The sequence below is a fragment of the Salmo salar genome, chromosome 14, assembly GCF_965601325.2.
Source record: "Salmo salar chromosome 14, fSalSal1, whole genome shotgun sequence".
Lineage (NCBI taxonomy): Eukaryota > Metazoa > Chordata > Actinopteri > Salmoniformes > Salmonidae > Salmo > Salmo salar.
The window spans coordinates 26787252-26919880 of NC_138304.1; the positions used below are offsets into that span (position 1 = coordinate 26787252).

The 132629-nt window shown below is 41.7% G+C and overlaps 8 protein-coding genes across 13 annotated transcripts in view; 4 read left to right on the forward strand and 4 right to left on the reverse strand.

The window, feature by feature from the left end:
* Positions 1-5171, reverse strand: part of rnf31 (ring finger protein 31) — a 9963-nt gene extending 4792 nt beyond the window's left edge. Inside the window, exons 1-13 of one of the 2 annotated variants that reach the window (XM_014140431.3) lie at positions 4828-5171; positions 4289-4490; positions 3940-4086; positions 3552-3707; positions 3407-3463; positions 3068-3236; positions 2829-2988; positions 2546-2685; positions 2149-2321; positions 1766-1999; positions 1110-1439; positions 649-834; positions 118-324 (exon numbers count right to left, since the gene is read on the reverse strand). In XM_014140431.3, the coding sequence (XP_013995906.3) occupies positions 118-324; positions 649-834; positions 1110-1439; positions 1766-1999; positions 2149-2321; positions 2546-2685; positions 2829-2988; positions 3068-3236; positions 3407-3463; positions 3552-3707; positions 3940-4086; positions 4289-4489 (2160 nt within the window). In that variant the 5' untranslated portion in view covers position 4490; positions 4828-5171. Of the gene's footprint in view, positions 1-117; positions 325-648; positions 835-1109; positions 1440-1765; positions 2000-2148; positions 2322-2545; positions 2689-2828; positions 2989-3067; positions 3237-3406; positions 3464-3551; positions 3708-3939; positions 4087-4288; positions 4491-4827 lie in introns of both variants that reach the window. The other variant, XM_014140430.3, reaches the window with a different exon arrangement.
* Positions 5172-5359: 188 nt separating this feature from the next.
* On the forward strand, positions 5360-8927 carry buc (bucky ball). Its single transcript, XM_014140490.3, has 7 exons — positions 5360-5459; positions 5680-5736; positions 5872-6030; positions 6107-7792; positions 7909-8019; positions 8148-8249; positions 8329-8927. Exons 2-7 carry the CDS (start codon positions 5730-5732, stop codon positions 8358-8360), a joined length of 2097 nt encoding a protein of 698 aa, XP_013995965.1. The 5' UTR covers positions 5360-5459; positions 5680-5729; the 3' UTR covers positions 8361-8927.
* Positions 8928-15146: 6219 nt separating this feature from the next.
* LOC106569292 (uncharacterized) lies at positions 15147-19387 on the forward strand. Of its 4 annotated transcripts, none has more exons than XM_014140485.3 (6): positions 15147-15240; positions 15730-16007; positions 16239-18146; positions 18844-18951; positions 19035-19148; positions 19280-19387. In XM_014140485.3, exons 2-6 carry the CDS (start codon positions 15737-15739, stop codon positions 19309-19311), a joined length of 2433 nt encoding a protein of 810 aa, XP_013995960.2. In that variant the 5' UTR covers positions 15147-15240; positions 15730-15736; the 3' UTR covers positions 19312-19387. The 4 variants fall into 4 exon arrangements, with proteins under 4 accessions (XP_013995960.2, XP_013995961.2, XP_013995959.2 ...); XM_014140486.3 differs by lacking the exon at positions 15147-15240 and adding an exon at positions 15325-15451; XM_014140484.3 differs by lacking the exon at positions 15147-15240 and adding an exon at positions 15468-15523.
* Positions 19388-25204: 5817 nt separating this feature from the next.
* Positions 25205-34617, reverse strand: gad3 (glutamate decarboxylase 3). 2 transcript variants are annotated; one of them, XM_014140427.3, is made up of 15 exons: positions 34473-34617; positions 33764-33910; positions 31578-31820; positions 31326-31416; positions 29304-29416; positions 28959-29074; positions 28793-28872; positions 28648-28702; positions 28235-28351; positions 26956-27020; positions 26654-26732; positions 26366-26515; positions 26128-26235; positions 25942-26031; positions 25205-25764 (listed from the first exon to the last, which is right to left on the reverse strand). In XM_014140427.3, exons 1-15 carry the CDS (start codon positions 34567-34569, stop codon positions 25567-25569), a joined length of 1749 nt encoding a protein of 582 aa, XP_013995902.1. In that variant the 5' UTR covers positions 34570-34617; the 3' UTR covers positions 25205-25566. The 2 variants fall into 2 exon arrangements, with proteins under 2 accessions (XP_013995902.1, XP_013995903.1); XM_014140428.3 differs by lacking the exons at positions 33764-33910; positions 34473-34617 and adding an exon at positions 33550-33636.
* Positions 34618-35505: 888 nt separating this feature from the next.
* Positions 35506-36998, forward strand: LOC106569247 (E3 ubiquitin-protein ligase RNF152). Its single transcript, XM_014140429.3, has 2 exons — positions 35506-35727; positions 35958-36998. The coding sequence occupies exon 2, from the start codon at positions 36154-36156 to the stop codon at positions 36748-36750; it is 597 nt and encodes a 198-aa protein (XP_013995904.2). The 5' UTR covers positions 35506-35727; positions 35958-36153; the 3' UTR covers positions 36751-36998.
* Positions 36999-37202: 204 nt separating this feature from the next.
* On the reverse strand, positions 37203-61790 carry LOC106569274 (glutamate decarboxylase 1). The gene is made up of 15 exons (XM_045694108.2): positions 61769-61790; positions 60747-60887; positions 52111-52353; positions 46715-46805; positions 46232-46344; positions 41461-41576; positions 41294-41373; positions 41142-41196; positions 40718-40834; positions 40453-40517; positions 40153-40231; positions 39798-39947; positions 39560-39667; positions 39374-39463; positions 37203-39191 (listed from the first exon to the last, which is right to left on the reverse strand). Exons 1-15 carry the CDS (start codon positions 61788-61790, stop codon positions 38943-38945), a joined length of 1719 nt encoding a protein of 572 aa, XP_045550064.1. The 3' UTR covers positions 37203-38942.
* An 8328-nt stretch (positions 61791-70118) lies between these two features.
* LOC106569291 (melanocortin receptor 4) lies at positions 70119-73261 on the forward strand. The gene has a single exon (XM_082960861.1). The coding sequence runs from the start codon at positions 70670-70672 to the stop codon at positions 71690-71692; it is 1023 nt and encodes a 340-aa protein (XP_082816987.1). The 5' UTR covers positions 70119-70669; the 3' UTR covers positions 71693-73261.
* An 8156-nt stretch (positions 73262-81417) lies between these two features.
* c14h5orf22 (chromosome 14 C5orf22 homolog) lies at positions 81418-88496 on the reverse strand. Its single transcript, XM_014140426.3, has 9 exons — positions 88307-88496; positions 87554-87699; positions 87161-87310; positions 86519-87017; positions 86261-86323; positions 86011-86132; positions 82803-82869; positions 82362-82501; positions 81418-81856 (listed from the first exon to the last, which is right to left on the reverse strand). Exons 1-9 carry the CDS (start codon positions 88373-88375, stop codon positions 81709-81711), a joined length of 1404 nt encoding a protein of 467 aa, XP_013995901.1. The 5' UTR covers positions 88376-88496; the 3' UTR covers positions 81418-81708.
* Between the last annotated feature and the right edge of the window lie 44133 nt (positions 88497-132629).

The following is a 132629-nucleotide window of genomic DNA, read 5'->3' on the forward strand; positions in this document are numbered from 1 at the left end:
TTAGGAGAGTTGGGGGGGTTGGATACTGCAACAACAAAAAAAACTAAAGAGAAAAGCTTCTGCTACATTTTGAGTAAAGACAAGCTTGTGCTATGACACACACACTTGAGAGAGTACCTTGCTGTGGGGAAAGTCTGACAGGCAGATGGGGCACTCTTTGGCCAGCACCCGGCGGATGAAGTCTCGGTCATGTGACTCGCGTACGGCCTGTACCACGTCGTCTAGGGAGTAGGGGGCGGTACGCTCCTGCAGCAGGGACAGGGCCAGCTCACAGCGGCCCCAGCTGGGCAGGTCATACACCGCCAGCAGCCTTCGGCACACACGCTGGCCCCAGGGGGAAGAGGGAGGGAGTGGAGGGGGTAGAGTGAGGAGAGAGCGATCAGACCAGGGAAGTGGACAAACAGATACAGAGGAATGATGAAAGGAGAGATATGCCTCACTCAAAAATAACTCTTATCACTGTAAAACATCAATGTACATGAGACATCAAGCAATTGTCAAGATGACTGAAGAACATGTATGACCTGTGGGCCTTTCAAATGGTGGTAGGTATAAGCAGATTATCATCAATATAGCTATTCTGTGTTCAGCTAAATGTATGGCCAGAATAAAGCACATAGTGGAGTTCAGAGTGCCCCAGTGACCCACCTGTTTGTCGGGGTGGTTGATGTCGATGGGTGGCTCAGGTTGGTCGCTCCACATGCGCTGGTGGAAGGGCTCCATGAGGGGTCGCTGCAGCAGAGATAGAGCCCCCCGCACCTCTCCCTCGCTCTGCCTCAGAACCTCCTGACACCGCACCTCATCAGTGAACCCCAGAGAACACAGCTCCTTTACCTGCAAAAGTACATGAGAGACCAAACCCTTCCTTGAGTGTTCGAAGGCTAATCTCCTACATATGGGGCCAATTTCCCACACCAAGATTAAGCCTAATTCGGGACTCAAAATAGTTAGTAGAGAATCTTCATTGAAAGTCAGTTTTAGTCCAAGACTAGGCTTAATCTAGGTCTGGGAAACCAGCACATAGCTGTCAGCAAAGTGAAAAAAGTGACGGTACAACTGACCTTAGACCATTTCTTAGTGGGCAATAGACTTTCTGACCTGTCTCTCACCTTAGAGTGTCTGTCTCTGAGAGCCTGTTTCGCTGCTCTCTCAGTGTCTCCCCCTGCAGACAGCCAGGCCAGCTTGGCCTCAGCCCTGGACAGGGTCACTCCTCCCCCTCTGGTCTGCTCCTCCTCCACACCTGTATCCTCTGTAGTACCAGCACCGTTCTGGTTCTGTCCGGCCTTCAGGTCTGCTGCTCGAGACGAAGTGGCACAGATCTGGTCGAGCAAGTGAGGTAGCTCCGCTTTGAGCCAATCACAGGGAAGGATGTTTCCGTCCCCGGAGACGCGCATGCCTGTGTACACCTCCTCTGGACTCACTCCTTTCTTCTCTCCATCCTGAGAGCGAGAGAGAGCGAGAGAGAGCGAGAGAGAGCGAGAAATAAAGAAACCAATCTGTCATACATATTCACTAGGCCTCAGCTGCTGCTACTCACCACACTGTATATTACACACCTAGAGGATGCTAAGGTTATTTTTACACAATGTTTGTTTTCTGAAATCTGTAGTCTGTAGTTTTAATAGTACTGCAACCAAATTGGCTAGCAATGGTACAATAAAGACTTTTCTGAATCTAAAATTAGCTAATAGCTTGCAATATTACAAGTAGTGGGGTAATGTGATTATACACCATATTATAGATAAAACAGAAAGCTTTCACTCACTCTAATGAGCTGGATCAGCTTTAGCCCCTCCTCCCTCATTAGTTTCTGCCTCCTCAAATCAGGGTCCTCCATGGGCGGGTCTTTGGGTTTGACGGACAACACGGGGACCCTTTTGACCTGGGACGGAGGGTGGAGTTTGACTCGCATTTTGGCGGGCTCGGGGCGGGGGAGGTCACACATCTCACACACTGACGCTGGAGTGTAATTGACGTAAGTACAGAACTGACACATCCACTGCAAAAGGATAGGAGAAGAACAGATCATTTGCGTGAGCTCAGACACTCATAGGAATAGAGGAACAACATTAACTGTAATACATGGTGATAAACATTCATTTCAACTCAAAATGTGCTGCTTCTGCATTGACTTTAACAGCAGTTTACCTGGCTGTCTGGGTCTCCTGGCATACCCAGTACCGGAGCAGCAGGCCGGTTGGGTGTAGGAGGGGGGCGTGTGGGGGTTGCCGGAGGCTTGGTGGCCAGGCGGGGGCGCTCACACACCTCACACAGGATACTACTGCCCGCGTTCACCACCGTACAGCTTTTACACTGCCACTCTGGTGACATGCATAGTGAAAACACACTCAACAAAGGACTATGGAAGAGGTGAATATTAACTCAACAGCTCATATACACCAAGTGTGTCTATCCATTTTCAGACAATAAACAAGTATACATAGAAATACAGAGGAGTGAGACTGATTGGAGTGCAAAAAAGGCAAACCACCACTATTAATACACAAACATTGTTGGTTGGGTGTGTGTGTGTGTGTATACTGACCAGTGATGGTGAAGGGCTGTGAGAACTCATCCTTAGCAGAGCCAGAGGAGGCCAGGCGTGGTCTCTTACATGTCTCACACAGTATGTCCTGGTGGGAGTTGACCCTGGTGCACTGGGCACAGTGCCACGACAGGTGGGAGCTGCTGGGAAAGAGAGGGAGGAAGTGAATCTAGTGCCCAACACACAGGGAGTTGCATTTCAGCAATAATCACCCCCTTTGAAAATGTAGCGATTCTCACCCTTTCCTGTCAGTTTCTAATTTGTCTTACTTGTCATGTCTTACCTGTGGTTCTTTCGCATTTTAGAGGATGTCACGACAGTCCTGTGGTGATTGGCTCGTTCTGCAGAGGAGTGGTACAGTCTATCACATTCAGTACACAGCCATTGGACACAAGAGTTACAGTGGGCAGCCACTGGGAATATAGCACAGATAGTGCAGTTGTCTGCGAAGGGGAAGAGAAACAAGGAAAGTTGAATGCAAGTTTCAGATGTAAAAAATACACACACACACACACTTCCAACCTGTGTGTCTGGTAGAGATAGAGGTGGAGGTTGAGGCGTTAGCAGTCCGTACTGGAAGAAAGGCACTAGTAGGAGACTGAGACAGGGAGGCCAGAGACATGTACAGGGGCTGGCTCTCTCTGAGGCTGGAGGGAATAGCTACCGCATCAGAAATGGGTCCGAAGTCATCCTGGAATCATAAAGGAGAATTCAGTCATCTGATGGTGGTGGAAACTACCAGGCACAAAACCACACAAATATAAAAACTGTCTGAAGTAGAGAAAGGCAAATAGGGTGAACAAAAAAAACATGTAGAAGGCAGAGAGGAAGAGGATAGGTTATGGGAGAAAGGAAAAATACCTTTTGGTTCAGTGATGGGATAATTCTCTCAAAGAACTCTGGGTGGGGGTGAGCCTCCTGTGAAAACATCAACAACGACTCAGTAATTCAACTGACTTTAGAAACCTCTTTGAAATATTTCAGAATAACTGCCATTGGTCCAGACCTTGATGAGCATGTCCAGTTCCATGCGTAGACTCATGACCTCCAAGGTGACCGCTGCGACCTTCTCAATGTCAGGCTCCACGACCTCATCAGGGAAACTCAGGCCATCTGGCTGCTGATTGGAGTAACCATAGAGACAGAGCACTGCCCTTCCTCCCTGGGGTAGAACAGAGTAGAGGAAAGGATATAGAGGGTTTTATGCAATACTATTGGTATAACGTTAGTGTTGTGGTGTGTACACAATTAACTTCATTAACAAGGTAGTAGGCTATAGACTCATATTGAACTAAGCCTATATCAACATAATGCCAATAAGATAATAGTGACAAGACAGTAGACTACATATCACCACCCAGAATCTCACCTGCCTGTATTGAAGACATCCTCACCTGAATGGCATCTACTGTTGCTCTAAAGACGGGGTTGTTGTGCTTGACAGCACGCCAGTACTTGGGCCTACTGGAGCTGGTGAGGTTACAGCCATACTTCTCCAGAATGTTCAGTGCTGTGGACAATCTCTGCAGGGAACCTATGGTCTGGCAGGAGAGAGGACAAAGACAAAAAAAGTTTGATACAGAAAAAGTTTGAGAAAAGAATAGACAGTGAACAAAAATATGAACACAATGTATAGAGAGAGAGGGAAAAGGAGTTCACTATTCCAAGATGTAGGCTAAGTGAAGGTGATTATGCCATTGTTATATGGACATTGTTTACTGTTTCAACCACACTCTAACTCACTTCTTTCCTGTTGTTATTGACGCCGTTTTCAATTATCATGGTCTCTGCAGCAATGTAGCGGTATTTGACCGATGGTGGTAAGGGTATGTTGGCCATGGCTGATATTCCTGCACGGACCTCCAGCACTGAGCCAGTGGAATACAGACAAGCTTCCGCATGGCATCGTACCTCTTCTAGCTGGTCTGAAAGGGTACTAGCCATCCTGGAAAAGAGACATCAGTCATCATCATCACACAGATCAGATAGCAAATCATTGAGGGCAATGCCACACCACAGGCAGGGTTGACGAACATGAGCAAGATGCTTGCCTTACTGACATCCATTCATTCATTCATAAGACGTTACCTGTAAGCCGCGACAGTGCGTGGCTGTTAAATCACAAGGCTGTCATATCAAGGGACACACACAGCCACCAGAGACTTTTACTGCATCTGCAGTACTCTATATTTGCAACAACACAATTACTAGCTAACTAAAGTTGAAGTGGAAATGATATCTCTACCTATGTGAAAATACTGTCATATAAGCTATCTGCTTACCCAGTGTTTTCGTTCAACTGTCTGCAGTGACAGCCATTGAATCACGATGAGATGGCATTTCATTCACAAGCGGGTGCTTTCAAAACACCATGTCACGCACCCCAATACAGACTTGTGCGCTAAAAACATGTATTTATATATTTTTTTTTATATCAAATGTTATTCTAAAAAAAAGTAGTAAGAGGGTCGTAGTAAAATCTAGCTGCAGTACTAGCCACGAATGTAAACAACTGCGTGAGAAAAATGCCGTATTCTGCTTTGCGCAAAGAAACTAACCGCCGTGCACCGCCATTGTGTGTCAAAACCTAATTATCAAACAGAGATCCCGGAGCCAATATGGCTTGGACTGGGGAAACGTCGCAAAGCTGCAGTGCAGTACATGGTTTTGTGAAGTTTTGGTGTCACCTTGTGGTGAAAATGACTAATTGCCTAATTTGCCTGTCGGCTCACCTGAAAAATATCCAGTTGATTACACGCTAATTGGTGTGGGGCGCGCGTGTTGCAATGTCCACGCGCAGTAGGTGATAAATATGGTGGGGAGGGTGACGGAAGAGAGAGTTTTGTGTTGCTCTCGTTTCGTGCACTCCTACGGTCTCACGGTTTGTTTTTTTGTTGGACCGTCACAGTCACATGTAAGTCCTTATACATTTTTCCCCCACGTCATTTTCAGGTGTATAACTCTAATGTAATGGCATAATACATATTTCTTGTTGTTCGTGGATGCAGTCAGATTGTCGCCTTATTTGAATGGAAGGCATGGCCTCTACAACACTACCAGTTTCTACACCGATTTAGGGTGACCATCTAATGTGTGTAGGCTTACGTTAACTTTTTGTTTCCTATTTGCACTAGAATTGCGGTGTATAATATCCTGTGCTGTGTCTTTCAGCCCTGACCAAGCAATGGAAGGTGATTGTTGTTTATTAGTCTACTGGGTTTTATTTATTAGTCTACTGGGTTTTGATAAATTGTAACTTTACTCAATTGATTATTTGTGGTGAAATGAAGTGTCAAATCAACTAATTCATTTCTCGTTCCATTCAGATATGAATAATCCTTCACACTCAATGGGAGTTGGGCAACCACACCATCCAACTAATCACACAAGACCATTTTTCTATGTTCAACCACCAACTCAACCTTATTATAATATGTACCAATGGAATATGAACCCATATGGCCAGTATGGTCTTCCCCCATCAGGTACAATAGCACACATTGTTTCTAGAATCTTAAACAAATTAATTTACATTTTAATAAAAACATTCTTTATTTCCAGTTATTCCTTACGTGCGTCCATATATGGCTCCATATCCATATACTGGTATGCAGTATCCTGGCTATGTGGTTCCCCAGGCTCCGATGCAGCCTGTTGATTACAGTAGGGTGTTTAACCCCCACATCTCCTCTGCGACCTACGACGTCCAGTACCGCCACCACTACCAGCAACAGGCCTGTGTACTGCGAGAGACCGCATGTTCAGAGGTTCAAACTGATCCGAGCGACACTGTCCACAAGCTGATCGACAGTCTGGACAGGCTCAGAACCAATGAGAAGCCACCTGAAGACAGTGAGCTAAACCCTAAATCTGACCTAGGGTCCCTAACCTCTGAGACAACCATTTCTTCCTCTGGGAATGTGGAAAAGGAATTCAGTGGGAAGGGTAGGGAGCTGGAGTTGAGACCTCTGCCACAGAGACAACCCCAGCAGGGTAAGAGGAGGCAGAGGGACTCCCCTCTGTCCAGCAGCGTATTCAGTGACTCCACTATTACAGCAGTGGTCTATGATGCAGAATCTAGCCAGAGCTGCCTGGAGATGGCCAAGCAGAATTGCTGGTCCCTGGGCTCTGGGGTGCTGCCCATCGACAGCTCTTCTGTCCATGAGGAGGAGAGTCTGGAGGAGTCTAGGCAGCAATGCCACTCTGAGACGCTCCACCTGAATACTGAAGAACCTGGGATAGAGGGGCAGTCCAGAGAACATCCTAATACTACAGAGGATGTAAAATGTGACTCTGGGGCCTTGACACAGAGCCTTGAACTGAATGGTGCGTCACATGACCACCACTCACTTGACTGTCTGGCTCCAGAACTAGATTGCGACAAGGTTCTGATTCCATCCCACTCCGCCTCTGCTCTGAAGGACCCTGTAGAAAATCTAGCCTCCAAGGCAGAGTCCTCTGACTTGCCTTACAGAACCCTCAGGCTGCCCTGTGATCAGGTTACAGGCATGCTGCTGGACGATCCACTGTGGTATGTTGACTCTGCTGCGTCCAGTCTGGTGCCTCCACCGCAAAGCCATCTGTCCCCGCTTGGGAGTGCCTACTACTGTAGCTACTACCCGCAAGTGGCCCAGGAGCGCCAGAGTGTTCTCAGCCCATCCATAGACGAGCTCTCCTCAAGAGACGAGCTCTTCTCCACTGATATCGAAGATGTGGACCTTATCTCTGGTGGTCACCTGTATGTGGGAGGCGGCAAGCTAGCCGAGGCAACCTGCGACACACCTGACCTCTCTGGTAAGGAAAACGTACCAACTCAATCCAACCCAGTAGAAGGGTTTCCAGCTTGTTCTAAGACCTGTCTCAGCTGTGGCCTGAGCCTGGCGGAAGAGTCGAGGCCAGGCGACTCACAAGGGCCATGCCGTTATGTTGAGCGGGAGGAAACGGATGAAGATGCACTAGAGGAAGATGACTACAATGAGGGAGGGGAGCTGTTGAGCGCCTGTCAGGTGCCTGTGAAGAAGCCACATCACCCTAACAGAGTGCCTCAGCCCTCTGCTCGCCAGTTTCCTAACAGTAAACCAAAGAGGGGCTGCTGTGAGGACCACCATGAAGTCATGTGTCACGAAGAGCAGGAGCACGGTTACCTCTGGAGTTTTGACTACTGTGAGGACCATAAAGCTACTGTCAAAGCTGACAAGTATAAAGGGAAAGGAGGACAAAGAAATGCTCCATGCAGGCCTTATAATGGTAAGATTTTTTTTCATCTCTTGACGTCTGATGTCTCCTCCTAAATAGTGTTTTTACTTTTAATCCTCGTGTCATTCATTACAAATGTGATGTTGTGAATTTGTCATGTTTCCCAGAGAAACCTTGGAGAGAGGGCACTATGGCATCAGACCAAGATAGCTGGGGGAGTTCTGGTGCCAAATATAAGCCAAAGTCTTGGAGACCGTACAATGGGTCCCAAGAACAAAGTGAGTTTCCTTTTCAAACTGCCGAGTTACCCATTGCCTTTGTCAGTTCTCTACTTTTCACTAGTCATTCACTGTTTGACCTGGCTGTTATTGGTGTCCCAGCTCATGCCTCCCTCTCTATTCTTCAGTGAGACCCCCACGCAGAAGGCCATTTGTTCAGCAGAGGCCCCGAAGGACTGACTATGACGATCATGAAGAATCAGAGTTCTCTCGCTGCCAGAGGGGCAGAGGTAAGGGTTGTGTTGCAGTATAGATACTACTACTTCTGTCACGGTTCAAAATTATCAATTTTTTTTTTCTTTTTTTCAGGGACCACAAAGAGAAGGGGCACAAGATATTAGCCTATTTAAGAATTGCACCGCTCCTAATATATTTATTCTAAATGTATTACCTAATATAGAAATTCACTTGCACTATGAAATGCACACAAAACACATTGTAATAAATTAATAGACACTCGTAATGTTTGTATACGTGGTTAAAAAAGAATCTCAGGCGGCAGTTCAACAACTAGCTACACAGTAGATGCCTGCATTTCCATTGCTTGATGGTAGTCATGTTGGACGCTGTGTGTTCATCCTAATCACAGCCTGGGCTGCAGCCTCACTGACCGTACTGTGACGCTAACCCCCATGTTGACCTGCAGACCAGAATGGACCTGGGAGGTGTAGGTCCAGTCTACTCTGCAGCTTTTAAACTCTTTTCAGTGTCTGTGTCGTTCACTGAGGATGAAGCCCAGGTAATAAGATGTATCAAGCAGTGGAAATGCAGTGGCAAAATAATTGTTGGGCTAGTTTGGAGCTAAGAGCCAGGCAGTCTAAATGTGTCTTTTTATTATTGTGCAGATATTTTAAGCATTGCAGTGTAATGTTGACAAACTGACATCTACTTGTCTGCACAGTGTTGTTGTGTCATTAAAATCCTTGCATTGCACTTTAAAAAATGACTTATTATTTTAAGAGACGAGGGCTACATTCATCATGAAGAATACTTTGCTGCCTCAGTTTCATGAAAGGTGTGGATGGTGCTCTACAAGTTGGCTCAGTAATTGAAAGGCCCAAAATGTAATTGATGGCTATCCTTGCATTATGGACTTCATGGAAGAGCAGACCACTTCACATCTGTACTATTGTAACAGTCTTAATCATTGGCATGTCTATGAATTGTTCAAGGTAATCTGGAAGCTAGCACAGCCTTGTGATCACCACAGTTCTTTATTCTGACTGTAATGGGTGACATGTTGTCTGATGACCATTAACGTCACACCTGAAGTTTCAACTTGATCATTGGACAATGGGGACTGTAGACGTAACTATACTGGACAAAAATATAAACACAACGTAGCCAGGGGCGAAAATCTGAACTTTGGAGGGGACAATTACATTACATTTTCTCATGAACAATTCCTGAGGGGGACACCAAGTAGTGCTGTAACACAGCCTACATTGTAATATGGTAAATGTATATTGAGGAACCAAGGAAATAAGGTGTTTGCCATACTCCTAACTACCGGTACCCAAAACTACACAACTAATCACAACAGCAATACCATTGCCTTTAACAAATCTTAGTTCAGTCACCAGTTTAAGTTGAGAGTGGGGGTATCCATGGCATTTTCCAATTATGTTCCTATTTTACAAGTCAAAATGGAGAACCTTTCATAATGTTGCCAAACAAAGACTCAACAAACTTACCTGAGACTCCCTGTCTCTGCCAGTCTGTCCCTGCATATCTGTCCCAACTCAGCTGTCTGTGCCATCTGCCTGCTCTGCCTAATGACATTGTGAAACATTTCCATTAGAATTTCATTTCTTATGAACATTTTATCAACTAGTCTTTGAGATATTAGGCTACTAGGGTTCTTACTTTGCGTTTTGGTGTACTGAAAAATACTCTGATGTCCGTCTTTTATTTTTCTACCTGGCTGGCTGGCTACACAGACACACACAGTGTGTAGGTTATTTACAGTAGGAGATGGGCTTCTATCATCTTATATCATTCTATTTGGGCTTCGATCTAAAAGGTAGCTAGCAAATGTGAAACGGATTAAAATGACAAGAGTTGACAGCTGTATGATTTCACCATTTACACAACATATGCTGCAACCTTTTGTAATTTTAATTGTTTGTTTCATATTGGCTGGCTTCTAACAATAGCTGAATTTGCAAAGCTAGCGAGCACCAATTCAGTGGTGTTTGCTATAATCTTTACTACCCGGGTTAAATAAAGGTGAAATGAAATAAATAAAAGTTCCCTTGCGACAATTTAGCTTTTGCAACGAGACCATTAAATATATTTAAGACAATGGTAGAAGAGAGTGTAGTTCAGTTTGGACTTCAGTTTATCGCTAACCTTATCGCAGGGACTTTGAAGCACTAACTTACATCATCTGCATGCTGATCTTGGAATAAATTGACGATAGCAAAGATTCCATCTTTGACGGGGCCACATAAATGGAATAGGTACTAGCTAGCTTAATAGTTAATATTTGCGTGCTAGCTCTGCATATTCAGCTAGTGTGTGTGCGCGCGATTGACTGGATTAACCTCACGTCAGTTACGTTCATTGAGTGCCTTTCAGACAGTAGATACGACCCCTCTGTTACCTTGCCAACTAAGGAACTGGTAGTGGATCAAAACATTGAGGCAAAGGGTGGGGGGGGTCGCAATCATTTGAAACTTAAAAACGTGCTATTAAGTGTCTATAATCAGCACAATTGCTTTCATTGCGTATTATTAATATTATTTAAATTACATAGTTATGTTTCAGTGATATATTGGGGGGGACAAATCATATTTTTCCAAGGATGGGGGGGTTGTGTCCCCCCCGGGATTTCCGCCCCTGAACGTAGCGTTGGTTTCATGAGCTGAAATAAAAGATCCCAGACATTAGCAAAAAAAGCTTATTTTGTGCACATTTGTTTACATCCTTGTAAGTAAGCATTTCTCCTTTGCCAAGATAATCCATCCACGTGACCGGTGTGTCATATAAAGAACCTGATTAAATGGCATGATCATTACATAGGTGCATCTTGTGCTGGGGACAAAAGGCCACTAAAATATGCAGTTTTGTCATACTGCCACAGGTGTCTCAAGTTGACGGAGCATGCAATTGGCATGCTGACTGCAGGAATGTCCTTCAGAGCTATTGCCAGAAAATTGAATGTTCATTTATTTAACAAGCCTCCAATGTGGTTTTAGATTTTGGCAGTACGTCCAATCGGCCTCACTTGGGCAGGTCCTGTACCCTACCTGCCAGCGCAGGACCTCCAGATCTGACTTCACCTTCACCTGCAGGATCGTCTGAGAAAGGGCAGCTGATTAAACTGTGGGTTTGAACAACCAAAGGATTTCAGCACAAACTGTCAGGGAAGCTCAACTGCGTGCTCGTCATCCTCACCAGGGTCTTGACCTGACTGGAGATTGGCATCGTGACCTCCTTCATTGGGTAAATGCTCATATTCGATGGCCACTGGCACACTGGAGAAGTGTGCTCTTAATGGATGAATCCCGGTTTCAACTGTACCGGGCAGATGGTGTCTCGTGGGTGAGTGGTTTGCTGATAATGTTGTGAACAGAGTGCCCCATGGTGGCAGTGGGATTATGGTATGGGCAGGCATAAGCTACGGACGACGAACACAATTGCATTATACTGATGGCAATTTGAAAGCGCAGAGATACTGTGACGAGATCCTGAGGCCCATTGTCGTGCCATGCATCCGCCATCACTTCGTGTTTCAGCATGATAATTCACGGCCCCATGTCACAAGGATCAATACACAATTCCTGGAAGCTGAAAATGTCCCAGTTCTTCCATGGGCTGCATACTCACCAGATGTCACCCGTTGAGCATGTTTTGGATGCACTGCATCGATGTGTACTACAGCGTGTTCCAGTTCCCTCCAATATCCAGCAACTTTGCACAGCCATTGAAGAGGAGTGGGACAACATTCCACAGGCTACAATCAACAGCCTGATCAACTCTATGCGAAGGAGATGTCGCTGTGCATGAGGCAAATGATGAACATACCAGATACTGACTGGTTTTCTGATCCATGCCCCTACATTAAAAAAAAACGTTTCTGTAACAAACAAATGCATATCTGTATTCCCAGTCATGTTAAATCCATAAATTAGGGCCTAATGTTTTTATTTCAATTAACTGATTTCCAGTTATATTTTTGTGAAGTGTATTTTGTAAAGCAAATGAAAGTTGGGTTTAATCTGGCTTTTCTAAATTTACCAGTAAACTACCAAATGTTGGTAACTTTCAAGTTTTTTATAACATGACATCTAGTGGCCTTTTTAGGTACTTCAGATTATTACAGGTGTCACAGGTGTACTTATCTCTGGCCCGTCTGTGGTTTTATCATATAATAAAAATAGAATGACAAAGCTGTTAAACCTTATCCTAAATACAAACCATCAACTTAGTGAATACAATTGGTGTTTAAAATGAGGGTTTTAGCATGAATTTTGAATAGTGACGTTAACCTTTCTGGTTGTAACATTTTTTTTTCTCATCAAGACAGATCTTCCAAAGGTGGGGGAGTTGCAATCTTTACCAAGGATAACCTTCAGTGCTCAGTTGTCTGTCACCAAACAATTTGATTGGGTGGTTTTAAACATTAAACTTTCAAATAGCTCTTTGTTGACTGTTGCTGGGTGTTATCGTCCTCCATCAGCACCGGCCTGTACCCTACCTGCCCTAAGCTCTCTCCTGGCCCCTTACACTAAGTCTGAATTTGTCCTGCTAGGTGACCTAAACTGGGACATGCTTAAACCACCCGACCAAGTCCTAAAGCAATGGGACTCCCTAAATCGTTCTCAGATTACTACTAATCCCACAAGGTATGACTCCAAACACCCAGAAAAGGCTACCCTCCTCAATGTTATCCTCACATATAATCCTGATGGGTGTCAGTCTGGTGTTTTCTGTAATGACCTTAGTGATCACTGTTTAACAGCCTGGGTTCATAATGGCTGCTCAGTGAAACGACCTGTCCTGATTTGTCATAGACGCTTGCTAAAATAGTTTATTGAGCAAGCCTTCCTTCATGACCTGGCCTCTGTAAAATGGTATAGAATCAGCTTGATCTCCTCTGTCGAAGACACTTGGACCTTCTTTATTTGATATTTTCAGTGGTATTGTTAACAAACACGCCCCCATAAAGAAAATTACAATTTAAAATAGGTTCAGCCCCTGGTTCGACCGTGATCTTGCAGAGTTACTCCACCTCAAGAATTGCATTTGGCGAAAGGCTTGGCACATGCATACTTGAGAAATAAATGACAAATAAGTGCACTCAGGCTATTCGGAAGGCCAAAGTTAGTTACTTTAGGGAGCAGTTCTCTCTCTGTGGGTCTAATCCCAAGAAGTTCTGGAAAACGGTTAAAGACCTGGAGAATAAACCCTCCTCCTCACAGCTGCCCATGTCCCTTAATGTTGATGATGGGGTTGTTACTGACAAGAAGCACATGGCTGAGGTCTTTAATCGCCACTTTATTAAGTCAGGATTCTTATTTGACTCAGCCATGCCTCCTTGCCCGTCCAACATTTCCTAATCTCCCACCCCTTCTAATGGGACTAGCCCTGACGCTTCTCCCTCTTTTCCCCTGCCCCGTTACAAAGTTTATCCCTGCAGGCAGTCACTGAGTCCGAGGTGCTAAAGGAGCTCCTGAAACTTGACCCCAAAAAAACATCTGGGTCAGATGGGTTTGAGCCTTTCTTCTTTAAGGTTGCTACCCCTATCGTCGGATTTTGTGTTAAACACTCTACAACATAGCTTTCTTAGTGTCCAACAAGCTTTCTCTGTCCTCAACCTTCAAAACAAAGGTCATGTGGTTTGGTAAGAAGAATGCCCCTCTCCCCACAGGTGTGATTACTGCCTCTGAGGGTTTAGAGCTTGAGGTCGTCACCTCATACAAGTACTTGGGAGTATGACTAGACGGTCCTTCTCTCAGCACATATCAAAGCTGCAGGCTAAAGTTGGTTTCCTCTATCGTAATCGCTCCTCTTTCACCCCAGCTGCCAAACTAACCCTGATTCAGATTACCATTCTACCCATGCTACAGTAGATTACGGAGAGACAATTTATAGATCGGCAGGTAAGGGTGCTCTCGAGCAGCTAGATGTACTTTACCATTCGGCCATCAGATTTGCCACCAATGCTCCTTATAGGACATATCACTGCACTCTATACTCCTCTGTAAACTGGTCATCTCTGTATACCCGTCGCAAGACCCAATGGTTGATGCTTATTTATAAAACCCTCTCTTAGGCCTCACTCCCCACTATCTGAGATATCTTCTGCAGCCCTCATCTTCCACATACAACACTCATTCTGCCAGTCACATTCTGTTAAAGGTCCCCAAAGCACACACATCCCTGGGTCGCTCATCTTTTACGTTCGCTGCACGAGACTGGAACGAGCTGCAACAAACACTCAAACTGGACAGTTTTATCTCAATCTCTTCATTCAAAGACTCAATCATGGACACTCTTACAGACAGTTGTGGCTGCTTTGCGTGATGTATTGTTGTCTCTACCTTCTTGCCCTTGGTGCTGTTGTCTGTGCCCAATAATGTTTGTACCATGTTTTGTGCTGCTACCATGATGTGTTGCTACCATGTTGTTGTCATGTTGTGTTGCTACCATGCTATGTTGTTGTCTTATGTAGTGTTGTCCCTCTTGTTGTGATGTGTTTTGTCCTATATTTATTTTAAATTTTTAATCCCAGCCCCTGTCCCTGCAGGTCTTGCCTAATTAAATAAAGGTTAAAAAAAATAAAAAATATCCTTGATATTTTTTTTTTTTACACATTTTTTTAAATGTCATTTACTATGTCAATATGTGTTTGTTGTAAATGTTTTGCCACCAAACTGGTGAGAGTTGTCAATAGTTAGAAGAGTTGCAAAGTTAATTGAAAATAATGCCATTGTTGATTATATGCCTGTTTCATTAATTAGGCTATTTTCTCTTGAACCATATGGTCTAATCCCCCTCAAACTCAACTCTGGACCTTGAAGCCAGTTCCACTGCATTTTGTCATTGCTCCCCTCTAATCAGGGACTGATTTAGACCTGGGACACCAGGTGGGTGCAATTAATGATCCGGTAGAACAGAAAACAAGCATGCTCCAGACCTCGTAGGATAAGAGTTGAATACCCCTGGTCTAACCACTAGAAACTCAAGGACAATATGGACACCAATATAAAATAAGTATACTATATGAATACATTTTGTAAAAAGTTATTAAAGTGTAAATGACCAAAGATTGCTATGGATTACCTGTTAATTATCTAAATTACCAAGAATCCCAGTAACTTTGGTAAATTACCGGTAGCTTTGCAACAGGTGGTAAACCAATCCAAATAAGGAACTGTTTTTCAAACTGAAACCACACCTCTCATAATCATCTACTTAATGCCAGGTGTGTCTAGTATCCACTTTCGATCAGCGTGTTAGGCAATGCAAGTTGATCTATTGTTTTGGTGGTGATCAGGTCATTTCTTACGTTTGTGTGCTCTGTTTTGGAGTTTTTTTTCTTATTCAGGGCAATTGGAGTTAATTATTGTAGTGTCACCATTTGTAAGATGTACCTATTATTCAATGAAATTGATTGAATTCAGGTCATTAATTAATCAAAATGTCAGACTTTTCATTGATTCAATGTATTTCCTTATAGTTACCATCTCTTTCTTTGCCTAGTTGAGTTATGGCAGCAACCCCGTTTGATAATGGACAGCATGGCCGACATGCGGTAGCAAGGCCCCTTGGGCCACGCCAGCCAGTTCGTCAGCCTAACCCTGGTACACGGCACCCAGTGCATGGACCCCAAGGAGTAGGGCCTCATCTGACCGAACATCCGACCCATCATGTGCACCAGCCTCGACCCTACTTCTACGTGCAGCCTGTGCAGCCCCCTCCTCCTCCCTTCTACCAGTGGCCCATGCCCTACAACCCATACTCTGGCTTTCCAGGGATGGGTACGCTTGAATCCTTTTTCATACTCCGTAGTATTAAAGCTATGAAATGTTTAGTCTGGGTGTATAAAGTAATGATAATTAAACCAAATGTTTGTTCTGATTAATCTACTACATTGTACAAACTCAAAATGTACACCTCCATAATTTGAGGAACCCCATGTTTTTCAGCTGTCTTTTATTTATTAATTGATTCAATTCAATGATACTCATCTCTTCTAATTCTGTCTTTAGGTTACGGTATGCCGGGTATGGTTATGCCACCGTTCCCTCGCCACCCTTACATGGAGGCTCCAGGTTATTTTCTTCCCCATGCCCAGCTGCACCCTGCTGAGTACAGACAATACCAGTTTCCTCCTGCTGCCATGGTCTACCAGAACCACAACAATAGGTTGAGAACATTTTACCAGAACACCACACCCAGAGAGACGGTCAACTCCGAAGTACAGACTGAACCACCACCTGAAGCGGAGAAATACTATGCTGCCCCTCTGGCTGGGTCAGACTCTGGAAGAGGCACCAACTCTACCAACTCCACCACCCCATCCTCGCCAAGCTCCAATGCAGAGAAACAGAGCTGCCTGGAAGTAGAACCTAATTCCCCCATTGCCTTCAAAACTGGATTCCAGGGGATAGTGAGCGGCCAGGGTACTGGCACAGACCCACCTGCAGGAACCAAGACCATCCACTCACGTAGGACCTCTATAGAGGCACTGGGGAAGCCTGTCCATGGTGGAGGCCACCTAGTGCATCATGATGTGTGGTCAGTTAGCTCTGCTGATGGCATGGTCCCCATGTGTAGCTCCTCTGACCAGGAGGATGAAGTTATCATGGCTGAGAGGTGTGCGTCCTCCTCCTTCCCAGATGTGTTGATCAGTGGAGGTTCGCCATCTTCCAAAATAGAGAGGGCACCCAAATGTGGTCAGACTCTTACCCAAGAAATTACACATGAGAATACCACAGAGGGCTCCAATGTGGTCATGACAGGAAGCTGTGAAGGTGTTCCGAACTTAGACAATTGCCACTACAAAATACTAAAGCTACCTTTTATCTTTCATGATTTGATGACGGAGTCAAAGGTGAATGAGTCTGTGTGGTCAGTGGAGTCAATGGCACCATACATCCCTTCTACAGAGTGGCTGATACAAAATGGACTGATGGCGCCAGAAGATGTGGCACAGAAGTCGTCTGAGAAAGTTTCAGCTGATCAAAGCCAGATGTCCTTTCATTATAGGCAGGTACCGAAAAAGTTGAATGCGTCAGTATGGTCAGTGCAGTCGTTGGCCCCGTATGTCCCCTCCAAGGAATTGCTGATAGAGAACGTCCTTATGAATCCTGATGTGGTGACTGAGAAAGAATCTGATCCTGCTAACGTCAATCAAGGCCTCAGAGCCAGTCAGGTCATTGATATAACAGAGAGGAGGAGAAGTCGGCGGTTTTCACTGACTTTAGAAAATGTGAAAGAGGCTGAGAAAATGTCTGTAGAGAATGCTACTCCATGCCAGGAGTCGTTCCACTATAGCCAAATACAGAGAAATGCTAATGAGTTTGTTTGGTCAGTGAAGCCTGTGGAAAAAGCCAGTGTGGATGGTTCACCTATTATGCTCTCAAGCAAAAGTACAATGATCCCAAGTCTTAAAGGATCATTGAATAGCACTCAAGGGTCACTGAAACCCAAGGCTCAATGTTGCCCAAATCTGAAGCCTCTTGAAGTTACAGAGCACAGGGCTCAGAGCCCTCCCTGCTCTCCAGGTGACCCTGAAACATATGCCTCCGAATGTATGGCAGGAGACAAAGAGCCCGGTTACAGTTGTCCAGGTCCCTGCAACCAGGAAATGGAGATTGAAGAGAAGGAGCCTGCCAAACAGACTGGGCCTGTTGTGCCCAGTCGGCAGGGCTGCAAGCAGATGATCGCAGATATTAGGATGCTAACGGTTCCTTCCTCAAACAGACAGTTCAAGATGTGTAGTCTGACGTGTTCAAAGCTACAGGAGAGGAACTGCTCCTGTCATGAGCCGACGCTAAACGTAGAGAGTTTCAGGAAGAGCCCCACAGGCAGACTGAATGAGGGAAATGTGGCCCCTGATCTCAAGCCTCAGGAGCAGCAGTGTGGCATTCCACAGAATCAGAAACGACAGATGGGTAAGAGAGCAAAGCCTATTTTTTTATATTTTTTAAATAATTTCATAAACTGGTCTGAATTACTGTGTGATTTTGATGTACTCTCAATGGTTGAAAAAGTACCCAATTGTCATATTTGAGTAAAAGTAAAGATTCCTTACTAGAAAAATACTACTTGAGTAAAAGTCCAAAAATATTTATTTTTAAGTATACTTAAGTATCTAAAGTATATGTAATTGCAAAAATATGCTTAAGTATCAAAAGTAAAAGCATAAATAATTTCAAAAAGCTTATTATGCAAACCAGACAGCACAATTTTCTTTTATTTTATTTACCGATAGCCAGGGGCACACTACAACACGCAGACATAATTTACAAATAAAGCATTTGTGTTTAATGAGTCCCCCAGATTCGAGGCAGTAGGGATTATCAGGGATGTTCTCTTGATAAGTGTGTGAATTGGGTCCTTTTCCTGTCCTGCTAAGCATTCAAAATGTAACACATACTTCTAGATGTCAGGGAAAATGTATGGAGTAAAACATACATTATTTTCTTTAGGAAAGTATGAAGTTGTCAAATGTAAATAGTAAACATACTTTAAAGTACTACTAAAGTAGTATTTTTACTTAAGTACTTTACACCACTGTGCGTTCTTACACAAATGCACATTTGAAAAGATGCTGGAAAATGACATGTACATTTTACCTTTCTCCTGCAGATTCCAGGAGAGCAAACAAGGCCAGGCCTGGTCATGAATTTGGCGAAACTGGATATGGCCCGAACAATAATAAAAAGAAACGGAGACCATGGCAAAATGGACCACAGGGTATGTTCAACATATAACTATTTTCCACTGTGTTGGTGTTTTCAATGCTGAATACCTGTTTGTGTAATTGGTTTTATCTACAGACAGAACACAGGCACAGACTAACCCATCAAACTCCCTTGGACAGTGGAACACCCAGAGGAATGGCTACCAAGAACGCTGTAATGGGTATTATGGCAGATCTGGTAAAGCAAGAGGCAAGTAGAACCGTTTAATGAGTTCTGATGTCATTTTTGAAAAGACAAGCAGATCCTATATAGAAGATATTAAAATGGCTCAATGATCATGAAAATTAACTATTTTGAATTAATTATATTTTTCTCTACAGGAGCAAATGGAAAAACACAAGGTACTGACTGACCAGACAGAACAAATGACTAAGATATTTTAATAACCCTATTTATAGGCCTACCTACAACAAAATTAAACTTTTTTTTTTTTAAATAATTCCTTGTATTTTGGTCTTTTGGAGTAGTGGAGGCATTTGATATGAAAATGTGGATGGAAATGATTTTTATGTACGCTTGATCACATCCGGACGTGATTGGGAGTCCCATAGGGCGGCGCACAATTGTCCCAGCGTCGTCCGGAGTTGGCCGGGGTAGGCCGTCATTGAAAATAAGAATTTATTCTTAACTGACTTGCCTAGTTAAATAAAGGTTATATATTTATTTTTTTAAGTGGTAGTTTGCTAATGATGACAGCTGAATTCTATAGACGCACACAACAATTCGAAAGTAAAATGTATTCACTGTCAATTGCGAAAGGCACAGCAAATTCATTGTCTAGTAGTTCCAAATGAAGGATGAATTCAGTCTAATCTAAAAAAAAAAAAAAACGCTTTCTGAGAGGGCTGTGAGATGGCCTAATCAACATGTGGTAGGCGCGGACAACTAAATTCGGGACAATTAGTTATTATACACTGGACAGCGTTGAACCAGACAATGGCCCGTCAAATCATCCGGAGGAGCGCAATGCTCAAATCGAACAGTAATCTGTGCCGCTCGGACATGTCAACCAGGCATTATGGTGTATGGTATGGAAACATGCATCTCTTTTACATAAAATACATGTTTGAATTTACAAACTAGTTTTAATTTGGAAGGCAGAAAGCGTTTTTTTATCAAAAGCAATTAGTTTAACATGCGAAAACACCGAATCCTTACTACACGTGCTTAATTACGTTACTTGTTTAGAAAATATTTAGTCGTTTGACAGACCGGGGAGACTGGCTCTCCTCGGTAGTAAACCCGGTTTCAAATCGAACGCGATCTACTTTCAGCTGGTGGAAAACAGGCCCACATGGGCGCCATGGAGAGATTAATCGAACCACCTCGTGTGTGTAATTTGAGAAACAAGCGGGCTACAAGAATCACGTGACAAAACAAGGAACAGACGTTTCCTTGGGACTGGCTCACACTGGCTTCACAAAGTCCGGTAAAATGGTCTGGATGTCGGTTCTTCAGTTGCTGAATGGTAGGCAGTGTGACATTTTGTTGCTGAATGGTACTGTGAAATTCCAAACCTTGTTCACTAGGCTGTCTACCTGCTAAAATTGGCTCTTGTATTCTTGCCTCTGTTCAAGTTAAAAGCGGATTATGTCGGCATGCTCCAATGCCGAAATTCAATACAGGAATTGCACTGCTTTTATCAATGGGGGAAAAAAGGCATACATTTTCATGGCATTCCTTGTTTACATAGGCTTAACTTGACAAATCACATTTTGTCACTTGCGCCGAATACAACAGGTGTAGACCTTAGAGTGAAATGCTTACTTACAAGCCCTTAACCAACAATGCAATTTTAACAAAAAAAGTATTTACTAAAATAAACTGAAGTCAAAAATAAATAAGAAATTGAAAAATAACATAATTAAGGAGCAACAATAAAATAACAGTAGCGAGGTTAATATACAGGGGGTACCGGTACAGAGTCAATGTGCAGGGGCACCGGTTATTTGAGGTAATATGTACATGTAGGTAGATGTAAAGTCACTGCACGGAAGCTGTTAAGTCTTTTGGACCTAGTCTTGGCGCTCCGGTACCACTTTCCATGCGGTAGCATAGAGAACAGTCTATGACTAGTGTGGCTGAAGTCTTTGGCAATTTTTTTGGGGCCTTCCTCTGACTGACACTGCCTGGTCCTGGATGGTAGGAAGCTTGGCCCCAGTGATGTACTGGGCCATACACACTACCCTCTGTAGCGCATTATGGTCAGATGCCGAGCAGTTGCCATACCAGGCGGTGATGCAACCAGTCAGGATGCTTTCGATTGTGCAGCTGTAGAACTTTTTGAGGATCTGATGACCCGTGCCAAATCTTTTCAGTCTCCTGAGGGGGAATAGGTGTATTGTGCCCTCTTCACAACTGTCTTGGTGTGTTTGGACCATTCTAGTTTGTTGATGTGGACACCAAGGAACTTGACGTTCTCAACCTGCTCTACTACAGCCCCGTTGATGAGAATGGGGGCGTGCTCTGTCCTCCTTTTTCTGTAGTCCACAATCATCTCCTTTGTCTTGATCACATTGAAGGAGAGGTTGTTATCCTGGCACCACACTGCCAGGTCTCTGACGACCTCCCTATTGGCTGTCTCGTTGGTGATCAGGCCTACCACTGTTGCGTCGTCGGCAATCTTAATCATGGAGTTGGAGTCGTGCTTGGCCATGCAGTCGTGGGTGAACAGGCAGTACAGGAGGTGACTGAGCATGCACCCCTGAGGGGCCCCTGTGTTGAGGATCAGCGTGGCGGCTCTGTTATTACCTACCCTTACCACCTGGGGGCGGCCCGTCAGGAAGTCCAGGATCCAGTTGCAGAGGAGGTGTTTAGTCCCAGGGTCCTTAGCTTACTTATGAGCTTTCAGGGCACTATGTTGTTGACCGCTGAGCTGTAGTCAATGAATAGCATTCTCATGTAGGTGTTCCTTTTGTCCAGGTGGGAAAGGGCAGTGTAGCTTGCATCATCTGTGGATCTGTTGGGGCGGTATGCAAATTGGAGTGGGTCTAGGGTTTCTGGTATAATGGTGTTGATGTGAGCCATGACCAGCCTTTCAAAGTACTTCATGGCTACAGACGTGAGTGCTATGGGTTGGTAGTCATTTAGGCAGGTTACCTTAGTGTTCTTAAGCACAGGGACTATGGTGGTCTGCTTGAAACATGTTGGTATTACAGACTGTCAGGGACAGGTTGAAAATGTCAGTGAAGACACTTGCCAGTTGGTCAGCGTATGCTCGGAGTACACGTCTGGCCCTGCGGCCTTGTGAATGTTGACCTGTTTAAAGGTCTTACGTCGGCTACGGAAAGCGTGATCACACAGTCGTCCGGAACAGCTGATGCGCTTATGAATGCACGCTCACGTGTTGCTTGCCTCGACGCGATCATAGAAGTTATTTAGCTCATCTGGGCAGCTCGTGGCTGTGCTTCCCTTTGTAGTCCGTAATAGATGTGGCAGGGCTTGCAAACTAACAAGAGTTGGAGCTGGTGTAGTACGATTCAATCTTAGTCCTGCATTGATGCTTTGCCTGTTTGATGGTTCGTCGGAGGACATAGCAGGATTTCTTAAGTGTCCGGGTTAGGTTCCCGCTCCTTGAAAGCGGCAGCTCTACCCTTTAGCTCGGTGCGGATGTTGCCTGTAATCCATGGCTTCTGGTTGGGGTATGTACGTACGGTCACTGTGGGGGCGACGTCATCCATGCACTTATTGATGGAGCCAGTGACTGATGTGGTGTACTCTTCAATGCCATCGGAAGAATCCCGGAACATATTCCAGTCTGTGCTAGCAAAAGTCTTGTAGCTTAGCATCTGCGTCATCTGACCACTTCCTTATTGAGCGAGTCACTGGTACTCTGCTTTAGTTTTTGCTTGTAAGAAAGAATCAGGAGGATAGAGTTATGGCCAGGTTTGCCAAATGGAGGATAAGGGAGAGCTTAGTACATGTCTGTCTGTGGAGTGAAGGTGGTCTAATTAAAAGCCTCTGGTTGCACATTTAACATGCTGGTAGAAATTTGGTAAAATGGATTTGTTTCCCTGCATTATAGTCCCCGGCCACTAGGAGCACCACATCTGGATGCACATTTTTTGTTTGCTTATGCCCTTATAAAGCTCGTTGAGTGCCATCTTAGTGCCAGCATTGGTTTATGGTGTTAAATAGACAGCTACAAAAAATATAGATTAAAACTCGCTTGGGAAATAGTGTGGTCTACAGCTTATTATGATACCTCATAGCAAAACCTATTAGATTTTGTGCACCAGCTGTTATTTACAGATACACACATCGCCACCCCTTGTCTTACCGGAGGAAGCTGTTCGATCTTGCCGATGGACCGAAAACCCAGCCAGCTGTATGTTATCCATGTCGTCGTTCAGCAACGACTCGGTGAAACATAAGATATAACAGTTTTTAATATCCCATTGGTAAGATGGTCTTGATCAGAGCTCATCCATTTTGTTATCCAATGATTGCACGTTGGCTAATAGGACTGATGGTTGAGAAGGATTACTCACTCGCCGTCGGATCCTTACAAGGCACCCCGACCTACGTCCCCGATGTCTCTTCATGCGAATGGAGATTTGGGTCTTGTCAGGTGTCTGAAGTAAATCCTTCACGTTCGACTCGTTAAAGAAAAAAATCTGCATCCAGTACGAAGTGAGTAATCACTGTCCTGATATCCAGAAGCTCTTTTCAGTCATGAGACGGTGGCAGAAACATTATGTACAAAATAAGTTACAAATGACGCCAAAAAACACACAATGGCACAATTGGTTTGGCGCCGGTAAAGCGTCAGTCATCTCCTCCGGCGCCATCATTATATCCACATGACTTTAACTTGCAATGTCATGAATAAGGCTATATGGTACTAGTAATGTGTGCCTATATGTAATATATAGCTATCACATTACAGCTCTATCCAGGTGTTTTTTTTGTTGACCGAAAAAGTCTGTGGTCTAACTCACAACTGCTTCTTTAACTCAAATTCAACCTGGACAGAGATTGCCTTGAAAAGAGATGTGCAGCAATGTCATTCAAACTTTACCTAAGGCTGCTGAGTGATTAAAGGTCTAGCAGTAAAGTTTGCGCATTAGCTAGATTTATTTATTTATCCTTACACACACACACACACACACACACACACACACACACACACACACACACACACACACACACACACACAGATTAGACAGGCAGCCCAATCAGCTCTGAAAAATATCTGATTTGATTGGTCTAAAGACAGGTATTCCACCAATCATCAGATCTTTTTCAGAGCTAATGTGATTGGTCGAAAGGCTGATTGGTGGAACAAGATCAGAATTGTGCAGCCTTAATGCTACTGCTGTTTGTTTCTGACACCAGTGTTTTGGACAGAGCTCAGTGGGCAGGATATGACCAAGTAGTCGTTTTCCTTTTTAAGTATGAGTGATTTAATGAGGATTACTGAATCACAAACTGACTTCTCTCTAATAGGGTAGATGGAGCCAGACATGGATTTAACTAAGTACTGTGACAACACAACTCTAAAGAAGAGGCGAGACCAAGAGCATGAAATGTCTGTGAGTCTCCCTCTGGATGTGCAATAATCCCTAATCTGCATATTCATACTGAGGGAACAAGACTGTGGTTTGACATCTTGTGCCCGTCATTGACACAACAGACCAAACTCATGATTATGGAACCTGTCTCACAACAAAACTCCATGTTAGAATGTCAGATCTGTCTGAACTGCTACAATTTGCAGCACAGGCCCAAGCTCCTGGACTGTCAACACACCTGCTGCTCTGTGTGCTTGACCCAGATGAAGATGAGCCTGAGTGAGCTGCGCTGCCCTGGTGTCGCTCTGTCACCACCCTGCCACCTGGGGTCTCCGTCTCCCAGCTCCCAGATGACCCGGACACTATGGCCGTCATCTCTGTCCCATCCCCCCCAGAATACACACCTGTCTTCTTCAAACAGCTGCCTAGTAACACCTGCTACCTGTCTATAGACCAAGAGAGGGCTACAGTGCCTGGTGAACATTCAGGTAGGCACCTACTGGCTGGGCAGACAAAGATGTCTGACGAGGGAAGCCCAGGGTTGGGGGAGGAACATAGGGAGAGGAAGGTTGTTGTAAGAGCTCGTTCACGACCAGGGCAGGCTTAGCGGTTCTTCTGGGTTTTGTCCTCTTACTTGTGTACATTGTACTGTACAACATGCAGTATTTGTTCAATTGTTTGTTTTCACCTACAGATGGTGTTGGACATTTTAGGCCACACACAATGACTATATGATTGTTAAACACTTTAATAACCCATCGGTTAATACAATTACAGCAACTGTTGCCTACTTAACATTGATATTTTAAAATGTCAAACTTGAGAAATTAAACCATGTTCATTGTCCTGTTATATACAATATTGTTGTACACAAAATGTATGTAGAAATCAACTGACTACAGTATAACTATTACCTGATAATCTGAAATACAAATATTTATAAAGAAATGAATATTTACGCAATAAAACATGAGAATAATTCTAAACACATGTTTCAAAGTTGATCTGAGCCACAATCTGATTCATATAGTGGTCTAAATCCTGATTCATATAGTGGTCTAAATCCTGATTCATATAGTGGTCTAAATCCTGATTCATAAATCGGTTTCAATCCTGATGCATATGTCATGACCAAGAGAAGCGATCTCCTCCAAGAGGTAGTCCACATCCTCTGTCTGTGTGGCTGGGTTGGAGAAGACACATCGGAAGAAGTTAACTTTGTCTCCAAGCGGCTGATAACCAATCATGGCCATCCCCTGCTCCATCATCTTGGCTTTGATCTTTGGTGCCACCTTAGAAACCAAACAGTTATTTAGCTTTGTATGAACTGATGTCATAATGTGCTGGTGCTAGTAATGAATGATTACAGATACAGTATCTGCAGAATCTAATGGATAAAGAACCGAAAAGGTTGAATTAAGACGCATCTAATATATCACTAACATTAGAGATCCAAGGTGTAGCATTACCTCATGGAGTCTCCTGTTCCTCTCAGGACCTGGTGGCATGTTCCTCAGACTTGGTGGGATGTACCAGAAGCACACATTGCTGTGTTCAGGCTGCATTGGGATGTATCACAGATAAAAGGCTAACAACGATTCATCTCACTGAGGAATTATTCAATAACTACAAGGAACTTTAAAAAACAGACTTACTTTGCTTTTGAAGACGAGTTCAAAGTCTGGTCTTTGATTGAGTTTGTCGAACAAGTGCTCAGCATTTTCCAAACATTTATTGACCTGTGATCCAAAGCCTTCTGAACCCTGAGAAGAGAAATATATATAGTATATATATATAAAACACTATAAATGTATCAAGGTGGGAATGAAATTAGTTTTATTTGCCATTTGATAAATAAATAAATATATAAATCCATGTGAGTATGTTACATACCTTGGCCTTCCACATGAGCCAGAGCTTGAAGACATCAACATGCCTGCCACACTGAATGGTCTTGTCTCCGGTGTCATAAGAGGTGTCGTAGTGCTTGTCAGTTTGGAAAAGGTATTCAGCACACATCTGATTGCAGTCTTTCAAGAGGCCCTGTGAGTGAGAAACCACTGACTACATCTTGTATGTGTATTTCTGAATGCGTGCATGCATGTGTGCAAATTGTAGTTCAGGATGGAATATTTCGGTAATCTTGATTTTTTTTTAAATTCATAGCGTTAGACTACACACCCTTTTCTTCACCAGTATGGCTGAGCATTGCAGCGGAGCACCCATCATTTTATGAGGGTTCCAAGTCACAGACCAGGCTCTGTAATAAACATAATTCAAATAGACCTGCATGTAAGATCCAATCAAGGCAGAACTGTTGAGGGTCAATTCCATTTCAATTGTGAATGGAAACAGTACCCCCCCCCCAAATGTAATTGATCCTGGCTGTACGGTAGAGTGAAATTCAGCAATTATTATCTTTTCTGAGAGCTGTAGATTTTGGGTGTCCTCAAGTCTCTGTTCTCTCTGGTTACTGTACCTACCGTTCAATCCCTTGTAGTTTCACACGGTGCAGGTTGGACATCAACAGTCCTCCGCCCCAGGCTGCCTGTTAAGAAATAAAGATAATTTTACTCTAAATACAATCTTTTTATATTTTATATCTTACATACAGGGTTGTACAGTAGGTTACTTTCTAAATGTAATCCGTTACAGTTACTAGTTACCTGTCCAAAATTGTAATCAATAACGTAATGTGATTACATTCAGTTACTTTTAGATTACTTTCCCCTTAAGTGATATTAGAAGAAGACAAAAATGTATTACCAATTGCAGGATAAATCAATGTTAAAGTTTACATAGCTGGCCATAAATTGATGTTAAATTTTACTTTATGGGTTGGTTATGTAGGCTTCTTCTAACCCATCACTTTCTACTACATATAATAATAGGATTAAATTTTATATATATATATATATATATATATACACACACACACCATTTATAAGTCTAGAAATGGATGTAGCAACTACAGATTGCCCCTTTAAGTCTATCAAAAGTGTGTGAGATTGAGCATGTCTCCATTAGGCCTATGGATTTATTTATTTTTTAACAGTATGATTTAGCAAAAAAGCCCCACATTTATTCCATAGGCTGGGATCCGCACTATGCAGATGCTGAAAGATTGCAATTTTCACAGGCTGTCCATTGGTTTCAAAAACTGATTGATAGGCAGCTTAAACTTCTTGAATTCAACCATTATTGGGTTCAAACACATTTAGATTTGTGAACAGCCATTCACAACAACCACAATCCGTAAGGTGCAAATAGCTAAATCAGAGGGCAGCAGTGTGATTCACATCAATGCGTTATGTACAGTAGATATCAATAATACGTGATATCCATATCGCTGTAGACTACACCACTGCTGTCATCCTCCAAGCGTGTATTTAAGTTTATAATGTTTGGATGCTGACAGCAGTCGCACCATTAGAAGACATAGCTTAGACTGTAGCCCACAAAAGCCTGTTCCTGATCTTTTCCCGCGTTCCGTCAAACACATTTATTGTGTTGTCATAGTGGTCTCTGACTTGTCAGACTCGCTCAGGTGGAACAAACTTGAATTTGCGATTACATGTAATCTGTTACTCCCCAACCCTGCTTACATATAAGAAATTCTTATGGGGACGGTTTCCCAGACACAAATTATCTTTAGTACTGGACTAAAGCATGCCCAATTAAAATATATTTTTTTGTCCTGGATAAGGCTAAATCTGTGTCCGGTAAACCATGATGGATAGATGGATGTTAAAAGGTAAATACATCAACATGCAGCCAGAGTCCATGGCTCTCACAGATGTCTGCGATGGCATTGAGAGGATCAAAGGCTCCGTACACAGTGGTGCCTGCTGTGGCATTGACGTAGAATGGGACACAACCCTGAAGAGAGAGAGAGAGATGACAAGAATCATGATGAATGTATTGACCTGTTCCTGTGAAATAGTCCCTGCCACACACTGGAGCTCTGGTAGCTCATTTTAGGCACCAGACAATGTTGTTGACTGGTAAACAGAAATTCTGATTTGAGTGTATTATGTTGGGGGTATCTGTTTCATCCTAATTTGACTAAATCCTTCACTGGCTGAAAATACTGTGTACAGGTAAGCTTACATGTATTTAATTCACAAAGCCCTTTACACCTCAGTTTGGCAAGAGCAGACTCATTCATCCATTACCTGATCTTTGGCAGTAATGATACTTGACTCCAATTCTGCAGGGATCATCTTTCCCCTTGAAGAGTAAAAAAACAACATCACCCATTTAGCTCTGATGATATTGTCAACATTCACAAATGCAAATCATTCTCCCCTCCATGCTTACCGGTCATTACATTTCACCACCACAACATTTTCACTTCCTATCCCAAGGACTGCTGCAGATTTTTTGACTGAATAATGACTCTAGAGTAGGGGAAAAGTATTTGTCAGTACATGTTTATAGATAATATGAATAAGCATGACCTAACATGAATACTGGTGATGCGTACATGTGCTGATGTGAAGAGGATTAGCCTGGGCAGAGCAGTCATCCCTTTGGTCTTCACTTCAGGGAAGAAGTGGTATCTGGCCAGTAGTACACTATACAGATTGGACATGGTCCCACCTGAGGAAATATATACATATTGTACTATAGATGGATATCTCACTAAGAGATTGTCTTAATCTTATCATTTCATTCAACTTCATAACAACTAAACAATATATCCAAAATTAAGAGTACAAAATTAATCAATTCAATGAAAGTAACAAGGATAATTGTATCACAGTGTATGTTTGTCATTGGCTACATTGTTTGTATCGATAGTAAGGTCAGAATGCAGCTAACACTGTACCTGGACAGAAAACACCATCCCCCTCTTCCTCTGACCAACCCACAATCTCCTGCATCTTCCTCAGTAGAACCTCCTCCATCAGAATGAACACTGGGGACACTTCATAAGTAAACCTAGAAAAAAGGTTTTACACATTGTTTTACACTAACTCATATTGCAGAATGACATTTACCAGAGAACAGATCACACCGTAGGCCCTAAGTCATCTGGGGCCGTATGTGTCAAACACCTCAGCGTAGGAGTGCTCATACAGTGGGGGGAAAAAGTATTTGATCCCCTGCTGATTGTGTACGTTTGCCCACTTACAAAGAAAGGATCAGTCTATAATTTTAATAGTAGGTTTATTTGAACAGTGAGAGACAGAATAACAACAAAAAAATCCAGAAAAACGCATGTCAAAAATGTTATAAAATGATTTGCATTTTAATGAGGGAAATAAGTATTTGACCCCTCTGCAAAACATGACTTAGTACTTGGTGGTAAAACCCTTGTTGGCAATCACAGAGGTCAGACGTTTCTTGTAGTTGGCCACCAGGTTTGCACACATCTCAGGAGGGATTTTGTCCCACTCCTCTTTGCAGATCTTCTCCAAGTCATTAAGGTTGAGGCTGACGTTTGGCAACTCGAACCTTCAGCTCCCTCCACAGATTTTCTATGGGATTAAGGTCTGGAGACTGGCTAGGCCACTCCAGGACCTTAATGTGCTTCTTCTTGGCAACAAAGGAGTGGCTCTTGGCCGTGTGTTTTGGGTCATTGTCATGCTGGAATACCCATCCACGACCCATTTTCAATGCCCTGGCTGAGGGAAGGAGGTTCTCACCCAAGATTTGACGGTACCTGGCCCCGTCCATCGTCCCTTTGATGCGGTGAAGTTGTCCTGTCCCCTTAGCAGAAAAACACCCCCAAAGCATAATGTTTCCACCTCCATGTTTGACGGTGGAGATGGTGTTCTTGGGGTCATAGGCAGAATTCCTCCTCCTCCAAACACGGCGAGTTGAGTTGATGTCAAAGAGCTCCATTTTGGTCTCATCTGACCACAACACTTTCACCCAGTTGTCCTCTGAATCATTCAGATGTTCATTGGCAAACTTCAGATGGGCATGTATATGTATTCTTGAGCAGGGGGACCTTGCGGGTGCTGCAGGATTTCAGTCCTTCACGGCGTAGTGTGTTACCAATTGTTTTCTTGGTGACTATGGTCCCAGCTGCCTTGAGATCATTGACAAGATCCTCCCGTGTAGTTCTGGGCTGATTCCTCACCGTTCTCATGATCATTGCAACTCCACGAGGTGAGATCTTGCATAGAGCCCCAGGACGAGGGATATTGACAGTTCTTTTGTGTTTCTTCCATTTGCGAATAATCGCACCAAATGTTGTCACCTTCTCACCAAGCTGCTTGGCGATGGTCTTGTAGCCCATTCCAGCCTTGTGTAGGTCTACAATCTTGTCCCTGACATCCTTGGAGAGCTCTTTGGTCTTGGCCATGGTGGAGAGTTTGAAGTCTGATTGATTGATTGCTTCTGTGGACAGGTGTCTTTTTTACAGGTAACAAGCTGCGGTTAGGAGCACTCCCTTTAAGAGTGTGCTCCTAATCTCAGCTCGTTACCTGTATAAAAGACACCTGGGAGCCAGAAATCTTTCTGATTGAGAGGGGGTCAAATACTTATTTCCCTCATTAAAATGCAAATCAATTTATAACATTTTTGACATGCGTTTTTCTGGATATTTTTGTTGTTATTCTGTCTCTCACTGTTCAAATAAACCTACCATTAAAATTATAGACGGATCCTTTCTTTGTCAGTGGGAAAACGTACAAAATCAGCAGGGGATCAAATACTTTTTCCCCCCACTGTAAAGGATCAGATCCACCCTGTCTATAAGATCAGAACTACTACTCTGAGAAGCTTGATACATACTGTTCTCTGGTAAATGTCAGATATGTTATTAGGCAAATGTCCTTCTGTAATATGAGGGCTTAGTGAGAAATTAGATCTTACACCTTAGGGATAATGTAAATCTTACATGTTTGTGTTGGCAGTAGATGTTAGCCATTCCCCGGCCAAACCGATAACATCCAGCCCTGATGACAGCTGATTGAAGAAGCGTGGGTGACCTAGGGACAGATGAGGACATTCTGGAACATTATACTAATCTATAATGTCAGCCATTGCCTGGACAGAAACAATGACTTACTGGTACATGGAGTACATGTTTTGTACCTATAGTACATTTTTGGTAAATTTTCGGCAAAACAGTCGACAGCTCTTACGGTACCTGTTTTGACTCCATACTTCAAGGTATCCCTGCAGTCGACCAGGAGTTGTTCCAGGTTCTCGGGCTGGTCTGGGAGCTCCAGACTGAAGCCCTCCAGGCCCTCTCTGAGTTGGTGAGGGTGGTGGAAGTCCAGGACTTTGGAGCTCCGTCTGAACGACTTGCAGACATAGCTGAGGAGAATGTTCACCAGCTCTTGGAAGAAATCTTTGGTTGTGTCCTCACCACTGAGAGCAGGGAGTAGATCTAAACATAAAGGGACACGGTCAGGGCTCATTTTTTCAATGTTAGCAATTGCTCCCAACTTGCAATAGTTTGTAGGAGCACCAGAAAATGAGATTAATTTAAATTGCAGCCAAGTTGTGCATATGGAACATTTCTTGAATTTTTTATTTCAGCTCATGAAACATGGGACCAACACTATCCATGTTGCATTTATATTTTTGTTCAGTTTATATATATATATATATATATATATATATATATATATATATATATATATATATATATATTCGCTATACACAGTGCATTGTGAAAGTATTCAGACCCCTTGACTTTTTTTCACATTTTGTTACATAACAGCCTTATTCTAAAATGTATTAAATTATTTCCCCCCCTTTAATCTACACACAAAACCCCATAATGACAAAGAAAAAACTGGTTTTACATTTTTTTTTAGCAAACGTATTACAAATAAAAAACTAAAATACCTTATTTATATAAGTATTTAGACCCTTTGCTATGAGACTCGAAATTGAGCTCAGGTGCAGCCTGTTTCGATTGATCATCCTTGAGATGTTTCTACAACTTGATTGTAGTCCACCTGTGGTAAATTCCACCCCTTTATGTTAATTTAGTCAAATACGCAAATACTCCCAGTGTATTCATGCAAATGTAGCACATCATTTTCTTTATTTTAACACAAAATATTTTAAAAAAAATACTTGATACCATTAGAAAATGTACATATGAGTGCATCCTAAGAAAAAAAGTGAGATTTTACAATATATTGAATACATGAATTCCCATCAAAATCCCTGAACTACAGTCATTATATATATCTATGTCAGTAAAATGTTTTATGTGATATAATTCAGTCAATATTTGATGGATTTTAAAATGTCTAAACGTTTGGAGTATCTTCCTCCATTGTCAAACTGTTTCATTAATTAGAATTGTTTTTAAAACATTTTAACAAACAACATCTCAACCACCTAGTGGTTGACTTCTCCCTAACCATCAAAATAGAGCCTATAATCTCATAGGGACGTACATCACTATCATCATTGGTCATCTAGCTAGCCAGCAGGGTTGCATTACAGATAGAATAATTAGACAGATATTTCACCGGATGTATAAATCTGAAGCATTCGCTTGTCGTTTCCACTTACTACCAAATATGGTAGTGAGAGGAAAGTTTGTTGCCAGCAGTGGGAGATGGAATGAGATTAATTTTTGGTCTACATTCTGCAAATTTTCTCATCGATGAAACATTTGATCTCAATACAATTTTAGGTTCCCAAAAATAGAATATGTTACGAAAAGAGTGGACCAAGTTCAGTAGACTTTACTATTTGCCAAAGTAAAAAAAAAAGCGTTTAGAAAGAGTGCATAGACAAATTCAGTTATAGCACCCGGATACTTGACAGAGTAGGGGTTCCCTAACGAAAATATGCGCTAGCTCGTGCTTGGCTCTGCCCACTATGACTCATTTGTTAACGTTTGAAACGACTGGCTGTGGTCTCTTGTTTTTATAAAAATCTTTGGTTGCATCAGTTTCCATTGGACTAGACCAGAGTTTGCTAGGCTGGCAAACTATCTAACGCCGGTTAGCTAGCGAATGACGATGGATACACAAGCAAATGGTACAGAACTCATAACAACATCATATTTTGACATTGTAGTGGCTATTTCTGTTTTGGTTTTTTTACTTGGTGACATTTAGAATATAATCTTTGTGTATGTATTTATCTACCGTAATCCGGTTTCAGCATGAGAAATCATTGAAGTCCCACATTCCACTGAGGACCTGCGCAGTCACGGATACGGAGCCTCACAAATAAAACATCTGGTCACGGATTAGGAGCCACGCTGTATCTCGCGGGAATTTGGGATTTTGTCAGTCATTTTTCATACCGAAACCGGATTAGATACATAAATGCCAACATATGATGTTGGGCTAGTTTTACCTTTGCTGTAGATGCAACTGAAGTCCTTGGTTATGCTGCAGGTGTTATCACTTGCTGTCTGTGGAGGGTTGATGTCAGAGGAGTTTCTGTGCTGTTTACTCTCTGCCAAAACCTGCCCACCTGGTTTAGCATTTTCAATGATGCTTTCTGGAACAATTAAACCCAGAGTACATGATGATCCAATACAATATTGACATTTGGAATTCTTTTAATTTTGACATTAGGCCTGTATCCAACATATTTTTTTATTTAACTAGGGAAGTAAGTTAAGAACAAATTCTTATTTACAATGACAGCCTACACCCCAGGACAATCCTTCCCCTAACGACACTGGGCCAATTGTGCACCGTCCTATGACACTCCCGATCACGGCCAGTTGTGACACAGCCTGGGAACGAACCAGGGTTTGTAGTGACGCCTTAGACCGCTGCGCCACTCAAGAGGTCTATGTTGGATATGTTTTTTTTTACATACCATGTGAATCTAACATATTATTCAAATATATATGCTACCATTAATACATTGTCATACTTACAGATATCATAAATGAAAACTTGCCATGCCATTCAAAATACATGGAGTATAGCCAGAAAAAGGCCAGTTATTTTAAATTATATAGCCCCCCATAGAGTTATGTCATCTTGACATAACCCCATAGAGATACCATATAGATACATCTAAATAATTGACGTGCTCATTTGACACTTACCTGGCAGCTGCAAATAATCCATAGTGAGCCCACATATGATTGAGTTCTGGGAGTGAAGTTTGTCCAGTATCTCACTGTTCCACTGCTGCCCCTCCATGAGATACACCTGGAATGGTTTTGTGGAATATATACCCCTTGGAGGAACTAGGCGTGGTGGGAGCATTATGACACAAGGGTATTCAACCTGAATGAAACAATGTTATTACATAGCCCTTTGAGAATGAGAGCCTCCCCAAAATGTTTCTGACAATCACTAACTACCACATGAATTCATTATTATCTCTTTGGTCCTTTTTTGTGTAATTATTTGGCTCAAAATATGTTTGTGTGTGCTACTCAACCTGCATACAGTACTCTGAAGGATCAAAAAGAGACTTGTGAATGTTACCTGTATTTGGTCTGAGGACACCATTGAAATATTATATTAAAACTGGCAACTGGATTTATAGGACAGCAAAATAGTTGTTATTGCTTTGTGAGAATGCATGTTTGTGAGACTGCATGACTCCCTGTCAAAATAAAGGTTAAACAAAATGAGCTCCCACTCCTCACCTTTGACATCACCTACTAAGGAAATTACCTTGAAAACAGCATTATGGCCAGTTAAATGCAACAACCTTTCATGGCATTCAGTGTTTACATAGCCTTTAAAGTAGACACTAACTTTTGAACTTAATGATTTAGGCTATATGGTAGGAACGTGTGGCGTCATGTAATATTTTGCTTTCAAATTAAAGCTCCATCCAGCTATTCACAGAGCCAATGTCCACTTTTCTTTTCAGGTGATTATCAACTATATATAACCATTTCAAGTTAGTGGCAAAGCATTATCTTTGCATATGTAAAGTCCAAGGACTTTGTCTTAGAAAGCTCTAATTAAAGTACATTTTATTTTAGCAAACTTCAGCACTTAGGATAGGCTACTGCAGTAACTGTGGAAGGCAGGTTACAGAACTGTATCTCTACTGCCGCTGTTTAGAGGGATAATTTGACTGTGCTTGTGTGTCCTATTTAGAGAACCTGGTGAACTGGTTTGGTTGGTATGTCAGTACTTGCAAGAACTTGAAAACGTTTTGTGAGCTGCCATGCATTCTGTAACTCACAACTGATTCTTCAACTAAAAACTTCAACCTGGACTAAGCACATAAGATTGTCTTAAGATATTTTCAGCAACGTCATGCAGGAACTTCTCCTTAGGCTGCTGAGCGATAAAGATCTAGAGGTCAACATCCTTGCCAGTCCATACCAGATACAGGTTTGCTCATTATCTAGGCTTCTTTTATTTTTTGTTCAATGACAAAAATGGTTTCTTGTACTTTATCCTTATAGTGATACACAGGGTCTTGAAGGACACACACACCGAGACACACACAACACACACAGGGCAGGACATGACAATGTCGTCTTTTTCCTTTTTCAATATAAGTGATTTAATGAGGATTACTGAATCACACACTGACTTGACAAATGTTTTCTCTCTAATAGGGTAGATGGAGCCAGACATGGATTTAACTAAGTACTGTGACAACACAACTCTAAAGAAGAGGCGAGACCAAGAGCATGAAATGTCTGTGTGTCTCCCTCTGGATGTGCAATAATCCCTAATCTGCATATTCATACTGAGGGAACAAGACTGTGGTTTGACATCTTGTGCCCGTCATTGACACAACAGACCAAACTCATGATTATGGAACCTGTCTCACAACAAAGCCCCATGTTAGAATGTCAGATCTGTCTGAACTGCTACAATTTGCAGCACAGGCCCAAGCTCCTGGACTGCCAACACACCTGCTGCTCTGTGTGCTTGACCCAGATGAAGATGAGCCTGAGTGAGCTGCACTGCCCCTGGTGTCGCTCTGTCACCACCCTGCCACCTGGGGTCTCCGTCTCCCAGCTCCCAGATGACCCGGACACTATGGCCGTCATCTCTGTCCCATCCCCCCCAGAATACACACCTGTCTTCTTCAAACAGCTGCCTAGTAACACCTGCTACCTGTCTATAGACCAAGAGAGGGCTACAGTGCCTGGTGAACATTCAGGTAGGCACCTACTGGCTGGGCAGACAAAGGAGATGTCTCCCGTGCCTGTGTCTGATGAGGGAAGCCCAGGGTTGGGGGAGGAACATGGGGAGAGGGAGGAAGGTTGTTGTAAGAGCTCGTTCACGACCAGGGCAGGCTTAGTGGTTCTTCTGGGTTTTGTCCTACTCTTACTTGTGTACATTGTACTGCACAACATGAACTGTATTTACAAACGGTTCACCATGATATCCTGTGCCTGAAAGACTGGATACTAATAAGCTGTTTGGAATCTTTCTATCTCACTCCCCAAAATTACAGGACATTGTCACAATGCCTGTATTCAGGCTATTTCTTAACCAGAGATAGTGCTGTCGTATTGAGGGAAGAAATGGTTGTTATACTTTGTTTTAGGAATGTGTACAGTTATAATGATGAATTTGAATTTTTCTAAGGATTTTTCATATTTTTGTGCAATAAAGAGTTAAAACGTTATAACCAATCACCATTATTCCAGCTTCTCTATTGTGATTCATTCAAAAAAGAAAAGAAAAAAATCCTACTTGTGTTCATTCATATGAGAAACATAAAAACTGACCCATTTTAGAGCTCGGGATTGGATTTGTTCAAGTCTTCCTTTTTACCTACAGATGTTAGTGATGGACTTTTTAGTGAAATTTTACTCTGAATTTTAGGCAAAACACAATGACGGCAATATGATTAAACACTTTAATAACCTTTCAGTTGATACAATTACTAAATTACAGAGTCAACTGTTGCCTACTTAACATTCATATTTTGAAATGTTTGAAATATCAAACTTGAGAAATTATATATAAAAATGAAACCATGCTCATTGTCCCCTTAGATATACAGTGCATTCAGAAAGTATTCAGACCTCTTGACTTTTTCCACATTTTGTTACGTTACAGCCTTATTCTAAAATGGATTCAATTGTTTTTATTCCTCATCAATCTACACACAGTACCCCATAATGACAAAGCAAAAACAGGTTGTAGACATTTTAGCAAAGTCAGGGTTCTGGCTGGGCAACTCAAGGACACTCAGAGACTTGTCCCAAAGCCACTCCTGCATTGTCTTGGCTGTGTGCTTAGGGTTCTTGTCCTGTTGGAAGGTGAACCATTGCCCCAGTCTGAGGTCCTGAGCGCTCTGGAGCAGGTTTTCATCAAGCATCTCTCTGTACTTTGCTCCTGTCATCTTTTCCTTGATCCTGACTAGTCTCCCAGTCACTGCCACGGAAAAACATCCCCACAGCATGATGCTGCCACCAACATGCTTCACCGTAGGAATGGTGCCAGGTTTCCTCCAGATGTGACACTTGGCATTCAGGCCAGAGTTCAATCTTGGTTTCATCAGACTAGAGAATCTTGTTTCTCATGGTTTGAGAGTCCTTTTAGGAGCCTTATAGAAATGCCAAGCAGGCTGTCATGTTTTTACTGAGGAGTGGCTTCCGTCTGGCCACTCTACCATAAAGAACTAATTGGTGGAGTGCTGCAGAGATGATTGTGCTTCTGGAACGTTCTCCCTTCTCCACAGAGGAACTCTGGAGCTCTGTTTGATTGACCATTGTGTTCTTGGTCACCTCCCTGACCAAGGCCCTTCTCCCCTGATTGCTCAGTTTGGCCTGGCGGCCAGCTCTTCGAAAAGTATTGGTGGTTCCAAACTTCTTCCATTTAAGAATGATGGAGGCCACTGTGTTCGTGGGGACCTTCAATGCTGCAGAAATGTTTTGGTACCCTTCCCCAGAGCTGTGCCTCAACACAATCCTGTTTTGGAGCTCTACGGACAATTCCTTCGACCTCATGGCTTGGTTTTTGGCTGACGTGTACTGTCAACTGTGGGACCTTATATATACAGGTGTGTGCCTTTCCAAATCATGTCCAATCAATTGAATTTACCACAGGTGGACTCCAATAAAGTTGTAGAGACATCTCAAGAATGATCAATGAAAACAAGGTTCACCTGAGCTCAGTTTTGAGTCTCCTAGCGAAGGGTCTGAATACTTATGTAAATAAGGTATTTCTGTTTGTTTATTCTTATAAATGTACAAACATTTCTAAAAAACAGTTTTTCCTTTGTCATTATGGGGTATTGTGTGTAGATTAATGAGGATAAAAAAATTATTTAATCAGTTTTAGAATAAGGCTGTAACGTAAAGAAATGTGAAAAAAGTCAAGGGGTCTGAATACTTTCCGGATGCGCTGTGTAGGCTACAATATTGTTGTACACAAATAAAATGAATTTAGGATATTAACTGGCTACATTCTAATGATTCCCTGATACTCTGGAATACAAAAATCATATTTGTATATATTTTTACATAAGAAGGACTGTAATTACACAACAAAACATTTCAGAACAATTAGTACGTATAGAGATATATTTAGTTTTCTGATTGTTTTTACCCATTTTCCTCTAAATGCATGTTTTACAGTTAATCTGAGCCACAATCAGATTCATAAAGTGGTCTCAAACCTGATTCACAAATTGGTCTCAATCCTGATGCATTCTGCATGTCATGACCAAGAGAAGCGATCTCCTCCAAGAGGTAGTCCACATCCTCTGTCTGTGTGGCTGGGTTGGAGAAGACACATCGGAAGAAGTTAACTTTGTCTCCAAGCGGCTGATAACCAATCATGGCCATCCCCTGCTCCATCATCTTGGCTTTGATCTTTGGTGCCACCTTAGAAACCAAACAGTTATTTAGCTTTATAGAGTATGAACTGATGTCATAATGTGCTGGTGCTAGTAATGAATGATTACAGATACAGTATCTGCAGAATCTAATGGATAAAGAACCGAAAAGGTTGAATTAAGACGCATCTAATATATCACTAACATTAGAGATCCAAGGTGTAGCATTACCTCATGGAGTCTCCTGTTCCTCTCAGGACCTGGTGGCATGTTCCTCAGACTTGGTGGGATGTACCAGAAGCACACATTGCTGTGTTCAGGCTGCATTGGGATGTATCACAGATAAAAGGCTAACAACGATTCATCTCACTGAGGAATTATTCAATAACTACAAGGGACTTTAAAAAACAGACTTACTTTGCTTTTGAAGACGAGTTCAAAGTCTGGTCTTTGTTTAAGTTTGTCGAATAAGTGCTCAGCATTTTCCAAACATTTATTGACCTGTGATCCAAAGCCTTCTGAACCCTGAGAAGAGAAATATATATAGTATATATATATAAAACACTATAAATGTATCAAGGTGGGAATGAAATTAGTTTTATTTGCCATTTGATAAATAAATAAATATATAAATCCATGTGAGTATGTTACATACCTTGGCCTTCCACATGAGCCAGAGCTTGAAGACATCAACATGCCTGCCACACTGAATGGTCTTGTCTCCGGTGTCATAAGAGGTGTCGTAGTGCTTGTCAGTTTGGAAAAGGTATTCAGCACACATCTGATTGCAGTCTTTCAAGAGGCCCTGCTAGTGAGAAACCAGTAATTCCATTATGTGTGTGTGTCTCTGTGTGTGTGTCTCTCTCTGTGTGTGTGTGTGTGTGTGTGTGTGTGTGTGTGTGTGTGTGTGTGTGTGTGTGTGTGTGTGTGTGTGTGTGTGTGTGTGTGTGGTGCATGTAATGGTAATCTTGATGATGAATCTTTTAAATTCATAGCGTTAGACTACACACCCTTTTCTTCACCAGTATGGCTGAGCATTGAAGCGGAGCACCCATCATTTTATGAGGGTTCCAAGTCACAGACCAGGCTCTGTAATAAACATAATTCAAATAGACCTGCATGTAAGATCCAATCAAGGCAGAACTGTTGAGGGTCAATTCCATTTCAACTGTGAATGGAAACAGTAGCCCCCCAAATGTAATTGATCCTGGCTGTATGGTAGAGTGAAATTCATAAATCTATTATCCTTTTGGAGAGCTGTAGATTTTGGGTGTCCTCAAGTCTCTGTTCTCTCTGGTTACTGTACCTACCGTTCAATCCCTTGTAGTTTCACACGGTGCCGCTTGGACATCAACAGTCCTCCTCCCCAGGCTGCCTGTTAAGAAATAAAGAGAATTTAACTCTAAATACAATCTTATCTTTACATATAACAAATTCTTATGGGGACGGTTTCCCAGACACAAATTATGCTTAGTACTGGACTAAAAAGCATGCCCAATTAAAATATGTCAGAAATAAGGCTAAATCTGTGTCCGGTAAACCATGATGTATAGATGGATGCTATAAGGTAAATACATCAACATGCAGCCAGAGTCCATGGCTCTCACAGATGTCTGCGATGGCATTGAGAGGATCAAAGGCTCCGTACACAGTGGTGCCTGCTGTGGCATTGACGTAGAATGGGACACAACCCTGAAGAGAGAGAGAGAGAGAGAGAGATGACAAGAATCATGATGAATGTATTGACCTGTTCCTGTGAAATAGTCCCTGCCACACACTGGAGCTCTGGTAGCTCATTTTAGGAACCAGACAATGTTGTTGACTGGTAAACAGAAATTCTGATTTGAGCGTATTCTGTTGGGAGGGGGGGGGGGGGGGGGGGTCTGTTTCTTCCTAATTTGAATAAATCCATCCCTGGCTGAAAATATATGCTTTCATGTATTTAATTCACAGCCCTGTATCCCTCAGTTTGGCAAGAGCAGACTCATTCATCCATTACCTGATCTTTGGCAGTAATGATACTTGACTCCAATTCTGCAGGGATCATCTTTCCCCTTGAATAGTAAAAAAACAACATCACTCATTTATCTCTGATGATATTGTCAATGTTCACGATCAACAAATGCAAATCACTCTCCCCTCCTTGCTTACCGGTCATTACATTTCACCACCACAACATTTTCACTTCCTATCCCAAGGACTGCTGCAGATTTCTTGACTGAATAATGACTCTAGAGTAGGGAAAAAAGTATTTGTCAGTACATGTTTATAGATAATATGAATAAGCATGACCTAACATGAATACTGGTGATGCGTACATGTGCTGATGTGAAGAGGATTAGCCTGGGCAGAGCAGTCATCCCTTTGGTCTTCACTTCAGGGAAGAAGTGGTATCTGGCCAGTAGTACACTATACAGATTGGACATGGTCCCACCTGAGGAAATATATAAATTTTTATTTAATTTTTATTTAACCTTTATTTAACTAGGCAAGTCAGTTAAGAACAAATTGTTATTTACAATGACGGTCTACCAAAAGGCAAAAGGCCTCGTGGGGATGGGGACTGGGATTAAAAATAAAAATAAATTAAATAAAAATATAGGGCAAAACACACATCACGACAAGAGAGACAATACAACACAACATAAAGAGAGACCTAAGACGACAACATAGCATGGCAGCAACACATGACAACAGAATGGTAGCGACACAACATGGCAGCAGCACAACACGGTAGCAGCACAAAACAGGGTACGACCAACTGGGCACAGCCTTCCCTGTGGCTCAGTTGGTAGAGCATGGTGTTTGCAACACCAGCATGGTGTGTGCAACGCCAGGGTTGTGGGTTCGATTCCCACGGGGGGCCAGTACCAAAAAATAAATAAAAAAATAATGAAATGTATGCATTCACTACTGTAAGTCGCTCTGGATAAGAGCGTCTGCTAAATGACTAAAATGTAAAATGTAAAAATGTAAACAACAGCACAAAGGGCAAGAAGGTAGAGACTACAGTACATCACGCAAAGCAGCCACAGCTGTCAGTACCTTTAACAGAATGTGACTGGCAGAACGGGTGTTGTACAGTAGTTCTTCCTGTAAAAGTTGCGCCATACTGCTGCATACCTTGCGGGCTGCCGCAGAATTCTATGGCACGTTATTTCATTGTCAGCCATTGTTGCCATTAATGCTAGTTAGTGCTAGTTTGACCACCAGAGGGCATCTTTGAAAAGCATTTGATAGTCTTCAATATTGTCTGTACAAGAGAATTTAAAGCGATTGTAATCTGAATAAAGGCCAAAATAATATTTATAAAGGCCAACATATTTATTTCTGTTTTTAGAGGGAGAGAAACCAAAAGCCCAGCGTGCCTATTTTTTGGACAAGGACATCCCGGCCGGCCAAACCCTCCCTTAACCCAGACGACGCTGGGCCAATTGTGCGCCGCCCTATGGGACTCCCAATCACGGTCGGATGTGAATGGAGGATGAGGGCCGCAGTAGATATCTCAGATAGGGGGGAGTGAGGCCTAAGAGGGTTTTATAAATAAGCAACAACCAGTGGGTCTTGTGACTGGTATACAGAGATGACCAGTTTACAGAAGAGTATAGAGTGCAGTGATGTGTCCTATAAGGAGCATTGGTGGCAAATCTGATGGACAAATGGTAAAGTACATCTTGCCGCTCGAGAGCACCCTTACCTGCCGATCTATAAATGATGTCTCCGTAATCTAGCATGGGTAGGATGGTCATCTGAATCAGGGTTAGTTTGGCAGCTGGGGTGAAAGAGGAGCGATTACAATAGAGGAAATCAAGTCTAGATTTAATTTTAGCCTGCAGCTTTGATATGTGCTGAGAGAAGGACAGTGTACCGTCTAGCCATACTCCCAAGTACTTGTATGAGGTGACTACCTCAAGCTTTAAACCCTCAGAGGTAGTAGTCACACCTGTGGTGAGAGGGGCATTCTTCTTACCAAACCACAAGGTACAAGGTACTCTCTTCGTTCGCTGGACTTTATCCTGCTAACTGTTCCAAATGTCGAAACTGAATTTGGTAAAATGGCTTTTATATACTCTGCGCCATCGTCTTGGAACGCCTTACAAAATACTTTTAAACTGGAAGAACTTGTCCCGATTGGTATTTTTAAATCACTGATGAATGATCTTGAGACTGATTCCCTGACCTGTCAATGTTTTTCATTTGCTGTTTTTGATTTTGTTATACTCTTGTGAATTCTATGGTTTTTACTAGATTACTTGTAGTTTTTCATGTTGTTTGTCTGTAATTTTTGTAATGACTTGGTGCTGCCTATCTTGGCCAGGATGCTCTTGAAAAAGAGATATTAAATCTCAATGACCCCTTCCTGGTTAAATAAAGGTTTAATAATAATAATAAATAAGGGCAGAGAAATCTTGTTGGACACTAAGAAAGCTTTGTTGTAAAGCGTTTAACCCAAAATCCGGGGAGGGGCCAGTATAAGATTGTATAATCTGCATATAAATAAAGGACTAACTGCGGCTGCCTTCCAAGCAATGGGAACCTCCCCAGAGAGGAGAGACAGGTTAAAAAGGTCAGAGATAGGCTTGGCGATTATAGGGGCAGCAATCTTAAAGAAGAAAGGGTCTAAACCATCTGACCCAGATGTTTTTTTGGGGTGAAGTTTAAGGTGCTCCTTTAGCACCTCGGACTCAATGACTGCCTACAGGGAGAAACTTTGTAGTGGGGCAGGGGAAAAAGAGGGAGGAACATCGGGGCTAGTCGCATTAGTGGGAGATGAGGAAATGTTTGACGGGCAAGGAGGCATGGCTGAGTCAAATACGAATCCGGCCTTAATGAAGTTGTGATTAAAGAGCTCAGCCGTGTGCTTCTTGTCAGTAACAACCACATCAACTTTAAGGGACATGGGCAGCTGTGAGGAGGAGGGTTTATTCTCCAGGTCTTTAACCGTTTTCCTGAACTTCTTGGGGTTAGACCCATACAGAGAGAGAACTACTCCTTAAAGTAACTACACATTGGCCTTCCGAATAGCCTGAGTGCACTTATTTCTCATTTGCCTGAACGAGAGCCAGTCAGCCAGAGTATGCATGTGCTGAGCCTTTCACCAAATGCAGTTCTTGAGGTGGAGTAACTCTGCAAGATCATGGTCAAACCAGGGGCTGAACCGGTTTCTAATTCTCATTGTCTTTATGGGGGAGTGTTTGTTAACAATATCACTGAAGATATCAAAAAAGAAGGTCCAAGCTTCTTCGACAGAGGGAATCAAGCTGATTCTGTACCAATTTACAGAGGCCAGGTCATGAAGGAAGGCTTGCTCATTAAAGTGTTTTAGCAAGCTGTCACAGGCGTCAAAATGAGTAAACCAAGGTGCAGCGTGGAATATGTTCATCTTGATGTTTAATGAAAGAATGAACACTTACAAATTAAACACAAATGACAGCAGACAGTTCCGTCAGGTACTCACAACTAAACGGAAAAGAACTACCCACAAAACCCAAAGGAAAAACAGGCTGCCTAAGTATGGTTCCTAATCAGAGACAACGATAGACAGCTGCCTCTTGTTAGGAACCATACTCGGCCCAACACGAAGAAATACAAAACATAGAATGCCCACCCCACACCCTGACCTAACCACATAGATAAACAAACCCTCTCTCTCAGGTCAGGGCGTGACACAAGCATCTATGACAAATCAGGACAGGATGTTTCACTGAGCAGCCATTACGAACCCAGGCTGTTAAACAGTGATCACTAAGGTCATTACAGAAAATACCAGACTGGTACTTATTTGTGAGGATTATTTGTGAGGATAACATCGAGGAGAGTAGCCTTTTCTGGGTGTTTGGAGTCATACCTTGTGGGATTGGTAATTATCTGAGAGAGATTTAGAAAGTCTAATTGCTTTAGGACTTGGTCAGGTGGTTTAAGCATGTCCCAGTTTAGGTTACCTAGCGGGACAAATTCAGACTTAGTGTAAGAGCCAGGAGAGAGCTTAGGGCAGGTAGGGTACAGGCCGGTGCTGATGGAGGACGATAACACCCAGCAACAGTCAACGAAGAGCTATTTGAAAGTTTAATACTTAAAACCATCAAATAAAATTGTTTGGGGACAGACTTGGTGGAGACAACCGAGCACAGAAGTTGATTTTCGGTAAAGATTGCCACTCCCCCACCTATGGAAGATCTGTCTTTCCGAAATAGGTTATAAACAGAAAGGTTAACATCAGTATTCAAAACACTCTTTCTTAATCACGTCTCAGTAATGACCAACACATCTGGATTGGAGCTGTGAACCCACCCTTTCAATTGATCCAATTTAGGTAATAAGCTTTTCCTTTTTTAAATGTAATCTTTATTTACCTAGGCACGTCAGTTAAGAACAAATTCTTATTTACAATGCCAGCCTAGAAACAGTGGGTTAACTGCCTGGTTCAGGGGCAGAACGACAGATTTTTACCTTGTCCGCTCAGGGATTCGATCTAGCAACCACTCGGTTACTGGCCCAATGCGCTAACTGGCCCAATTGCCTAACCACTAGGATACCTGCCGCCCCAAAAGCTTCTAGTGTTAACGTGCAGAAAACCCAGGCTTTTATGAGAGCTGAAATCAGTGAAGCAGATATCAGAGCACAAGTCAGAATTGTGGCTAGCAACAGTATGGGCCAGGGTGTACATGCACATTTCCAAATATCATCAACAGTAATACAATCAAGGCACGGCAGAGGACAGGGACAGCTCAGCAGTGTTGATTTATTACATTTGAATGTGCATTAGATGGCAACAGGATCATATTATACAGCAATTTCATCAGGTAGCATGAATACAAAGCCGGCGAGAGGTGGTTAGAATAGGATGGGGCCAAAAGTCTGTGTAACCAATAGAGAGTACTCTATTATAGGTGGAAATCTCACTAAGAGATTGTCTTAAGCTTATAATTTCATTGAACTTCATAACACCTAAACAATATATCCAAAATTAAGAGGACACAATGAACCAATTCAATGAAAGTAACAAGGGTAAATGTAACAAAGTGTATGTTTGTCATTGGCTACATTGTTTGTATCGATAGTAAGGTCAGAATGCAGCTAACACTGTACCTGGACAGAAAACACCATCCCCCTCTTCCTCTGACCAACCCACAATCTCCTGCATCTTCCTCAGTAGAACCTCCTCCATCAGAATGAACACTGGGGACACTTCATAAGTAAACCTAGAAAAAAGGTTTTACACTTTAACTCATATTGCAGAATGACATTTACCGGAGGACAGATCACACCATAGGCCATACACTCTTTGAAAAAAAGGTGCTACCTTGGACCTAAAAGGGTTCTTCGGCTGTACCTCTTTTTTTGTACATTTCCCCCCTGGGTGCACATTTAGTTTTTTGCCCTAGCACTACACAGCTGACTCAAATAATTAAAGCTTGATGATGAGTTTTTTTGGTTGCTTCCAATTGGCTCATTCATTCCTCCTCCTCTCCCTTGTAACTATTCCCCAGGTCGTTGCTGTAAATGAGAATATGTTCTCAGTCAACTTACCTGGTAAAATAAGGGTTAAATAAAAAGGAATGTAAATGTTACATGTTTGTGTTGGCGGTAGACGTCAGCCATTCCCCGGCTAGACCGATGACATCCAGCCCTGAAGACAGCTGATTGAAGAAGCGTGGGTGACCTGGGGACAGATGAAGACATTCTGGAACATTCTACTAATCTATAATGTCTATGATATCTATAATGTCAGTCATTCCCATGGCCAGAACCAATGACATACTGGTACATGGAGTATGGGGGGTAACTGTACACATATTTGTACTGGACCGTACGGTACTGGGACTTCGGTTCCCGAATGAACACATAAAAAACCACACAAAAAAACACTAGGCCTACAGTATAAGCTTAGAGTAAATCTGAGCTGAAAAAGAACATTTCAGGCTATTCTGTTAAAACAAATAGAGCATATGCACATGTTGTAATAATATTTCACACATTCCTTTTGCAGCCAGTAACTAGATCTGTATGATGGAGAGTGGTTGGGTCGATAAACAAGGAGGATTCTACATCATCGTTTAAGAACATTTTGACTTCCCAGTAGATTACAACAGCAATGTACAGAGAGAATATGTCGACACTGATCAACGAGAATAGCCCGTGTAGCTGTCAACACCTCAAACATGTTGACACATTTATGCCGACACAGACGTAAAACTAACCTTAACCCCTAACCCAGCATTTCCCAAACTCGGTCCTCGGGACCCCAAGGGGTGCACATTTTGTTTTTTCCCCAAACACTACACAGTTGATTAACATTATCATAGCTTGATGATTAGTTGATTATTTGAATCAGCTGTGTAGTGCAAAAACCAAAACGTGCACCCCTTGGGGTTTGGAAAACCCTGCCCTAACCCTAGCCTAGCTAACGTTATCCACCTAGCTAACGTTAGCATTAGTGACGTAGCTAACCTTAGCCACAACAAATTGGAATTCATAACATATCATATGTTTTTCAAATTTGTGATATATTGTACGCAATTCGTAACTTATTGTACGAATTGAAATTCATAACATGTACAAATTGTAATTCGCAACATATCATACCAAATGGATGATGGACATCCACAAATGAATACATACCATGTGAAACTTAACATATCATACTAATTGGAATGTCCCAGATTTAAATGTAATATGTTACATCTACTCCTGAGTCCAGGTTGGCCTACATCACCCCCAAAACGAAGAAGAAAAAAAACAGCACAACTTTGTCTCCCCTCTGCAATAAGGGAGAGTTGTCTATCAGTTTTTTTGCTGCTTTGGGGAGGGTAGTGAGTTTTTTCCCCCTGGTTTGCATTCTCTCTTTTGCATATAGAATTTCTTCCATTCTATCCATATTTCCTCATCTGCTTGCATGCGCCTCCCCTATATCAAGGTGTTTTAATACATCCCTTATGCAATATGCTTTTCCGTGCGCTAACTTTTCTTATAAACTGGGTGGTTTGAGCCCTGAAAACTGATATACCACAGATATGACAAAACATAACTTTTTACTGTTCTAATTATGTTGGTAACCAGTTTATAATAGCATTAAGGCACCTCTGGGGTTTATGGCCAATATACTGTACCACGTTGCATTGTGCTTATGAACAACCCTTATCCGGGGTATATTGGCCATATACCACACCCCCTCGGGCCTTATTGGTTAACTATACCACAGGTCAATATACAGCCGAAATGTCAACCCTGCCGTCTCTCTTCTCAGAGTGACAATAATGGTAGGTGGATCGTTTGTCCAGATCTGCAATAGGCTAACTAGCAATCATAGCACACATAAAAGCATTCAAAGCTGCATCAATTTTCAATATGAATCCACAAGAACAAATAGGAATAGCTGAGGAGAGGCCAAGTGCATCAATGCACATGAAAGAACAGTGGTAGCCTGATTACCAACGACATTGAGACAGACTACAGGGAGGAGGTGAGGGCCCTGGTGGAGTGGTGCCAGGAAAATAACATCTCCTTCCATGTCACCAAAACAAAGGAGCTGATCATGGACTTCAGGAGACAGCAGAGGGAACACGCCCCCATCCACATCGATGGGGCCGCAGTGGAGAGGTGAAAAGCTCCTTGGGGTACACATCACTGACAAACTGAAATGGTCCACCCACACAGACAGTGTGGTGAAGAAGGCGCAACAGCGCCTATTCAACCTCAGGAGGCTGAAGAAAGTTGTCATGGCCCCTAAGACCCTCACAAACTTTTACAGATGCACCATTGGAATATATCACCACCGAGTATGGCCCTCCAGGACATCTACAGCACCCGTTGTCACAGGAAGGCCAAGAAGATCATTAAGGACCTCAGTCACCCGAGCCACGGCCTGTTCACCACGCTACCCTCCAGAAGGCGAGGTCAGTACAGCTGCATCAAAGCTGGGACCGAGAGACTGAAAAACAGCTTTTATCTCAAGGCCATCAGACTATTAAATAGCACCACTTGCCTCCGCCGGCCTCCGGCCAGTACCCCTAGTCACTGTCACTAGCCGGCTACCACCCGGTTACTCTAACATGCACCTTAGAGGCTGTTGCCCTATGTACAGTACATAGTCATGGAACACTGGCACTTTAATAATGTTTGACAGAACACTGCGTACTCAGTTGTTGTGTATTGTTAGATATTACTGCACTGTTGGAGCTAGGAGCACAAGCATTTCACTACACCCACAGTAACATCTGCTAAATATGTGTATGTGACCAATACAATTTGATTTGATCTTGTTTAGGGACAATAAAATTATTTTACCTAGACTAGCCTACAACACCACAATGCAATGAATAATTGCATTATTGTTTTCAAGTGAGTACAAAATTCTACTCTTGGCTGTAGTGAAATTTTTGAATAACGTGCAAAAGCCCTGTGATATGAATGTTTCTTTACGTTTGGATCAGTTGTGGGGCTACTCTCGACAGTGTATAAGGTCTAGAAAGGCACAGTAGCAGGCCAGTATGGCTGTATTTTTACATCTGATTCTGATATGTGCGATCTGTTGCAGATCATTATTCTCCCAAGTCGTCCTATAATAATGTGGCCATATAGACGAGTTGGCTGATAATGTCACGAAAACTATGTTCGCTTCCATGGGGGAGAAGTCAGCCTGTTGTTGTGATTCTGTTGTTCTGATTCTGGGTTGCCAGATTGCTAGCAAGAATGACAAGAAACTGCCATGTGGGGAAATGTAAGTGGCTCATTTTCAACTTGTTTCAACTTGTGTTTTGACTGATTTCACATGAATGCTAATATGGCAAAAATTTGCTAGACAGTTAACCACCAACTGTAACAATGTATTTGAGCGACAACAAGTGGTTATTGTGAAAATGTATGTATGTTTTCAATAAACATTGGAGACAAAATATAGCTTACATATAGCTTACAACCAGGCACAATGTTCTAATCTGATTAGGCTACTTCTAAAGTCTCCTGTAGGCATGTGCAAGTTTGTCCTAAATATAATTCTAGCATCCTCAAAATGGCTTGACATTAACCAGGTTTCCATCCATCCTTTTAATGTGAGTAAAGTACATGCTGGATAAAGCATTTCATGACCAGCCTGATGTAAACAGCTAGCTAATTTGTTGGTAAACTTTCCAAATGTCAACAAAACAAAATACACTTAACAAGGTGGGATATTTTTGTGTCTGTAAAATGAATTATGCAAGAAATGGTAGTAGAAAATCTTTAATGCTCAAATATTGATATAATAACCATCATATCCATATCCGGGTTGCGTTAGAGTACAGAAATCTGCATTTTAAACCATTTCACCTGCGTTTTATATTGAAAGTCAAGAGTGTTTCTTTTGCTTCAATAGAGTGACCAGGGAACGTGCAACTATAGTTTTCCTTCACAGAAAATACTTTAGTGCAACACATTCTGCAGAAAATAGCTTCATTTTCATCAGCCGACAATATAAATGCAACACTATTTGGCTAACAGCCAAGTAAATTAGCTTACAATGAAAATTCAAGGTATTTTGAGCAAAAACTATGCATGGCCATCATATTTCTAATGTTTATCATAGATGGAATGTAGCCAGCTACACTTCCTAATGTTTTGTTTGAAATAATTTTTTTACCAGAGGAACACAGAGAAAAGTAGCTACACATCAGTCAGAGTGTTGTTTGATGATAGCTGTCTGATGATAGAATGTGAATTAGTGAATTCTCATCCTAAGTGAAGAAGCGCAACTGAAGCACAAAATGAGTCTAATGCCAAACAGAAATGACAATAACGCCTTGATCACACCTACAGTGGCGTTGTGTTTTGGTACTCCAGAAGTACATTCATTTCCAATGGAACACTGTGTTTCCATGGCAGCATTGCAGCATTGAGTTGCAGAGGCAGTTGCAGTGTGTTCTGTGTGGTGCATATGTTGGATTAATCGAACTTATGCATCGAATTGTATTTGTAGATGGCTTGAGAGAAATGGTAGCAGATGAATGTTGAACTTTTGTTGCACACATATCCAGATGATGCTTCGTACCATTTTGCGCATTGATGCTGTATGTGTGGTCAAGGCGTGAGAAGCATTTTAGACCTGCGTTTACAAAACGCAGCAACATATTTCTTATTGCTGTCGTTTTTTTCAGCGTAAAAAAAGCTGAATTCTGCGTTAACGCAACCCCTGATATCGAAGTGAACTTTGAGTCGTGAGATGATGTGTTGTGTCCTCTAGACTCCAGGAAGCAGACAGTTTATTAGGCTACAGATGAAATGGTGAAAGTGCACCCGATGAGCTTGATGCTCCTTTCAGTAGATATCGAACTGTCCCTTACGAACTTCTCCCTCTCGCACCCATTTCAGCAAACAGGTGGTACCCGCTCTATATAAGCAAGCTAAAGCCAAAGTTGTCAATGAATTGGCCAATGCACCCTGGGTTGCACTTATTGCAGATTGATGGACCTTCAGGTCTACAGAGAGCTACTTAACAGGGACAGCCCATTACATTACCCCAGAGTGGGAAATGAGAAGTACCTGTGCTGCAGACATGACCCCTTTATGAGTGTCACACAAGTCTGCATATTTTTCTCTTTTTAAGAAAACATTACAGCATTGGCCTATAAAATATCGGAGCCATGTTTACATATTGATTTCGCAGGCATATTGCACTTTATTTTAATGGTGTTGTTGATGAGTAATCATGTGTTTTCATTAAAGACAATACAACAAGTGTTAGTATTCCTGATTGTGCTGTCATCAAGCATTATGACTCATGATCATCTGGAATCAGGAGTACCAACACTTTGTATTTTCTTAAATAAACAAAAAGGAACTACATTAACTGTTGGCATTTCATTTTCTCGCTGTACCGGAACTGAACCCTAACCCCAAAACTGCAATATGTACTGAACCTTGGGCTTTGGGCTTGAACCGTTACACCCCTAATGGAGTACGTTTGGCAAAACAGTCGACAGCTCTTACAGTACCTGTTTTGACTCCATACTTCAAGGTATCCCTGCAGTCGACCAGGAGTTGTTCCAGGTTCTCGGGCTGGTCTGGGAGCTCCAGACTGAAGCCCTCCAGGCCCTCTCTGAGTTGGTGAGGGTGGTGGAAGTCCAGGACTTTGGAGCTCCGTCTGAACGACTTGCAGACATAGCTGAGGAGAATGTTCACCAGCTCTTGGAAGAAATCTTTGGTTGTGTCCTCACCGCTGAGAGCAGGGAGTAGATCTAAACATAAAGGGACACTGTCAGGGCTCTAAATGAACTTTTTAAATTGGTAGTCAGTGCTCATCTTTAAATAATTAAGAGCATCAAAAAGTATTTAGGAGCACCATAAAAAGGTATTGATTTCAATTGATTTAGCCTATAGGCCTGAGAGCACATCCAGGAGCAGCTTTTCTTTTTTCCAGTGCCATCTTAAAGCATACTGGTGGTCGAGTTACCAGGTTGTTAGTCAGCTAGGTAACATGACTGGACAAGGTTGTTTGTTATCTAACAGTTAGCGGCCCGCTAGTAGTTTAAAAAGGTCCAGAACACATGTATTTAAAGAAAAATATATTTGTTCTGGTAATATGATTCATGTTAGGCTACCTAATGCTAAAGCGGCCCACAAGACCCTACAGGTATTAGTCAAAGCTTATGAATATTATATGTGAATTTCCATATATCAATTACACTACCAAAAGGGTTGAATTGTTCAGCAATATGTGCAGTGAATGCTAACATGGCTTTTGTGGTGAAAGGTACATAATGTATTTATTTTAATCTCGCTATCAGGCCCCTGTATGCTGTGACATGAGCCTGGATGGTGACACATCTTCTTCAAGCTGCCTGACTGAACACTGGGGCCTTCAGTGGTACCAGAAGCAAAGGCTGGGAATACAGCAACAGTCTCTCTTTCTCTGTCTCACAGCCATTCTGTCAACATGTATTGTATTAACCACTCAAATTCATGCAAACTGCAGACGCAAGCACTGACTTACACTGAGTATACAAAACATTCCTTATACTGAGTTGCACACTTATTTGCCCTCAGAACAGCCTCATTTTGTCAGGGCATGGACTCTACAAGGTGTTGATGCTGACCCATGTTGACTCCAATGCTTCTGACAGTTGTGTCAAGTTGGCTGGATGGCCTTTTGGTGGTAGACCATTCTTGATGCACACGGGAAACTGCTGAGCGTGCAAACCCAGCAGCGTTGCAGTTCTTGATACACTCAAACCAGTGCACCTGGCACCGACTACCATACTCCGTTCAAAGGCATTTAAATTTTTTGTCTTGCCCATTCACCCTCTGAATGGCACATATACGCAATCCATGTCCCAATTGTTTCAAGGCTTAAAAATCCTTCTTTAATCTGCCTCCTCTTCATCTACACTGATTGAAGTGGATTTAACAAGAGACATCAATAAGGGATCATAGCTTAACCTGGATTCACCTGGTCAGTCTGTCAAGGACAGAGCAGATGTTCTTAATATTTTGTACACTCAGTGTATATTTGGCATTGTGTTTTAGGTTATTGTCCTGCTGAAAGGTGAATCTGTCTACCAGTGTCTTTTGGAAAGCAGACTGAACCAGGTTTTCCTCTATATTCTACATGTCCCATTCTTTAATCTTGTCTGGAATATGTATTTTAGTTGACACCCCAATGATGTGTCTGATATACACTGAACAAAAAATGTAAAAGCAACATGTAAAGTGTTGGTCCCATGTTCCATTAGCTGAAATAAAAGATCCCAGAAATTGAACTGTAAAATCAGTTCAATTAGTAAAATCTTTGAAATTGTTCCATGTTGTATTTATATTTTTGTTCAGTGCATTCGGAAAGTATTCAGACCCCTTCCCTTTTTCCAAATGTTGTTACGTTACAGCCTTATTCTAAAATAGATTAAAAAATGTATTCCTCATCAATCTACACACAATACCTAATAATGATAATGTGGTGAAAAACAGATCTGGGGAAGGGTACCAAAACAATTCTGCAGCATTGAAGTTCCCCAACAACACAGTGGCCTCCATCATTCTTAAATGGAAGAAGTTTGGAACCACCAAGAATCTTCCTAGAGCTGGCCACCCGGCCAAACTGAGCAATCAGGGGGAGTCACTCTGACATATCTCCAGAGTTCCTCTGTGGAGATGGTAGAACCTTCCAGAAGGACAACGATCTCTGCAGCACTCCACCAATCAGTCCTTTATGGTAGAGTAGCCAGACGGAAGCCACTCCTCAGCAAATTGCCTGCTTGGAGTTTGCCAAAAGGCTAAGGTTCCTTTATAAACAAGATTCTCTGGTCTGATAAAACCAAGACTGAACTCAAAGTACAGTGAGATCCTTGATGAAAACCTGCTCCAGAGAGCTCAGGACCTCAGACTGGGGTGAAGCTTCACCGTCCAACAGGATAATGACCCTAAGCACACATCCAAGACAACGCAGAAGTGATTTCGGGACAAGTCTCTGAATGTCCTTGAGTGGCCCAGCCAGAGCCTGGACTTGAACCCGATCGAAGATCTCTGGAGAGACCTGAAAATAGGTGTGCAGTGACGCTCCCCATCCAACTTGACAGAGCTTGAGAGAATATGTAGAGAAGAATGGGAGAAACTACTCAAATACAGGTGTGCCAAGCTTGTAGCGTCATACCCAGAAACACTTGAGGCTATAATCGCTGCCGAAGGTGCGTCGACAAAGTACTGAGTAAAGGGTTTACTTATGGAAATGTAATATTTCAGGTTTTTTTATTTTTATAAATTTGCTAAAAATATATATTTTTTAAACTATTTTTGCTTTGTCATTATGGGGTATTGTGTGTAGATTGATGGTAAAAATTTTTTTTTAATACATTTTAAAATAAGGCTGTAACATAGCAAAATGTCGAAAAAGTAAAGGGGTCTGAATTCTTTCCGAATGCACTTTATCAGATTGATAAATATGTGTACTACTTATTAGTATTTTTTTTCTAAAAGATTAGTATTTTTTTTCCCACTTAACCCCTAAACTCGACAATGTTAGCCACCTAGCTAACGTTAGCCACAACAAATTGGAATTTGTAACATATCATACGTATTGGAAATTTGTAACATATTGTACAAATTGTAATTCGTAACATATCACAAATTAATACATACCATACTAAATTGAGGGAGACAGACTTACATTTACTATGTTTTGTCTACTTCTGCGTGTGTACAGGAACACAATTCCCAGGGAGGATAGAAAGTATTACTGACGACTGTATCAGTAATGTGTTTTCAGACCCTCCCTTAGTCATATTCTCACGGGGCAGAAATCTCAGAGTTCATTTGGTAAACTCTGATTTACCACCACAAAATACCCCCACACAACATCTCCTTGAGCCTCTACCGGATGGAAACTACAAGTGTAATTGCTGCACTCAATGCAATGGCACTTACAAATGTAGATCCTTCAAACATCCTCAAACAGGGAAACAGATCACAATCAAAGGTGTTATCACGTGCGCCACTAAGGCAGTTATTTATCTTAGAACTTGTCCTTGTGGTAAAAATTGTGCGGGCAAAACGAAGCGTGAACTAAAATTACGAATCTCTGAGCATTGTAGCACCATTGTAATGAACACGAGGGGAGACAGAGAGCTGATTTCAAGCGTAGGGCGCAGCAGGTGATTATTGTAAAGGACCACAGGAGGAGGCAGGTAGCTGGGTCCAGGGGCAGGCAGAAAGTCATACACAGGGGGTCAGAAAAGGCAACAGTACAGGCAGGGAAAAGGCTAGTAACGTCATCCGGGAGATCAGGCAATAGGTTGATCCGATAGGCTAAAGTACAGGCAGGGAATAGGCAAAAGGCGTCGTTAGTGAGGCAGGCAAAAACTATCATACACGAGAGGATTAAATTACGGGAAAACCAGCGCTTCGAATAGAAGTATGTCACAAAACAAACAATACCTCACAATGATGGGGTGGAAAGAACTGAACTAAATAGTGTGTGATAATGACATACAAGTGTGTGAACAGGTGATCAGAATTAAGGTGATTGGGATCTGGAGAGTGAGCTGCGTTCAGGGGATCTATGTGTTTGAGAGTGTGAGTTGGAAGCAGACTTTACAATACACCCCCCCCCCCTCCCCCCACGGGTGTCTCTTAAAGGCTTAAGAAGCTAAGCAGAGGGCCTCTCCCAGGGACATGGAGCTGGGCGGTCAGGACGGTTACGGTGGAAAGCCAGGATCATGTCCTGGGTGGGGACCCAGGACCGTTCAGTGGGTCCGTACCCCTCCCAATCAACCACTCAGATGGCAGGCACAGTTCCGGGCTCTGCCTCCCATGGGAACACTAGGGTTGGTATCCGAGGACACACTGAAAAGGAGTGAGATGGAGAGAGGAATGCACTAGGGAGTTCTGTGCGTATTCGGCCCAGGCTAGATAGCAACTCCACTCGTGTGGTTGGTGGTTGCAGTGTTGACGAAGTTACTTCCCTATTTCCTGATTCAAGCGTTCTGTCTACCCGTTGGTTTGGGGATGGTATCCGGAGGCTGATGGAGACCCCAGTTGGTTGCAGAAGGCTCGCCACAACCTGGAGACTAACTGGAGTCTCCGATCCGAAACGATGTCTTCTGGGATCCCATACAGATACGAAACACCTGTTGGAACATGCACTCAGCCATTTCTATGGCATTAGGTAGATGCGGAAGGGGGATGAGTCGGGGATGAGTCTTGGAGAACCAGTCCACTACAACTAAAATAGTGAAGCCCGAAGTGTCTGGCAGATCAGTGAGGAAATCCATGGCAATGTGGGACCATGGTCTGTGTGGTGTAGGTAAATGTTCGAGCTTACCGGTAGGTAGTTGGCGAAGGCTCTTTGCCCATTCACAGACGGGACAGGAAAGAACATAATCTCGGACGTCTGCTGTTAGGGATGATCACCAGAAATTGCGTTTCAGTAGCTCCGTGGTCCGGGTGATCCCGGGATGGCCAGAACTCAGCGAGGTATGGCACCACTGCATTAGTTGGGGGTCTGACGGATGCCGGAACGCAGATCTTGCCTGCAGGGGTGCCGGGAGGTGCTGGATTGTATGTTTGGGCCCGTTAAGAACGGCTGTGACTTTGCCTTCATCCAGGTTGACCCCTCCTGGTGTCAACACGAAACCTAGGAAGGTTACCGTAGTAACGTGAAAGGCGCTCTTCTCAGCCTTGACATAACGATGGTGGTCCTGTAGCCATTGGAGGACCCGTTGCATGTGCTGTACGGGTTCTGCAATGGAATGAGAGTAGATGAAGATATTGTCAATGTACACGATGAGGAACTGGTTGATCATGTCCTGGAAAACTTCATTCATGAAGGACTGGAAGACTGTAGGAGCATTGGTGAGACCGTAGGGCATAACCAGGTATTCGTAGTGACCCCTAGCGGTGATGAACACCGTCTTCCACTCATCCCCACTTCGGATATGGACCAGGTTGTAAGCCCTAAGTAGGTCCAGTTTGGGGTAGATGGTAGCCTGTCCAAGTTGTTCTAGTGCGGCTGGAATCAGAGGGAAGCGATTCTTGATGGTAAGGTCAACGAGGGGTCGGTAATCTATGAAGGGATGGAGACTACCATCCTTTTTTTCACAAAAAGAAACTGATGCAGCCGGAGACATGGATAGACAGATGGATCCCATGTCAAGGGTCTCTTCTATATAGGTTCCCATAGCCTCATTCTCTGGGATGGACAAGGGATAGATCCGACCCTTAGGGGGCGATGCCCCAGGAAGGAGGTCGATTGTGCAGTCCTCCGGGCAATGAGGGGGCGGAATGGATGCCTTTTTCTTGCTGAAGACACTTTGGAACTGGGCATATACAGGTGGGATGTGGGTTGGAATGGCAGACTCCGATCCTTCTATAGAGGTGGCTCGGCAGGGTAGATTGAAGCAGTTCTTAAAACAGGCAGGAGACTATGACAGCAGTTCCCCTTGCCCCCAGGAAATGGCAGGGTCATGAAGGCTTAGCCAGGGGTGACCGAGGATGAGAGGTTCTTTAGGTGAAGACAACACCATTAACTAAATGATTGAAGGGGGGCAATCTGAAGGGTGATACTTGCGGTCATGCGAGTCACAAGACCAGTTCTGAGGGGATGTCCATTCAGCGCATTAATCCTAAGGGGAGGATTAACAGGGATTAGTTTGACTCTTAACTGTTGTGCCAATTGTTCATAAATGAAATTACCTGCCGCCCCCAAGTCCACTAGTCCCTCCAAACTGAGTTAGCAGAAAGAAGAGCCGGGATACCAAACTGCCTTTTGGTAATATTCAAAAAACGTAGAGGTGCTTACCCGGATGGAAGTGGAGGGGTTGTGGTCACCCCTTTGTGGGGGGGGCGAATGGGACAGCTATTGAGTAGATGGTTACTCTCTCCACAATAGAGGCACAGGTTTTCACGTAACTTCTGATGTCTCTTGGCAGGCATGAGAGGGGCGCAGCCGAGTTGCATGGGTTCGGGGCTATTAGACCGTGGTGGACGAGAGAAGGGTGTGGAAGACTCGCAGGCCATGGGCGACTATATAGGTCTTCGGTCCACCAGTAGGTTGCCAATGGAGAGTGACATCCGGATGTATTGGTTTAGGTCCATTAAATCTCCTCTTTAGGCCAGTTCGGTCTGTAACTCCCGATTAAGACCCCTCCGGTAGACTGTAAGGAGAGCTGGTTCACTCCATCCACTGCCAGCAGCCATGGTGCGGAACCCAAGGGCATACTCAGTGGTGGAGCGATGGCCCTGTCGCAGCTCACATAACAGGTCCCCGGTGTGACGACCTGAAACTGAATGGTCGAACACCTTGAAGAGGGCGTGGAAACGTGATTCAAAGGACAGATCAGAACTTTGAGCAGCCCATTGGGCTGTGACCCAATCCAGAGCTTTGCCTGTGAGTAGGGAGATTACGAAGTCCACCCTGTCTTTGTCACAGGTGAAGTCAGCGGGGTGATGGTCTATGTACAGGTTACATTGCATGAGAAATCCTTGACATTTCCCTGGGGAGCCGTATTTATTAGGCATGGATATGGGGGAGATGAACGAGAGGAGGCTGTGGCACCTGATATTGGTGATGCAGGAATGGTCTGGCAAAGGAGGTCGCAGAGATCATTGATTTGTTCCTCCTGTCGGGCTAGACTTAGCTGCAGCTCCGCTGAATCCATTCTGTAATGAACACGATGGGAGACAGAGAGCTGGTTTCAAGCGCAGGGCGAAGGAGGTGTTTATTGTAAAGGACCACAGGAGGAGGCAGGTACCTGGGTCCAGGAGCAGGCAGAAGGTCATCCACAGGGGTCCAAAAAGGCAAAAGTACAGGCAGGGAAAAGGCTAGTAACGTCATCCGGGAGATCAGGCAATAGGTTGATAACAGGAAATCCGATAGGCTAAAGTACAGTCAAGAAATAGGCAATAGGCGTCGTTAGTGAGGCAGGCAAAAACTATCATACACGGGAGGATTAAATTACGGGAAAACCAGCGCTTCGAATAGAAGCGTGTCACAAAACAAACAACACCTCACAATGATGGGGTGCAAAGAACTGAACTAACTAGTGTGTGATAATGACATACAGGTGTGTGAACAGTTGATCAGAATTCAGGTGATTGGGATCTATGTGTTTGAGAGTGTGAGCTGGAAAGCATCGAACACGTCCCCCTCCCTAGGAGAAGGGATGACCTTGACAATATATTGTTAAAACGAGAGGCCGTTTGGACTTTTCATTTAATTTGCTATCCATTGTAAATAATGTTTGTAGGCCTATGTGGCCAAATTGTATCTATGATCATATGTTATCCATTCATGCTTTTTTACATGTTCTATTTACAGTATATCTGTAAATAATCAACCAATAAAATCAAGCCACAGCCGGCCTGTGTGTGTCCTTTCAAACTATATAAACTATTATAAACTGGGTGGTTCGAGTCCTGAATGCTGATTGGCTGACAGCCGTGGTATAGCAGACCGTATATCGTGGGTATAACAAAACATTTATTTTTACTGTTCTAATTACATTGGTAACCAGTTTATAATAGCAATAAGGCACCTTGAGGGTTTGTGGCGTTGCGTTGTGCCTAAGAACAGCACTTAACCGTGGTATATTGGCCATTTACCACACCCCCACGGGCCTTATTGCTTAAGTGACCTGCAGTGTTTGTCAATATACCCTGACGAAGACAGCTTGGCTGTCGAAACGTTGGTTATTAAATTATTGCATCTGAGCTCCTAGAGTATGCGGCTGTCCTTTTTTTTCAAGTGTTCTACTCCAGTAGCCAGCACCTCGCCTAAACAGGTGTACATTTCTTTCACCTTCAGGATAGAAAGCCAGACCATGTTGATCTTGTATGTGTCTTCTACATCTGCATTGTTTGCTGTTTGGGGTTTTAGGCTGGGTTTCTGTATAGCACTTTGTGACATCGGCTGATGTAAAAAAGGTTTTATAAATACATTTTATTGACATGTGTCCCAAATGGCATCCTAGTCCCCACACTGCTCTACCTTTGACCCTATGGGCCCTAGTCAAACGTATGGCACTCTATAGAGAAAAAGGTCCCATTTGAGACGAAGACCTTGAGTGCAGTATAACTGATGAAAAGGCTAGCAGCAGTAGCTTTCATCAGCCTCATAATGCAGCTTTTGTTGGCCTGGCTTTACCTTTGTTGTATATGCAGCTGAAGTCCTTGGGTATGCAGGTGTTGTCACTTGTTTGTGGAGAGTTGATATTGTCAGAGGAGCTTCTCTGTTTACTCTCTGCCAAAATCTGCCCACCAGGTGTAGATTTTTCTGTGATGCTTTCTGGAACAAATAAACGCAGAGTACATGATGATCCGACACCAATATTAACATATCTACTGTATATTGTCATGAAGAATTCTTTGAATTTTGCCTGTAAAGTAGAGACTGAAGATTGAAGGAAAGCGTACTCGTCAGGTGGGGTGTGAGAGCAGTGTGGGAAGAAGCATCTTAGTAATTTATTGTAATTCTAATAAGAATAGAATGTCACCCGTATATTCATTGATTGAAACCATGTAAGCAACAGTAAACTCAGGCCATGTAATCAGGAGCAAAGTTTTGTGTGTAACCCAGTCTGCCCGTTTTGAAGGATCAGAATGGCCAGGGCCAGGTCAGAGAAATCAACAGACTGTCAAAAGATTGTGAGTCTGGCCTGGAGGGACGATTGTGTGTATGCAGTTTGTAGATACAAACTTAACAAAAGCAATCGCAACACATTATTAAAACTAAAAAGTAGTCTGACTTGTCCTTTGTCTCCACTCAACAATATCAAGCAAATACAGAGTACCCAACAAGATCACATGTTGCATATGTTATTTACATACCATGTGTACCATGTGAGTACAAAATATTGTTCAAATAGATTGATATGCTAACACACATACGATTTCTTATTCATAGATATCATAAGAAACTTGTAAAAAAAATAAAAAATAGCCTAAAGCCTTATCTCAGGGTTTACTGCTTTACCTGAGCGAATGTCTCAAAACACACACAAAATAATCACATCATGACATAACTGACATAACCCCATAGATATACCATAGATATACCATATATATACCATAGATATACCATAGAGATACCAGAGATATACCATAGAGATACCAGAGATATACCATAGACATACTTCTAAATAATTGATATACTCATTTGACTCTGACCTGGTAGCTGCAAGTAATCCATAATGTGTCCACATATGATTCAGTGCTGGGATAGAAGTTTATCCAGTATCTCACTGTTCCACTGCTGCCCCTCCATGAGATACACCTGGAATGGTTTTGTGGAATATATACCCCTTGGAGGAACTAGGCGTGGTGGTGGGAGCATTATGACACAAGGCTATTCAACCTGAGTGAAACAATGTTATTACACAACCCTTTGAGAATGAGAGCCTCCCCAAAATGTTTCTGACAATCACTAGCTACCACATCAATTCATTATGATCTCTTCTATCTTTTTTGGTCCTTTTGTGTGTAATTATTTGGCTCAGAATATGTTTGTGTGTGCTACTCAACCTGCATACAGTACTCTGAAGGATCAAAAAGAGACTGTTGTGAATGTTTCCTTTGATCTGAAGACATGATTGGAATAATATATTAAAACTGGCAACTGGATTTATATGACATTAAAATAATGATTATTGTTTGTGAGAGCATGTTTAAATGTCTAGCTCAATTTCTTTCTTGATACACATGGTTTTACTCATAGTAATGAATTACTTACTCTTGGAATGTTGGTAATATTTCTAAATTTACATTTACATTTTAGTCATTTAGCAGACGGTCTTATCCAGAGCGATTTACAGTAGTGAATGCATACATTCTAGATTCTCATCTGAGAAGGGTGTTATTTGCATACAAGACATTATGGCGTTATCTATTATATTATGACGAGCACAGGCTTTAATTATTTTTTTGGACAGGGTGCAATTAATATTTAAGATTAATAAAGTTGTTATTCATTTTAGAGGGATTAACACTGTATGTTTTTTCCCTATCTGTAATACACATGATTTCCAGGGTTCTGGTTGTGTGGGTTGATGTTCACTAGACTCGATGCTATATGTTAAACTCACATCTGTTGATAGGGATTGACACCAGACTGGAGGTCCAAGGACACTGTTGTAATTTGTGAAAGACTGATTCTTTAGCAACTGACAAAGTTGTTTTGACTTCCCGGTGCTGTGTAATTAGGATATAAGGGCGAAGGCCAAGTTAAACATTATTCTCTGCTCCTGTGCAGGATACTGTGCTCCCTGTTTGCAAACTTGTATTAAACCAGATTGATTTATGATTGACTATATCCGTAACTACATTTCTCTTTTGTTCACCTGAAAATTCCTTTTTAAGCTTGGTGACGAGGATGGGATGTGAACAGCCAGGTGAGCGAATGGCTTTGGTAAAAAAAATAAGAAAGATAAGGCTGAGAAGGCAGCTGTGTTGGGGTTATTTTCTGCTTATGCATCCTTATTTCGACGCCAGAGAAATTGAACTAGCTGGTAGCTAGTTAGTTATACCTAGGTATATTACAAGATTAGCTAACTTCTCAAAACAAACCTCATTGTGGTTAGCTATTTGCCCCTCATGCTAGTCTTTACAGCCAAATACAATATCACTTCAGAAACTTCAACATTTTTAAAATTGAAAAGTGCCAGCATTGTGTACAATTTCTCCCCTCTTGCTGCAGCTTTAGCTGCTCATCTCGAAATAACAGGGAAATGCTGTGAAAACCAGCGTGCTGCAAACGTTGTAAAATGTTTGGTTACCAGTGCTTGTTTTGTTGACATGTTTAGTCCTCACTGTTGCTCCTGCAGCACTAATCTGATGAGCACCTTTGGAACTCCGCCCAAGCAATGCATTTGATTGATTTGACGTTTTGTGAGGCGCCACTGATTTACATCAGGTTCTGACCCCTCTAGCTGATTTCTGCCATGGAACTTCCTCAGGCTTCCCGTGACGATGCTACGGCATAGCTAGTGAACTGGAACTACTCACACATTTTTTTCTTCTCAGAAAAAAAATAAGTAGGCAAGAATTTACATTATTTTTCTGCATCATACCTGCCTAATTCTCACTTGAAACACTTTATGTGTCTAATTCTCACTTTTTGTGTTTAATAGCCAAAGTTACACATTCTGGTAACATCTGATTCTGGAATGATCTGCTCTCGCAAGTTGTAGTCTTTGACACTTGAGATTTAGATATTGTAATTATCTAGTAGTTTGGATGTAGTGAACTAGTGAAATACTGAACTACTTTTTCTAACTTTAGCGTATCATAACTTCTTCCAGTGTGAAGTAATCGGTAGTGTCACGCCCTGACCTTAGAGAGTCATGCTTTTTCTCTATTTGGTTAGGTCAGGGTGTGGGGTGGGGTGGGCATTCTATGCATTCTATTTCTTTGTTTTGGCCGAGTATGGTTTACAATCAGAGGCAGCTGTCTCGTTGTCTCTGATTGGGAATCATACTTAGGCAGCCTTTTTCCCACCTGTGTTTGTGGGTAGTTGTTTTCTGTTTTGTAGTCTGTACCTGACGGAACTGTTGGCTTTTCAGTTTTGTTTGGGTGTTTCTTTGTTTAATAAATTATGAGTACTTACCATGCTGTGCTTTGGTCCCCTTCTTCTGACGGCCATTACAGGTAGCTTGGTAAACTATATTTTCAGAGTAGCTTCCCCAACACTGGTATGGGCTGACTTGGCATTGCTGTAGCTCAGCCAAAATAGCCTGCCAGCAGCCTACTAAAGGTTGCATTGTGTCCATTACAATGTAGAAACATGTGTCTCTAGTCCAAAACCGTTCAATAGTTAGGCTATCTGTTTTATAGGAGCTTCATCTTATTCTTTCTATTCTATAGTGGATTTGTGGCTGCAATTTATGGAACATGACAAAACTTTGATAACAATAGATGGCAAAGTCAAAGATACTGGTTTCCCCTATCTGTCTGTGGCAAAGTTTTCCCTCAATGCTTATGACAAATCCAGCTCCAGAACAAGCCATAGCCTAGATCTCTGGCTAATCTTTTGAATACAGTGTACAACAACAGATAACATTAGCTAGATAAGTATAGCATGCTAGCTAGCTACACTGACTGTGCTCTACTTGTTATTTATCCACTCCACGTGGAAATCACCACATCGTTCCCACCCTCAATTTGTGAATATGTGTTGGGGGCCGCTTATGTCACTTTTGCCTGGAGCCAGTCCCGGTCAGATGACAAGAACATAGAGCTTTTGGCCATACATACCAGTGGTGAGTTTGGCATTTTAGTCATTTAGCAGACACTCTTATTCAGAACAACATACAGTAGTGAGTGCATACATTTTCATACTTTTTCTTATACTGGTCCCCCATGGGAATCGAACCCACAACCCTGGTGTTGCAAGCGCCATGCTCTACCAACTGAGCTACACGGGATGCAAAAGGGTGAAAAGGATGCATAAGCAGAAAATAACCCCATACCTACTGTACAATATGGTGGTGGATCTTCTCTCATGCTGTTGGTGCTTGGGACAATCTGATGAGGCTGAATGTACAGCAGGTGATGGTGGTGACAGCTCAGGCTAAAGCTTGTCTGGTTGGGAAATACAATCTCCTGGACATCATCAATATCAGGACATCATCAATGGCTTCTACTGTACGTTTGTGAGTTCTGAACTGTAGCATATCTGAATAATTATTTTTGGAACGGCAGGTTGATTGTGGGGGTCGACACACTGTGAAATTTGTAGTAATCTTAAACTTGAAAATGCATTGTGATACTGATTGGCCATTGACATGTCACTTTTGATGGATATGTCGAATGACCAAAACGGGGGACTGTAATGGAGAATATTTAAGATGATTAAAGTTGTTATTCATTTTAGAGTGATTAACACTACGTTTTCTCTTTCTGTGATTTCCAGTGTTCTGGTTGTGCGGGTTGATGGTCACTAGATTGAATGCTGTTTGTTAAACTCGTATCTGTTGATAGGGACGCCAGACTGGAGGTCTGTGAAACACTGTGTGATTCTTTAGCAGCTGACAAAGTTGTTTTGACTTCCTGGTGCTGTGGAATTAGGATATAAGGTCAAGTAAGACATTATTCTCTGCTCCTGTGCAGATACTGTGTTCCCTGTTTGAAAACTTATATTAAACCAGATTGATTTATGATTGACTATATCCGCGAGTGACCTTTTATTTTGTTCACCTGAAAATCCCCTTTACACAGAGCGTATTTGATATTGCGCAATTTATGTTCAAAGCCTGGGGAGAAGTAGAAATGTATTGTTTGTATAATGTGACAAAATGGTAGCTGTATTTACCATGATCATTATGTAGGCTTCCATATTATGTATGCGTGTTAATTGCAATTTTGTATGTAATTTTGCTTTGTGTTTTGTGCACATCGTACTTCAAGAAATAGTTTCTATAAGCACATGTGGGCGTGGCACCAATTGGTGTATGACACTGAAATAAAATGAATCAATCAATCTAACACTTGGAATGTTAATACATTTTCTAGATTCTAATCTGAGAAGGGCGTTATCTGCATACAAGACACACAACAACAAACAAATCATTTGAAGATTTGGTGGTTTATTTTCCCATCAAATGATGAGTCTCATCAGGTCTCTCTTGAAAAAAGAGATTGATAAGCTCAGGCGACCTCCAGGTAATAATAAAGGTTAGACCAATAAACCGTTTGAAAAAGCTATTCTTTCACCACCTTCATTTATTTAGTCATATCCATGTATTACCATAGCTGCTGCAGCCGTGTACAACTTCTAATTTTGCCTTGTTCATGAGCACACAAAAGAGAAAGGACAGCCCATTTTTTTCACCAGCTGGTCCCAGGACACAGAAACCAACTCCACCTAAATCAAAACAAAGCAGAGACAAAGCATGAATGAGAAAAATAACAGAGACAAAACAAGGATTGTAAAGAGAGGGATATTTCTATGTACTGTACATGAATGAATGGTTGTTGCTGATAGATTATAGGAAACCTCTGAAATGATCAACCTGTTGATTGTTTAGCAGATTCTTGCAAAGATGTCAACTGCCCAAACTGCAATGCAGCCATGGCAACTTCCCAGAACGAGGTTTTTCGTGATAATGGCCTGAGTCAGAAATTCTGTTTTTTGCTTTAACCCAAGCTATCCCTGAAAAATACATACATTTGACAAAATACGTAAATTTGTCACCAAGTGATTCTGGGTGTACCTGAAGCCATCCTCTCTATTTAAAACCCACTGGAGGTGGCCTTGGACGACACCTAGTACATCCTGTTACAGTTAGGTAACACTGAAAACCAACCTGACCCCTACAACAATTGACTTAAGACTGTTTGCAACATGTTCTCACAAACTCACATCGATTCTTAAAGTATTTTAGGACCATGACAAAGTACATCTGATTTGTGGTTTAAAATTATAATTATAATTTTGTGCCTAGCAATGTTAAGGCCACATTAAATGTGACTACTATTTTTTTCTATTACCATGCTGTCAGGATCCTTTGAGGTGATACAATCCTTCTTATGATAGTAATACGCCTGCCTCATGTCAGAGTACCGCGAGTGTGATCGAAAGTTGTTACAAAGCTGTCAGCAAAACTGAATGAATGTTTGAAAGAAAATGTGATGTATTAATAATCTAACCTGGAGCTTCCTGGATAAGTTCAAGTATGACATACTATATCAGATCAGCACTAAACCCTCCCACCTCATTTTGTTGTTGAGGAGTGAGGATGAAAGATTGGAATGTGAAGAATTGGGCTGCCTGTGTAAACACAGCCATAGCGGTGGATCTTTAAGTTCAATAGTACACATGGGGACAACTGTGAAAAGTATGGATAGTGTACTAAGGGTGGTGTAGAAATTGAATAATGATAAGAATGCTTTTGATGACATTATTTGTTTGATTTGTAAGAAGATCAGCAAATTATTTTTAAAGGAATCTCAGTCAAAAAATATATTTAGAAAAACTAGAAAAGATCGCACCTAATAAGTACAAATAGTTATTGTAATGACACAAGCTTTTGGAACAACTTCAGCTTCATTGGCTCATTTACAGACAGTAGCTGACAAGCTAATTCATTGATTGGCTCACTGTCACTTGGAGTGGATCTATCCTCCAATATTGTGACTGTTCCACAGGGTGCTGACTGACAAAGGACCTGTCTGATTTGGCCCTCTCTGTCTGTACTGACCATTGGCTAATCAGTCAAGCCAATGCCAGTGTGAGACAGTGGCAGATTCATTCTCAGAGACAAAAGGATGGATAGAACGCACATTATTAGCCAAAGTGCTCATTTTGTGGTTCGTTTCAGCTTTTCAAAAAACATTCCAGACCATGCTTTGATGGCATTGAGAATAGCCTATAACAATCACTCAATATTCATCTGATCAGTCTGCCTTGTATACTCTAATATCCCTGATGACATGACCACTTGGGGAAGAAATTATTTGCACATCCATTTGATCTTTATAGATGCCTACTGATGAAAGTGTGGACATGAGCCAATTGAGCCTTGTTGATACGTGTTAGCGCGTGACATACCTGTTGAGAGACCTTCCGTTTAGCCTTGTTGTGACTTCTGAGCGCACTGAATGAGGGTAAGAAGTCCTGACTTACAGTGGGTTTTAGGTAAATTGATGACTTATTCAACACACAATATTTCCGATGCTGCTCTTCTATCATATACTATTTAACTGCGCGACCATGACTATCCACTTTATATTTGTAAATACATGATCTATACTGTATATCCTATTGTGTACATATCAGTTCATTACTTTGCATAATACCTTCTAATTACTTGATATTTTTTATTTAACTTTTTTATTATTGATATTGGTTATTGTACTACAATGTTGAGCGATAGCACACAAGCATTTAACTGCACTTTTCATACATGCTGTAAAACTGTGTACGTGACAAATAACGTGATTTTATTTTCATTTGATGTTGTTTGTCTGCTTGTGCTTGGTGCATACAGTAACTTCCAACAATATCTCTTATTGATTCAGACTGATATAAGACGTGAGAACAAACTGCTCACCTAAACAAAAACATCTGCTTCTTTTCAGCCCAGGGGATGGGGTGATGTCGATTATGTCCTGTCCTAAGCTGGTGTATGAATTTGTGTGTGTGTGTGCATGCATGTGTGTTTTTCAAACACCTAGAGGCATGATCGATAGGCCAGGAAGCTAGCCTAAAGCCCTGGGAGGCTTCGACAGTTCCACCAATTCGGTGCCTTTTGAGAAGTGTAACGTGGTAAAAAAAAAAGACTATGCACTTGAGGATGAAATACCTAATTTTAATATTCTGTCATGAAGAGCACATGTTCTTCATTAACAACATTAAAAAAACACGTCATCCCATCTCAAGGTTAAATAAAAACATGCCTGTAGTAAGTGCCTATTAAGTGCCAAATGAAGTAACAGGGTTGCCGATTAATCGTAAATCAGCCTTAAATCCCCTCATGACAGGGGGAATGGAAGCTTGTTGTGTGCAACAGGGAGTGGCAATTGAATGCAAAAAAAATGGAATTGCTAAACATCTCTAGCCTGTCTATCTATGGGTAACAGGATTGATGTGTTGTGCTTGACCAGCTCAGTTTTCCATGACAAACACCAGAAAATGGCCAAAAAGAGTAGAACCAGCATATCTGCTTTTACACTTTGATTAAATGGTCAATGTTTGTATTGAAGTAAATATTTAAAAAGGAATCGTTTCACCAGATTAAAATGAGAGTTCAGTTCATGTAACAGTGTTCACATTAAAATGAGGGACATACAGCACGTAAATGAATCACTAATCACATGAAATAAATAATTATCTTCAGAAATGGCTTTGTCAAAGCAACAAAACAACTAGTGCTTTACAATGACGGTGAAATTTTCAGATTAAGTGGATTGAAATCTACGTAGAAGTGACACAGGCTTGATTAAGTATTTTGAAACTTCAGCAAGCCTTCTCTCCATGTGGTCTATATTAAAGGGCACTTCATTTAATATAGCAGAGTTTTAAAATGTTAAATTGGTGCACAATTTCTACTTAAAATATCAAAGGGATGCAAAAGGCACTCTTTTCGTTGGACGACCCAGGTGTGTTCATTTTAGGACAAATGGGGAGGTTGCAATGTCTTTAGCAGCTGGGGATGAATGACAAGGCTACAGAGCATGTCCAGTAGATCTGATTGCTTGAAACATAGTGGTAGATAGGATACAGTTCCTAAATGTTATTGATACACTTACGTAAATCACTCCTGTGAATGCTTTTCAAAAGACCTCGATCAAGACTCACATTTCTGACATTAATAAAACCATCAATTAGATTAATTAAATTGACACATGCTACAAGACAATCTGTATGTGCTGAAGTGAGGTGCAGCAGGGCAGCGCTATTAATACCTCTCTCAGACCAAGAGCACACTCCAGATGTGATTCCCACCCTTGTAAACACTCCCCCATTGGCTGAGAGACGGGGAGGAGTCAGGAATGAGAGTGCTGAGGGGTGTCTATAGGAAAAGTGAGAATGATTCTGTTAAGTGAAGCTCTAGCTGGCTATCTGTGCTTTAATATATTTTCTTTCAGTTAGTGACTCAAACTGTAGGGACTCACTCACAGACACACACCCTCATTCAGCCTCTCTCCATCTATTTTTCACAATTTCTGCCTCCCTGCCTGTCTCTCTCTCTTTCTCTCCCAATGTCCTTCTCTCGCGTCCACCTCTCTCTCTCTCTCTCTCTTTCTCTGCTCTCTCCGCGCTCTCTTTCTCGGAGACCTCTCTGGCTGAAGCTGTGGTAAATAGATGGCAGCGTGAGACCAGAGGATGATAAAGCTTTCCTGCCTGTAGAGTCAGTGCCAGAAGTGCCAGAAGAGAGTGCCTGTGATCACGTATCAGACTACCTCCTAGTGTCTCAGACTTTACTTCACTGCCCAGTGTCTGCATGGCATTCAAAGCTGGAGCTTGAAGTAAGCAGCTCCTCATTATGCACAGAAACCCTCTAGACGGATTAAGGGAATAATGAAGAAAGAAGTAAACTGAAGAGTACTGACTGAAGAGATCCTACAAAAACAATGAATGCCACGCACCAGCATCACCATGGATCATTTCACCTATGGAACCACAGCTCTGGAGCTCCGCCTCTTAGCCATCAGCAGCACCAGGCCGGGGCGGAGAGACACCATGGTTCGTCTGGGTGTTACGAGCAGCTGCTCATCTCCACCGAGGTCTTCCTCACGCTGGGCATCGTCAGCCTGCTGGAGAACATCCTGGTCATCGCCGCCATCATTAAGAACAAGAATCTGCACTCTCCCATGTACTTCTTCATCTGTTCCCTGGCCATGGCCGACATGCTGGTCAGCGTCTCCAACGCCACTGAGACCATCGTTATGGCAACGATCACTGACGGAAATCTGGGGATTGGTGGTGGCGTGATCAAGAGCATGGACAACGTGTTTGACTCCATGATCTGTAGTTCCCTGCTGGCGTCTATCTGGAGCCTGCTGGCCATCGCCGTGGACCGTTACGTGACCATCTTCTACGCGCTGCGCTACCACAACATCATGACCACGCGCCGGGCCGCCGCCATCATCACCAGCATCTGGACCTTGTGCACCGTGTCGGGCGTCCTCTTCATCGTCTACTCGGAGAGCACTACTGTCCTTATCTGCCTTATCATCATGTTCTTCAGCATGCTGGTGCTCATGGCCTCGCTGTACGTCCACATGTTCATGCTGGCACGCCTGCACATGAAGAGGATCGCCGTTCTGCCGGGCAACGGCCCCATCTGGCAGGCAGCCAACATGAAGGGGGCCATCACCCTCACCATCCTCTTAGGGGTGTTCATAGTGTGCTGGGCTCCTTTCTTCCTCCACCTCATCCTCATGATCTCCTGCCCCAGGAACCCCTACTGCGTGTGCTTCATGACCCACTTTAACATGTATCTCATCCTCATCATGTGTAACTCTGTCATTGACCCGCTGATCTACGCCTTCAGGAGCCAGGAGATGAGGAAAACCTTCAAGGATATCTTCTGCTGTTGGTATGGTCTCGCCTCTCTGTGTGTCTCTCTGTGTGAAATTCCCAGCAGATACTGAATCTTATGGGGATACTGCATGTGAACTGTTTAGGGAGAATGTGAACAGTTTCTTCCTTCACAGACTTCATGAAATTATGACCTCTTCCTAAATATTTGGTCAAATTATTAATTTTGTGTATGGTTTCCGTAGAAACCAAGGGTGGCTCAATTTACCCCTTTGGCTCACCCTCATGAAAAAGTACAACTGAATTACTACACAAAACCTATTCGTGCAGTATTTGTATTTATTATGGATCCCCTTTAGCTGCTGCCAAGACAACAGCTACTCTTCGTGGGGTCCATCAAAATGAAGGCAGTTATACATTTTTAAAAACATTACAATACATTCACAACAGATTTCACAACATATTAAGTGTGTGTCCTTAGGCCCCTATTCTACTACCACATATCTACAACACAAACTCCATGTGTATGTGTGTGTGTATAGTGTGTATGTTATCGTCTGTTTTTATGCATGTCTCTGTGCCTATGTTTGTGTTGTTTCACAGTCCCCGCTGTTCCATAAGGTGTATTTTTTATCTGTTTTTAAATGAAATTTTACTGCTTGCATGAGTTACAGTAGTGACTATGTAGAGACTTGTAAGGATTGTGTAGTGAATGTGTAGTTTATGCACTACTCAAGATACACAAGTAGAATTTTGTAGTGTTCAGTAGGAAAACAGTAGTAGTGTTTCTAGTAGTAATCAGGTAGAGATTTTTACTACTTAATGTTAGTAGTAAATAAGTAGTAAAAAAACGACAGCTTTTCTACACAAGGTTTTCGCGACCGCAGGAGACAAAACAGGAAGTAGTTTGGTTGTTGTTAGCTATCTACTGTTTTTGACAATCCTGAATGTAATCATCTTCCATCCTTCATCATCCTGTCTTTCATAGCCCTTATGCCGGCACCATCTGTAAGTTTAACTTTCCTTTATGTTTTATAAATACTTTAATGTCATTTATATAACTTTTTACCAGATGAAAAAGATTGCTAGCCAAAATGGCCTTGTTTGTTAGCCCTATTGAAATGGACTGTAGCTATGTAGCCTGTATTTTCGTCATGCTAGCTAATACGTATGTGTGTTTGTATGCAAATGTTCAGTATGTTCATATTGTTATACTTACCCATTCTACTTACCTCTTTTGACCTGTTGCCAAAGAGGCCCTCGACATACTGTAAGAAGACTGGAGGCCATTGTTTGTAAGATTAACATTGTTTATCAAATGTTTTCTGTGTTGTCTTATGTGACCTTTATTAGCAGATGATGAATAATGGCTTATAATTGGTTGTCTCTTTTGCTTGTTTTCATTTTCTAAAAGGTTAAGTGGTGGAGAAATGTGGCTGCAACGCGAAAGAGAATCTGAATGAAGACAAGGCCTCAAAGGGATTAACAAAAGTGTAAAAATGTAATTGAATATGTAATTAATTTAAATTAAAAAAATGCAATTACGTTTGTATAAGCTTATTATTTATTGTATGATTATATAACTACAGTTAATAACTTGAGGAAATAGCATGTGCACTAGTCTAGTAACCAGTGGTGTAAAGTACTTAAATAAAAATACTTTAAAGTACTACTTAAGTCGTTTTTTGGGGTATCTGTACTTTACTTTAGTATTTATTATTTTGACAACTTCTACTTTTACTTCACTACATTCCTAAAGAGAGTAATGTACTTTTACTCCATACATTTTCCCTGACACCCAAAAGTACTTGTTACATTTTGACAGGAAAATGGTCCAATTCACGTACTTATCAAGAGAAAATCCCTGCTCATCCCTTCTGCCTCTGATCTGGTGGACACACTAAACTCAACGTTCTGTTTGTAAATTAGTGTTGTAGTGTTTCCTTGGCTATCCGTAAATAAAATAAAAAACAAGATTGTGCTGTCTGGTTTGCATTAATATAAGGAATTTGAAATGATTCATACTTTTACTTTTGATACTTAAGTACATTTTAGCATTTACATTTACTGTTGATACGTAAGTATATTTAGAACCAAATACTTTTAGACTTTTACTCAAGTAGTATTTTACTGGGTGACTTTCACTTTTACTTGAGTCATTTTCTATTAAGGTATCTTTACTTTTACTATAGTATGACTTTTGAGTACTTTTCCCACCACTGCTAGTAACGTTAGTGGCACAGTAGTGAAAAAAGAAGATGTCAACAGTGATTTTGAATAGACAAACAGTAGAAAATGTGTCAGTTTTCAATAGTAATTCAAGGGGTTTAAGGGGGAAATGAAAAAGTATCTGGAGCAATTCTGTTGGGATCAATAGTGACACAACACTACACACACAAATGGCAGTATTAATTTAATGGGGATTGAGTAGACATACAGCAGTAATGGGTAGGCATTACGTAGTAATTCAATAGTGAATGTGTAGGAATTGTGTAGGTTTTAAGTAGTAGATACCCAAAAGCTCAGTAGTTACACAGTAGTCATTAAGGGAGAATTATGATGTTAATAGGAAATAGGTACAGTGCCTTCAGAAAATATTCACACCCCTTGACATTTTGTTGTGTTACAAAGTGGGATTAAAATGGATTTAGTTGTCATTTTTTGTCAACAATCTATACAAAATACTCTACAATGTCAAAGTGGATTTTTTTAAATAACATATAACATTAAAAAAAACTATGAAAAAAACAAACAATAATACATCTTGTTTAAAGAAGTATTCACCCCCCTGAGTCAATACATATTAAAATCACATTTGGCAGCGATTACAGCTCTGAGTCTTTCTGGGTCTCTAAGTGCTTTCCACACCTGGATTGTGCAACATTTATTATTAAAACAATTCTTCAAGCTCATTGCTAAACAAAAATGTTCAGGTCTTGCCTTAGATTTTCAAGTAGATTTAAATCAAAACTGTAACTTGGCCACTCAAGAACATTCACAAGTCTACTTGGTAAGCAAGTGTAGATTTTGCCTTGTGTTTAAGGTTATTGTCCTGCTAAATGGTGAATTAATCTCCCAGTGTCTGGTGGAAAGCAGACTGAACCAGGTATTCCTCTAGAATTTTGCCTGTGCTTAGCTTTTTTTCCAAAAAAATTCCCTATTCCTTAACGATTGCAAGCATGCCCATAATATGATGCAGCCACCATTTTGCTTGAAAAATTGGAGAGTGGTACTAAGTAATATGTTGTATTGGATTTGCCCCAAACATAACACTTTATATTCAGGACAAAACATTTTGGGCAGTATTACTTTAGTGCCTTGTTGCAAACAGGATGCATGTTTTGGAATATTTTTTATTCTGTACAAGCTTCCTTCTTACAGTCTGTCAATTAGGTTAGTATTGTGGAGTAACTACAATGTTGTTGATCCATCCTCAGTTTTCTCCTATCACAGACACTAAACTCTGTTACTGTTTAAAAGTCACCATTGACCTCATGGTGAATTCCCTGTGCGTTTTCCTTCCTTTCGTAAAAAACATAATTCCACTTTGACATTATTGGGTATTGTGTGTAGTCCAGTGACAAAAATCTCAATTTAATCCATTTTAAATTCAGGCTGTAACACAACAAAATGTGGAAAAAGTCAAGGGGTGTGAATACTTCTGAAGGCACTGTAGTGTTCAGTAGTGAATCCTCCCAATTTATCACTCATTACTATTTCAGTTAATACATAAATTACTACTGGTTTACTACACATCTCAATAGAAATCAAGTAGTAAAACCAGTAAGTTTTGTGTTGTAGTGAAGAGTATTATTTAAATAGTATTTTTTCATGAAGGTCAACTTACCCCACTCTCCCCTATCGCCATTTCTTGCCTATTTTAGTGTGGAACGAATTGAGGACAATAAAGCAATGTGTTTTGAGGATTAAACCTTTTGAGGTTGCAAATGAAATCTAACCAAGATTTCTACTTCTTCCCAGGTTGTAGCTTGCTTGCTAGTGCCATAGCGTGGTTGCCAATATCCCAGATGTCTTTTGATACTCTTACCCAATCCATCATCCAGCACAGGGAAACTAACACAATTCACAATCTATTCCAATGTTATAGGGGTCATTTCACTTGATGGAATGGTTTAAAAACTGGAACTGCAAAGCATTGGTCTAGTAGGCTAGTTCCTGTAATGTCAGCCAGTTAGCTGTACTGGGAATGATACAGCAAGAGATACAGGAAGAGATACATGTTCTGTTGATCTGTTGCTTTTGATGTTAGTTATTTAGTTGGTTCCTCGTATTGACAATAACACACTTCACTGAAAACTGTCAGGGAGCCAGGCAGCTCTGTTCTAGGTATCAGCCAGGATAAATGAACAGGTGGCTTTTGACATAATTCCCTTCAGAGCAGGAGCTGAAAGCTACAGTGTCTATTGATGATGTGGAGTTAAGCACTGGAAAGACATAATGAGCCATGCTTTAACCCTCTACAGTCTAAGCTGTGTCTAAGCCAGGGGAGGGGGGGGTTCTACTAAGCTATATGGAATTGTTTTAAGAAGGTCATACTAAGGATCATTTAGCTTCATAAAGAGCCATGTTTTAATGGGCCTTGTTGGCCATCCTCGGGCTCTTATTAACAGAACATGTAGGCCTAGGTTTTTTAATCAATCCATTAGCCTATTTAAGTAAATTATTTTTCAATCTTTTATTCATTTATGAAGACATCTCCCCTCATAGATGAACATCGGAGGCTGAAATAAAAAAATAAAAAATGACCCACGTGGAATAGACATTGAATTGACGTCTGTGCCCAGTGGGGAGGCTCCTATTAGTGTAGTAGTGTGATACATCCTCAGTTTACTTGACATTATTTAACAACAGCTGACAGACTGCACAACATACATGAGAAAAAAAGGAAGTGGGTGTCAGTCAGAAAAATGTTTAAAGGCACAAAACAGTTATGCTCTTTAAAGCCAACCACTATACCCAACAGCCTCCAGGTGCATCGCTGACTCATCTCTGAAGGTTCTCACGGACCTGTTCTGTTGGGGATGCAACTCGTATTAGCTGAAAAGTCTTGTTTACTCTGTTTGCAAATGTTGTTATATCAATTCACACATTACACATTTCTAGCACACCTTGGGTCTCACAACCCATTTGAGATCCCTTTCTTGCACATAACTACTTTTCATGTTCCACTGACTCCACTCTCCAGACAGTACACTTCTTTGCAGGCATCACTGGAGCGTATTCAATAGGTTGGTCAACCTAATTGTTTTGGATGGTGAAGCCTTCCTGATCCCATCCATGGCAGCCAAGACATGCCAGTCAGAGGGAAGGTGTCAAGATCCAACCACCTTGGTTTGGGGCATCAGTAGGCTAAGCACGGAGGCCCATCTCATTGTTCGGTCCAACACCATCCTTTACAATGGGATAGCGCTCTGCATACAGGATACAGAACACTGGTCTGAGTCCCGTTGAGGGAAGCATCAAGGTTATGTCTGTGATAGACAATGACCCACTGGGCACACAAACAGTGTGAAGGAAGTATCAGAGTTGATATGGTAGAGAATAAAAATGTGGTTCACTCACTGTGTAGGTTCATTGCAATGGCTTAAGTTGTTGAAATGGTCTTGAATATGACTGCACACAAAAGAATATCATATATATATATATATATATATATATATATATATATATATATATATATATATATATATATATATATATATACAGTACCAGTCAAAAGTTGGGCCACACCTACTCATTCAAGGATTTTTCTTTATTTGTGCTATTTTCAACATTGTAGAATAATAGTGAAGACATCTATGAAATAACACATATGGAATCATGTAGTAACCAAAAAAGTGTTAACCTGTTTAGGATAGGGGGCAGTATTGACACGGCTGGATAAAAAACGTACCCGATTTAATCTGGTTACCACTCCTACCCAGTAACTAGAATATGCATATACTTATTACATATGGATAGAAAACACCCTAAAGTTTCTAAAACTGTTTGAATGGTGTCTGTGAGTATAACAGAACTCATTTGGCAGGCAAAAACCTGACAAGGTTTCAGGCAGGAAGTGGCCTGTCTGACAAGGTGTCGTTCTTCTTGTCTCTGTTTATTGAAGAGTGAGGATCTTAGCTGTCCCGTGACACATCCTACGGCTGCCATAGGGTCTCAGAAGGCGGCAAAAAGCTGAATCGTGGCTTTGCAGGCTCTGGCTGAAACAAAGTAGCGCGTTTGGGTAGTGGCTGGTTACAGTACTGTGAGACTCAGGCGCGTGCCCGCGTCGACCGAAAGCTTTTTTTACTTTCCTCAGTTTAGCTTAAATGGACATTCCCGGTCGGAATATTATCGCTTTTTTACGAGAAAAATGGCATAAAAATGGATTTTAAACAGCGGTTGACATGCCTCGAAGTACGGTAATGGAATATTTAAAAATGTTTTGTCACGAATTGCGCCATGCGCACGACCCTGATTTACCATTTCAGATAGTGTCTGGGACGCACGAACAAAACGCCGCTATTCGGATATAACGATGGATTATTTTGGACCAAACCAACATTTGTTATTGAAGTAGCAGTCCTGGGAGTGCATTCTGACGAAGACAACAAAAGGTAATCAAACTTTTATAATAGTAAATATGATTATGGTGAGTGCTAAACTTGCCGGGTGTCTAAATAGCTAGCCCGTGATGCCTGGGCTATGTACTTAGAATATTGCAAAATGTGCTTTCACCAAAAAGCTATTTTAAAATCGGACATATCGAGTGCATAGAGGAGGTCTGTATCTATAATTCTTAAAATAATTGTTATGCTTTTTGTGAACGTTTATCGTGAGTAATTTAGTAAAATGTTAGCGAATTCCTCCGGAAGTTTGCGGGGGGTATGCTAGTTCTGAACGTCACATGCTAATGTAAAAAGCTGGTTTTTGATATAAATATGAACTTGATTGAACAAAACATGCATGTATTGTATAACATAATGTCCTAGGGTTGTCATCTGATGAAGATCATCAAAGGTTAGTACTGCATTTAGCTGTCTTCTGGGTTTATGTGACATTATATGCTAGCTTGAAAAATGGGTGTCTGATTATTTCTGGCTTGGTACTCTGCTGACATAATCTAATGTTTTGCTTTCGTTGTAAAGCCTTTTTGAAATCGGACAGTGTGGTTAGATTAACGAGAGTCTTGTCTTTAAATAGCTGTAAAATAGTCATATGTTTGAGAAATTGAAGTAATAGGATTTTTAAGGTTTTGAAAATCGCGCCACAGGCTTCAAGTGGCTGTTACGTAGGTGGGATGAATTCGTCCCGCCTAGCCCATAGAGGTTAAACAAATCAAAATATATTTTATATTTGAGATTCTTCAAAGTAGCCACCCTCTGCTTTGATGACAGCTTTGCACACTCTTCGCATTCTCTCAACCAGTTTCATTGAGGTAGTCACCTGGAATACATTTCAATTAACAGGTGTGCCTTGTTAAAAGTACATTTGTGGAATTTCTTTCCTTAATGTGTTTGAGCCAATCATTTGTGTTGTGACAAGGTAGGGGTGGTATACAGAAGATAGCCCTATTTGGTAAAAGACCAAGTCCATATTATGGCAAGAACTGCTCAAATAAGCAAAGAGAAATGACAGTCCATCATTACTTTAAGACATCAAGGTCAGTTAATCCAGAACATTTCAAGAACTTTGAAAGTTTCTTCAAGTGCAGTTGAAAAACTGCGGTATGATGAAACTGGGTCTCATGAGGAAAGGAAGACCCAGAGTTACCTCTGCTGCAGAGGATAAGGTCATTAGAGTTACCAGCCTCAGAAATTGCAGCCCAAATAAATGCTTCACAGAGTTCAAGTAACAGACACATCTCAACATCAACTGTTCAGAGGAGACAGTGTGAATCAGGACTTCATGGTCAAATTTCTGTAAAGAAACCACTACTAAAGGACACCAATAATAATAAGAGACTTGCTTGGGCCAAGAAACACAAGCAATGGACAATAGACTGGTGGAAATCTGTCCTTTGGTCTGGTGAGTCCAAATTTGAGATTTTTGGTTCCAACCGCTGTGTCTTTGTGAGACGCAGAGTAGGTGAATGGATGATCTCCGCATGTGTGGTTCCCACTGTGAAGGATAGGGAAGGAGGTGTGATGGTGCTTTGCTGGTGACACTGTCTGTGATTTATTGAGAATTCTAGGCACACTTAACCAGCATGGCTACCACAGCATTCTGCAGCAATACACCATCCCATCTGGTTTGTGCTTAGTGCGACTAATATTTGTTTTTCAACAGGACAATGTGCTATTTGACCAAGGAGACCACAATCACCCAACCGCAACACAATTGAGATGGTTTGGGATGAGTTAGACCGCAGATGAAAGAAAAGCAGCCAACAAGTGCTCAGCATATGTGGGAACTCCTTCAAGTCTGAGGAAAAAGCATTCCAGGTGAAGCTGGTTGAGAGAATGCCAAGTGTGTGCAAAGCTGTCAAAGGCAAAGGGTGGCTACTTTAAAGAATCTCAAAAATATTTTGATTTGTTTTTGGTTACTACATGATTCCATATGTGTTATTTCATAGTTTGTCTTCATTATTATTCTACAATGTAGAAAATAGTAAAAAATAAAGAAAAACCCTTGAATGAGTAGGTGTGTCCAAACTTTTGAATGGTACTGTATAGGACTAAGTTGTGTCAATAGGGCTGCCTGCGTAAACACAGCCATTGGATCATCAAATAGCAGAGATTGTGCACACACAGAATGTTCTTGATGTGTGGAATAGGCTACATCATGCTGTGGTATAAATTATTTTTTAAATGGTGGGCTGCAATCCCCAAAATAAAATCATATGATTATGTTTGAGGCGCATCAATGTCCTCTTAATTGAGTCGGTGTGTGTTTCTGTTGTGAATTACCCCAGGCAATATGAAAGGCTGATTCCAACCCACAGGATGCATGAAGATATCATACGCAAATCTATGAATATTATAATTGGACAATTTGTCATGGGTGATTATTATAATTTTTTTCAAAACTGTTCAAAATAACACAGGCAGTATTAAAACAGGAAACAAAATAATCCCATTGAGTCTATTATAACCATGGAAAATGTAATAGATTACATTTCTTGACAACAAATATAGCCTCCTCTGATGGGTATCCTATCTTTACTTGGAAGACATTCAAAATTAGAACAATATTATGGAGAGCATCTGTAAGAATTAAATGAGAATAACATTAAATGAAGTGTCATATATTCATGTACACCCATGAATAGGTATTCTTGTACACTCAAAATGACAGTGCTGTAGTTGGGACAAATTGTACTCTGCATTGACAACCAAGGCATTCAAGTATTGTAATAATATGTAATAGTCTTGACTGAGAGAAAAATCTATTTATACATTTGTACAAACAGTGAGATGAAAATGTGAAAGTACTGAATAGAGTTGCTAAGCAACTGGCAGTGGAGCAAACAAACCGAAGTCGGTGGGGTAGGATAGGATCTAATCATATTCCTTTGCTGCTTTGAAGTACAAAAAAATATATATATATATATATATATATATTAAAAAAGGGGTCCTCAACACTTCCTCAGATTGTATTGAAGAAATGCATCAAGGGAAAAGATTTGCGAAATGAGCAAAGGGAAATAGATACGTCCACAAAAATAATATTAATTTCATGAAAAATTCCTACAGATACAGTTGAACAATTTGCCAATGCAATCAGTGCATTTAGTGTAAAATGGCTCCATAGTCAAATTTTCACTTAGTGAATTATGCCTGCATCCAATATTGTCAGGACTGGGCAAGAAAGTGTCAAACAAATAACTGAACACAAATGATAAAAACTGTCCTCTTTAAATTGTACAGTATCTGATTCACAACAATGGTCAGGTGAATATGGATATGTTTGATACATTTGCCTACCTGAGAAAAACTAAAATAACAGGAGCAGGTAGACATGCTATCTTGATTTTCAACCATTAACTCATACTTTGAGATTAAAGCCTTCCAAATAAACTAGTACATATGTGTATCTTCAGGCTGAATCCTCACACTGACACCAGTGCATGATTTCTGAGTGAAAGTCAATAATTCGATGGATGCATCTCAAATTACGATGATTTGTATCATGATGCCTTGGGCAGGTTGTCCTCTGGTGTCGTCTCGTACTCCTTATGGACATCCAACGAGCCATATAAAGTCTCCAGGACGGCTAGTATCCTACTCTGGATGGAGTTTACCTGTTCAGTTGGGCAGTACTCATCCAGACTGGATCTGCCAAACAAAACAGTGATTCAATCAGCTGTCAAATTGTACAATAACACATGCAAACTGTCCACATTTCCCAATAACACGATTGAACAGAATCTTGTAATTCAAAAACAATGTCATCCAGTCAAAGGTGATGCGTCATTATACTTTGTTAAATTGACTGTGCTTTGCATGAAAAATAACAACTTTGCTGAAAATACAATGACTAAGGTCTTTGCGTCAATTGACGTAAGATCTGCATTATTTGAAGATCAGATCAAATTTCTTAGTAGCAGAACAAACCGTGTCTATATGCGTTAAGAGTACGTTTTCACATGTTTGACATCTGCCTTTGCTAACAAACACTAACTGAATGAGTCAGTACTTCATGAACTTGCAAATAAATTGATGGCTGTCAACAATAAACCGTTTGCTACATGTCCAATGTCCTTCAGCAAGCTACAAATCCCATTTTCTTTGAATAAGTAAAATGGCTGTTTTCCAGGGAGGGTGAGTGGCACTGACGTACCTGGAGACAGTGACAAGGGTGGGCTTCGGCAGGGCCTCCAGGACGAGCTCCACCGCCAGGACCAGTCTCTCAACCTCCTCCTCACTACTGATGTGGTGGGGCAGCTCCGAGTAGTCACAGGTCAGCCCCGCCTGGTGCACCTTCATCATCATCATCATAACCATCACATAGGAAGGGAGAGAATGTCAGCCAATCACATAATGAAAGCCAGCTTTTTATCATCATAGTGTTTTTCAGAGTAAAAGGTTGGAAAGAGGCAGGGAGCAAAAAGAAAACCCTTTTAGCTGTTAAGGGGACAGGCTATATTAAATTATCTAATCCAACTGTTAATTAGTGCTACATTATGTTCTTCCTCATCTTATTTTCCTTCCTTGAAATTAGAAATGTAGAAAAAAAAACACACTAATGGTGATGACTACGTCGGTGAAAAAAGCTGTTTACCATTTCGTAGTCAGGAGCCTCATTTCGACTCCGCAGGCTTCCCACCAGTTTGACCAGAGAGGTCATCCTAAAAACAGGAGAAAAAAAAAGAAGATCATCACCTCCAGGCAGAGCCCTACAGTACCACGCCTGTAGAGTATCTCTCTATCTAAAACGATAATGTCAGCCTAACCTAATTCAGACTGTGTGAGTGGCAGACAACAGAGAGGTGATCAACCCCAGAGGAAAACTTGGATAAAAGGTACTATATCAGTTGTTGATGGGAAAGACACACTGCAGATATAGAGTAGACCTAGATCTACAGTGCCCTTAGAAAGTATTCACACCCTTTGACTTATTCCACATTTTGTTGTGTTCCAGCCTGAATAATTTTTTTTATCCAATTAATTGTTTTGCTCACCCATTTACACACAATACCCTATAAGAACAATGTTTTTTGTTTAAATGTTTAACAATTTATTGAAAATGAAGTACAGAAATATATCACTTCCATAAGTATTGACACCCCTGAGTCAATACGTTAGAATCCCCTTTGGCAGTGATTACAGGTGTGAGTCTTTCTGGGCAAGTCTCTAAGAGCTTTGCACACATGGATTGTACATTATTTGCACATTATTCTTTAAAAAACATATTCAAGCTCTGTCAAGTTGGTTGTTGATCATTGCTAGACAGCCATTTCCAAGACCCCATAGATTTTCAAGACAATTTAAGTCAAAACAGTAACTAGGCCACTCAGGAACATTCAATGTCTTCTTGGTAAGCAACTCCAGTGTGTATTTGGCCTTCACAGTTGTGTTCTGTGGGTGTCACCGAGTAAACTGATACCCCATTTCATTGCTTTACATTCCAACCTTGTTTAACATGATCTAGTCTAAATATGGCATAATTACACCAATTGTAACCTTCTGCATCACTTTCAAAGAGGTACTTTTATTTTGAAGGCAAACAGCAAATTCCACTATTGTGCCTAATCCTTATTGTGGCTAGCTTCACAACACATAACCCGGTCCGGTCGAGCTTCACTAGCCAGATGAAGCTAGCTTTCTGCTTATAAAATGAGCTTTGGACAACAGGGTTAAGTAGCTGGCTAGCCATTTATTTTCATGAACTGAAGTTCAATTTCAATAGGAAGACAACAAGTGGCTTCCTAGCTAATACTTACAAGGATTCCTAAATCATTGTTAAGAATAATGAAAATGACTGCAGTTTCTACTGGTCATTGTTTTCAGGCTGGTTGTATGGGTGCTAGCTAAGTAAGATAAAACTAGCTAGCTACCCCAGAAGTGCTTGTTTGCAGACTGTTTTTGTACAGCTTTGACAGTGCTACTGATAGTAGTGGTGGCGCTTGGCTAGCACGTGCAAATTCATAACACACAACATTCTATACCAGAACTGTTATTTGACGTGTCAAATTACAAGCTTATTTAATGCGTCAAATAGTGTTATGACGTGTATCGTTTTTGACACGTAAAGACCCAAACGGCGTTCCATAGCATGTCGTAAAGCTAATAGCAGTGACGCTATTACTGTGTAACTCTGGTAGTGCAACATGTGTACCGGTGGTCGACAAAAGCCAACATCACCCATGACAGAAAACAGTTTATTGTCAAGGGGAATGAATTCCATTATCTTGGCGTTAATGGATTTCGCCTTTGAGTTGTCTAACTGAAATTTTCTTACTTGTTCAAATGACTGCTCGATTTGTTGACTGCTCGATCCACACAGCAGACATTGTGGGCTAGGTTAGGAATGCTGTGTTGCACATGTAGCGCAACATTTTACGTGGCGTCATTACGTCATGTACCTACCTTATATAGGTATGCACATCAGCTTTGACATCGGTTTTGCACATCGGCGTTAACCTAGACATCGGGCCGATACCGATGTTGGCATTTTTAGCTAATATCGGCCGATTCTGATATGTTCACCGATATATTGTGCATCCCTAATCACAACCCTACAGGAAAGGTGAGAAATCCATATCTTCATTTTAACCAGGGTACTTAGTGGCCTGTAGTTTGTACATCAAAAAACTTTCCCTTTGGTTTAGCCATTTAAGACGGTCCCCTTTTCTAATTGAGGCTGGAACATGATCAATACCCATAGGTAGGCAATGAAGACTACACCATGGCAAGGCACTACAAGTCCTTACACCATGGCAACCCTGCCTCCCTACAAGCCATGGGTATTGATCATGTTCCCACCTCAATTAGAAAAGGGGACCGTCTTACACAGCTAAACCAAAAATAAAGTTTTTGGATTTACAAATTACAGGCCACTAAGTACCCTGGTTTAAATGTAGGTATGGATTTCTCACCTTTCCTGTAGGCTCATGATAGGTCCATTTGCTGTCATCAAGTGGACATTTTGCTCCGTTGCCCTCAGTTATGTTGTTGCCCATGTTTGCTGTGTTCTAGTGTGCTATGGAATAGATGGCTCTCCTATTCTTGGCACATTGCCCAGTCATATTTAAGGTTCGAACTACCTTTCTAGGCATTCTGATGCTGATCCATTCCCTCTTCAAATCAGGGCTGATTGGAAAAAGCTGTTCAAAGTCCTTTCTTTGTACTCCATGACAAAGGCCAAGCAGCCGGAACACGTCAGAGTTTGTAAACTTTGTTTCTATTGAACATGCCATACAAATAAAGGCATTTAAATTAATTATATGAAGAGCGCCTTGGTCCTCCTTTCTTTTTGATGACCAATTGACCCCTTTTACCAAAGAACACCTTAGGTCTACCAAAATCTACTATTGTGTACCTTAGCAGCGCTTCCCTTCCTCTTTTTTTCCTAGGGGTTGAATACTTATTGACTCAAGACATTTCAGCTTTTCATTTTTAAATAAAACATAATTCAACTTTGACATTATGGGGTATTGTATGTAGGCCAGTGACAAAATCTCAATTTAATTTATTTTAAATTCAGGCTGTATCACAACAAAATGTGGAAAAAGTCAAGGGGGTGTGAATACTTTCTCAAGGGACTATATGTGGGGAAATAATCATAAGTAGATCTCAATCTTATCTAATCTCTCTCCAGTACCAATTTTAAGCTGGCCAGTGCTGAGTGAAGGATTCTAAGGATAGAAGGGTTCTGAGGATTAGGCCTAGTTGGGCTGATGCAGAAGTTACTGCCTGGCAGGTACAGGAGATTAACTCAGCATCGCCAGCCCAGATACCGTAAGGAAGGTAGAGGAGATTTACCCTACCCAGGGTTGGCAGCCCAGCGCCTGATTGTCTCCTCACTATCATCCTCCACCAGGTCTGCAAATGCTGCCTCCAGATCCTCCAGCTGCCGGATACGTCTCTCCACACACTCTGTCAACTCCTCCTGAAAACAACACAACACGACACAGTTGTGCCGTAGTGCACAGCAGGGGAGAAACACCACATGCTTCTGATACAGACACACCTTCCGACACACATAACACCTTCAGAACAGACAGTATTTTCTCTCACCTCATCTGGGTCTTCTCTAGGTTTCCTGAAGCTGTATAGCTCCTGTAGAATATTGTACTCATCCTATGGTATACAGATGGGGAGTAAAACTGATGGCGTCAAATCATGAGATGAATGCCAAGGAAAAACCAACATGTCTAAATATCTTACAACACTTCTGCTGATTCTAAGTAAGATATCTGCAACATCTCAGCAGTATATGTTTTCTTGAGAAGGTTAAGCCTCTGGTATCCAACGGTAACTAATAATTGCCTTTACCTGTGTATACATCTCCTTGAAAGGATTCTTACAAGAGAAAAAATCAAGATCGATGTCAAGTATGTATGGATCAGTTTGTTTGATAACGGAGAGAAGGCTGTTCACTGCGTAGGTCATTGAACCCTCATCCTTGTCAGTCTTCAAACAAGGCTGTTTGAGTGGTTCCTTTTCCTCTTCTCTGTTGTTGCCATTGCTGCTGCTCCCTGAGGTTATACTGTCACCTGGTGGCTGAATACTGTCAGTACAGCTACTAGAGCTGCTTTCAGACTTGGAAGCTGAAGCAGAGGGTTGAGCATCATTCACATCCCCAGCTCCCTTGTTCTCTATCCTGGGTCTTTTGGCAGAGCTCTTCTCAATGTCCCTTTCCATGTCTCTCCTCTGGCAACATGCCACAGGGTTCACTAAGACAACACTCAGTCCCAGAGGTTTAGGATTCTCCAGCTGATCCTGAGGAACATACAGGCCGTCACTTAAAAAGTAATCGTCCTTACTTGTAACTCTGAAACAAAATCAAACAAAGTACAAATAAGAAACGTATTTGGTTCAAACCATACCTTCCTGTATAAGAAATCCAGAAAATCAGGAAGTGATCAGGAAGTGATTGGCTAACAAAACCAGTGTCGTGTCAGGTGGGTTAATTACCTGATGGTGGTTGTGGAGGAGTCTTTTCCCACAGAAAAGGCGTGCTCTCCTTCCTTGATCTGCTGTGCCCAGTAGGGATGGAGCCATGCCACGTGAGACACATGCCCAGCATATACCATGGGCATGATCCAGTTCTCAATGCTCAGCTCACTACAAAAAAATAACAATACATGATCAGTGAGTAATGTATATGCTAATACTGTTCATGTCATGCCCTATTTATTCAGTGAAATTGAATGAATGTTAGTCTGTGCTGTAGGCTACCTGAAGAGGTAACTTAGCAAACAAAGATTTCAAGGATATATAAAATGTGGGATGATGGCATGTCCGTGTCCATACAGTATGTTTGCCGGTACAGTACAGGCCAGTCTCCCTGTTCATCAGTAATCCCACCTGAGCAAGGTGTCCTTGTCAAACACAGTATCTGCAGGCATATTGACAGGTATGAGGAGGTCTGGGTGGGAATCCAGATGGACCATCTTGATGTTCTTCAGCGGCAAGTGCCTTGATGCTATAGCCCGATATATAGGACTTACCACCTGAGGGACACAATGCAGCAGATAAAAGATAGATACATTCTCAAAATTAATTAAAACAATGTGTCTATGTCAAGCAAAACTGGGTGGGGGGGGGGGGTCAGTGGTACCTATCTATTTCTAGCCCAGAGCGTCCTGGAGAGCTACTGAGTGTGCAGGCTTTTGTTCCAGCACTAAGCTAATGTTACCTTTCAAATAATCAACAAAAATCATGATCTCCAGTCTGGATAACAAAGTATTGCACTTGATGTGTTGGTGCTGGGCTGGAACAAAAGCCTGATTGTTAAAAACCAGAAAGGAGACCTGATCTAGTCACAATTATAGAGTAAGCATGCATGAATCCTTAGTAAAGTAGCTAGCTAACGTTAGCTTGCCAGCTAGCTAAGAAAATGTAATGTGATCTCTTAGCCAGCTAGGGCATTTGCTATTTTGAGAAAGTGAGGTAGCATCGCACAGTGATGTACTGTAGATCGCCATTGTAGACATTCAAATGGGGAATACATTGTATTTTTTCAGTGTGCAACTAGCTAGCAAGATAACGTTAGATATTACACAAATGTAGCTAACTCTAGCTAGCTAAATATAGCTACTGCTAGCTAAATGTTCTTACATCACAGTGGTCTTCTACGATCCATACGGGCAAATCTGCATAAACCCTTTTCAATGGCGGACAATTCATTTTTCAGTCCGATGTTGTTGTGAACTAGGTAAATTTCAAATAATCTCTAAAATATTATCTAGGAAGACTCAGGTTTGCATGCGACACCTGTCTGAAAACAAACCCCAAACACGACCGCCTCTCTCTCATATGTCTGTCTTTCTATTGGCTGGTATTTGAAAGCCAGCTTGTGATTGGTAGGATTGTGTCCACCGTCTCTTTTACACCGACTGGAAACACGGTCGAAAAGTTGGAGCATATGTCATCCATTAAAATGGTCGTTTTTATATTTTACTCTCGATTTATAACTCATGAAAAACGGTTGTAGGAGCCTACGAGTCAGCCTACAGTATTAGTAGTCTACTATCAGAAAGATTTAAATATATTTGGTACAATTCTGCCCTCTATTGGTCAGTACAAAAAGTGAGGGTCAACTTTCAGCTGATGTCTTCAACTTTAGTTTTTGTACTCATAAGGTTTGGATCTTTTCTCTACATTGATCCTCAAAACAACTTCATCTACATCATGGTTAGAGATCAGAGAGACAGCAGCCCTGCCCACTCTGATGGAGCCGTTTTCCTGCTTGCTTTGATGCCAACATTTACCTTTTATCATCTGCCTCAGAATTATTGATTTGGCTGCATAGTGCCTACGGTAGTTAAGTCTACAACAAAAATGTCACTGCAAGCCTATTCACATGTCCATTTCGATAAAGAATGTTGTAATTGCACAGACCGCTCCTCATGGCTTTGAAACAAATGGGTTGTGCTCTCTGCTCTGATAAAAATCGCCTTATTTCAAATGAAATTGTATTTGTCACATGCGCCGAATACAACAGGTGTAGACCTTACAGTGAAATGCTTACTTACAAGCCCTTAACCAACAATGCAGTTTTAAGAAAATACCTAAAAAAAGTAAGAGATAAAAGTAACAAATATTTAAAGAGAAGCAGTAAAATAACAATAGCAAGGCTCTATATATACAGGGGGTACCGGTAAAGAGTCAATGTGCAGGGGCGCCGGTGTCGATGTAATTGAGGTAGATGTAGGTAGAGTTATTAAAGTGACTACGCGTAGATAATAACAGGGTAGAAGCAGCGTAGGGGGGGGGGACAACAACAAAGCAAATAGTCTGGGTAGCCATTTGATTAGATGTTCAGGAGTCTTATGGCTTGGGGGCAGAAGCTGTTTAGAAGCCTCTTGGACCTAGACTTGGCGCTCCGGTATCAATTACTTACATAAAAAATCAATACAGGTAGACATATTATGCCTGCATGGTACCCCTGTAGGCTAAATACCTTAGGAAGGGTTTCAAATCTCACTTCAAATCTCCCCAACTCTGTTGCTGATAGCCAGCAGAAACCTTTAGCACATTTGCAATTGGATTGACTTGTGTCAACCTTTTCTGCTAATGGATTGACTTGTATGAACCTTTTTTGAAATGGAGACAACTCAGCAGAGCAGAGATACATGAGGAGAGTGCCAATTCAAAAACTTCCATGACAGTATAGTTTTTGAATTGGCACTCTGCTCATTTTATTCCTACTCTTGACTGTAAGGACTGAGTAAGACTGGTGAGGTGTGTTATTTTCTTGTCCTTTGAGCAGTATATCTCCTGCACGTTACTCATCTCTCCAGCTCTCACACACTGCCTGTCAAAGAGGTGGCTGGCTCAGAGTTCAAATCAGATACCTCAAGTCTGGGAGTTTCAAAGCTCTACCCCAAGTTTAAGGTGCTGCAGAGTAATCTTTTGTTGAATTATTCCTCATATTATATGCCTTTCACACCCTCTGAGTCTGCAACTGTTTGAAAAGTCCACCAGAAGGTGAGACAAGAAGATGGTAGAGAGAAACTTTGATACAGTGTTATTCATCTATACTGTAAGCGTTCTAGAGTGCTCTATGCCTCATCAGTTTGGAATGGCAGCGAAATCTCTCTGTGTTCCTCAGGACACACTGACCACTGTCATTTTGGAATATTAGTTTAGGTTTTGGTGGGGCCTTGTTAAATAAATGATACCTGTCTGATGGATTTCTATGTTCTTCACCAAGGCTCTCTGTCTCTTTTTACCCATCATAATGTTCCCTCTTCACCCTCTCTCACTGTGCAGTGTGCACACTTACTGTATTCTATTCTGTATGCTATGTTTGTTCGATTTAGATCTCCCCCTCTCACTCTCTCACTCTGTCTCTCTAGCTCTCTTTCATTTTCTTAAATGGGTTTATATATAAACAAGTTTAAACCCCTTTCTTGCTGCCTCATCTCATATCAGGGATGTATTCATCATCAACCTCCTGTTGTTTTTCTCACCCAAAGTTCTAAATGGAAAGACTCAGCCAGTGTGTGTGTACGGCTTATGAGGCTCATCCCACACAGCCGTGGCTTCCCCATCCAGCGCATCTGCCACATGGCCCTGGGCCCTTTGGCTGTCTGATTGGTCGCGGCCCAGTCCACCGGAGGTGAGTGGGTGGCTGGGTAAGTGGTGGCTGCCTGCATCACGCTAACCGTCGAGGATGAGGAAGTAGTGGGGGTGGACTTTCTTTACAAAAAGGACTGATTTGATTTCCCTGAAATTCCCTCCACTACGATCAGTGCCTCCTGGCCCTCTCTCTTCTTTTTTTACCTCTTCAACTGCCGTCTCAGATTTCCCTTTGATTTTATTATCTCCTTTTGCCATGATTCTCTTTGTAAGTGCTCAGTCAGATCTGGTTATATGGTTATAAAAACATATTCATTCTGATGTTTCAAACTTTTACTTCAGGATTTCTGGTTGACTGAGTCTCTTCTTATTCATACGTTAAGAATTTCTCAGAGGATTTTGACAGTTCTTCAAAATACTGTTGAACTTCTATCAGAAGTATTTGGGAATCACACAATCCAGCTGCTTATCGGAACAAGCCTTTCTGGCACCTATTATGAGCACATGAAGGCACACCCACTTCTGTAATTACTGTAAAAAGCATCTCAAAGGATTTTTCATGTTTCCAATGATGATGCAAATGATTTATTTCCTTGCCAACTGCTGTTACATAATTTTGTACACTTACACATGATCACATACACAACTGTGTCCTGTTTAGGTGTACAGTATTTCTTTCCAAAATCCAGTTGAATCAAGTGTGCTTGTCTGGGACTACAATACAAATGTGTACTGTTGAGGGTACTTGAGTACTGGAGTTGGGAAACAATATGACTGTCCTAAGTACCCTCTGTATATAACTTTGCTATTGTTATTTTACTGCTGCTCTTTAATTATTTGTTACTTTTATTTCTTATATTTTTTATTCATTTTTTAAATAATGTTTTTATTTTTTTATTTTTAATTTTATTTTTAGGTATTTTTCTTAAAACTGCATTGTTGGAGAAGGGCTTGTAAGTAAGCATTTCACTGTAAGGTCTACACCGGTTGTATTCGATGCATGTGACAAATAACGTTTGATTTGATTTTAAATAAGGTGAACCCATTCCTTGACACACCAGCAGAGAGCGCTATTTATCATAACATCTCACAATGTCAATGAAATGAGTCATATTTTATGCAAGGAAATTAGTACCCACAAGCAAGGTAATGCAACGCAGAACTGAAATTATAACGATGTTGTTGGGTTCTAGCTTGTGTGATGCATTTCGTAACTATTTCAAGACACAACCTACAGTACTAAACCAGCATCTCCCTGGCTAGGATGATGAAGTGATCTGCTTGTTCCGCATTCCAGTCATGCTCACTCCAGGATTATGATTGGTGCCTTGCTTCCTTTAGTGTGCTCTGTGTCTCTCATCATGAAGTGTGCCATGGCCTTTCCACTGTACCGTAGTAATATTTGTGACAGCTTACCATGTTACAGCAGAAACAAGAGTTAGAACATCTGCCCATCCAACAGGACCAAACAGATCATCTTTTTCTTTACCAGTGTTAACGGTTTCGGATGTGTATGAACATACAACAAATAATACACCAGTTGTTATTGTTAGGATTATGTATCGGATGGATGTAATTTCAGATTTCAATATGACTTTACTGTGTGTTGTCCCTGATCCTTAATCAGTTAATACTGTGTGCTTGTCCAAAGCATTGAATCTGATCAGTGATGAGCTCTGACAATCTGTACAAGTGGATGTCCCATGTCATGATGTTGCGATGTCATCCACTACATGCCATGCATGTTTACATAGTGTGAACACAATTGTTGAATTAAAACAAATCAAAAATGTATATTTGCGGGACTTGGATATGGTAATTCTGAGTAAACCTTGTGTTTTGAGTCTCAGTCTGAAAGGGGCCAAGCTTGGCTGTCCACTTGTTTTAGCTATCTGAAAAGTTTATTGTCTTCTCACCACTACCTTTCTTGGATGGTTGAACTCTTTTCATCATAGTGTGATGGGATGTTTTGTCACATATTCAGTTCCATAGATGCCCTTTCATCACCCCAGCCAACCGACCAGGCACTCAGGCAGGACACTGAAACTCTGATGCATCTTATCTCTGTCTTCAGGTATCATGAATAATAAACAGACACAGAATACTAGAGCTAAGGACATGGCCAGAATGGGGCTCCCTCTGGAAAGCGAAGGCCCCAGTCGCACTGAGCTTTCTGGATCAGTGACGTGGAAATAGATGTGCTTTTCTGATATTCTGGTTTGTCATCTCTCCCCGACCGTGGATAAAAGTGTCTCAATGTTTCCCACAGCCTGGGAGCTTGATAAGGTAATATACATTTTAGTGATACCGTGGGATGTGAACAAAATGTAGTGTTTGAATAGGGTGCCATGCAATATACATATACATATATATATATATATTAAGATATTAATTTCATACGGTGGACACCGAGATTTGAGCACTAAATGTATCAGGGCCTTTACATGATACATTTAGTGCTCAAATGTCTGACAGCTGAACCGTGATGTGGACAATTATTGTTTAGGAAAGTAGCCTAAATCCCCTCAAAAGAATTGGCTATGAAGTTTGTCATATGCTATACATTGAAACACAAGGAATAGTGCTTTTGTAATTTGTTATAGGCTGTTTTTAAGGACACGTAAATGTGTCTCATTTGGCCAACATCACTCGTTTATTGATGGCGCTGTCTGCTCCAGGTTGGATCTGAATGCATATGGATGTCCATTACATTTCTCAAATGTCCGGTAAATTAATATCTTCCATGTCATGCTGTCCGGCGCCAAATTTTCCTAAAGGATACTCTGAAATTGTATATTGTTTTTATGAAGATTATAGAATATTCACATGAGAATCTGTCACCAATTGGATGGAAACCTAACTATAGACACCCTAAATACTGGAAAGTGGGCCTGTCCAGTGTCACTTTGATAATGCCTGTATCTGTCCCTTAGGCATAGGCTATTTCAGCAATTGAGCTTGCAATTTCAGCTTGCGGCTGCTGTGTAAAAAGAACCAAAACATGGATTACTGTTTCTCTTGGCCCATAGACCAAGGTGAGGAACCATCTAACATTAAAGTTGTAAAATAAAGTTGTAAAATACTTCCCCCTTCAACAATAAATTCATCAAATTTCATAGAGGACTCTGCGAGGACTCTGTGTCTCCTCTCATCATCCCTACAGTCTCAGCAACATTCCTGCTGAAGGGTATTATTCAGAGTGGCAAATCTAAACGTGAGACAGTGTTCATCAACTTCTCATGGCACTGAGGAGCTCTCTCTAGGGGGTCCGTTTTCTTTTATGCCTGCTCGAACGCTTTCTCCTCCACACTTGTGACTGAACTACTGAACCTTTTATAGACCTTTTGTTCATTCTGCTCTACTAAGTCATTCATTTTAATTTCTCTCTAGAACATGAAAGAGGGAGGAAGTCAATTCTTGTCTCATCTTTATGTCCCTAATTTCCATCTGAGGTTGATGTATGGATAATGGTCTGCTAGCTGCTCTCATGCAGCAGATGGTGGTGTACTGTGTGCCATTCTAAGCTTTTCTCTGATAAAGAGACCAGAAAAAGGATTATCTTTGATTCACTGAATGTTATTATTTTCTCAGAGGGCGTTCAATGCTGTGAACATCTATTGGCTGTGTGGTGGACTAACGGCATACTTTTATCAGAGAGTGGATAAAATGCCTGAGTTTCACAGTACAGTCATGTCCATTCTCCTGGACTCAATTGTTGAAATAACAGCGTGCAGAATTGTACTTGGGTCATTCTTGGTGAGTAGTTCTGACAGGATACAGCGTCACAGAACATTCAATAATCTCTCCACCACAGAAAATGTAATTATCTGCTGAAGGACACTCTTGGTGGGGACACATCCTGTCAACTAGTTTAGTAAACCCTCACAAACACAATGCATCCAACTTCGTCATCATGCTGTGTGTTATGAGGACATTTAAATACTACAAGTATATGAAATGAATATATTAGTTACGGCCCAACTGCCTTCAAGGGTAGGCCTACTCAAAGCAACAGTAGGTGGTTGTGATGGTGGGATAAATTAGAAAATAGTATTTCAACATCACTATATGAAAAATTAATAAAAGGTTTATATGGCACAACATTTTTGTGAAATGAAGATAGTTAGAAAACAACACAATTAAATCACTGCGTTGACCTGTCATTGGAGGATATCAAAGAGGTTAATTCAATTTGACGAGGACAAATGTGACCTAAGATGCTCCTTCCACTGTATTGTACAGTATCACCACTGGCAATCACATCCATATTTCATAATACAGTATCTGTATGTGAGGAGGAAGGGTTAGCCTGCAATCTCATGCTCTTACAAACAGCTGTTTAGCCTCTGCCCACATCACCCTTGGCTAACTGCTATGGTGGAATTCTCTGTATGTGCAGAGAACTAAACTGTTGAATTATCCTATTCTGCTCCTGCCGTAGCCTAGGCAACATTATTCATTTTCAAATAGACTCTCAGGAACAGAAGTAAGTGCTTTAGATGGTATTGGTACTACACAAGATGGGGTAGATGGGGTAGATGGGGTATATTTTTGACCAAGTGGACTCTTATTCATTCCAAGTTAGCTTAAGCCTATTATGATCTAGTGCTCTTTAGTGATCTCTCTAGCTAAGAGCTCAATATAGCCATCTGTTGAGACCGTCTATAGGAAATATTCATATTCTATCATATTTCTTTAACAGCACAACAGTTCTGGAATGGTTGTACCAAGTTAATACAGTATCTACTGTATGATAATGTCCTTGAACAACATATTTTTTTATCAAGATAGCTGCCCTTTATCATTTAGTCTCAGGGGTTTGCAGTAGCCTACCCTCCCTCAACTACACATACAAGTTCAGATCACCATTTCTCTCACCTACCTGCTGCTAAGCCAGCTGCTTCCATGCGGTGCATTAGAGTGATGAGATGATCGATTGTAAAAAGATGAAAACAGTTGAGCATGCTGCCTGGTGACAGTTTGGTCTCTGAGGGACGCTGGGCGGCACAGCGAAATACCACACTTAGACAGGTGGTGATTTATGACACATTGGAGTGGACGTATAGGTAGCTATGTGTGTGTGTGTGTGTGTGTGTGTGTGTCCGTGCGTGCGTGCGTGCCTGCGTGTAAGTAGATATGTTTACACTTCTTTGTGTGTGTGTGTGTTTGTGTGTGTGTGTGTATGCGTGCGTGCGTGCGTGCCTGCGTGTAAGTAGATATGTTTACACTTCTTTGTGTGTTTGTGTGTGTGTGCGTGCGTGCGTGCGTGTAAGTAGATATGTTTACACTTCTTTGTGTGTGTGTGTGTTTGTGTGTGTGTGTGTGTGCGTGCGTGCGTGTGTGTGTGTGTGTGTGTAAGTAGATATGTTTACACTTCTTTGTGTGTTTGTGTGTGTGTGTGTGTGTGTGTGTGTGTGTGTGTGTGTGTGTGCGTGCGTGCGTGCGTGCGTGCGTGCGTGCGTGCGTGTAAGTAGATATGTTTACACTTCTTTGTGTGTTTGTGTCTGTGTGTTTGTCATAGTCTTTGTGTGTGTACTGCACTGTATGTGTACAGTAGATCTGTAAAGATGCATTGTTATTAGCTGCAAGCCCTACCCACCGCCCTCCCAACTCACTGAAGATTGATAGATACCTATAGCTGGCCAGCTGGAGCAGATACACCCCCTGCTCTGCTCGAGTGACAGAGCCAATACATAACACACAGAACATAATTTACATTTACAGCATTGGTCATGCAGTTCAGACCCATCAGATCCCCCTGAAGCATAATTAAGGTATTCAAAGACTAGGGCAGGGCTATCACAGGGAACAGCTGGGTGGTAATCTGTTTTGGGTCTCTCTCTCTAACCTAATCTGGTGGACTCTCTTTTTTTCTATTTCCCCTCTCTTTCTTTCTCTCTCTCTCTCTCCCTCTCTCTTTTCATTCTCTCTCTCTCCCTCTCGCCTTTTAATTCTCTCTCTCTTTTTCTCCCCCTCAGTACCATGTTGTTGGCTCCCAGACAATTAGATTTGTCCCACTCTTCCATCTCTCTGTTTCAGCAAGTTCCTAGAATTTGAATAAACCTGCTTTACTCTCCCTACCCCATGTTGTTGAGCTCCCTGTGGAGCTCTTCTCTGTATCGTCACTCAAATATTCCATACTAATCTTTAGACCATTGACAGACAGGATTTAAACACAGCAATTTTTCATTTTTTCACTGCCTACCAAACAATATGAAATCTATTTTGTCACTGGGTGGGGTTCAGTTTAAAGGTATCTGTGGACCAAAGTCAGACATACTGTACTTCTAGTTTTTCTTCTGATGCAGACAGTCATGGTCAGAAGGAAAGCAAGTCGGTGATTGACTATAATACATGCTGCCTTACAAGGTCCTTATAGTCAACTAAAACTTAAACTAATCATGAACAAAAAAAAAACGATTTAGTAAACTGAAATATAATAATTAACAAACCCATTTGAAAAACTAAAACTATACTGGAACTATTATCTTTGACTCCAAAACAAAAATAAAAATAAAACCATCATGGTTTTTGATCGGCTATGAAAAGCCAACTGACATTTACTCCTGAGGTGCTGACTTGTTGCACCCTCGACAACTACTGTGATTATTATTATTTGACCATGCTGGTCATTTATGAACATTTGAAAATCTTGGCCATGTTCTGTTATAATCTCCACCCGGCACAGCCAGAAGAGGACTGGCCACCCCTCATAGCCTGGTTCCTCTCTAGGTTTCTTCCTAGGTTTTGGTCTTTCTAGGGAGTTTTTCCTAGCCACCATGCTTCTACACCTGCATTGCTTGCTGTTTGGGGTTTTAGGCTGGGTTTCTGTACAGAACTTTGATATATATCAGCTGATGTAAGAAGGGCTATATAAATACATTTGATTTGATTTGATTTGATGGTTTTCAAACATTTTTCTAATGGGGTTTTCAAGCTTCTGAATTTGGCTGGTCACATTGAGATAAAAAAAATGTAATTAACCTTTATTTAACTTGACTTGAGATTGACTTAAAGGTATAATAATTTAAAGGTAGACTCAACGAGATGACGTTGCCCTGAGCAGCACCTCAAGTATTGGGTGTGTCTGAGTGGTAAGGCTAAAGCATCTAACAATAGACGAAAGTTGAGGAGTGAAGTCGGTGGAGACTCATCTGCAGCAGCCAAAAGTCAGACACTAATGTGGTTTTCCAACAGCAAGGCTCACATCAACGTGGCAGTGTTGACATTGTTTATAAAAGGTTTTCTTTGTAATGTTGAAAGTAACATGTATCTATATCACACTCACAAACTGTGTGTACACATTGTACAATCAATTAGTGAGAGAGCCTCAAATATAACCTTTATTTGTATATATCCACGGTACACATAAATCACAAAACATTGGTTCCTGTTTCAGTCATGTCTTTGGTTAAATGTAACCTTTATTTAACTAAGCAAGTCAGTTAACTGCAGAAACGTGAAGTCAACTGCAATCAAAACTTCACAACCTGTGATCACATGATATTCGTAGTTCATGCAGTCGACATGTAGGTGCAAGTCGGACAATTTTTATCTCCAGAATCAGGGGTTGGAACCGATTCAGGGAACAGAACAGAAAATTAGTGATCGACCGACTCGATTTGGTCTTACAGTATGTAGCAAAACTTGTGTTTTTTTCTTTGAATAAAAGTAGAGACTCAGAGCTAGAAAATGGTATACCATACACTACAGTTGAGGAACAATGGGAAAGTAATTCTGCTTTGAAAGTTGATAAACTTGTAATCTCACTTTTTAGTAAATGGCGATTGGATGTTTTGCTACACCTAGTGGAGAGGTATTCTTTGTCTACACCCATTCAGCATCATTCACACCCACTTAAGCCTTAGCCCCACCCATCTCTTTAAGGATTCACATGTGAGGCCATGTGCTAAACAGAGTGAGTACGGAAGTGTACTAAACAACCAAAGATTTCAAGACTAAAGGCTGGTTTATACTACGTCTATCCACATGCCTGTAGACAGTTGTCGCAGTGACATCATGAACATTCTATTGTCGTCCGACATCAAACTTGTCGTTGTCGTTATGAAAAAGTATAAACACAAAAACGACAGGCTGCATGACATTAGCAGCCTGCTGGTCCAAAATAGCATAACTGGTGTATTTTAACACCAATAAACCCACCCATTTCAAAATGTATTATGTATATGTCAATCTTGCAAACCAGATAACTAAAATAAACTGACTAAACAATGTTTTGGTTAGTTTCTAGCTTGTTAGCTAACTAACTAACTTTAGGTTAGCTGGCTAGCTTGTTCAAATAATGACCATATCATAGCAGTGCATTCGGAAAGTATTCAGACCCCTTCCCCTTTTCCACATTTTGTTACATTACAGCCTTATTCTAAAATTGACTAAATACATTTTTTTCTAAACACAATATCCCATAATGACAAAGCAAAAACAGGTTTTTAGAAATGCTTGCAAATGTATTAAAAATAAAAAACAGAAATACATTATTTGCTTAAGTATTCAGACCCTTTGCTATGAGACTTGAAATTGAGCTCAGGTGCATCCTGTTTTCATTGATCATCCTTGAGATGTTCCTACAACTTGATTGGAGTCCACCTATGGTCAATTCAACTGACTGAACATGATTTGGAAAGGCACAAACCTGTCTATATAAGGTCCCACAGTTGACAGTATATGTCAGAGCAAAAACCAAGCCATGGGGTCAAAGGAATTGTCCGTAGAGCTCCGAGATAGGATTGTGTCCAGGCCGAGATCTGGGGAAGGGTGCCAAAAAATGTCTGCAGCATTGAAGGTCCCCAAGAACACAGTGGCCTTCATCATTCTTAAACGGATGAAGTTTGGAACCTCCAAGACTCTTCCTAGAGCTGGCTGCTGAGAAATCGTGGGAGAAGGACCTTGGTCAGGGAGGTGACCAAGAACCCGATGGTCACTCTGAAAGAGATCCAGAGTTCCTCTGTGGAGATGGGAGAACCTTCCAGAAGGACAAACATCTCTGCAGCACTCCATCAATCAGGCCAGGGGCCAGACGGAAGCCACTCCTTAGTAAAAGGCAGATGACAGCTTGCTTGGAGATTGCCAAAAGACAGCTAAAGACTCTCAGATCATGAGAAACAAGATTCTCTAGTCTGATGAAACCAACTATTTGGCCTGAATGCCAAGTGTCACGTCAGGAAGAAACCTGGAAACATACTGTCATGACTCTCTCCTGGGTGAGGATTAAAGGCGCCAGATCAGCTTGGCAAATGGCTGATCGATAGCCAGACCCCCCCCTCTCTCCCAAAGAAGTTGTGCCGGTTTTGTACACTTTAACACCCTTAACAATACATTGTGTACACATTTTGTACACCTTAACACCTTAACAATACATTGTGTGCCGCAAAAGAGTCTTTCTTGCCCTGCAGTTTTGGGAAAGGAATGTGCTTTTGGTAGAGAGAGACTCTTGCCGCCAAAAACTTTTTCTCCAAGATAATGAATTTTGGAACAATATTCATAAGATAGGAATGTTAAGAATGGTCCATGGGGATCTAAAGAACAATCGTGTCATATTGTTTATTATTTAGTGATGGCATTAAGGATGGTATAACAAAGTAACTGTAACTCTGAAAGTGTACGCATTCTATGTATCAAGTTTACATCTAAATGTTGTATAAAATACAGTGCCCTCCACTTATATTGGCACCCTTGGTAAATATGAGCAAAAAGGTCTGTAAAAAAATGTCTTTGCTGTTTATCCTCTTGGTCTTTCATTCAAAATATTCACCAAAAATATAACCATTAATTGAGGTAAAATGATTGAAAAAAATAAATGTAAAGTAAATTAAATAAATATTTTTCTCCAAAACATGTGTGCTGCAATTAATTTAACTGAAGTATATTCCCAGTCATATTTAAACATTTTAAGTTTACCTGAGTGATTAGGAATACTTAAGTGGTAAGCCATGACTTCCTGTTTCACTGGGGTATAAATATGAGCTGACATACAGGCCAAGTTCCCATAGTCATCCATCACTATGGGAAAGACCAGTATCTCTACCGCTCCTGCTGTCTCTAGAGAGTTGAAACAGCAGGTCTGGGACAGGTAGCACGTCCGGTGAATAGGTCAGGGTTCCAGCAGGTCTGGGACAACAGGTCTGGGACAGGTAGCACGTCCGGTGAACAGGTCAGGGTTCCATAGCTGCAGGCAGAACAGTTGGAACTGGAGCAGCAGCACGGCCAGGTGAACTGGGGACAGCAAGGAGTCATCAAGCCAGGTAGTCCTGAGGTATGGTCCTAGGGCTCAGGTCCTCCGAGAGAGAGAAAGAAAGAAAGAGAAAGAGAGAATTAGAGAGAGCATATTTAAATTCACACAGGACACCGGAAAAGACAAGAGAAATACTCCGATGAAACCCCCGGACAGGGCCAAACAGGTAGGATATAATCCCACCCACTTTGCCAAAGCACAGCCTCCACACCACTGGAGGGATATCTCCAACCACCAACATACCATCCCGGGACAAGGCCGAGTATAGCCCACAAAGATCTCCGCCACGGCACAGCCCAAGGGGGGGGGGCACCAACCCAGACAGGAAGACCACGTATTCTGTATTCTTTTGTTTATGTATTCTGTGTTATTATTTAGTTAGTTAGTAAATAATTAATTCAGCCAATTTGTGTATTGCTGATTCATCAATAAGGTTAGGGTTCTTGTGGATTCAAGTGGTCTACGACATTCAGAATGAGACTGATATTAGGTAATGATTAAAAAGTGACTTTTATCAATATAATTTCAATATCTTCGAGTTTAATTCAGGAGATGGTAATTCATTAAACAACTTATTCTGTGGTGCCCCATATTCCTAATGAGTTAATTGTTACATGATTAATTTAATCGAGTAACAATTAAACATAGTTAGTTGATAAGATTAATAACTGTCATAACATTAATGATGGTCACATCACGACAATCCCTACGGTGAAGCATGGTGGGGGCAGCATCATGCTGTGGGGATGTTTTTCAGTGGCAGGGACTAGGAGACTAGTCAGGATCGAGAGAAAGATGAACAGAGCAAAGTACAGAGAGATTCTTGATGAAAACCTGCTCCAGAGCACTCAGGACCTCAGACTGGGGTGAAGGTTCACCTTCCAACAGGACAACAACCCTAAGCACACAGCCAAGACAACACAGGAGTGGCTTCGGGACAAGTCTCTAAATGTCCTTGAGTGGCCCGGCCAGAGCCCAGACTCGAACCCAATCGAACATCTCTGGAGATACCTGAAAATAGCTATGCCACGAATTTCCCCATCCAACCTGACAGAGCTTGAGAGGATCTGCATAGAAGGGAGAAAGTCACCAAAAACAGATGTGCCAAGCTTGTAGCATCTTACCCAAGAATACTCTCGAGTCTGTAATCACTGCCAAAAGTATTTCAATAAAGTACTGAGTAAAGGGTCTGAATACTTACACTACCGTTCAAAAGTTTGGGGTCACTTAGAAATGTCCTTGTTTTTGAAAGAAAAGCACATTTTTTGTCTATTAAAATAATATAAAATTGATCAGAAATACAGTGTAGACATTGTTAAAACCTGTTAGGGACAGACGTTCCGCTAGCGGAACGCCTCACCAATATCCAATGGTAGAGCGTGGCACGAAATACAAATACCTTAAAAATGCAATAACTTCAATTTCTCAAACATGTGACTATTTTACACCATTTTAAAGACAAGACTCTCGTTAATCTAACCACATTGTCCGATTTCAAAAAGGCTTTACAGTGAAAGCAAAACATTAGATTATGTCAGGAGAGTACCCTGCCAAAAATAAATCACACAGCCATTTTCAAAGCAAGCATATATGTCACAAAAACCAAAACCACAGCTAAATGCAGCACTAACCTTTGATGATCTTCATCAGATGACACTCCTAGGACATTATGTTATACAATACATGCATGTTTTGTTCAATCAAGTTCATATTTATATAAAAAAAACAGCTTTTTACATTAGCATGTGATGTTCAGAACTAGCATACCCGCCGCAAACTTCCGGTGAATTTACTAAATTACTCATGATAAAGGTTTACAAAAAACATAACAATTATTTTAAGAATTATAGATACAGAACTCCTTTATGCAATCGCGGTGTCAGATTTAAAAATAGCTTTTCGGTGAAAGCACATTTTGCAATATTCTGAGTAGATAGCTCGGCCATCACAGGCTAGCTAATTTGACACCCACCAAGTTTGGTGCTCACCAAACTCAGATTTACTATAAGAAAAATTGGATTACCTTTGCTGTTCTCCGTCAGAATGCACTCCCAGGACTTCTACTTCAACAACAAATGTTGTTTTGGTTCGAAATAATCCATAGTTATATCCAAATAGCTCCGTTTTGTTCGTGCGTTCATGTCAGTATCCGAAGGGTGATGCGCGGGCGCATTTCGTGACAAAACATTTCAAAATATTCCATTACCGTACTTCGAAGCATGTCAAATGCTGTTTAAAATCAAATTTTTGGCTATTTTTCTCGTAAAATAGCGATAATATTCCAACCGGGTGACGTTATATTCATTCATAGACTGAAAGGAAAACATGGAGTCGTCTCGTGCACGCGCGCACTCCATTGTCATTGTTCCCTGCCTGACCACTCACAAAAACTTTTTTCGCCCAGAGACTGCAGACACGTCATTCCGCTTTCTGGCACCTTCTGAGAGCCAATGGAAGCCTTAGAAAATGTCACGTTACTGCAGAGATGCTGTATTTTCGATAGAGATGCCCTAGAAGGAGAACAAATTGTCAGACAGGGCACTTCCTGTATGGAATCTTCTCAGGTTTTGGCCTGCCATATGAGTTCTGTTATACTCACAGACACCATTCAAACAGTTTTAGAAACTTTAGAGTGTTTTCTATCCAAATCTACTAATTAATGCATATTCTAGTTTCTGGGCAGGAGTAGTAACCAGATTAAATCGGGTACGTTTTTTATCCGGCCGTGAAAATACTGCCCCCTATCCCAAACAGGTTAATGTTGTAAATGACTATTGTAGCTGGAAACAGCTGATTTTTAATGGAATATCTACTTAGGTGGACAGAGGCCCATTATCAACAACCATCACTCCTGTGTTCCAATGGCACGTTGTGTTAGCTATTCCAAGTTTATCATTTTAAAAGGCTAATTGATCATTAGAAAATCCTTTTGCAATCATTTTAGCACAGCTGAAAACTATTGGCCTGATTAAAGAAACAATAAAACTGGGCTTCTTTAGACTGGTTGAGTATCTGGAGCATCAGCATTTGTGGGTTCGATTACAGGCTCAAAATGGCCAGAAACAAAGAACTTTCTTCGGAAACTCGTCAGTCTATTCTTGTTCTGAGAAATGAAGGCTATTCCATGCGAGAAATTGCCAAGAAATTGAAGATCTCGTATAACGCTGTGTACTACTCCCTTCACAGAACAGCGCAAGCTGGCTCTAACCAGAATAGAAAGAGGAGTGGGAGGCCCCAGTGCACTATTGAGCAAGAGGACAAGTACAGTTGAAGTCGGAAGTTTACATACACTTAGGTTGGAGTCATTAAAACATGTGTTGGAAGGCCAGCATCCCGGAGTCGCCTCTTCACTGTTGACTTTGAGACTGGTGTTTTGCGGGTACTAGTTAATGTAGCTGCCAGTTGAGGACTTGTGAGGCGTCTGTTTCTCAAACTAGATACTCTAATGTACTTGTCCTCTTGCTCAGTTGTGCATCAGGGCCTCCCACTCCTCTTTCTATTCCAGTTCTAGCCAGTTTGCTGCCATCTGGTGGCCAAATCTAAATTACACCTAGACTCCTATCTGAATGTATGGCCTTTCTCTTGCATTTCAAAGATGATGGAACAAAAAATAAATAGAAAACACATGTTTTTTTGTTTGTATTATCTTTTACCAGACCTAATGTGTTAGATTCTCCTACATTCATTTCACATTTCCACAAACTTCAAAGTGTTTCCTTTCAAATGGGATCAAGAATATGCATATCCTTGCTTCAGGTCCTGAGCTACAGGCCGATCTGGGTATGTCATTTTAGGCAAAAATGGGAAAAAGGGTCCGATCTTTTAAACCTAAGCTAACATACAGTGCCTTCAGAAAGTATTCATACCCTTTGACTTATTCCACATTTTGTTGTATTACACCTTGAATTCAAAATGTATTAAATCATGTTTTCCCCCCATCTACACACAATACCCCATAATGACAAAGTGAAAACATGTTTTTTGAAATATTTACACATTTATTGAAAATGAAATACAGAAATAACTAATTTACATACGTATTCACACTCCTGAGTCAATACTTTGTAGAATAACCTTTGTGAGCAATTACAGCTGTGAGTCTTTCTGGGTAAGTCTCTAAGAGCTTTTAACACCTGGATTGAGCAACATTCGTCCATTATTATTTTCAAAATTCTACAAGCTCTGTCAAATTGGTTGTTTATCATTGCTAGACAACCATTTTCAGGTCTTGCCATATATTTTCAATTAGATTTAAGTCAAAACTGTAACTCGGCCTCTCAGGAACACTCACTGTCTTCTTGGTAAGCAACTCCAGTGTAGATTTGGCCTTATGTTTTAGGTTATTATCCTGCTGAAGGGTGAATTTATCTCTCATTGTCTGGTGGAAAGCAGACTTAATCAGGTTTTCCTCTCGATCTTGCCTGTGCATACAGTGAGGGAAAAAAGTATTTGATCCCCTGCTGATTTTGTACGTTTGCCCACTGACAAAGAAATGATCAGTCTATAATTTTAATCGTAGGTTTATTTGAACAGTGAGAGACAGAATAACAACAAAAAAATCCAGAAAAACACACGTGAAAAATGTTATAAATTGATTTGCATTTTAATGAGGGAAATAAGTATTTGACCCCTTCTCAATCAGAAAGATTTCTGGCTCCCAGGTATCTTTTATACAGGTAACGAGCTGAGATTAGCTGCACACTCTTAAAGGGAGTGCTTCTAATCTCAGCTTGTTACCTGTAAAAAAGACACATGTGCACAGAAGCAATCAATCAATCAGATTCCAAACTCTCCACCATGGCCAAGACCAAAGAGCTCTCCAAGGATGTCAGGGACAAGATTGTAGACCTACACAAGGCTGGAATGGGCTACAAGACCATCGCCAAGCAGCTTGGTGAGGAGGTGACAACAGTTGGTGCGATTATTCGCAAATGGAAGAAACGCAAAAGAACTGTCAATCTCCCTCGGCCTGGGGCTCCATGCAAGATCTCACCTCGTGGAGTTGCAATGATCATGAGAACGGTGAGGAATCAGCCCAGAACTACACGGGAGGATCTTGTCAATGATCTCAAGGCAGCTGGGACCATAGTCACCAAGAAAACAATTGGTAACACACTACGCCGTGAAGGAATGAAATCCTGCAGCGCCCGCAAGGTCCCCCTGGTCAAGAAAGCACATATACATGCCCGCCTGAAGTTTGCCAATGAACATCTGAAGGACTCAGAGGACAACTGGGTGAAAGTGTTGTGGTCAGATGAGACCAAAATGGAGCTCTTTGGCATCAATTCAACTCGCCGTGTTTGGAGGAGGAGGAATGCTGCCTATGACCCCAAGAACATCATCCCCACCGTCAAACATAGAGGTGGAAACATTATGCTTTGGGGGTGTTTTTCTGCTAAGGGGACAGGACAACTTCACTTCATCAAAGGGATGATGGACGGGGCCATGTACCGTCAAATCTTGGGTGAGTACCTCCTTCCCTCAGCCAGGGCATTGAAAATGGGTTGTGGATGGGTATTCCAGCATGACAATGACCCAAAACACACAGCCAAGGCAACAAAGGAGTGGTTCAAGAAGAAGCACATTAAGGTCCTGGAGTGGCCTAGCCAGTCTCCAGACCTTAATCCCATAGAAAATCTGTGGAGAGAGCTTAAGGTTTGAGTTGCCAAACGTCAGCCTCGAAACCTTAATGACTTGGACAAGATATGCAAAGAGGAGTGGGACAAAATCCCTCTTGAGATGTGTGCAAACCTGGTGGCCAACTACAAGAAACGTCTGACCTATGTGATTGCCAACAAGGGTTTTGCCACCAAGTACTAAGTCATGTTTTGCAGAGGGGTCAAATACTTATTTCCCTCATTAAAATGCAAATCATTTTATAACATTTTTGACATGCGTTTTTCTGGATTTTTGTTGGTTGTTATTCTGTCTCTCACTGTTCAAATAAACCTACCATTAAAATTATAGACGGATCATTTCTTTGTCAGTGGGCAAACGTACAAAATCAGCAGGGGCTCAAATACTTTTTTCCCTCTGTAGCTCCATTCTGTCTATTTTTTTAACCTGAAAATCTCCCCAGTCGATAATGATTACAAGCATACACATAACATGATGCAGTCACCACTATGCTTGAACATATGGAGAGGGATACTTTGTGTTGTGTTTTATTGGATTAGCTCCAAACATAACCCTAAGTATTCAGGACAAAAAGTGAATTGCTTTGACACATTTTTGCAGTATTACTTTAGCGCAGGGCTTTCCAACCCTGTTCCTGGAGAGCTATACTCCGGTAGGTTGTTTTCACTCCAACCCCAGGTGTAACTAAGATGATTAATCTTATAAACCAGAAACTTTTTTGAATCATGTGTGCTAGATTAGGGTTGGAATGAAAACCTACATGATTGTATCTCTCCAGGAACAGGGTTGGAGAGCCCTGCTTTAGTGCCTTATTGCAAACAGGATTCATGTTTTGGAATATTGTTATTCTGTAGAAGCTTCCTTCTTTTCACTCTGTCAATTAGATTAGTATTGTGGAGTAACTACATGTTGTTGATTCATCCTCTGTTTTCTCCTATCACAGCCATTCATCTCTGTAACTGTTTTAAAGTCACAATTGACTTCAGGGTGAAATCCCTGAGCGGTTTCCTTCCCCCTCCAGCAACTGAGTTAGGAAGGATGCCTGTGTCTTTGTAGTGACTGGGTATATTGATACACTATCCAAAGGTTAATTAATAACTCCACCATATTCAAACGGATATTCGATGTCTGCTTTTTTTTTTACCCATCTACCAATAGGTGCCCTTCTTTGTGAGGCTTTGGATCCCTGGTCTTTGTGGTTGAATCTGTGTTTGAAATTCACTGCTTGATTGAGGGACCTTTCAGATAATTGCATGTGTGGGATACAGAGATGAGGTAGTCATTCAAAATTCATGTTAAACACTATTATTACACACAGATTGAGTCCATGTAACTTATTATGTGACTCGTTAAGTACATTTTTACTCCCGAACAAAGGGGTTGAATAGTTATTGACTCAAGACATTTCAGCTTTAAATTTTTTATTAATTTGTAAACATTCAGAAAAACGCAATTCCACTTTTTGTATGTAGGCCAGTGACAAAAAAAGAATAATCACAATTGAATCCATTTTCATTCAGGCTGTAAGATAACAAATGTGGAAAAGGTCAAGGGGTGTGAATACTTTCTGAAGGCACCTGACCCATCACCTTATGCATTACTGCTCCACACTGGGAAGAAGTGACATCCCAAAAAGCCTCACACACATAGGCTTCTTTCTGAAACTAAACACTAAAACTAAACCTAAATAATATAAAAACAAAACAGAAATGTTGTTATAAAACTTAAACAAAATAAAAACTAGTAAACTGAAATGAAACTGAATTTCAAATATAAGTCTGAAAATGAATAGAAATTAAAACTAATATAAAAACACAAAACCATAATAACCTTGCTATCTTGCCACTCCAGAATCCATGGCAACTCCACCACCCACCACCCTCTCCATCTTTTACTGAGACTGCATTGTGTTGAGTGCTGGCACTCACCCATTAAATCAAATTGTAATTCATGTTGCAGCCATTTATATTGTAAAGCATATTCAGAACAGTTTCCCAGGCAGTAGACCACCCCAATCACACATCACATAGAAATTCATAATCTGCATCTACCTGAAGCACATTTCTTGTCAAAGTGGACCCTTCAGTGGACACTACCATTCCAAGCCACTAGACTCGAGAAATGTATTTTTGTTATATTACAAATATGCACACATATGCATGTAACAAATATGACCAATCAGTCTAAACTAATACTGGAAGGCACAGGCACTATGATAATCAAATCTATTTATATGACATGTTCCATCTTGGAACTCTGGAGCTCTTATGCTGTGAATTATGAACATACAAATAGAAATATTAATCAAGAATACCATCCTCTCTCTAGATCTCCCAGTCCTTTATCTCCTCTCCTCTCTGTAGCACTTCTTCTTAGACCAGCAGGGATCACACACTGCCCTGTAGCAAGTTTAGGATACATGAACAGCATGTAGTTTTCTTTCCTGCAACATATAAATATATTGAACAACATCGGCAGAAGAGTTTGTGGCAAGAAAGTATACTTAAAAAAAAATAATTGTACAACATTTTCTAATGTGATCCTCTTTGTGAACTAGAATGTGTTGTGTGTGGAACTATGCCTCATGTTCCTTTGCATTAAGCTCCCTTGGTGTTTGATGGTTAAAGTCCCTCTGTAAGATCAGACCTCCCCTTCCTGAAACCTTGATCAGGCTCCATCCTCATTCCAGATGAGAATATATCCTAACTTTGATCTGCTCGCTCCTGAGACTCGGTCCACACTTTGATCCCTTCCCTGTTAACGACACAGATGATAGTAGATGACAGCATCCCTTCCAGGGTAGAGGGAGGAGAAGTGAAGAGAGTGAGACAGCTATGCAGTATAGTAGTAGAGCGGGAGGAATGAAAAGAGCAGGAGTAGAATGGAGGTGAATAGTAAACGCTCTCCAGAGTCAGATAAAACAGAGAAAGGGTTAGGTTGTGGTGATGAATTGGAGTTCTGCTCCAGCTCCCACCTCAGGTTGATCTCTCTATATCTCTCACATCCATATTCTTTATGGTTCTTTTGTCACACTGGAGGAGGAACGACCCACTCATCTTCACTCAGCCTCCATAGGTGAGAATAAAGGTGCATTTCACAACATTCCCTTTCTTCCTCTTTTCAACCACTTGGAGTTGGCTTTGTTGTTATACAAAATGCCTGAAAAGAGGAATTTGTGGTTTGATATTCAAAGAAACGTGCCACATATGTACAAATTGACAACATTACTTAAATGGCACATTTAGTGTAAATTATGTTTAGCCATCCACTTGGTGGAAACAATATAAAACAATAACATGTAATGTGCATTCAGAATTAGCAAACTAGAGTATGACTACACCTTTCAAAATGAATACTTGTCTCTTTTCATTCATCATTGTGTAGTTAGACTTCTCTCACATCTCTCATTCTACTTGTAATATCCATTAGAAAGACCTAATTGAATGTCGGTATTGTAGATTTTTTTGAAAAGGGTCATTCACCTTTTATTCTCCAAGCTGGTACTCTGAGAATATCAATCACTCGTCTCTCAAAACAAATAAATGTGCAAACGAGAATAGAGGGATTTTTCATGGTAAAATGGCTTTTTTCAATGCAACATCTTACAATTCCCCATAAGTGGGACCTGCAGCTGGAAAACATCAGAAAATGGAACCTATCCAATAACTCCTACAATTCTCCTATCCTATCCCCGAGGCTAGGAGAGGTATTCTAGATCAAAGTCACCCAGGACTTAAGACTTTGGTTCCACTTCTCTCCCATTACAACGTTCCTACCCAACCCACACTCCCTCCTGGACCTGAACCTCACCTCATCTCACAGATTGGGTTTAGTGTATGCATCAGTCTCCAAAAACAACAGACAAATATGCATTTTTCTTTGTGTTCTGCTCTCCCACCCCCACAGCTCAGAGGAAAACGTGGTCTCTTTTTGAATGTTGATATTCATTTATTTTTGGCTCCCATTTTTAATAATATCTCTATAATCTAGGGAGATTTCATTTTATGTTTCATATCTATTATTCTCTCTGTTGCATCACATCCCTCCTAATGATCTAGTTTGTCTTTGGAGAGAGCAAATTCAAATACGCTGCCTTATTCAACTAGATTTCATTAGTGAATATGGGACAGTCATATTGATGAAAAGTTTTAATTCCTTGTTGGTCATGGTAGCAAACCAACTATGTTAAATCAATGCCCCAGAGAGGGGTAGGGATACATAAAATTGATATGCGGCTTAAAGTCACAAAATGCTTGCCTGGCTACCCAGACTCCTTGCTCTGGCCAAACGCTACATCATACCCATAGGCATTAGTTTCTTCTCCACAATGAGTCTGGATCTGAGTACCTCCCCAACCCTTCACTGAATGCGAACACATTCAGGGCCGTCTGATTGGTCCAGAAACCGATGGGTTGGGCCAGAGCCAGAACACACGTAGGTAAAGCGGCGGTTTGATTCGTCACTGACTTTGATACTCTGATTGGCTAGAAACGATCCAATCCCTGATTACTTTGTTTTGTACAATGCCCCTCCTGCCCCTGATCACCATAAAGAACTTCAATGATAGCAGTCTCAGACTAAAATATGTAGTGAACAACAGAGCAGTGGAAGAATTTAGTGTGAGTCGTCAGGCTAACAAAATGCCATCAGGATCAGCCAGAAAGAAAGAAGTCCAGATTCTGAGGCCTTTCTAACACATAACATCCACTTAGTCCAGATATAAACCCTTCTTTCCTCACATCCCCTATCTTGTAAACAGTTGAAGAGGCCGCCAAAGATTTCTTGAGGGTTACCCATAATTCCGCTGGTCAGGAAGTACCTGATGGCCACTAACAAGGCCTATTCTCAACTGCCCTTAAAGGTAAGAACACAGGTATCCGCTGAGTCAGCTGAATAAAGCCCTCAGAGCCCCACATGTTGAGGGCTCTCAAGGAAGACACTAAATGAAGAGACCAATGAGGTCATCAGCTCTCCATAGTTTTGAGAGAGAGAAGTGCTATTTTTACTATGGTGGTTCGGTTGAAGTACCTGAAAGAATTCTTAAAGGATAGACAAAGAGGGACTTTAGTTTGTAGTGCCATTAGGTATCTGTTGCTGTCTCTGAGAGTGTACGCAGTGAGAGGAAGAAATGTGCTCTGACTTGGGGCCTTGGTCTGATTGTTGCCACCATGTGGGGTTTTTGCAAAGTTAATTCAAATCTGCCAGTGAATATTTGTCCATCCTATCCACATTATGTCATAGGCGTCGTAAGGAGTGGACCAAAATGCAGCGGGTAAAGTGCTCATCTTCTTATTTTATTAAAGAAAACACTTAATCAAAATAAACAAACGACAAAAACAGTCCAGTAAGGTGCACAGACTATACTAGAAACAACCACCCACAAAACACAAGAGAAAACAAACCCAACTCTATATGGCCTCCAATTAGAGACAACGACAACCAGCTGCCTCTAATTGGAGGCCATTGCCAAAAATCCAACATAGAAATAGAAAACTAGATAAACACATAGAAATAGAAAATATAGAACATAAACCAAAAACACCGAACCACACAAAACAAACATCCCTTGCCACGCCCTGACCAAACTACAATAACAAATAACCCCTTTTACTGGTCAGGATGTGACAGTACCCCCTCCAAAAGTGCAGACCCGGAATGCACCTCAAAAACAAAACCCCACAAAAACAACCCCAAACGTAAAGGGATGGAAGGGAGGGTGGCTACCGTCAACAACGGTCCCTGAGCTACACCACTACGGAGGTGGCTCTGGGCGTAGCTCCCGTTCAGAAAACTCTGGACTGCGCGACGTCGCTGGAGACTCAGGGCTGAGGAGCGGAAGCACTGGACGGGGAACTGTCGCCGGAAGCTCTGGACGGGGAACTGTCGCCGGAAGCTCTGGACTGGGAATGCGCACTGAAGGCCTGATGCATCGGGCTGGCTTAGGAGGCGCCAGACTAGTAACATGCACCTCAAGGCTAGTGCAGGGAGCAGGAACAGGTCAGGACGTGACAGATTATAGTAGTTTAGTTTGTTTGAATATTTATAACCAGGTCAATAAAAGAAAACAACAACATTGCTATGCGACTGTCGATTGTCAATGAATCTGGTGTTATTGTGATGCAAAAAGTGTCCTACCACAGTATGTCAAGTATGATCAATTTCCACAATCTCACATAAACGTCATGTCAAATTTATGTTGAGAGTGAATGACATTCTGTTGGAATGTATGATTGCTAGTCTATTTATACTGGGTCACAAGTAAGTCTTTTTTACAGATTGTTGTTGTGATTTTTCTCAAATAAATTTAGTTCCCAACAACTTAAATTGAGCTTTAAATAAAGGTACTATATGTATGCCTTATCTTCCAATAAAACCTAGTAATGTCTTACCACTAGTTCCCCATAATATTAGCCTTACAGCCAATAGTTGATGGCAAGAACCTACCCACTGGGCACAAATGCCATTTCAACGTCTAGTTAGGATTTACATTTGGTTGAGTTGTCAACTAACGTGAATTCAATGTGAAATCTAAATAAAATGTCACTATGTTGTTGGATTTAGCTTAAAAGTGTGTGTGTGTGTGTGTGTGTGTGTGTGTGTGGGGGGGGGGGGGGGGGGGGGGGTTGAACTTCCCTTCTGTTGTTTACCTTTTGCAAATCCAATCAGTTTTCCAGTAAGGTGCATATTATTTTAATATCATCACATTTTTGGGATTTTTATCACACTGTAACAATGTTGATTCTTGTAATAGATTGCTACATAAAGATTAGCCTCCTTCAACAAATGCACATCCCTCCTAATGCAAATAGAGGATAAAGTATAAATAGGTTGTTAGGTAGGTTAAAGAGGGCCCTTCGAGCTTAATCAATTAAGCTCTTGTCTTGAGGATCAGTAAGTGGCCCTAATGGCCACACATGCTCTAACTTAAAAGGGCTGTCTCCTGAAAAAGATTAGCAACCCTGTTTGTACCCAGGTTTCAATATGTTTCTAGAATTATTCTCCCATCAAGAGAGAGAGGGTTCTATTTGTAGACCAACCATGCAGACACTTTTGTGACACTTTCTCTCCTTCCTTTCCCAGAATTTAGAATCCAATTCCAATAGAACTCCGTTACAGTAAATGGGAGTAAAATGCAATTTTATGTACTTAAGATGCTGTGTTTTCCATTCACACATAAAGCGAGAACAAAAGTCCTTCAATAAACAGTGAGTTTCCACAAATTGATTAATTGATGTGCAATTTCATCAGCTAATTTATCAATATGATTTTATCAATGAAACACAGCCAGGAATAGAATAAAAACCCATTTCAAAACCATAAGTATGAAAAGGAAAGAGCAGCTTCCAACTTGAGGAATAACTAATGGGAATTTTTAGATATCCCTCTGGAATGCAGAGAGCTGCTTGCTATTCGTGTGGATGCCTTTGATACTGTGGCCCCTTCCATATCTCCTCTACGTACCCTGTGATCTGTGCTCATCTTCATTGATTTATACATATACTGTATATGTGCGTTATCTGTGCCATTGTTGTACTGACATAAAATATCAATAGCATTAGTACTATTTTGACTGGACTGTTAAGACTGAAAATACATTTTACAGTACCACTTTCTGGTTTTGTTTGACAATATCTCTCTATTATCAGAAGAGAGAATGTTCTCTATAAACTAAACATAAACGAAGAGAAAAACTGATTCTGAGGAAACTTTTCTCTTTTTTCATCCAATGAATGCATATTTCTGACTAAATAGTAAAAGTCTCAGACTTTGTACTGAGGCCTACAAGGTTATCTTTGCAAAAACATCCTAAAAGATGGTCCATGGTGAACATATCAATTATTTGTCTTAGGATTGGTCTATGTGTAAAGTCCATCTTCCAACCGATTGGAGAAAGATGTTATCACATTCAGTGTGTTCTGTTTGATGGAGAGCCCTGATCTGTTCAGCAACAAAATTGTATTTGCTCAGTGATCTTGAACAAGTTCAAAAGTTGAAGAAGCACCTCAAATGGCACTGATGTGGTCAGTCCACACACACCAAACCATGTTCATATTGATTTGTTCCCGTTTTACCCATTTACCGTGTACTCCAGTACACAATCACAACACAAGACACGGACATCAGCCTGCTCAAACACACAGATTAACTTTAAAATGATGGAGAGTATTTGCTGCTTCTTAAAGGGAATTTTTACCGCTGCTCCATTTCACTATAAATGTCAATTAATATGTTATTAACAAATCATAGTATGCTCACAACTGAATCGTGATAACGCAACACGTAAAGTGTTGGTCCAATGTTTCATGAGCTGAAATAAAAGCTCATAGACTTTTTACACACGAACAAAAAGCGCATTTCTCTAAAATTTTGTGCACAAATTTGTTTACATCCCTGTTAGTGAGAATTTCTCCTTTGCCAAGATATTCCCGCCAGCTGACAGTTGTGGCATATCAAGAAGCTGATTAAACAGCATGATCATTATACAGGTGCACCTTGTGCTGGGGACAATAAAATGCCACTACAATGTGCAGTTTTGTCACACAACATAATGCCACAGATGTCTCAAGTTTTGAGGGAGCGTACAATTGGCATGCTGACTGCAGGAATGTCCACCAGAGCTGTTGACAGATAATTTAATGTTAATTTCTCTGCCATAAGCCGCTTCCAATGTTGTTTTAGAGAATTTGGCAGTACGTCCAACCGGCCTCATAACCGTAGACCACGTGTAGCCACGCCAGCCAGGACCTCCACATCCAACTTCTTCACCTGCAGGATCGTTTGAGACCAGCCACCCCATGTGAAATCCATAGATTAGGGCTGAATGAATGTATTTCAATTGACTGATTTCCTTATATGAACTGCTGAGTAAAATTATTGAAATTGTTGCATGTTGCGTTTATATTTTTGTTCAGTATATATAATAGTGTTTTATATAATATACTGCTCAAAAAAATAAAGGGAACACTTAAACAACACATCCTAGATCTGAATGAAAGAAATAATCTTATTAAATACTTTTTTCTTTACATAGTTGAATGTGCTGACAACAAAATCACACAAAAATAATCAATGGAAATCCAATTTATCAACCCCTGGAGGTCTGGATTTGGAGTCACACTCAAAATTAAAGTGGAAAACCACACTACAGGCTGATCCAACTTTGATGTAATGTCCTTAAAACAAGTCAAAATGAGGCTCAGTAGTGTGTGTGGCCTCCACGTGCCTGTATGACCTCCCTACAACGCCTGGGCATGCTCCTGATGATGTGGCGGATGGTCTCCTGAGGGATCTCTTCCCAGACCTGGACTAAAGCATCCGCCAACTCCTGGACAGTCTGTGGTGCAACGTGGCATTGGTGGATGGAGCGAGACATGATGTCCCAGATGTGCTCAATTGGATTCAGGTCTGGGGAACGGGCGGGCCAGTCCACAGCATCAATGCCTTCCTCTTGCAGGAACTGCTGACACACTCCAGCCACATGAGGTCTAGCATTGTCTTGCTTTAGGAGGAACCCAGGGCCAACCGCACCAGCATATGGTCTCACAAGGGGTCTGAGGATCTCATCTCAGTACCTAATGGCAGTCAGGCTACCTCTGGCAAGCACATGGAGGGATGTGCGGCCCCCCAAGGAAATGCCACCCTACACCATGACTGACCCACCGCCAAACCGGTCATGCTGGAGGATGTTGCAGGCAGCAGAACGTTCTCCACGGCGTCTCCAGACTCTGTCACGTCTGTCACGTGCTCAGTGTGAACCTGCTTTCATCTGTGAAGAGCACAGGGCGCAAGTGGCGGATTTGCCAATCTTGGTGTTCTCTGGCAAATGCCAAACGTCCTGCACGGTGATGGGCTGTAAGCACAACCCCCACCTGTGGACGTCGGGCCCTCATACCACCCTCATGGAGTCTGTTTCTGACCGTTTGAGCAGACCCATGCACATTTGTGGCCTGCTGGAGGTCATTTTGCAGGGCTCTGGCAGTGCTTCTCCTGCTCCTCCTTGCACAAAGGCGGAGGTAGCGGTCCTGTTGCTGGGTTGTTGCCCTCCTACGGCCTCCTCCACGTCTCCTGATGTACTGGCCTGTCTCCTGGTAGCGCCTCCATGCTCTGGACACTACGCTGACAGACACAGCAAACCTTCTTGCCACAGCTCGCCAAGGCGTTCATTAGACGATGTCTGTCACGTCCTGACCAGTAAAAGGGGTCATTTGTAATTGTAGTATGGTCAGGGCGTGGCAGGGGGTGTTTGTTTTGTGTGTTTTGGGGTTTTTTGGTTCTAGGGGATTTTGGTTCTAGTTTTCTATTTCTATGTTTCTTTTTCCATGTTTGGCCGAGTATGGTTTCCAATCAGAGGCAGGTGTTTTTTTTTGTCTCTGATTGGAAGGCATACTTAAGCAGCCTGTTTTTTCCTTTGGGTTTGTGGGTGGTTGTTTTCTGTATAGTCTGTGTACCTTGCAGAACTGTTGATAGTCGGTTTGTTATTTTTGTTTAAGTGTTCACTCTCTATAATAAATTAGGAAGATGAGCACTATACCCACTGCGTTTTGGTCCCCTTTCATCGACGCCTCTGACAATGTAGCAGAGGGCAATCCTCCTTGCTCTGCTCATCTGACTGACACCAACACCAGGCAAGTCGGCATCAAAGGCCTATTCGGCTCATCCGACCAGGTCAATGGGTGTGGCTGGGAGACTAGTCAGGATTGAAGGAAAGATGAGGGGAGCAAAGTACAGAGAGATCCTTGATGAAAACCTTCTCCAGCGCGCTCAGGACCTCAGACTGGGGCGAGCGTTCAACTTCCATCAGGACAACAACCCTATGCACACAGCCAAGACAATGCAGGAGTCTCTGGGTTGGTGTCCCGCAAGCGGGACAACTTCTGGTGAAACTGGAGGGCACATAATTCAAATAAATTCTAATAGTTATTATGGATTTTAAACATTTAGATACATTTAAGTGTCTTATATCGGCTGATAGCGTAAATTCTTGTTAATCTAACTGCACTGTCCAATTTCCAATAGCTATTATAGCGAAAACATGCCATGCGATTGTTTGAGGACGGCGCCCCACATCAAAATATTTTTCCACCGGCACAGGTTTCATACATTCACACATTAAGATTAAATATTCACTTACTTTTTGAAAATCTTCCTCTGATTTGTCATCCAAAGCATCCCAGCTATAACATGTAGTGTCGTTTTGTTAGATAAAATCCTTTTTTATTCCCCAAAAAGTTTGTTTAGTTACATTTACATTTACATTTAAGGTATTCCTTAAAGAGGTGGGGTTTCAGGTGTCTCCGGAAGGTGGTGATTGACTCCGCTGTCCTGGCGTCGTGAGGGAGCTTGTTCCACCATTGGGGTGCCAGAGCAGCGAACAGTTTTGACTGGGCTGAGCGGGAACTGTGCTTCCTCAGAGGTAGGGGGGCCAGCAGGCCAGAGGTGGATGAACGCAGTGCCCTTGTTTGGGTGTAGGGCCTGATCAGAGCCTGAAGGTATGGAGGTGCCGTTCCCTTCACAGCTCCGTAGGCAATCACCATGGTCTTGTAGCGGATGCGAGCTTCAACTGGAAGCCAGTGGAGAGAGCGGAGGAGCGGGGTGACGTGAGAGAACTTGGGAAGGTTGAACACCAGACGGGCTGCGGCGTTCTGGATGAGTTGTAGGGGTTTAATGGCACAGGCAGGGAGCCCAGCCAACAGCGAGTTGCAGTAATCCAGACGGGAGATTACAAGTGCCTGGATTAGGACCTGCGCCGCTTCCTGTGTGAGGCAGGGTCGTACTCTGCGAATGTTGTAGAGCATGAACCTACAGGATCGGGTCACCGCCTTGATGTTAGTGGAGAACGACAGGGTGTTGTCCAGGATCACGCCAAGGTTCTTAGCACTCTGGGAGGAGGACACAAGGGAGTTGTCAACCGTGATGGCGAGATCATGGAACGGGCAATCCTTCCCCGGGAGGAAGAGCAGCTCCATCTTGCCGAGGTTCAACTTGAGGTGGTGATCCGTCATCCACACTGATATGTCTGACAGACATGCAGAGATGTGATTCGCCGCCTGGTTATCAGAAGGGGGAAAGGAGAAGATTAATTGTGTGTCGTCTGCATAGCAATGATAGGAGAGACCATGTGAGGATATCACAGAGCCAAGTGACTTGGTGTATAGCGAGAATAGGAGAGGGCCTAGAACAGAGCCCTGGGGGACACCAGTGGTGAGAGCGCATGGTGCGGAGACAGATTCTCGCCACGCCACCTGGTAGAAGCGACCTGTCAGGTAGGACGCAATCCAAGCGTGGGCAGCGCCGGAGATGCCCAACTCAGAGAGGGTGGAGAGGAGGATCTGATGGTTCACAGTATCAAAGGCAGCAGATAGGTCTAGAAGGATGAGAGCAGAGGAGAGAGAGTTAGCTTTAGCAGTGCGGAGAGCCTCCGTGACACAGAGAAGAGCAGTCTCAGTTGAATGCCCAGTCTTGAAACCTGACTGATTAGGATCAAGAAGGTCATTCTGAGAGAGATAGCAGGAGAGCTGGCCAAGGACGGCACGTTCAAGAGTTTTGGAGAGAAAAGAAAGAAGGGATACTGGTCTGTAGTTGTTGACATCGGAGGGATCGAGTGTAGGTTTTTTCAGAAGGGGTGCAACTCTCGCTCTCTTGAAGACGGAAGGGACGTAGCCAGCGGTCAAGGATGAGTTGATGAGCGAGGTGAGGTAGGGGAGAAGGTCTCCGGAAATGGTCTGGAGAAGAGAGGAGGGGATAGGGTCAAGTGGGCAGGTTGTTGGGCGGCCGGCCGTCACAAGACGCGAGATTTCATCTGGAGAGAGAGCGGAGAAAGAGGTCAAAGCACAGGGTAGGGCAGTGAGTGCAGGACCAGCGGTGTCGTTTGACTTAGCAAACGAGGATCGGATATCGTCAGCCTTCTTTTCAAAATGGTTGACGAAGTCATCCGCAGAGAGGGAGGGGGGGGGGAGGGGGAGGAGGATTCAGGAGGGAGGAGAAGGTAGCAAAGAGCTTCCTAGGGTTAGAGGCAGATGCTTGGAATTTAGAGTGGTAGAAAGTGGCTTTAGCAGCAGAGACAGAAGAGGAGAATGTAGAGAGGAGGGAGTGAAAGGATGCCAGGTCCGCAGGGAGGCGAGTTTTCCTCCATTTCCGCTCGGCTGCCCGGAGCCCTGTTCTGTGAGCTCGTAGTGAGTCGTCGAGCCACGGAGCAGGAGGGGAGGACCGAGCCGGCCTGGAGGATAGGGGACAGAGAAAATCAAAGGATGCAGAAAGGGAGGAGAGGAGGGTTGAGGAGGCAGAATCAGGAGATATGTTGGAGAAGGTTTGAGCAGAGGGAAGAGATGATAGGATGGAAGAGGAGAGAGTAGCGGGAGAGAGAGAGCGAAGGTTGGGACGGCGCAATACCATCCGAGTAGGGGCAGAGTGAGAAGTGTTGGATGAGAGCAAGAGGGAAAAGGATACAAGGTAGTGGTCGGAGATTTGGAGGGGAGTTGCAATGAGATTAGTGGAAGAACAGCATCTAGTAAAGATGAGGTCAAGCGTATTGCCTGCCTTGTGAGTAGGGGGGGAAGGTGAGAGGGTGAGGTCAAAAGAGGAGAGGAGTGGAAAAAAGGAGGCAGAGAGGAATGAGTCAAAGGTAGACGTGGGGAGGTTAAAGTCACCCAGGACTGTGAGAGGTGAGCCATCTTCAGGAAAGGAACTTATCAAGGCGTCAAGCTCATTGATGAAGTCTCCAAGGGAACCTGGAGGGCGATAAATGATAAGGATGTTAAGCTTGAAAGGGCTGGTAACTGTGACAGCATGGAATTCAAATGAGGAGATAGACAGATGGGTCAGGGGAGAAAGAGAGAATGTCCACTTGGGAGAGATGAGGATTCCAGTGCCACTGGCTCGATGCTCTAGGGGTATGCGAGAACACGTGGGCAGACGAAGAGAGAGCAGTAGGAGTAGCAGTGTTATCTGTGGTAATCCATGTTTCCGTCAGCGCCAGGAAGTCTAGGGACTGGAGGGTAGCATAGGCTGAGATGAACTCAGCCTTGTTGGCTGCAGACCGGCAGTTCCAGAGGCTGCCAGAGGCTGCCTGTAACTCCACGTGGGTCGTGCGCGCTGGGACCACCAGGTTAGAGTGGCAGCGGCCACGCGGTGTGAAGCGTTTGTATGGCCTGTGCAGAGGGGAGAGAACAGGGATAGACAGACACATAGTTGACAAGCTACAGAAGTGTTGTTTCTTGTATTATTGTCTCTTGTGTCTTTAGAGAACTGTTTCACTTTGATATCCCTTTTCTTCTGTCCTGATTTTCTCTTTCTTTTCTTCTGTTAACTAGATATTCTTTGTTGTTCTTCGTTAGCTAGCTAGCTTCTTCCAAAAGAGTCCCTAGCAATTGCTTAGCAACTGGTAAACAATTCAGCTAGCTAAGATAACTACAATTTTATGAAAAATAGTTCTTTTTCAAAAGCCTATCTTCTTTGTTTGTTGCTTGTTTTTTCTCCTCTTCAGTCTTGCAGTTTTCTTTTGCTTTATTCCGATGTACTTCACTCTAAAAACCATGTAAATTTCAATATTTGTAGGAGCTCATTTTTCAGCTGCTGCTGCTCAAATTGGAGTTCCGGAACGAAAGTTGGCACCATCGATTTGAGTAATCCACTCGTTCAACTTGCAGAGAAAGGAACCCAGAAAATCTACCCTAAACTTTGTTTCAAGAAGTCAAAATATGTTTCTGTTTACTCCTCAGACACCCTAAAATGTAATCAAACTATAATATTTATTTTGGAAAGAAGTATGTTCAATAGGAAACTGATCTTAGCAGGTGCGCAGCTTCGTCATGGCGCGCCAAAACACGGATTTCCAAGACTGTGTCCTCATACAAAAACTGTTACTTCTTATTTGTTTTTGAAGTGACAAGCCTGAAGCCTTGAACATAGACTGCTGAAATCCTGTGGAAGCTATTTTACAATATGACCTTACTCTTACATTCCTAAGAGGATGGTCTTGCTCAAAAAAATTCTGGTTGGTTTTTCATTGGATTTTCTCCTACCATATCTATTGTGTTATGTTCTCCTACATTATTTGAACATTTATACAAACTTCAACGTGTTTTCTTTCCAATGGTACCAATTATATGCATTCCCTGGCTTCAAGGCCTGAGCTACAGGCAGTTTACTTTGGGCACGTCATTCAGGCGGAAATTGAGAAAAAAGTGGCCTAGCCATAAGAAGTTAAATGGCCCAGTCAGAGCCCAGACTTGAACCTGATCTAACATCTCTAGAGAGACGTGAAAATAGCTGTGCAGCGACGCTCCCCATCCAACCTTACAGAGCTTGAGAGGATATGCACAGAAGAATGGTAGAAACTCCCCAAATACAGGTGTGCCAGGATTATAGTGTCATACCCAAGAAGACTCAAGGCTGTGATCGCTGCCAAAGTTGCTTCAACAAAGTACTGAGTAAAGGGTCTGAATACTTATGCAAATGTGATATTTCAGTTTTTTGGGATTTTTTGTTGCAAAAATTCTGTTTTTGCTAAGTCATTATGGGGTATTGGGTGTAGATTGATAAGGAAAGAAAAGTTGAAACTATTTTAGAATAAGGCTGTAATGTAATAAAATGTGGAAAAAGTCAAGGGGTCTGAATTCTTTCCGAATGCACTATACAACACACAGGTATAGTTCCTCCAAGACTAATATTTGTCATCAAGCCAAAGTCACTCTCTTACTCTCCGCCAGCATCATCAAAACATTTCTCCAGTTTGCTCCTAATGAGAAGCACTGAGGCTAGCTAGGCTAGTTAGATAGCTATAACATTAGACTAGAGTACATTTTTGGTATAGCAAACAGAGCTAACTAGCTAAACTTGGCTAGCTTGGCTTGTAGTGGTACTAGCAGGCCCGTTACTGCCAAATCTATCACCGAATTGTACTGTACTGAACAACATTGCCTTGTGTAAAAAGAGAGCTTATATTGCTAGCTATCTACCAACAACTTACTATTTTGTAATTTACTCTATTGAGTCCTGGTCCAGCTGGTCTAGGCTGTCGCCGCTGCTTGCTGATCTCACAATTATTTTTCTTGCTGTCTCAACTCCTACTCAGTGTATTCACGCTCAAATAAATAGGGCTGTATGTTCCTATGTAAAAGAACATCTACTACATATATGCCATGTTCAGCAGGTAATCATCATCCAGCTCTTCATCCAGCGGCAGGTAGCCTAGTGGTTAGAGCGTTGGGCCAGTAACCAAAAGGTTGCTGGATTGAATCCCTGAGCTGACAAGGTAAAAAGCTGTCGTTCTGCCCATGAAAAAGGCAGTTAACCCACTGTTTCCTGGTAGGCTGTCATTGTAAATAAGAATTTGTTCTTAACTGACTTGCCTAGTTAAATAAAGGTTACATTCATGGAAAGTGGAATCATCCGAATAAGCCAATGTAGCTAATCATTTAGCAATCTCGGATAGTGCATGGTAACATAGCTCCTGTCAACCTGTAAACTATTACTGCCCCAGGTATTGAAAGGCTTGCCTTCGAGGGTGGAAACAAGGAACTATGGCTCCCATCAGGCTGTAGTTGTCACGCCTGCTCCTGCTCCCCCTCTCTGGCGCCAGGCTACCCTTCTTTACACGGCACCTTTCACCATCATTACGCGCAGCAGCGCTTATTGGACACACCTGGACTCCTTCACGTTGTTGATTACCCCCTGTATATCTGTCTGTTCCTCAGTGGTGTTCCCTGTGTCCGCATAAATTGTTATGTGTTCCTGTCCAGACCCTGTTCCTGTTCCGTTTCATGTCCGTCAGCTAATAAACCTTCACATCCTGTACCTGCTTCTCATCTCCTGCGTCAATCCTTACAGTAGTCTTTACAAAGCCAGGGAAAACAAGTCAACCTAGATATCCTGCAATGTCCTGGCAGATAGGAATATTGTTGAGACAAGTCCAATGGATCTGAACAAGGACAACCATATCTACTCGCTGCTAGCGTGATCACGCAATCGGCATAACACAAAGGCCACAGTAATTGCTACAAAACATGACTCTATTCCTTTTTAGATCAGACAGCAAGCTCAATCAACCAATGACGTCTTGCCGCAACCCTTGTCACACATGATGTTGAGCGCCTAAAGACATACATCCAACCCTGGCTCATATGTGGGAGTTGATTATCTTATTCCGCATAGACTTGGGTCTCAGAAACCCTAATCCACCTTCCCTATGATTGACTTTATGTCAATGTTTGACAGTCTAAATGTCAAGAAGATAAGATTTTACCATGGCTCTAGTCTAGTCTATTTGGAATTAAATCAGTATGTTATGTTTGCCAAAAACACAAGGGACATTCATACCATCCAAAGCTGTTTTGTATACAGATCTTAATTTGAGCCAGTTTGCTACAGTTGTAAAATAGTCCTGCAGCAACAGGAAATTTGCATTTTTATGTGGATTATAATTAATGGACATTTTTTCATTAGGGCCAATTAAGTCTAACATTTTAAAGTGGAAATTACAAACTTTAGAATACTTTTTAAACCTCGAATACACTACAAGTTAGCATTTCCTGCTGTGCAATAAACTTCTCATCAACAATGGAGTGATACAATTAAGGTCATACATCTCTAAATAAAGTAGCCTACTATATCTTTCATAACTACTTTAAATGTTTCAAGAAATTCAGTAACACCTTTGGAGACCCAATCCTTTATCAAACGTGACATGTCATCCCTTTCTTCAATTTGGTGTAATTACCAAGCCTTACTGGCTTCATTTCATCAGAATGCATGGACAAATTTAATTTAATCTAATTTCAAAGCTGAGTGAAATAAAAAGCTCTGTGAAATTGAGGAAAAAGAGTGTTGAGACAGTGGTGTTTTAGAGAAAGAAAGGCATAAGCAATATTAATTAAAATAATCCATCAAATATAGCAAACATGACGGTGCCTAACCATCCCTCTCTTTTTATGAGCTTCCATCCATAAGTTCCTGGTGAGTGATAACTGTGTTTGTCATAGAATTTAAATGATCGACTCTCCTCTCCCTGAGTCCTATTTCTATTTATCTTTGCAAAGTCACATCATTCTTTTGCAGCTGAAACAATACAATGCATAATGATTTTCATTGTGAGTTGTTTAAAAGCTAGTCACGTGTGGCTTAGTCTGAGGCCTCAATTGGATGAGAGTGAACACCAAAACATCTGCAGCTTTCTTTGGCCTGCTCATCCTGTCAATTGAATGTACACTAGACGTGTTATGAATGCAAAACAGAACTCTGCTTTTTTAAATGGCTGTCTCCCTAACAAAGCCAAAATATTAACATGGCATTTAGTATTTAATTAGGATCCCCATTAGCTTCTGCCAAAGCAGCCGCTACTCTTCCTGTGGTCCGAACAGTAACAAAACAATACATCACAACGAAACAATAGTCATAAATAGAACAATTCACACAAGACATTGTGCACTATAAAAATGTACAATATAAAATGTACGATATTACAACAATGCAATATTACAATGTGTGGGTGTGTGTAAAGTGTGTGTGTTAGAGTGTATGCGTGTGATAGAGATTATGTGTGTGTGTATGTCACGGTCGTTGTAACAATTAGACCGAAACGCAGCGGGAACGTGAATGCTCATTATCTTCTTTATTAAAAATAAATGAACACTGAACAAAAAGAACGATGAAAAACAGTCCTGTCAGGCACACAGCTAAACAAGGAACAACTACCCACAAAACCCATATAAAAATACCCCTACTAAATAGGACCTTCAATTAGAGGCGATGAGGAACAGCTGCCTCCAATTGAAGGTCAAAACAATAAACTAGACCCATGCCCACTATTATTCTCTGTTCTGTTAATTTTCCCTATTCACTCTGTCCTATGTGGCTCTCAAACTGGAAGAAAATTCTCAATCATTTTTACAGGCTAAATTCCTGTCCAATCATTCAAAATGGTTAAATTTCCGTTTCATTACAAGGGTTCTATTTCTTGCTGTAAATGTTTTTTTATTATAGAAAAAAAAAGAAAATAGAACATAGAAATACAAAACATAGAACACAACCCAAAAACCCCGACAACACAAAACAAACACACCCCTGCCACATCCTGACCAAACTACAATAACAAATAACCCCTTATACTGGTCAGGACGTGACAGTGTACAGTATGTGTCTCTTCACAGTCTGTGTTGTGCCGTAAGGAGATGTTTGATGTTTTTTATCTGTTTGAGCAGACAGTTTGGTGCTTTAAACACGTCAATACCTCTCACAAAGACAAGTAGTGACGCATTCAATCTCTCCTGTACTTTGAGCCAGGAGAGATTGACATGAACATTTTTGACATAAGCCTCCGTGTACATTTAAGGCCAGCCGTGCTGCTCTGTTCTAGGCCAATTGTAATTTGCCTATGTCTTTCTTTGCCGCACTTGACCATATAACTGAGCAGCAGTCCAGGTGGGATAAAACTAGGGCCTGTAAGACTTGTTTGGTTGATCGGGATGTCAAGAAAGCAGAGCATCGCTTGATCATGAACAGACCTCTCCCCGTCTTAGAAACCATTGCATCAATATGTTTTGACATTGTTAATCTAGGGTTACAACAAGCAGTTTAGTCTCCTCAACTTGCTCAATTGCCACAGGTAAGAGTTAATGGCGGCCGATGAATGGCACAACAATGGGGTTCAGGAACTCGTCACGGTATCTCTGTGCATTAAAATTGTCATTGATAAAATGCAATTGTGTTCGACATAGTATGGGCAGGCATAACCTACAACCACACTGCCACCATAGGGCACTCTGTTCACAACATTGACATCAGCAAACTGCACGCCCACACAATGCCACACACGGTTGTGAGGCTGGTTGGATGTACTGTGACATTCTCTAAAACGATGTTGGATCCGGGTTATGGTAGAGAAATTAACATTCAATCCTCTGGCAACAGCTTTGGTTGACATTCCTGCAGTCAGCATGCCAATTGCATGCTCCCTCAAAACTTGAGACATGTGGCATTGTGTTGTGTGACAAAACAGCTTTTTTACCTCTGTAATGATCATGCTGTTTATTCAGGGGTGAAAAGAGATTTAATTTCTTACCAGTACGGGACACACATGTGTGCACACAAACACAATTGTTTTTATACTACAAAAATTACAGAGTAGAAGTGTCTGCTGACACTGACAAACAGATCAATAAAATCATGTTGTCTGATCCATATAATCGGCCTACGAAAAGGAGAGACACAAATAGTATCTAACCTGGAGGAGGAAAACAAACAAAAGTGGCACTGACACAATTATAAATAAAGTGAATATGCACACTCCCCGCTGTGGTCCGCTGGTGCCAATAGGCCACTGTTCGCTCAATTAAGTTTTAATAACGAAAAGACAGATTGGAGTCTTTTCTGTCACGCGGAGCGGTAACGGGTGAACCCAAGAGCAAACTCAGACGAGGAGACTGGGATGAGGTAACCAAGGTATTTATTGAAACACGGGGGGAAGATTGAGTGCAGGACAGGGGAAGCTCGGGCGGGTTGCCGGAAACCAGGTGCGGGGGCTGAGGCTGGAGTGAGAGGTGTTGGGACAAGGTAAGTAGGTTTGGAGGGGAATCCAAGGGAGCGTAGAGTGGGGAATCCAGGGTAGAGTAGCAGGACTGATGAGAAGTTGGACTGGAGACAGGGACCAGAGTCAGAGCAGGCAGAACTGTAGCGGAGAGGAAAACAGCGTCAGGCAAGGGAAAACAGGCACAACAGGACAACAGGAACAAACGGCTAGAAACATGGACTGACTGGGCAGAGATTACGATCTGGCAGTGTGGAAATGGCAGGACTGAGTATTTGTAAAGGCCTTGATTATGGAACAGGTTGCAGCTGGTGGGAATCTGCTCTGACTCCAGCATACCTGTCTCTGCCCACACAATCACACACACACAGAGAAAGAGAGGGAGAGAGCACTGGGGGAGTAGAGGCAGGTCAAGGAGACACAGGATGAGCACTAGACGGTGTGGCAGGAGCAGATGTGACACTTGTCCTTACAGCAATAGCCATTTGCTTTCCAAACACTTTTTCCACGATTGTACTTTTAATATTACAATATGCCTGGATGGGTCTCTCTGCTTTCACTGACAGTCGCAACAAAACAATCATATATTTGGTATTTTCAGCTCGCTCCACAAATTGCGGGACGTTCTGACTGTAGGCTATGCGATTTAAAACAATCCAGCTTTTTTTAACGAAGCTAATGATCCTCTGTGGCCAAATCATGCTTTCTGGTGTAGTAGCCTATTTTGAATGATGTTTATTAATTTCTGTATAGACAGGAGTAAGCTAATAAGGCTATATAACAAATAAGGCTAGATAACAAGCACTTAACAAAGGCGGTCTTGTTGGCTACCGGCACACATTTGTTCACTTACAAAATAATTTCAGCATCCAAACCACCCGCAATTAGATGAATGGAAAGAGAGAAAACAAAACATCAATGTTTAGTGTAATGAAATTCTGCGATTGTCATCAGGCCTACACTTGCAGCCTGAATTGATGCATCCACTGTTGTCCACACGTGCCTCGGTCTCTGCCACCAATCTCTGCTTTGTCCATGAGCATCTCGGCCACTTATCTCTGCCTTAACAAAATGTAAGTGTTATCATCAAACCACAAGGCAATTTGGAGCATATACCACCAGGTTTCCAGTCAATTCGCACATTTTCTGGTGGTTGACATGCAGTAATGTTAAATAATAGTGTAATAACCTATTGTTTTTGGGCATGTTGTATTAGTTGTGATAGGCTCACGTGTTACTGGACCATACCGCTTTACTTTCACCCCTGGATATGCCACACATGTCAGGTGGATGAATTATCTTGGCGAAGGGGAAATGCTCACTAACAGGAATGTAAACAAATTTGTGCACAACATTTGAGAGAAATAAGCTTTTTGTGCGTTTAGAACATTTCTGGGATCTTTTATTTCAGCTCATGAAACATGGGACCTAAACTTTACATGTTGTGTTTCTATTTTTGTTCAGTGTATTTAGGACTAGCTTATTACTAGCCACTAGTGGTGATTTTAGCATGTAAATGTTGTTGGGGCAAACTCAGCCAATTTGTATAGATGCATGCCAGCAAAGCCACTGCACAACATTTTATTATTTCATTAGGTCTATGTGGTCTAAAAAGGAAGGAAAATACGAGGATCCACTTTTATAGACATTATACCGGACGCCCCTCGCAATATTAGCTGAACTTTTTGTTGAAAAAAAATATTTGAATGGGAAGAGACTGTCACTGGCAAACATGGTTACAAACCCAACAATGTCATATAGTATCCCCTCCTCGTGAAGAAAAGCACAAGTAAATTATAATACACAAAGTAAGCAAAACAAGGAAATCACTTCAACATTGCCTACCATGATGAATAAGATAGACCTACTGTATACAAGCAATATAACAATTGAGATGTACAAACTATCACGTAAGGGAATGATGAGCGGATAAGAGGCAAGCCGTAATTTAAGACATTAATTAGCGAGTAGTCGATATAACTATTTCTTCAGCACTTTTGAAATGTACAGCGACAGATTTCAGAACATGGGCCATTCTTATAGCATTCTCCCTGTACACCAAGTCAGAAACGTAGGATACAGTTGAAGTCAGAAGTTTACATACACTTAGGCTGGAGTCATTAAAACTTGTTTTTCAACCACTCCACAAATTTCTTGTTAACAAACTATACTTTTGGCAAGTCGGTTATGACATCTACTTTGTGCATGACACAAGTAATTTTTCCAACAATTGTTTACAGACAGATTATTTCACTTATAATTCACTGTATCACAATTCCAGTAGGTCAGAAGTTTACATACACTAAGTTGACTGTGTCTTTAAACAGTTTGGAAAAGTCCAGAAAATGATGTCATGGCTTTAGAAGCTTCTGATAGGCTAATTGACATCATTTGAGTCAATTGGAGGTGTACCTGTGGATGTATTTCAAGGCCTACCTTCAAACTCAGTGCCTCTTTACTTGACATCATGGGAAAATCAAAAGAAATCAGTCAAGACCTCAGAAAAAACATTGTAGACCTCCACAAGTCTGGTTCATCCTTGGGAGAAATTTCCAAATGCCTGAAGGTACCACATTCATCTGTACAAACAACAGTACGCAAGTATAAACACCATGCGACACCACAGCCGTCATATCGCTCAGGAAGGCGACCTGTACTGTTAACATACTTTGGTGCGAAAAGTGCAAATCAATCCCAGAGCAACAGCAAAGGTCTTGTAAAGATGCTGGAGGAAACAGGTACAAAATAATCTATATCCACAGTAAAACGAGTCCTATATCAACATAACCTAAAAAGCCACTCAGCAAGGAAAAAGCCACTGCTCCAAAACCGCCATAAAAAAAGCCAGACTACGGTTTGCAACTGCACATGGGGACAAAGATTGTACTTTTTGGAGAAATGTCCACTGGTCTGATGAAACAAAAATAGACATAACACTTTTTTGTTATGGAAAAAGGGGGAGGCTTGTAAGCCGAAGAACACCATCCCAACCGTGAAGCACGGGGGTGGCAGCATCATGTTGTGGGGGTGCTTTGATGCAGGGGGGACTGGTGCACTTCACAAAATAGATGGCATCATGAGGGAGGAAAATTATGTGGATATATTGAAGCAACATCTCAAGACATCAGTCAGGAAGTTAAAGCTTGGTCGCAAATGGGTCTTCCAAATGGACAATGACCCCAAGCATATATCCAAAGTTGTGGCAAAATAGCTTAAGGACAACAAAGTCAAAGTATTGGCATGGCCACCACAAAGCCCTGACCTCACTCCTATAGAAAATTTGTGGGCAGAACTGAAAAAGCGTTTGCGAGCAAGGAGGCCTGCAATCCTGACTCAGTTACACCAGCTCTGTCAGAAGGAATGGGCCAAAATTCACCCAACTTATTGTGGGAAGTTTGTGGAAAGCTACCCAAAATGTTTGACCGAAGTTAAACAATTTACAGGCAGTGCTACCAAATATTAATTGAGTGTATGTAAACTTCTGACCCACTGGGAATGTGATGAAAGAAATAAAAGCTGAAATAAATTATTCTCTCTACTATTATTCTGACATGTAACATTCTTAAAATAAAGTGGTGATCTTAACTGACCTTTACTTATTTCAGCCAATCATCAGTCATTTGTGTCAGTGCCGTACATGTTGAGTGCCCTTCCCTATAAGTGTGCTGAAGTCTGTTGTTCACTTGTTTACTGTGAAATAGCATTGTATTTGGTAAAACACAATTTTTTCAAAAACTTTACTAAGGGTCGGTAGCAGGCTGCTTGGTCAGCTGTTATTTTTTCTTATTTTTTGTAAAAAAAATTGTCCCTAATTTTGTGATATCCAATTGGTAGATATGACCTTGTCTCATTGCTGCAATAGGCATCCTCCGAAACATGACCAGTCACACAGCGCTGCTTCTTAACACACTGCTTGCTTAACCCGGAAGTGATCACAACATAACACTTGATCACGACATAACACTTTTTTGTTGTTGAAATCATGCAGCCATTCTTGATTACATACATAATGCACTGACTGCTAATCTGCCTGCAAGGAGCTTTACCTATGAAACAGCCGACAAGGCAGAATCCTGATTTATCAGCCTCTGTGGCTGCTATTGAATCTGATCAAGCTCTGGGGCTGAAATTGAATCTGATCAGCTTGTCAGGAATGGAGCTCACACACTCTGTAAATGTTAATATTATCCATAAAACATGAAGCGTCCCTTACAATTATATACATAACAGTTATGCAAGCTAACAACCAGCATAAATAGCAAGCTAACTAGCTAGCTAGCTCACTCTCTCACAAGACTAGCCAAGTTAGCTGCATTGTTGCTTGCATGCAATTGGCTGTGGTCTTGGAGGTGGCACACAGCCTAAGATACAGTGCTGTCTGTCATGCATCATTCAGGGCTTAGCTGCCCCACGAGTTCTTAGCTCAAGGTAAGGGACATTTAGCTTGCTTACATTCTAACTTATAAACTGATAATGAGCTCCAAACACAAATGAAAGCATGATATTAGCACGAAACGTACCATCCCTTAGTCAAATATAATAAAATAGTATTTTTCACGTGCACCAAATACAACAGGTAGACTTTACTGTTAAGTGCTTACTTACGAGCCCTTTCCCAACAATGCAGAGTTAAAAAGTAAGAACAATTTGCAAAATAAATAAATGAAATAGTAACACAGTAAAGTAACAATAAGGAGTACCGGTACCGAGTCAATGTGCAGGAGTACGAGGTAGTTGAGGTAATTGAGGTAATATGTACTGTACATGTAGGTAGGGGTAAAAGTGACTAGGCAATCAGGATATATAATAAACAGCAGCGTATGCGAAGAATGTGAAAGAGTGCCTGTGTGAATGTGTGTGTGTGTGTGTGTGTGTGTGTGTGTGTGGCATCAATATGCATGTGTTTGTGTGTGTTTTGTGTGTGTGAGAGTATGTAGTGTGTGTGTGCGTGTGTGTGTGTGTGCGTGTGTGCGTGTGTGTGTGTGTGTTGGAGTGTCAGTGTAGTATGTGTGAATGTGTGGGTAAAGTCCAGTGAGTGTGCATAGAGCCAGTGCAAAAGTACAGTAGCAATCAATAAAAACATATGAGCTGATCCACCAAGGCTCTGCCGCCTCAGCCATACTGTCGATCTATCATCAATACACCCATTCCTGTTTATGGAGTTTCCCTTGCGATCTCGATAAAACAACTTTAGTTATCTCACGATCATGAGAAAAATAAGTTGTGATCTCTACATAACGAGGGAATATTTTTTTTCTCAAATGTCCATTCTGGACTTCCGTAGATTCCATCACAGCTGTCGGGATTTTTTGTTATCCGGTTTGACTTTACTCACATAAAAACAGTGGATGGAAACTTAGTTAGTGATAGACAGCAATTCTTTTGTCACTTCTTCCACACTCTCTTTACAGAATTCAAATGTACATTGCTTGCCTTTTATTATGTGG

What these genes read in the sequence shown, in the direction of transcription:
- gad3 (XM_014140427.3), bottom strand. Translation starts at nt 34,569, where the DNA reads ATGGAGGGGCAGCAGTGGAACAGTGAGATACTGGACAAACTTCACTCC. An exon ending in GACTCTGGCTGCATGTTGAT is followed by an intron (nt 27,021 to 28,234) that starts GTATTTACCTTT and finishes ATTTCTTAACAG; the next exon opens with GCAGCCTGGGGCGGAGGACT. An exon ending in GGCTCATGTGGAAGGCCAAG is followed by an intron (nt 26,236 to 26,365) that starts GTATGTAACATA and finishes TTCTCTTCTCAG; the next exon opens with GGTTCAGAAGGCTTTGGATC.
- LOC106569247 (XM_014140429.3), top strand. Translation starts at nt 36,154, where the DNA reads ATGATTATGGAACCTGTCTCACAACAAAGCCCCATGTTAGAATGTCAG.
- buc (XM_014140490.3), top strand. An exon ending in GTATGGTCTTCCCCCATCAG is followed by an intron (nt 6,031 to 6,106) that starts GTACAATAGCAC and finishes CTTTATTTCCAG; the next exon opens with TTATTCCTTACGTGCGTCCA. An exon ending in CAATGGGTCCCAAGAACAAA is followed by an intron (nt 8,020 to 8,147) that starts GTGAGTTTCCTT and finishes TCTATTCTTCAG; the next exon opens with TGAGACCCCCACGCAGAAGG.
- c14h5orf22 (XM_014140426.3), bottom strand. Translation starts at nt 88,375, where the DNA reads ATGAATTGTCCGCCATTGAAAAGGGTTTATGCAGATTTGCCCGTATGG. An exon ending in GACAAGGACACCTTGCTCAG is followed by an intron (nt 87,311 to 87,553) that starts GTGGGATTACTG and finishes ATTTTTTTGTAG; the next exon opens with TGAGCTGAGCATTGAGAACT. An exon ending in CGCTGGGCTGCCAACCCTGG is followed by an intron (nt 82,870 to 86,010) that starts GTAGGGTAAATC and finishes TCCTGTTTTTAG; the next exon opens with GATGACCTCTCTGGTCAAAC.
- LOC106569292 (XM_014140485.3), top strand. Translation starts at nt 15,737, where the DNA reads ATGGCAGCAACCCCGTTTGATAATGGACAGCATGGCCGACATGCGGTA. An exon ending in CTCTGGCTTTCCAGGGATGG is followed by an intron (nt 16,008 to 16,238) that starts GTACGCTTGAAT and finishes TTCTGTCTTTAG; the next exon opens with GTTACGGTATGCCGGGTATG. An exon ending in GAATCAGAAACGACAGATGG is followed by an intron (nt 18,147 to 18,843) that starts GTAAGAGAGCAA and finishes TTTCTCCTGCAG; the next exon opens with ATTCCAGGAGAGCAAACAAG.
- LOC106569274 (XM_045694108.2), bottom strand. Translation starts at nt 61,790, where the DNA reads ATGGATTACTTGCAGCTACCAG. An exon ending in CAGCTGCATATACAACAAAG is followed by an intron (nt 52,354 to 60,746) that starts GTAAAGCCAGGC and finishes CTTTATGTTTAG; the next exon opens with ATCTACTCCCTGCTCTCAGC. An exon ending in GACTCTGGCTGCATGTTGAT is followed by an intron (nt 40,518 to 40,717) that starts GTATTTACCTTA and finishes ATTTCTTAACAG; the next exon opens with GCAGCCTGGGGAGGAGGACT.
- LOC106569291 (XM_082960861.1), top strand. Translation starts at nt 70,670, where the DNA reads ATGAATGCCACGCACCAGCATCACCATGGATCATTTCACCTATGGAAC.